Below are 112257 nucleotides of genomic sequence, written 5' to 3' on the forward strand. Positions count from 1 at the left end.
AGAAAGATAGATTCATTATAAAGAAAGAAAGAAAGAAATATGGATTAGTTAGAAAGGAAGAAAGATAGATTAATCAGATAGATAGATAGATAGATAGATAGATAGATAGATAGATAGATAGATAGATAGATAGATAGATAGATAGATTAGTTAGAAAGAAAAATTAGAAAGAAAGATAGATAGATAGATAGATAGATTAGTTAGAAAGAAAAATTAGAAAGAAAGAAAGAGAAAGATTAGTTAGAAAGAAAGAATGAAGGAAAGATTAGTTAGAAAGAAAAAGATGAGGTAGAAAGAAAGAAAAAGATGAGGTAGAAAGAAAGGAAAGAAAGAAAGAAATAGATTAGTTAGAAAGATAGATAGATTAGTTAAAAAGATAGATAGATTAGTTAGAAAGAAAGAAAGATTAGAAAGAAAGAGAAAGATTAGTTAGAAAGAAAGAATGAAGAAAAGATTAGGTAGAAAGATAGATAGATAGATAGATAGATAGATAGATAGATAGATAGATAGATAGATGATGGATGGATGGATGGATGGATGGATGGATGGATGGATGGATGGATGGATGGATAGATAGATAGATAGATAGATAGATAGATAGATAGATAGATAGATAGATAGATAGATAGATAGATAGATAGATAGATAGATAGATAGATAGATAGATAGATAGATTAGTTAGAAAGAAAGATGGATTAGTTAGAAAGAAAGAAAGAAAGAAACATTGATTAGTTATATAGAAAGAAAGATAGATTAGTAAGAAAGAAAGAAAGATAGATAGATTAGTTAGAAACAAAGATGGATTAGTTAGAAAGAAAGAAAGATAGATAGATAGATTAGTTAGAAAGAAAGATGGATTAGTTAGAAAGAAAGAAAGAAACATTGATTAGTTATATAGAAAGAAAGCTAGATTAGTAAGAAAGAAAGAAAGATAGATAGATTAGTTAGAAAGAAAGATGGATTAGTTAGAAAGAAAGAAAGAAAGAAACATTGATTAGTTATATAGAAAGATAGATTAGTAAGAAAGAAAGAAAGATAGATAGATTAGTTAGAAAGAAAGAAAGAAAGATTAGTTTGAAAGAAAGAAAGATGGATTAGTTAGAAAGAAAGATAGATTAGTTAGAAAGAAAGAGATTAGTTAGAAAGATGGATGGATTAGTTAGAAAGAAAGAGATTAGTAAGAAAGAAAGAAAGAAAGAAATATTGATTAGTTATATAGAAAGAAAGATACATTAGTAAGAGAAAGAAAGAAAGAAAGAAAGATGGATTAGTTATATAGAAAGAAAGAAAGATAGATTAGTTAGAAAGAAAGAAAGATAGATTAATTAGAAAGAAAGAAATTAAGAAATATGGATTAGTTAGAAAGGAAGAAAGATAGATTAATCAGATAGATTAATCAGATAGATAGATAGATAGATAGATAGATAGATAGATAGATAGATAGATAGATAGATAGATAGATAAGTTAGAAAGAAAGAAATATGGATTAGTTAAAGAAAGAAAGAAAGATGGTTAAGTTAGAAAGAAAGAAATATAGATTAGTAAGAAAGAAAGAAAGAAAGAAATATTGATTAGTTGTATTGAAAGAAAGATAGATTAGTAAGACAGAAAGAAAGAAAGAAAAAGAAAGAAAGAAATATTGATTAGTTGTATAGAAAGAAAGATAGATTAGTAAGAAAGAAAGAAAGAAGGAAAGATGGATTAGTTAGAAAGAAAGATGTATGGATTAGTTAGAAAGAAAGAAAGATTAGTCAGAAAGAAAGACGGATAGATCAGTTAGAAAGAAAGAAAGAAAGAAAGAAAGAAAGATGGATTAGTTAGAAAGAAAGAAAGATGGATTAGTTAGAAAGAAAGAAAGATGGATTAGTTAGAAAGAAAGTAAGAAAAGAAAGATGGATTAGTTAGAAAGAAAGAAAGAAAGAAAGAAAGAAAGAAAGAAAGAAAGAAAGAAAGAAAGAAAGAAAGAAAGATGATTAGTTAGAAAGAAAGATAAGTTAAAAGAAAGATTAGTTAGAAAGAGATAGATAGATAGATAGATAGATAGATAGATAGATAGATAGATAGATAGATAGATAGATAGATAGATAGATAGATAGATAGATAGATAGATAGATAAGTGTATTAGTCCATAGAATGGTAGTTTAATTGAGTCTAATACTTCAGAGAATTTAGATTTGAGTTTTTGGTTTGTGCACTAATGGGCCACCGTAGTCTTGGCTCAATTTGAACAGTCTGCAATGAAAGTCAATGGGGTTTTTATGATTTTTAATATTCATTTTTAAGAAAACTGAAAGTTAAATCAGTCTGAAAAGATATAGCACACTAAGTCAGAACAGTCTGAAGGTCTGAGCCGAGTTTGGAGTATTTAGAGTTAAAGCTCTAAGAGGAGTTCGAGTTGTAAATTTTAGTCTCAGAAGAAAAAGAATAATAATAAGTTTAAATAGGATTTCAGTAAGTTGGCTTTCTCAAGCCAACTTAATAATATTAATCAATATCTACGTATATCCAGGTACCTTTGATTCAATAGTCCTATATTTACATTTATTGAAATCGAAATTTCACAGAAAATGTATGACCTGACTTCTGTGTTCTACTTAGAAATGCTGCAATAATACCAAAGTCTAATCCGCTCATGATCATTCTGTCTGAATTCTGTGTATAGTTCAAAGAAAGACAGTTTGACACTCTAGCCCATCAATATTGCGAAAGTTGTCATTTTACCTGATGTCTGTCTCTCTTAGGTGAACATCTGGCGAAATGCCTGAAAATGATCGATAATTTTTTTTTTTTTCAGGAAGCCTTTTAATTATTTATTTATATTTATTATGATACATACAGGGCAGAAAAAGAAAGAAAGAATTATACACCTAAAAAAAACTATTTGGAAAAGGGAGGTAATGATTAAAATAAATAAACAAATACATGAAGGTAAACAAAGTAGAAAGAGCGGTAAACAAAATTCTATGCAAATATCATCTGGGTGGTTATGTAGAAGTGGAATATTTTGTGCCTGTGATGGAAAAGTGTTAATCAGCCAAATCGAGTTGCAGAGTGCATTTGAATGCAAAAAAGGGCATCCAGATTTAGAGAATGTTGTACTTGATAAAACTGGATAAAAAGTTAACCTTATTGTGCCATATGCATTAGGAAGACTAAACATAATAAACACGTTTGGTAGATTTGTATCAGAGACAATTTATATAAGAGACATGCCACTTCCTCAATCCTCAATACAACTATGGCTGGGTCCCAATTCGCCTACTTATACTACGACCTAAAAGTATGTACTTTTTTTGTGATGAAAAAGTACATACTTTTGATTGTGTGGCAAAAGAGTATGCACGTTCTGGGACATACTTCGATGACGTCATGCAACGTAAACGAGAACGTGGTTGCCTAGTTACGCACACCGCGACTGTTAACAAGACATTTTACATTTCATTCATTCTTATATATCCAATATAATTTTATTTACTATTCCCATCTTTTTTTCCACAATACATTTACAATGTGTTTTACCAAATTGAGGAGTGAAGCAGGGCGTCGTCGTAGATCAACCAAACGCAGGTCGTTAGTGAGGCGGCTGGTTCTGACGTTCATGTGCAAATGTGTGTAACGAAAGCTACTTATTTTCTGAGTTAAAATATTTAAAGTTTATCGTGTAACTATAGTTTAATGTATTTTATACTTAATCTTATACTTATGTATAATACTTAAAAATACCCTGATGAAAATGAACCATGCTTTTACTATAGTAAAAGTGTAGTAACCATGTTTCTTTGGTTGGACTGATAAAAGTTAACATTTGTACAGCCACAGTATTACTACAAATAAGTCAGACAGAAACATCAAAAGAAATACATAAAAAAGACACTTGCATGACACGTAGAGCCTTTTTATTTATTGTTTTGTAGCCTGCAATGAGGCGCTCAGTATCTTCATCAGACCCTACAAGATAAACACGGTACTTTTTTGGCACAACATAAATCCATTAATATTACGAGACAATAAAATATAACTTTAATTAGGGTTAAACATTTGAATTCTTACACTTAAAAACTGAGGGCGCATCTCCGCTGCTGCATCCGACTGCCATGTTTACATCACCACCATCACCGCAAAGCTCCTCCCTCCCGCACGCAATGGGTTGTGGGCAATATTAGCCGTTAGAGTGTGCATTGATCTGCACTTCGAATTCTAACCGGAAATAGTAGACCATCCGGGTATCTTTGGAATACTCATTTCAACATACTACGATTTGGGACGTACTAATTCTAGTTTCGCATACTATTTAGGACGGATAGTATGCGAATTGGGACTCAGCCTATATAAGGAAAACCCGTAACGGCAAAGATGGCGGTTGTATGCACATGTCCCGCCCCTCCCGCTGGAAAGCCAATCATCTGCTTTTAAAAGTCAAGCCGGGAAACATTTAAGCCTATCGTCTGGTTCCACTGACGCATGCGCACAGTTGAGGTTTTGCGACAGCGGAGAGAGAGAGAGCCCCGGTAGCGCGCGCGCACTCTCTCTTCGGAGCCAGGCGAAAGTGTAAACAAATTAAGCGCTGTCTTGCTCTCTCTCCCGCACGCATATTAATCAGAATAAAACGACATTTATGGTAAAAGGTCGGAAGACCAAAGTTTCATGTGGAGCATTCGGAGATTTTTTTTCCCCTGAATTACCGCTGGGTGTGAATTGTGCTAAAATACGTTGCCTTATCTTCTCTGAAATGCGTTCCGCACATTCAGCTGACATAAAATTACTCTCTAAATAAACGAAAAAAACTATCCAGTGATGTAATGTTTTCTGTGTTGACACTAACCTTGTGGGATGTCCATGTCCTAACTGCTGGGATAATCACACAAACGTCCAATTCGCGAACTAATGACTCCTTTGAACCGATTAATGTTAATGAATAAGTTAAAACAACTGACCTATACAATACATTGTTATTACTGATAAAGTGCAAACCTGGGGCTCGTTCTTCGTACGTTGCTTATTACATCCGAGATCAAATGACACATCCAAGATGATATCATCGTGCTAATCATGATCTGGCTAACTCGGTTCTTCGAACACACTTGCCGGATAGGATTAGTATCGCTGGATTGAGTTATCTGAGATAATTGCGCGTTCATGCGCTGGTTTAAAAGGGGATATGTATCGATAGTAGAAACATTGATCAGCAACGCTGCTATTGGCTGTTCAGCGTGGCCAAAGAGCGCGCTCAGTTTTTCTCCTCAGCAGAGCAAGAACTAATAGTCGAAGTTTATTCGGAATTTTAATGTTTTAATGCAAAACGCCAGGGAACACCTCAAAGTCTGCAAAAGCCAGGAGAGAGGGCTGGCAAAAAGTAGCAGACAATTTAAATCCGTTAGAAGTGGCCATGTTAGATGTTTTTATCACTTATTAGCCTATATTTTTGTATTTGAATAATTGCATAATTACTTTGTTCATTGTAATGTCAGAGTCACCACACTAGTACATGGGAACAAACAAAAGTGAAGTACAAAAATATTCTACATAATGGTAATTTTTAGTTATATTATAGTCTCTTTTATAAAAGACACTGTTAAATAAATGGTTGGCTGTTTATAAAAGCAACCAAGAAAAAGGCTGAGCAAAAAAAAAAAAAAGAAGAAAAGATCTTAAGAAGTAGCCTACACTGTAAAATAATTTTTGCTGCATTAAATTAAGGCTGTATAGTCATTTCAACTGTTAAATCTTGAGTAATGATGAATTGCTTTGACTTGTGAAAGTGAAAACTAATAAACTTATATTAATGTAAAAATATTTTTCCAGAGTGTAGTTCATTGTAATGACATTGTGTTTTCCTCTTTTGTGCACCTTTACATAATACACCAACACTTGTATCTGTTCCCAAGAAAGTGGTAGCTGAAATATGTGCAGTAAGTGGACATTTTTTTTTATAATTTTCCAAAGGAAAGAAAGTAAAAGACTTTGTAATGTCCATTTGTTTCCATTGCACTGGACAGTGAATAAACCCTCTCAGATACCTGTCATATGGAGGAACTAGCCTACCTGCAAGTGCATAAATAACTTTACTTAATTTATACTTGTATGCTTTATGGCAGCAATATAAGTTGCAGGATTCCACAGAAAGGCCTACAGAAGAGTCTGCACAGACAGAGGAGACATAGGCCTACAGGTGGGCAGTGTATAGCCAACTTTTCCTTTTTATTTGTTGCATGAGGCATGTGTCTAATATCTCTTGTTGCAGGCACTTGACCACTGGCTTTTCTTTACAAAAAACAATTGAAATAAAACTCAAGGAACTAAGTATATTGGTCTTTTATTAAACATATAATGAATTTTTTTTTTTTTTTTTTTTTTTTTTTTGGCAATGTTGTGTAATATGGCACATGCAGCAATGTCACAGGCCCTGTCAGGTGTGCAACCCTCAGACTTTTCAGACACTGAAATATTCCCTTTAGTTAGCCAAAGTTCATTTCATTGCGTGCCCTTGTCCTGGCTAGAGCTGCATTGTAACTGGTTTGGGTCAGGGAATGGGGTCATAAACACCTGTCTGCTGGCAGGAACATGTCACAATCACCAATGAAAAAATGCAGTTCTGTTAGGATCAGCATAAGTGTATGTAATACAGTGAGCTTGATATTTAATTGTGGAACTTTTCTTACCACTTTCAAATAATGTGCATAAATGAATCTCTGAAAATTCTCAAGTCATGCACAGATCCTGGCCATTTTGCTTTCACATTTGTGATATGGAAGATTTTAGTCAACTGCCTTTTTTTATTTGATATAATATTATTAATCTGGAATATTAAGAATCCCAATATTAACTGGGCTGCACATTTACATTGTGAACCCCCTTTCTGTTCACATAATCCCCTTCATTGAGGCCTTGATGGCAGTCTATGGAAGCCTATAGTCTATGGTACCAATCACGTTAGTGAAGCCTGAGTGACATACTGTAATCGGCATGGTCATGATTGCATGATCTTCATAAAAAATGATAGCCCAAAAAAAAAAAAAAAAAACTGCTTTAAAAAAGCTGTTTTACAACATTGGGTCTTAAAAACCTAAAACTGTTTTTTAAACCTAAAAGCGCCAGGTAAAGTCCGAATGACACGACAGACAGCACTTTCCATCAAGTTCTCTGCATCTCCAATAGTGTTTAGGAAAGAGCCACTCGCAAATAATCTTAGGGCAATGCAAACAGTTTGTGCTGTAGTTAAAGCCCGACTCCGACAAGTCGAAAATAATGTGCGTTTCCAACAAATTAATAATGTAAACGACAATCTCACGAGTCACGAGAAAAAAATATCAATCTCAGAAAGTGCACTATCGCGCTGCGCTGGACTTCCCGTATCAGCTCCGCTTATAAAGCTGCCATCTAATCCTGTTTACATGAAATAAGCCTGCTCCCGAGCAGGTTTAAGCTTACGGACCTGTTGCTATGACAGCAAGTCCAGGATGAGCGTCGAAGAACCAAACAATCCAAGATCATGCCAAATCGTCAACAATCAAATCCAGCTAACTGAGTTAGCGACGTACGAAGAACGAGCCCCTGGTTATATTTAAATAATGGAGAACAATATTGACATTGATTATTGCACAACACCGGCATTCTGGATAGAGCATGGGATAGAGACGTAAATGAAGTTGGTGTCGTGAACCCTTGCGCATGCGTAGTAAAGTATAATCTGTGGGGGAAAAGGCGTTTTAAACCTTATTTTGGGGCAAAGTCATCAAACTTTTTCAGCGATTTTTATCATATTTTACTGCTGTTTCTATACATGCAGTTTTTATGTCCAGGTGACCAGTGAAAGTGCAGTTCTGACTCTCTACCCATTCATTTAGATAGGAGCCTGGTCTTGTTAGTCCGAAATAGCTGCCCGGAGGCGTTGCCAAGATGGCGGCCGAGTGGCACGACTTGCCTAAAAGGACTTTGTTTGTATCCTTGTAGGTTTTAGAAGCAAATTTGTGGATGCTGTAATCAAATACAGTTGAAAATAGCCTGTTAACTGTCAGTGTGCTGGTAGGATTATTTATTGCCTTTTTTTCCCTATCACATATTTTAGTACTGTTTTGAAATTGGTACCCAACGTTTTGGGCAAAAATTCAACTTTTTGTGATATCAAAAATTTTAACACACCATGAAAGACATTTGGGACTCTGGATCACAAAACCAGTCACAAGTCGCACGGGTATATTTGTGGCAATAGCCAACAATACATTGTATGGGTCAAAATTATCGATTTTTCTTTTATGCCAAAAATCATTAGGATATTAAGTAAAGATCATGTTCCATGAAGATATTTTGTAAATTTCCTACCGTAAAAACTTTTTTGTTTTTGTTTTTTGATGAGTGAATACAGCACAATCGTGAACATAAATGGACAACTTTAAAGGCGATTTTCTTAATGTTTCGACTTGTTGAACATATGGCTTTTTGTTGCATCACTTGCCTTTATAAATCTGATTTAAAATAAACAAACTGTGCCTCTTACTCATTGACTTTCATCAAAGTCTGGACTGTTAAACTAAGATGAACATTAACTAATGTAGAAAGATTAACTCTGGGGTTGCTGGATATTGCTGCCAAAAAGCAGAGAAGCCGTGGGAACTGGGATGTTTGAAAAGGACAGGTCAATATTTAAGTTTGTCTTGTAAGTTGGGGGGTTAAGTTGAGTAGGGGCTTAGTGGCTTATATTTGAAAAATACTTAAATGTAACGTATCATTATTTGAATTATTATTATTTAAATTTATTATTATGGTCAGCCACTTTATACGATCATCTCATAACAGCTGTGTTGTAAAGGAACTCACTACATGTGATCTAGTCTCCATTGGTATTTGTACAGCAAATTTCTGTATTATCGATGATCTTAAAAAGAATATTAGGTTCTGCTCCACTTGTTGCGAAATGTACTTATTTGATTGCATTTCGTTCATCTGTGATGCCTCACAAGTACATCTTCCCATTTGAAAACTAAAAATTATCTTCCACTGTCTAGTATATTCTGGTGCGTTCTGCAAAGTGTTTGTTAGTAAATCAATGTCAGGAAGATCAAATACTTGATCTAATACTTCCTTGACTATTTAAAAAGCTTAGTGCATTCATCATGTTTAAAGTGCCCCTATTATGCTATTTTAAAGTCTCCTAATTTTGTTTTGGAGGTCAGATTTACATGCATCAAAGATCAAAAATGTATTTCATTTTCTGATCATATACATTGCACATCACATTTTTCAATGATTCTCAAATGACGATGGATGAATCAGTCTCTCTAAATCCCTCCTTTCCGCAAGCTACTCAGCTCTGATGGGGCAGATAGCCCAGTCTGTTGTGATTGGTCTACCATGTACAGTGCTTGTTGGACACAAAAACAGCCATTACCATAACTGAACGTCAGCTCTGTCCAGAGGCTTCTTACAGCTCAGCGATTGTACACCGTACACTAAAGACAGTAACAAATGATGACATCGATTTCACTGTATCAATCTGAGCGTGAGTCCGAAGACGAAACACTGGAATAACTAGTTAATCAACCCGAACCTCCATCGCAAGGACAACTTGAGCAGGACGTTTCTCAGTGATACACTACTCAGTTTGAGGTACATTATTAGATGTTGCAATTGTAATTCCTCACCATCAGCATTAACAAGCGTATGTCCATCAACAAACCCATGTGTATATTTCTAATTTATTGTGGTGCACATGTGGGAACTGTATCAATAATGGTGCATACATTAGCGAAGCTCTAGCGTGAATGACTGATGTAACATAAAACTTTATCTTTACTCACAGTAGTAAGAACGTCTCGGTTACGCATGTAACCCTCGTTCCCTGAAGGGTTGAGATCACTTCAGGGAGCCCTATCATCTTCGAGTATCTACAGAACAAGCCAATGCACATTGGCGTGCAAGATTTGTATCTTGTGCCCCGCAGTGCGGGTATAAATACTGAAGCGGATGCACACACCTTTTGTTTTTCACCGAGGAGCCGAGATTGTGACGGCCGTACAGCGATGGTCAGCAACCGTGGCGACAGGACATAACGTCTCCCGTTCCCTCCTTCAGGGAACGAGGGTTACATACGTAACCGAGACGTTCACTTTCAGTCGTCACGTTCGGCGTTACTTCGACGTGCCGACATTATTGGGACCCCTATGGAAAATGCCATGGTTGCTGCCACTTCCAGTGCCCTGAGCAAGCTTCTCAGACCCCCTACTTACTGGGGTGGAAGGCTTTGCACTGGGAGAGTTCGAACTGTTGTTCCTATATTTTTACATTTATGCATTTGTCAGACGCTTTTATCCAAAGCGACTTACATTGCGTTATCCTATACATTTATACATAGGTATGTGCAATCCCCTGGGATCGAACCCACAACCTTGCGTTGTTAACGCAATGCTCTTACCACTGAGCTACAGGAAAGCTACAATCCTATATAACCCACACATTGGAACTATTGGATAACACTGGGAAAGCGTGCCTTTCCAGAGGAGAGGGACGCTGCGAAAGCCACATCCTGCCCGAAGGGGGGAAACATACACATGTGAGAATGCACATATGAGAATACACATATGGACTGGCTGGTTAGGGGCAATACGACATATGGAATGTCACTGGGGTGGCTCCAGCCAGAGAAGGGGGAGACTACACCTGACAGTGACAGGAGAGCGGACTCTGCCAAGGGAAAGACACGGGCTCACCGCAGGGAGCTGATCGTGGAAGAATACACATATGGGATCACCTCAGGGATCACAACATATGGGACCCAGCCTAGCACAGGTTACACAAGCATACGAGGACTAGGCCTGGCGTCAGATGCTCTGCCACGTCTAACTGCCGAGGGGTGCGTAGGAACTCTACAGGGTTCGCCAAGTGGGGAACTCGACTGGAGCAAAAAGCGAACATATCCACTCCATGTGAAGGGGAGTGGCGCAGCAAGTTTACACTAGAGTGGGAAGTTCGGTGTTACTGGCTAGCTGAAGTGAGCACACAGGAAGAAACCGTCTCAACACTTAGGCTATAAAACCTAGTGAACGTGTTAGGTGTCGCCCAGCCCGCAGCTCTACAGATATCTATCAGTGAGGCGCCGTGTGCCAGTGCCCAGGAAGAAGCGACACTCCTAGTGGAGTGGGCTCTCAACCCGAGCGGGCAGGGCACGCCTTAGGCTTCGTAAGCAGAGTCGATGGCATCCACTATCCAGTGGGCCATCCTCTGCTTGGAGACAGCCTTTCCAGACGAGGTCTGAGGTCCTGAGGCTTTGCGTTCTGTCCACGTAAAGGCACGAACAGGACAAAGAAAAGCCAGGGCTGGGTCTGGCTCCTCTGAGGGCAACGATTGCAGGTTCACCACCTGGTCCCGGAAGGGAGTGGTAGGAACCTTGGGCACGTATCCAGGCCGGGGTCTCAGAATCACATGAGAGTTAGCTGGGCCGAATTCTAGGCACGATTCGTTGACCAAAAATGCATGCAGGCCCCCTACCCTCTTGATGGAGGCCAATGCAACCAGGAGTACTGTCTTACAGAACAGAACTTTTAGCTCTGCTAACTTCAAAGGCTCAAAGGGTGGTCTCTGAAGTGCCGAAAGGACCAGAGACAGATCCCAAGAGGGTATAGAGAGTGGGCGAGGAGGATTTAGTCTCCTTGCCCCCCTCAGGAAGCTGACAATCAGGTCGTGCTTTCCAAGCGATTTACCCTCAACTGCATCGTGATGTGCGGCGATAGCGGCAACATACACTTTAAGGGTGGAGGGAGACAGCGTTCGCTCCAGCCCTTCTTGCAGGAAGGAAAGTACTGCTCTAATCAAGCAAGTTCAGGGGTTCTCCTGGTGAAAAGAACACCATTCAACAAACAGGTTCCTCATAGAGGGGGCTCTAGCGGAAATGATGGTGTCAACTACTGCCTGGGGTAGGTCACCTAGAACCTCTGTGTCCCGTCCAGGGACCAGACATGGAGTTTCCAGAGGTCTGGATGCGGGTGCCATAGGGTGCTAGTTCGGGGAACCAGGTCCGGTTGGGCTAATATGGCGCAACGAGCAGGACCTGCTCCTCGTCCTCCCTGACTTTGCACAGAGTCTGTGCAAGAAGGCTCACTGGGGGAAATGCATACTTGCGTAGACCCCGGGGCCAGCTGAAATAGTTTCAGTGGTGGCGCTGTTCTGCGTCTGAGCAAGCTCACGCAGTCCAACTCTGACTGGACATGGGCCTCCGTGAGACGCGCTGTCATGTTGATTGAGTCCAGCTCCATACTGAGAAAAGAGATCCTCTGCCCGGGGGTGACTTTGCTCTTTTCCCAGTTGACCCGAAGCCCTAGGTGGCTGAGGTGACTGAGTAGCATGTCCCTTTGTTCGCACAACTCCTCTCTCGACTGCACCAGAATGAGCTAGTCGTTGAGTTAGTTGAGAATGCGAACACCACACTCGCACATGGGAGCAATGGTCGTCTCCGCGACTTTTGTTAAGACACGTGGTGACAGGGCCAGCCCGAAGGGTAAGACCTTGTACTGATATGCCCACCCCTCGAATGCAAAACGAAGAAACGGTCTGCCGGGGTAGGATGTGCTGGATGGCCTCCATCTGCTTCTGGGCACCCGAGAACTGTTGGGCGAAGCTCTCGACTGCGTCGCCGAACAACCCAACCTGGGAGAGGGGGGAGTCCAGGAACCGATATTTATAACATAGTCATGTTCCCACAGTGAGAAGATGAACTATTCACAAAAGCAGCCTCAGCGTGCTGAATGCCCAAACATGAGATGCAACTATTGTGGCCATCTGCTGGCGCCAGGGAATGACCACACCCACAATCACACAGGCGGAATGACATCCTGAAAAGGACGCAGTGTCACTCCTGTGATTTCTCTTTTTCTTAAGAAAAAATACTCTTTCAGATCTCTCAATAGTGCTGAAGCACCCAGGGAATGGCCGCAGTGCACAGCAGAAATAGTGCAAGCGGATGTGCACTCTCAGGGAATGCCCACCGATACCGACACAGAAATTCACTTGCTGTGGAAACAGCAGTTGTTGAGCTATTTTAGTCAGCTTGGGGCCACTCGCTGTCACACCAACACTACCCAGATAAGCCTACCGAGAAGGTCGGGCTTGTGTGGAACCCTCCACCATGTCCCAAACCTTCTCAGTTGGACGATTGGTTTCTCGGGGCAGGCCGCACTGGTTCTCAGCATTCCGCATTCTTCTCGGAGGTGCATAAGGGGCTCACTAGGACGTGGACGCCGCCGTATAGCGTATAGCTCCTCCCTCCTCACCACCCTCGATGGCGGAGCAGCCAAGGGCGGGGCGCAGGATGCAAATCTTGCACACCAATGTGCATTGGCTCATTCTGTAGATACTCGAAGATGATAGTGCTCCCTGAAGTGATCCCAATTACATCAGCACATCGGTGTAACGTCGAACGTGACCGACTGAAAGGTAACGACAGACAATATGCATTAATAGACGCAGTTTTGGGTAATAGTGGCCCACAGCTGATTAGCAGAAGTATTTCAGTAAGACCGTAATATTTTAACGTGAGTTAGCCAGTTAGCAGGAGACCTACACAATATAAAACACAAAACTAAGTATTTTGAACACCCGGTAGAAAATATATACATCAATAATTAGTCATACTTAAAGGTTGTGAATCTGAGGAGCAAGTTGGTCCAAATAAACTGGGTTCTGACTCATCTTTCAAGAGCAAGTTTTGCGAATCCCGCGTTGAACTCCGAGATTTGAGAAGCAGTAGTCTGTAAAATGACATTTGAGGGCTGGTCAAGTTGTTCGCGGGCGGACAATGTACAACATGGGCAGGCATTATGCAAATGTATCTTCTAGTGACGTAGAACCGTAAAGCAGTAGGATTCGAAAACCCAAACAACTCGTAAAGGCGGTTCAGAGTCGATTCTTTCTTTTTACATTCACAAACAGCTATATTACACACTGCATGAAAGGAATATTCGAAAACCATAAAAAGGGACTTTAAGGTAAAACATTTTTTATTTAGGCCTGTTAAGGGAACTTCCATTATAAGACCTCAACAAGGTATTTTTCAGGACAATGGACAGCACACAAGTTGTTTTCTGAGAGATACCAGGGGAAAAGAAAACAGGCAAAGCAATTTATTTGAGGTCTTTGAAGAGAATTTGTATTTATAAAGCCAATTCTATTTTAGTTGAAAATATGTTTAACACAATGCAGTATTTTGACAACATGCATACCTATAGACCAATTTCGAGCCGACGTCACAGTTATGTCACGGCGTTAGCTGGTGGCGAAACAAAGGGAAAACTGGAGGCGGCCAATACAAACCAGCACAGATTCGGCTACATAATAAGGAGCTAAATGATTATTATTGTTGTTAAATGTCATCTTGTTGTGTTGTTGGGTGCAAGAATCGACAATGTACAGGCTCCAATTTGAAATTTTATCGCATAATGTTTTCTAAATGATTGTGATTATTTGTGAATCATCTATGATTGTATACATTGTTTTGATTGATTGTGACTAGACTTTTTGAAGCACCTGGTAAGAAAGGGTAATCAAATACATAGTTAAAAAATGAATATGCTGTATCTGGAATTTTTATTTCTAGAAAATATTCACATCATTAAAATTGCACCATAATGTCACTCTTTACATTGTCGTCTTCTGTCTGCCCTTGGCGCTGGCTAGGCAGAACTGCGGATTGTAGGCTACCACACAAGTCTTGTACGTGACCATTTAGTACAGTTATAGGCATCTAAAGATTTATATGCCCCCAGTTTCTCTTTATCAGGTAGGTGTAAAAGTCAGGCCACTCAACCGGAGATAGCGTTAACGATAATCATGTCAGATCGTCCATCCATTGACTGAGCGTGTACGGATCAGCCAATCTGGGATGTCCGTTAAAATTAACTTTTGCAAATAACAATCACGGTCCTGGACAGTGAGTGACCTTGCACATTAAGATAAAATCGGATTTTCTCCAGTCATAATTAAAAAACAAGCTAACAAAACTTGCAAACTAACGTTAGTGAAGCAGCCAGGGGGATCGTTCTGCTACCACCTAAGCTCTGCCCACAAAAAAAAAAAACGTCACCATGTTTACCAACTGAAAAGGGGTCTATAGGTTATTGTAAAGTTTACTGTGTTTACACCAACTGCTCTGAATGTAGTCACACATTTCTTATACGTACACGCCTTGTTTATCTTTTGAATCTTTGCTGTGTTGCTGTTTGGATGACTGTGATTTGTTTTTTTGTCAGTTCTACTTTGAAAATTCATCTACAATAACTGGTTTTGTTGAAATTGAATAAATGATTTAAGATTATACTGATCATAACTGAATTCAACCAACCTGTTTTACTGAAGCATTACTGTCAGTAGATGTAACCTGATTTCTCCAGCAAGGTAAAATTACTTAATATTTTTTATACAATCTTTTTGTTTTATATGATGAAAGTCCTTTTCCACCTTGATGTAAATACACTTAAAACATAATTCATGACCCTTACTTAATTCAATTGAAGACATTTTTACACACAATTCAATTTAGTTCATTCAAAATAAATCAGTTTAGTTGGGTCAACACAACGTACTTTGATTTATGTTGGTCCAACCTCATTTTTAAATGAATTCTAAGGCTTAATTTTCAAACAAGTACTAGTGTCATTCATCGTTATACACAATGTATAATTAACCACTAAGAAAAGACAGGTGTCAGTACTGCATTGAACGTAAAATAACCCGGAGTGCCCCTAAATTAAAGGGGTTTAATAAATTAATCCCTAAATTTACCCTCCTAATGCAGTCCCTTGCAAAACATGGCTATAGAGCCACTGCTCAGGGCTGCATTTCTCAAAAGCATTGTGAGCTAAGTTAATTAGAGAGACAATGGCAATGGCTCAACAATCTACTTAGGCTTATGGTGCTTTTGGGAAACACAGCCCAATTAGTTATGTCAACAAAAAATATTAATTTGGTATTTCTAAGTAAAATATATTAGGTAGATTGAACACAATTAAAGCTGCCGTCGGCAAGTCTGGCAGATTGGGTCGATTAGCCAAAATTTTGAATGTTTACAACTCTCATGCCCCTCCCCACTACCAGAGCACCCTCCCATCGAGGTCGTGCTCGTCAGTGCGTCACTGTGCGTGTGTACCTGATTTTCTGTGAACGCGTCCGTCTCTTCAGCATCTATCAACACCATGGACTCGGAGGTAGGCTGCCCTGGCTAATCTATCCATAGATAGCAATAACCGAGGAATTGGAAGCTTGTTAGTAGATTTTCTCTCCGCCATCACGCTTCATGCAATCTCCAGGCGTGGCGTGTGCATGTGATATTAACGTGCGCGAGTGAGGGGGATCTGTGGCGTGTGCACGACCTGTGATTGACAGTCAGATCTCACACCCCCCTGCGCTGATTGGACCTGATGAAGCGGGAGCGCTGGATTTTTGCAAAACAAATAACACGCTCCAGGTGGAGTTAGAAGCTCGGGTTTTTTTCTAAAACCACCTTATTTATGTTGTTCTGTCGGATTATAGTGTCAATTTCACTGAATATGATCAAAAAAAATTTGCCGACGGCAGCTTTAAATTAAGGTGTGGCAAAATGTTAAATTGTGTTACTTTAGCACATTTTAATTAAATATTTTTTTTAATAATAATCATTTATTGAGTTTATTTTTATTTTTATTTTTTATTTTATTTCAATTTTATTGAATTTTATTTTATTAAACTGAACAAGAGGCAAAAAATATCATTTCTTGAGTGTATGATTGTTTTATAATGTCAATTGTGATTTTCACTTTGATGCAACATAATGTGAATAATAACCTCAAATCACAGTTTCTCACAGCAGCAAAATTCACCTATCAGCAAGGAGCAGCCAAACACAGATCTTTTCTTCTTCTTTGTCCTTCAGAGCAGATGTCCTGTAGCTGACATGAGTCACAACTATACTGCCCTCTATAGGTCTGGTCCTGTCGTAGTGTGCATGTGACGATTGTGTCCATCCTGAGTTTTATTGAAATTGTATATTGGGTCAATGTAACTCAATTAAGTTAAAACAGCATTCTCCTGTTTTACGTTACATAAATCTGATTGAATTAGGCTACAACAAAATTAGAATTTATAGGTAGAATCAGGTAGAAATACCTCCTTAAAGCAACAGATGCACATGCTAACTTTCAGTGTACACTACCATTCAAATGTTTGGGGTTCAAAATTCATTATGCTGATTTGTTGCTCAAGTAACATTTCTTATTATTATCAATTTAGAAAATAGTTTTGCTGCTGACATTCTTTTTTTATTTTGGAAAAAGAACACCATGTATTTTAAATATTTTTTTTGTAAAAATATTAACTGTTACTTTTGATTAATTAATGCATCCTTAAAAAAAAACGAGTCTGTTCCTGAACTGTACAGTTACAATTTATCATATGCAGCAGGATAAAATATAAACCACAATGAAGTGAAATGTTAAAGAGAGTTGAATCCTCACAAAACATGGTGTAAATTAACAAGATGTAATGCAGATGCACTCCAATGTAAACAGTTTGGTAGACAAACTTCTTTGACACTAGAGCCACCATAATCAACAAACTTTTGTGGTTTCCACTTTGACACTTAAATAGAGAGATTTTATTTTATGTCTTTGCAATATGAGCAAAAACCTTCTAAACAATGCCTTACGTTTTCATTTCAAAGTTTAAGACTACACACCTGGGACAGAAAAGATGATTCATGTTTGACTGAGCCTACTATGTGCGTAGTTTTTGTGTTTTGCTAAGGGCAGAGAATGATCCAACTGGCTCTACATCAATTCTAAGCTGGGCTGAAATGATTCTATATTAACCCTTTGTATTCATCAGGTGGACTATTTACACATAGTCGCTTGACTCATGCTTCCTGATCATTCAATTGCTATATGATTAGGTATGCTAATTAGATTTACACTCCACACTATAACTGCTTTTCACATAGATTCGCTATAAATGTAGATATGCTGTACTATACACTCATACAATATTCAAATAGAGTTCACTTCCGTGGTGATGCTAATGCAGAGCAGAAAAAAATAAATGCTCTTTCCATCCCAAATAGCAATTAATGTTTCAAAGTTGCACCCTCTGTGGCAGTGTGTCCAAAACCAAAGGTATCTGCCCTGCTGCCCCATTGCCCCGTCAGTCAATGATTTTACAGGCAAAAACACAGTTTCAGACAGACTTCCAAGGCCACATAATGTCACATCTAATGATCAAAAACAAACTAAAGAGAGCTTTACTGATAATCATGCCACACTAAATCACATTTAGTGACTGCAATGCTTATTTCTGTCTAGAAATGGTTGAAATAAACTGGAAAAAAAGGTGAAAACTAAACTAGGATCGTGGTAACTATTAAACAATTTGTTCCCTCAAATTATTAGTTTGTTCCCTCGCTTTAGTTAAATCATGAAAACAATTTAAAGGGCATATATACATAAAAAAGTCTGTACTTTACCCAAATACACTTTGATAGACCTTTGAGTGGTCAGGATTGATTTCACAGGAATGGCTTACTGTACATACGTCATTCATCTGTTTGTGTCACGTCATAACACATACACAGAGCGCTTGTATGGTGTGGGAGTAGTGCCAGAGATGGTCTTGCAATGCTTAACCCTCTATGACATGATTGTTTATTTTTGGGGGGGGGATTTTTTTTTGGGAGCTTGGGGGTCCCTGATAATATATCCAAGGCAACAATGAACTATGAGGGTACTAAAACTCCAAGGTTTTCAATAGGTGGAATAGGGAAACCAAGCAATATGTGCATTAGAAAAGTTTTATTTTGACAAACATCCATCAAAAATGGTTCCAACCAATCACAAACATCAAACAAAAAAAACAAAAAAAACTATTACTATACAACTAACACCTCGTAACACCTTATGAATAAATGTTCATATTTATAGAAACATATAAATCAAACAAACAAACACACACACCACACATACTGATGCGCACACACACATACACGTTACTTTGCTGACTGAATCTTAACTGACCCCTGACCTCCTAAATGTCTCTCAAACCTGTACTGTTAATGAAGAAGAGAGATAAAGTTTGCCAGAAAACACTACTCATTTAGCCAGTTTATGGGTAGTTTAGTGACCAAACTACATTTCCCATCATTCTCTGTGGCAGCATAATAATAATAATAATAATCAAGCTAGTTGTTCTGGCAGGTCACGTTAGTCAAGCTCGCATCAGCTGACTCTCTTCAGTCACCCTGCCTCCTTCACCCATCTGCCTCCTTCACCCATCTGCCTCCTTCACCCGTCTGCCTCCTTCACCCGTCTGCCTCCTTCACCCGTCTGCCTCCTTCACCCGTCTGCCTCCTTCTGCCTCCTTTACCCGTCTGCCTCCTTTACCCGTCTGCCTCTTTTACCCATCTGCCTCCTTCACCCATCTGCCTCCTTCACCCATCTGCCTCCTTCACCCGTCTGCCTCCTTCACCCATCTGCCTCCTTCACCCGTCTGCCTCCTTCACCCGTCTGCCTCCTTCACCCGTCTGCCTCCTTCACCCGTCTGCCTCCTTCACCCGTCTGCCTCCTTCTGCCTCCTTTACCCGTCTGCCTCCTTTACCCGTCTGCCTCCTTCACCCATCTGCCTCCTTCACCCATCTGCCTCCTTCACCCGTCTGCCTCCTTCACCCGTCTGCCTCCTTCACCCGTCTGCCTCCTTCACCCGTCTGCCTCCTTCTGCCTCCTTTACCCGTCTGCCTCCTTTACCCGTCTGCCTCTTTTACCCATCTGCCTCTTTTACCCATCTGCCTCCTTCACCCATCTGCCTCCTTCATCCGTCTTCAGTTATCTGCCTCCTTCTGTCTTCAGTCATCTGCCACCGTCTTCCATCTTCAGTCATCTGCCTCCTTCCGTCTTCAGTCATCTGCCACCGTCTTCCGTCTTCAGTCATCTGCCACCTCCTTCCGTCTTCAGTCATCTGCCACCGTCTTCCGTCTTCAGTTATCTGCCTCCTTCCGTCTTCAGTCATCTGCCACCGTCTTCCGTCTTCAGTCATCTGCCACCTCCTTCCGTCTTCAGTCATCTGCCACCGTCTTCCGTCTTCAGTCATCTGCCACCGTCTTCCATCTTCAGTTATCTGCCTCCTTCCGTCTTCAGTCATCTGCCACCGTCTTCCGTCTTCAGTCATCTGCCTCATTCCGTCTTCAGTCATCTGCCTCCTTCCGTCTTCAGTGATCTGCCACCTCCTTCCGTCTTCAGTCATATGCCACCGTCTTCTGTCATCTGCCTCCTTCCGTCTTCAGTCATCTGCCTCCTTCCGTCTTCAGTCATCTGCCACCGTCTTCCATCTTCAGTCATCTGCCACCGTCTTCCATCTTCAGTCATCTGCCACCGTCTTCCATCTTCAGTCATCTGCCACCGTCTTCCATCTTCAGTCATCTGCCACCGTCTTCCATCTTCAGTCATCTGCCTCCTTCCGTCTTCAGTCATCTGCCACCATCTTCCATCTTCAGTCATCTGCCACCGTCTTCCATCTTCAGTTATCTGCCTCCTTCCGTCTTCAGTCATCTGCCACCGTCTTCCATCTTCAGTCATCTGCCACCGTCTTCCATCTTCAGTCATCTGCCACCGTCTTCAGTCATCTGCCACCGTCTTCCGTCTTCAGTCATCTGCCACCGTCTTCCGTCTTCAGTCATCTGCCACCGTCTTCCGTCTTCAGTTATCTGCCTCCTTCCGTCTTCAGTCATCTGCCACCGTCTTCCGTCTTCAGTCATTTGCCTCATTCCGTCTTCAGTCATCTGCCTCCTTCCGTCTTCATTGATCTGCCACCTCCTTCCATCTTCAGTCATCTGCCACCGTCTTCTGTCATCTGCCTCCTTCCGTCTTCAGTCATCTGCCTCCTTCCGTCTTCATTGATCTGCCACCTCCTTCCATCTTCAGTCATCTGCCACCGTCTTCTGTCATCTGCCTCCTTCCGTCTTCAGTCATCTGCCTCCTTCCATCTTCAGTCATCTGCCTCCTTCCGTCTTCAGTCATCTGCCACCGTCTTCCATCTTCAGTCATCTGCCACCGTCTTCCGTCTTCAGTCATCTGCCTCCTTCTGTCTTCAGTCATCTGCCACCGTCTTCCGTCTTCAGTTATCTGCCTCCTTCTGTCTTCAGTCATCTGCCACCGTCTTCCATCTTCAGTCATCTGCCTTCTTCCGTCTTCAGTCATCTGCCACCGTCTTCCGTCTTCAGTCATCTGCCACCTCCTTCCGTCTTCAGTCATCTGCTACCGTCTTCCATCTTCAGTTATTTGCCTCCTTCCGTCTTCAGTCATCTGCCACCGTCTTCCGTCTTCAGTCATCTGCCACCTCCTTCCGTCTTCAGTCATCTGCCACCGTCTTCAGTCATCTGCCACTGTCTTCCATCTTCAGTTATCTGCCTCCTTCCGTCTTCAGTCATCTGCCACCATCTTCCATCTTCAGTCATCTGCCTCATTCCGTCTTCAGTCATCTGCCTCCTTCCGTCTTCAGTCATCTGCCACCGTCTTCTGTCATCTGCCTCCTTCCGTCTTCAGTCATCTGCCACCATCTTCCATCTTCAGTCATCTGCCTCATTCCGTCTTCAGTCATCTGCCTCCTTCCGTCTTCAGTCATCTGCCACCGTCTTCTGTCATCTTCCTCCTTCCGTCTTCAGTCATCTGCCACCGTCTTCCATCTTCAGTCATCTGCCACCGTCTTCCGTCTTCAGTCATCTGCCTCCTTCTGTCTTCAGTCATCTGCCACCGTCTTCCGTCTTCAGTTATCTGCCTCCTTCTGTCTTCAGTCATCTGCCACAGTCATCTGCCACCGTCTTCCGTCTTCAGTCATCTGCCTCGATCTCCATTTCAGAATCTGCAACAGATAAGACCGTAACTCATCCAGATATCCATCCTGAACACTATATTCATCAATTACTCACCTGCTTCCATTGTTGCGATCCCATACTTCTGCAAATAAACTTGTTGATAACTTTACCTGTGTGAATCCCTCTGTTTCATGTCAAATGTTGCACTGAGGCAACAAACAAAAAACACACGGTTTTAGAATATAAATAAAAACAAATCTTTAAACAATCAAACATACTACTTTACATAATGATGCATGATTTTTTTTTCTTTATAATATAAAGTTATTTAAACTTCATGTTAAAAAGTTATATTAATCTAACCAATTGGTGGCACTGTGTCCCATGTGGCTTTGCTTCCTGAAAGGACTGGTCCACCCCATATATATTTGACTGACAGATATATATATATATATATATATATATATATATATATATATGTATATATGTATATATGTATATAAAAGGGGGCGGTGTGAGGTCCAAAAAGGTAGTTTGTTGCCTGAGGGCAAAACCATGCCATAGGGTTAAAGTAGTCAACAAACAAGAAAAATCGACCATGAATTATTCAAAACAGCAAATCTCCAGGGAATCATCATTTGTACAAACAAAGAAACCATTATTTATTTCTCCATTCCACGTTCTGTAGGCTATCTCTGTACATTGGTGCCTGTAACCACATTCATGCAGAGAACCTGACTGGAAGATGACTGCGCACATAAATCTGTGCCTGCAGTTTTGTTTATGTTGAACCGCCAGAGGGTTACATGCTGTAGCTTTAACCAAAATGAGGGAATTAAAGCTATCGTGTGCAGCTTCATAGAGGCTAGCAATAACTGGATGGTCACAGTGATTTTTTAGCAAGAGCACCCTCCCTTCAGAGCCCTCTCCAAAACACATGAATGCACACAGCCAGAGCAGAGCAGATTCTGCAAAGCGTCACAAGAGACTGCGTTGGTGGCGGGTGGAACGCAACACTTTTACATTACCTCATGTCTCATTCACCAAAAAGGTGGCTGTTGTCTGTTTGCCATTCTCGCTCGATGACTCTGTCTACAATTCTGCGTAGCCTCATGGAAAACACTGATGACGTGTGATGTCTGCACGAGCAGGTGCGCGGAGGTGTCCAAAATCACATAGTTCCCTACTACATAGTAGGTGAAAAACAGTATGTGACAAAATAAGTATGTCCAAATTCACAGTACTTATAAAAGAGTGGGCAAAAAAGTACAGAGATGACCTACTTCTTCTGCCAAGATTCTGAAGTGTGCATACGATGTACATTTTACTATCCCATGAGTCCACGGGAGAGGATTTTTGAATGACACTGAGGTGATGTAACTGACACTGGTAGGTCACATGATAATGACAACATGGCGATTGTAGTATGTCCAGATTACATTCATACTACACACATTCATACTATATAGAATGTACTTTTTTAGTGGTCGTGAAGTAATTACTTATTCAAAATAAGTACCTAGTCAAGAGAGTATGCTGTTTTGGATGCAGCCATAGGCTGCATTTAAGTAAAAAAATGTATGCCCTTCCCTCGCTAACTTCCCTTCGTCTTGTTCACGTCATTGAAATGTACGTCATTGCTTAAGTTGCACGAGTGCCCACTACTGGCGGAACCCTTGAAATGTGTTTAAATGGAACACCCTGGCCTAAACCCTTGATCACATGGAATCCGCAATGAAGCTGATTCATTATTTACAGTTTTTTTCCTTATGAATTTGTTTTACGCTCCCTTCTATAGGCCTAGATGTATGCTTGGGGTGTTTAAAAACTTAAATATGTATTATTTAAAAAATTTAATTTGTACAAATATTAATTATGAATATATTAATACATTTATATTAAATATAAAAAAACACACAAACAAAAATGATAACAATACAATAAACTATAACTGTGTTGAAAAAGCTTAAGGTAGCTACAAGTATTAAATGTGGTTAAATGTCAATAACTCAAAATATCATACACTCGAGTTGTGTGGGGTGGGGGTAAAATAAGTGTGATCTGCTGTGACGTCACAATCATGTTGCATTTTTAGGGCCCGAGCACCGATGGTGTGAGGACCCTCTTGGAATTGCTCTGTTTATTATTATTATTCTTCTCCGCATTTAATTGCATTTTTGAGGGCCTAAACATGCTCGAAAACTCACAAAACTTTGCACACGCGTCAGAACTGGCGAAAATTTACATCTGATATAGGTTTCAGAATTGGACGGGGCAAAATGGCTCGATAGCGCCACCTATAAAAGTTCAACGGAGTGCGCCTCCCGCAACGTTCCACGTACGTGCACGAAATTCGGTACATACATGTAATCACCTAATACCTACAAAAAAGTCTCTTGGAGCATAGCCCTAAACACAACAGGAAGTCAGCCATTTTGAACTTCCTCTCAGATTTTTGTGCAGTTTTTGCCATTTTCATGCCTCGTACTTTAACGAACTCCTCCTACAGTTTTAATCTGATCATCTTCAAATTTGGTGAGTGTAATCTTAAGGCCTTTGCGACGTTAAATTGCGAAGATCTTGAGTTTTCGTCGAAGGGCGGGTCCTCGGCGGCCTGACAAATTTCGATGTTTCGCCATGAAACAGGAAGTTGCTGTAACTCAGGCATGGAATGTCCAATCTGCCCCGAACTTCACACGTTTGATAAGCGTTCTGTCCTGAACACATGACCATGCTCATATTCAGTTATAGTCATAGCGCCACCTGCTGGCAACAGGAAGTGACATGTTTAACACTGTTATGGACTCCTAATAACATATAAAAAAGTGCCAGCAAGTGCTAAACATGCTAACAACATACTAGAAGCATGCTAAAACATGCTAGCAAACTCTTAGCTAAGTGCTAAAGCATGCTATTTTTGCAATTAAATAGGAATTTGCTGTAACTCAGGCATGGAATGTCCAATCTGCCCCAAACTTCACACTTTTGATAATCGTTCTGTCCTGAACACATCTACATGAGAATATTCAGTTATAGTAATAGCGCCACCTACTGGTAACAGGAAGTGTCATGTTTAACACGTTGATGCCATTCTAGCAACATGTTAAAAATGCCATTGACTTCTAAACATGCTAGAAACATGTTAAAACATGCTAGCAATACTTAGCTAAGTGCTAAAGCATGCTAATTCAATGAAACAGGATGTTGTTGTTACTCAAGAAGGCAATGTCCAATCTGCGCCAAACTTCACACTTTTGATAAGCGTTCTGTCCTGGACACATGACCATGCTCATATTCAGTTACAGTCATAGCGCCACCTGCTGGCAACAGGAAGTGACATGTTAAACACTGTTGTGGACTCCTAATAACATATAAAAAAGTTCCAGCATGTGCTAAACATGCTAACAACATACTAGAAACATGTTAAAACATGCTAGCAAACACTTAGCTTAGTGCTTAAGCATGCTAATACTGCAATTAAATAGGAATTTGCTGAAACACAGGCACGGAATGTCCAGTCTGCCCCAAACGTCACACGTTTGATAAGAGTCATGGCCTGAACACATCTACATGAGAATATTCAGTTATAGTAATAGCGCCACCTACTGGTAACAGGAAGTGTCATGTTTAACACGTTGATGCCGTTCTAGCAACATGTTAAAAATGCCATTGACTTCTAAACATGCTAGAAACATGTTAAAACATGCTAGCAAAACTTAGCTAAGTGCTAAAGCATGTTAATTCAATGAAACAGGATGTTGTTGTTACTCAAGAAGGCAATGTCCAATCTGCGCCAAACTTCACTCTTTTGATAAGCGTTCTGTCCTGAACACATGACCATGCTCATATTCAGTTACAGTCATAGCGCCACCTGCTGGCAACAGGAAGTGACATGTTAAACACTGTTGTGGACTCCTAATAACATATAAAAAAGTTCCAGCATGTGCTAAACATGCTAACAACATACTAGAAACATGTTAAAAAATGCTAGCAAACACTTAGCTTAGTGCTAAAGCATGCTAATACTGCAATTAAATAGGAATTTGCTGTAACACAGGCACGGAATGTCCAGTCTGCCCCAAACTTCACACGTTTGATAAGAGTCATGGCCTGAACACATCTACATGAGAATATTCAGTTATAGTAATAGTGCCACCTACTGGTAACAGGAAGTGTCATGTTTAACACGTTGATGCCGTTCTAGCAACATGTTAAAAATACCATTGACTTCTAAACATGCTAGAAACATGTTAAAACATGCTAGCAATACTAAGCTAAGTGCTAAAGCATGCTAATATAATGAAACAGGATGTTGTTGTTACTCAAGAAGGCAATGTCCAATCTGCGCCAAACTTCACACTTTTGATAAGCGTTCTGTCTTGAACACATGACAATGCTCATATTCAGTTACAGTCAATGCGCCACCTGCTGGCAACAGGAAGTGACATGTTAAACACTGTTGTGGACTCCTAATAACATATAAAAAAAAATGCCAGTAGGTGCTTAACATCCTACCAACATACTAGAAACATGCTAAAACATACTAGTAAACACTATAAGTACTAAACCATACTATTACTACAATTAAATATGAATTTGCTGTAACTCAAACATACAATATCCAATCTGCCCCAAACTTCACATACTTGATAAAAGTCCTGCACTGAACACATCTACAAAGCAATATTCAGATATATAACCCCACCTACTGCCAACAGAAACTGAACTGGTTAACACAGTAATGCAGTACTAACCACATACCTATTGTGTACTAAGCATGCTAAAAACATACTAAACATGCTAGCAACTACTATATACTGTATACCTCCTTAAATGCACATTGCCCAACCATGCTCTGTCTTCCTAAAGCCAACGAGTGACGATGGCACGGGTGCGAGGGCCCTTTCATCGCTGCTTGCAGCTTTAATTGTCTATGGATCTGCCTGAAGTGTACATGTTGAGTATACTCACTCCCTCAGTCAAAATCGAAGGGTCGAAGCCTGTCCAAATAAACTTCTCTCTTCCGTCTTGACAAAGTTAAACGAGTGTATGACTAAAAGTCGAGTAAAACGCAACCATAGGTAGACAGGAATGTAGGCCAGGCCACCCTATCATTGCCAATACAGACTGCATGCAACGATTGGACAAACATTCTATCGTTCCACAGAAGATAATATATATATATATATATATATATATATATATATATATATATATATATATATATATATATATATACTTTAATTATTAATCACGATCTGGAGAGACTTTTATCCAGTATAACAACGTGGCCACGATATAACAAAAACATGGGAAAAAATGTATAAAACATGGCCATGAATTAAGTTGTGGGAACGAATTCTTAATATCTATATCTATTTCTTCTTCTGCATGTCATGTAAATACATTTACATATGACCAGGTCACATTTTTACATTTCACTGGTACTTATATTCTAAGTTTGAAATATTTTTTCACATTTTTTATTACATGAAATAGCTTCAATCATACAAATCCAAAATGATTTTTTGGGGGGGTACTTATATGGCAACGCTGTACCACAATGGAAAATGGTCAAAAAAGTAGTTTTTCTATAAAATGATGATTTTCTTTTAGAAATTGGTAGTTATTTATACATAAATACAACTATAAATTAACACTTGAAATAAATAAATAAATGCAATCATATTGTTGATGCTACTATCTATATAAAATTCCAATGGGGAAATACATTTCTGCTTGCCATATGGCAACATTGATATTTTTCTCAATTTACAGTAAAACTATGTTAGACAAAGTTGATTTATGAATAAAAAAATCCCTCTTGAGAAGAGATGTTTAGAAATTAGGTTAATAGAGCAATTTCTGGAACATTTTGACAGTGGGAAATATGGTTTTGGAGGGACGTTCAAATGTCATGTGACTTGAAAACAGCACATTATTGGCTACCTTAAGGCCTGCCCTTTTAATTCCCATAGTGCAATATATTGTATTGTTTTCTGAATAACAAGGGAATTTGTAGAAATTAATTGTTGCCATATGGCAACACCATACCATAGAGGGTTAAGGTGTTAATTTTTATAATTTTGCACATTTCCTAGGAGTTTAACCCAAGATGTTGACATTGCTAGCACCATGCTCTAATACCAGGGATGATCCATTTTGCATTCATCTTGTATGCATCTTCAACCACTGAGTGACTGGATTGTAATCTGTCCTGAATGCGTCTTGGAGGGCATTACACTTGTCTTTTCATGATTTGATAGCTATTCAATCAATATTAATGGATGAAGTGCATTCATCCATTAATACACATGCATACACATGCATACAGCATCATGGCAGTTTGCCTTTTGAGTAGACATGATGTCACATTGAATGTCCTGCATGCTTTTGAACACATTTGGCCTTTCTGCATAATAGGGTTATGCAAGATTATGACATGGGTAAACACACTCATCCCCGTGTAGTAATGGAGAGATCTATACGCAATACAAAGAGTTTCTTTGTCACAGAATATCATTTGGAGTAACAACAGTCATTCACAAGAAAGTTTCACTTTAACAATTCAATCAAATACAAAAGCTTTGTATTTGTGTACTGCCTTTGATAACATAGCTGTCCTGCATTCATTGCAGGATCAAGCCTTGTAAGACAAAAGAGAGAAGGAAAATAAGGCGTATTACTATGTCTCAAAAAATTAACAAACATTTTGTATGAGGGAATGACTTTACAGTTGTTTCCTGAACTTAAAAATCCATTGCATTGCAGAATTTGCTGGGAATCGTGATAAATAGTAAACAACATTGCGGCATCTTGAAACACCAAATTTGTGGCCATTTGTTTGCTTATGGCTGATTTCAGGCATTGCCTACACATTAGAGAGCAGATATCTTGCTCAGTGGGACATCAATAGTTACAGCCTTCATTTCACACAATAGACCAAACAACAGGCACACTGTGTCAGTGTGAATCTGTTGTTCCAGACATCTTTTGAACAGAAGCTTGTGATGATCTCAGACACAAGTACCATCATCCAGTTCACCATTAACCTGATTTTGTATACAGTTTTTATACAGAACAACTACAAAGAGTATATCATCTTGCTTGTGTAAACAAAACATCAGTTCCCACGATACAACATGTACACGAGCAAGAGCAGCACAACAGATAAATGACAAAGTGGATAGCTGATAGATTGAAGGATAGTTTCAGCTGCCAGAGAGTGAACTGAACGTCGGAGACTTTGAAGTTAATCCTTCAGGTATCATTCCTGTTCTTTCCCATCTCAGGCTTTAGAGAAAACAGCCCTGTCCTTAAATCACATCTCAACCCCTCCAAGTCTTACATAAACATCCCCAAGGCACAAAGTCAGTCAAATTAATATCTGGCATTTAGCTTTTGCGATTATATTCATAAGGTATGAACTATGAAGAAGACTGTTAAGAGCAGGTTTGGGCCTGTAGAGTTTCCTTGGGTTTGGGGTGGAATGAGACTGGATGAAGTGTAGATGAACGGTGTAACCACTAAAAGTGCTGCAGCTTCTGTATGACTCCTAAACATTCAAATGATTAAACTGTATTCACAGGAGTATTTTAGTATTTGATAACCCAATGACCAAATACAAGCAGACTATTGGTAAATATTATTAATACTTATCATTTACTCACCCTCATATTGTTTCAAACCTGTATGACTTTCTTTCTTCAATGGAAAACAAAAGTATGTAGCCCTGCAGATGACATGAGGAAGATAAATCTCACAACTTCCCAACAAATTTGTGGCCATTTTTTTTTATTAATTAGTTTCCTTGTATTAGTTAAATCATGGCCATGTTGTGCTAATTTGTTCCTTCATGTTGTGGAAACAATTTGTTTAATTCATGGCCATGATACCCTGTCATGTAAGGGGCTCCCTCCATACATAAGAAGACATTTTATTTATTTGTTTGTTTATTTTTTGTCTATATATTGAATGTCCAAATCCAATGTTGTTTTGGAACCCATTGGCTATCACTGTATGAACAAAAAACAATTGAAACATTTTTTAAAAGATCTTCTTTGATGTTCCACAGAAGAAAGGAAGTCATACAGATTTTAAACAACTTAAAGGTGTTTGAATGATGACAGAATTTTGGGTGACCTATCCCTTCAATGCAAATGCTGTATATGCAAATTACACTTTTAAACACCTTGTCTGTAAACCGTAGCAGCACACTTCTTCCCACTTGCAAGATACCATTCCCATTCAGTTTGCGCCAGTTGATGAGCTTTAAAATGCTTTCTCATCCATTCTGATTCAGAAATACTTGGAATTTCAATATCTTCATAAATAGACCTCAGAAAGACAAGACGACTTACTTTGGGGAGGACACCTATAACGAAACCTTGAGGGCACTGAAGATGAGGCTCAACTTTTCATGGTGCACAGCTGATATGGGTTCTGCATGCTTCTGAGCTGACCTATGGCATTTTGTCAAGGTTAGTCAGCAAATCATCAAAAGTAAGTGTTCCTCAGCCTTCACCCTTCCCTTAGGGCAGCCAGGTCACAGCCTGTGTACGTATGCACTTGTTTTGCTGTTCCAAATGCATTCCAAAAGTTATCGACTTATCCAACTATTTTAGATTAGGCAACATGCAGTAAAACAAGCTATTAAAAAAGTGAGTCAGGACAACTTTAGAAGCTTCCATTGACTTTACTTAAAAAAGAGACAGCATTTTTTGGTACATAGCATCTACATACATAGGCAGAACAACTAAAAAAGATAATATACAAAAACTGCAGGTTGTGCATGTAATCTCTCATTGGGACTGATTTTTATGGGTTTCATATCAAAATAAATAATGCCTTGATACAGTGCCATTACTTAAAGAAAATGTTTGGTGGCTCAATTTGCAAGACTGGTCATACTAGGGTAAATGACAACATCTTATTAGACTTTTCATACATATTCAAGTATTCTTTTTATTCCAAGCAAAAGCACTGGAATACTAAAAATATATGATGAAATTATGCAAGAGGTTATTGCTGAATTTCCTTTTAAAAAGATTGTTCCATTCTTTTGTTTATATGTGTAAAATACTGTCTTAATAACAGTGTAGACAATTCGCAAAGTAAAATGGCAGAAACTCAGACTGGAAACAGGAATGTTATGGTCCAATAAGTGACACCTCGAAACTGCTCTAGCCCAAAGTCCAAGATGACTTGATTGTAGATGTCCTCAGCTTCAATATTTTGTGATGTTTCCTGCCTTCCATTGCAATGCTATATTGTTTAATAGTAAAGGCTTCACCTTCATTCTCCAGGGCACAGATTATGGATCTTGAACAGCCAAGAATGGAAACAGTTTTTCCTGGTTGGGATCATCTCCAAACAATCAGAGTTACTTAATTGTCTTTTGAATACAATCTTGTTTTTTTTTCTTTCCTAAAACGGAAAAACTCCTTAGCAAACTCCTTGTGAGTCCTTTTGCAAAGTTAGCACCATAATGTTATCATATTTAGCAGTCCACACACAAAAAATAAAATAAAAATTAGTGCTGTTAACATGAGTCCTTGGCTTTGCACAGCCAGCCAACATTTTCCTTACTTCTGTCTATATGCCAAAGGTGTGGCACTTTAAAGGTGCAGGTAAAGGACTCTAATCTCGATAATTTCATTCCTTAAAATATGACATTCACAATAGGGTGCAAGCAAGATTCGGGCAACTTCCTCAGCATCAGTTCTGGGCATCCCCATGATATTCACCAAGACTGCATTCATCTCTCCTGTCGCATTACATTCACTTTCAACGTTAACTTCTTGCATTTCGAAGGCTGATAATACACAGTGTTCATAATCTGGATTTGACAAAGACGGTGGCCGAGTGGTGTGATTCATGAAAAAAGTGCCTCTACTGACCAAGACTTGGCTATAATCCCTTGTTTATTGCCATTTAGGAAGGCTGGCCATCATTTGTGGGACGTGTTGATCTGGATGTATGGAAGGATGTCAGGGTGTCTGTTGGGGAGGGTCATGAGGGGGCGGTGGAAACTGGCTTGCTCCTCATCTTGGATTTTCCTCACCTGCCTCCTAAACTTTTGGGCAAGCAGGATTGATGGGACCCCTCTCTTTAACCTCTGGGCAGGCTTTCCTTGCCACACTTCATATTTGGAATACTTCACACCAAGAGGCCCTCCTGAGATGTCCTGCAAAACAGAAGAACTTGCTGTAGTTTCTGTAATCCATTGATCTGTTGTCATATTATCAACTGATTTCAAAGTTTTGAAACACTAGGTCAAACAGTAGAGCACGGCGCTAGCATTACCAAGGGTCAAGGGTTCGATTCCCAGGGAAGGCATGAACTGATTAAATGTCTACAGTGAATGCAATGCAAGTCACTTTGGATAAAAGCATCTGCCAAATCCATAAATTCTTCAAATTTCAATATGATAATGAACAAAGCCAAATTGTTGCTTCAAATCTAATAACTGTGTCACATACATAGGCCGTTCTCTTATTGTGCTCTTACCCTGGTACAGTAAAAAATAAAAATAAAAATAAAAGACTTCAGATTGACTCTATAGGCAAATTGATTATTCGTTGAACAACCTCTCCAGCGTCCTCATCAACTCACAGTGCGAATGTAGACTCAAGTGGGGCTATTGTGTTGTTGGGTTGTTTGTTTTTGTAATTTTCAAATCCAAGCAATGGCCAGCTGGCCAACTGTCTTGCCAACGCTTAACATATTTCCATGCCAAGAGCACATGGCACAAAAATTTGCCAGAATGCGGCACAACACTTGTACTTGTTTTGGTGCTTGGAATACTGACATCATTGCACATGCTGTCCAGTAGAGTTTCATGGTGTTGCCATGGGCTTTTGTTTGAGCAACTATCTCCCTAAATGTTGTTCGTACATCATTTAATGCAGTCTACAGATTTCTGATGATCTGTGCCATTTTCCACATTGCTCAGCAATTCTGAGAGAGGAGACATGGTTAATATTGATTTTGCAGTGATAAAAACAGGCTGCATGTCTGACTTGCCTGTCTAGTCTGAGTCTGTGTTTGTGGGTTCAGCAAAATCATTGTGCTGGGCTTTCGACGGGGGGAGGGGAAGATAAGCAGCTCCATGTACCTTGTGAAGAGCCTGGGACACAGGGAAGACCTGCAGCGAGGTGGAGGAAACATCTCGCTCCGACTTCACAGGTTTTGCACAGTACTGCTCCAACAGACGCAGCTCACAGCTCCGAAAGCAGCATTCTTCCACTATTCCTCTCTGAGGACGGCGGCTGTTTGATCTGTTCGGCCTGCCTGGGTGGGGGAAGAGAAGGTAAACGATCAACTCTGGGGTTCCCCTAGAAAGCGACCAATGCTACCAATTCACACCCTTTTGTTTATATTTCACCAAATCCCACATGTGGCTGCTGGCATGTTCCTAGGATTTCTGAAATCTGAGACTGCATCAACAGATCCTTTCTTTCTTTCCTGTTCTTTGTGACCCCCTTTTTATTTTTGGCACTAACCGATTTGATAAGGACTTTAAAACACTGCGCACAGAAAAACAAATATTGTTCTATGTTCCCAAGGATGTGTGAATAGCTAGCAAAATGGATCCTTTAACCTTGCCATTTGCCTACTAAACAGAGATAAAAGATAAAGAACAGCAGGAGAGGTACAAAAGGGGGAAGTCCACCATCATCTGATAGGAATACAGGGGATGAGAGAGAGAGAGAGAGAGAGAGAGAGAGAGAGAGAGAGAGAGCCGAGAGAAATTGTTTGCTAACAAATAAATACCTGCAAACACAAATTCAATTTGTCCCCCTAACACTTACATTTAACAGCAATTAACAGCACTAATGGCTTGCATTGAGAACAGTTGGTGGAAAGCGATAAAAGACATGTTTCCTCATTAATGAACACGCTCATTGTGACAGTCATTAGTACTTGTGTAATTATGCAACCAGCAATTTGAAAGACAAGACACATGATTATGCCATTTACTATGACCACTAACTCAATTTAAATTTACTTCTGTAAGACAAATAGCTATGTAAAGGTTTAGATTTCCTGGCAATAACCATCACACAGCACTGTAAGAGTTACACTTACTGATATAAAACCCATTTTCTCCACACACGAACTGCAGAGTATCCACAAGTTCTCCACCGCAAAGCGTCTCCGCCGTTGCTACGGGGGATGCCAACATGAACAATGACAGAATGAAGAGTATCAGTGAGCACATCTGTAAAATGAAAACAGACTTGAGTGAGTCAGTTCATACACACGCAGTCAAACTGTATCGTTTAAAAGAGGCTACTGATGTAATTGTCTGGTTTTCAGCAAATAGTATTCAACAAAGTTCAAAGTAACTGGAGACGCTATCCGTATCAGTGATACAATCAAGCAATGGCTACCCTTAAAACAACCCTCAAACCCACATAATGATGAAGATTATGAAAACTTTTCTCAAAGTTTGACATATCGCCATTAATATTCATAAATGTACATTTTTAAATAATTACGTTGAAATTGTGCAAATGTAAACATGCAGAAAGGTAGTACTACAAGCTCATTATTATCACTTTCTCTTACCGTTGTTTGTCTTTTCTCCGTTTTTCGACACGATGCACAGAATAGATGGTAATCGTCCATTGTAGGCGGTTTGTGGAAAGCGACGTTTACTAGCTGTTGTACTAAAGAGTTGCTTTGTTTAATTTCCAGTCTGCTGCATCTCTGTGAGTGATGCTTATGGCTGTCTCAAAGTTCAGAGGACAGGCAAGGGATATGTACTGAGAGGCAATATATACTACACCCGCCCCTCGCACCCCCCAGCCCAGTAGCGATGTCCGATTCGTGAAAGAATGGTTCTTTTGAGTCGGATCCTTTTTAAATGAACTGGGTTGAACCGCTTCACAAAACTGGACATAATCAGTGAATCGGTTCACGAGTCAACAACTCGCATGAACAAGAACTTGTTCTAATTTCATAAGAAAATAAATAACATTTCAACCAAGATATTGTGAGTCGATTTTACTAGTATTTCTTGTTTCTACAAATTATATTTTGATTATAAAAGACTTGTTTTTATGAGTTGATTGCTGCAACAAACGGAACTAGGTCGGGGACATGTAACATTACAACAATCACCCTTATTAAGAAAACACATACAGTAAAATAAGTGCTTTATATTTTACTGGGGCGCTTTTGGAACGCTTTACGTGATGACGTAAAGAATCTATTTTTGAACTCGTTCTTTGAAACGAACTGTTCGAAAGATCCGATTCGCGGAAATGCTTTCCCAATCGCTACAGCCAGTCCGCTCACAGTGCGTGTGAGAACTGGAATGCTACTCTTAATCAAATTCAATTTGACAACAAAAAGTAGGCTATTTCGATTTATGCCAACATTTGTCCTTAATCCACTTAAGAAAATATGTTCAAACTTCATATTTAGAATTCTTTATTATTTTTTCCAAATCTTTGTATTACCTACGTTTTTTTGCTCGTCTGATTCGGGAGTCCTAAAACAGACGAAAAGCAATAAGATACTTGATGCAAGAATATTGTAAAAGTGTATTGTAAAAGGCTACATGTTTATGTTTGAATGCATGCACACTCAGCTAATCGGAGTAGGCCTACCTGCTTACCAATGACGATGCGCATTCTTAGTCAAATAGCCCCCTCTTTAAAATACCTTTTGGCAACAGGACAGGTCAACCCGAGGAATTTTAATTGACGGAACATTCTTTCAGCTTCTCACCATAACAAAGGGGGTTGCAATCGCATTCCAGTGAATGCAGACAGACACCATGCTGAAATTTCACTCTCACACGACAAGTGTTGACCCTTGTGCGCGCGTGCGAAAACCTAAAAGCATTTATTTTCTTTAAAAAGCAAATCAATAATTTGTATACGCCGTTCACGACGCAATGAAACAGCTAGGCTATAGCCTACTTTTTAACAGACAATCTGTACACATACCAGTCAAGAAGAAGTAATAAATAAAGTGCTTCATGGAAATGAATGAACAGTCAACATGTCCTGACATGCCTCAAACTGGACATAATGGAACTTTAGTAAAAACTAATTTCATTGTCTGCCTGAAAACAGCAGCCACTGTCATGCAAAATCCGCTCATTTTACTTCACTCTAAAAGTGGAGATGAATTGGACATCAATCAGTGATATTATGACAAAAATCAGCATGTATAATTGTATTACTGTCAGTATACTCAAGGTTCATAAGATTTTTTTTTTTTTTTGCAAATAGACAGGCCCAACACCACTCATTAAACAGCTTGTGATAATATATTAGATAAGAGACAACGTCCACTAATAAAAAAGACTTACTTGTTAGTGTTTAATATAGTGTATGAAGCATCTTGTGACATTAGGCTAACATAACAAGTACACTGTGGCACTCTCTAGTGGTCCAAAGTCATAAAGCCAGTGTAAAATGACTACATGACTGAGATTTTAGCTTAATCTGATTAAAGTTAAATTAAATTCATAATTATTTTAGAAATGACCAGAATGTTATATGTGTCAGGAGGTGTGTGAGGAAAGCTTGCAGGATGCCACCTTAGTCATGGACTTCTTTCTCTGCTACCATCAGGCATCCGGTTCCGCACCAGCCGGCTAAAAGACAGTTTCTTCCCACAGGCCATTAGACTTCTGAACATTAAGTGTAGTAACACAACTAATGGCCCCTCAATACAGCCCTATAACCACCGGCACAGCACTTCTCTGGTCTAGACACATCATACACTTCTAACACACACATCTTCAATGTAAAAATAAAAATACACGTGTATACTCTACTTCTTACTGTATTATTTGTTTATAATGTGTGTACTGTATTGTATAAATCCTGTTTTGTGTATATTTTATGTATGTTATGACTTGTAAAGTGCTTTTTCTGGAGTATAAACAAAAGACTTTAACCCACCACTACACTTCTGTGTTTTGGTGGTTTGACAATAAAAAGTGATTTGATTTGGTGTGTGTACTTTCATTACAATCAATCTGATACAGTGAGCCATTGGTCAGTCTGGGACTCCACACTGTTTTTGATATGTTTGGCACTTTCTGCCAGAAAGTGCTCAGGCCTTTATTTGCATTCCTCATGTAAACCAATCCCCCTAATCCTCACACCAAACACTTTACACTCACTAGCCTATTAATAGCAGTAACAGCAACATTCACCTGTGCAATAAAAAATTACCCTACTTTGCGTTGAAATTTGTAATACAAGTTAAAGCACGTTAGTGTTTCCTCTGAAACTTAAAAAAAAAAAGTTGATTTTCAAAAGAGTACTGTGTAACTGTACTCTGTATCATTTGTTATGGTTTTTGTAGGTGTATACTGTGTTTTAAATAAAGTACACAATGAAGAATAAAAATAAACAGCAAAAAAGGTGCTATATATTTTCCAGTTTACAGGACCTTTTGAGCCACAAATAGGCTACTTAAAAATGTAAAGTACATGAAATTACATAAAAACCCATGTTAGACCAACAGAATTCCCCCGAATGTTGTCCCAACTAGCCAAACTGTCTGAACAAAAAATCTCTAATTGAACAATATTGCTGGAATGTTAAGGATTTTTAGTTCCCAGCATGCATTTCAGCATGAATAAATAATGTGGTTACGGTTATACCATAATTGTTTTGCTATTTGCTGACTATTTAAAATGTAGCTGTTGGTTTCATTATTGTTAGTTATTTGTTGTGTTATGATTTTAAGAGCTCATCTTACAATTGCTGATTATCGCCGTTCTTGATGTTTGTGTCATGTTTTGAGGTCTACAGTCCCCTCCACTAATATTGGCAATAATATGAATATTAAAGGCGAGAAAATATGAGCAAAGGCGGCTGTGAAAATACATCTGCATTGTTCATCCTTTTGATCTTTCATTCAAAAAAATTCACAAAATTCTATCCTTTCATTTGAAGTAAAACAATTGAAAGTGGGAGGTAAATCACATTATGAAATAAATCTTAATGCATGTTGGCCACAATTATTGGCACCCCTAGAATTCGTATGAGTGAAACATCTCTTAAGTATATTCCCATTCATATTTATGTTTTTTTGTAGCACACCAGGGTGACTAGGAGAATGAAATTGTCCAGTCATGACTTTTTGTTCAACATGAGTATAAATATGAGGAAACACAAAGGCCAAATTCCCGTAATCATTCATCAAGAGCAAATTTTACTTCTTAATGTCACACCACGAATGTGGCTCATGCAGGCTCCCCTGCTTCCCTCAGAAGCTTCAACAAAAGCGATCCTGCCTTGCACGCTATCCCCTTCTCTTCCCCTCCTCTTGCCCTCTCGAGCCAAGACAGAAGAAACAGCGGAGCTGCGGGACAGAGTAACCAGGCTGTAGCAAGCTCATGTCAGCCAACGCCCCATGCCTCACTCTTCCCTCAGAGCAACAATTATCTGTTGCTCTTCATCTGCGAAGACCAGCGCTCCTCATCTGCATGGTTTCATTTGGGGGATCCCACGAGGACTTTGACGACACTATGTCCCTGGATCCCTCTGAAGTGGAGGACTGGGCGAACTCCGGCAACCAGCCCCGTTCTTACCGGCAGTCCACGAAGAACTGACCAAGTCATGGCGATCCCCCTACTCAGCGCTCTTCCATTATTCCTCTTCATCTGCCCTCACCTCTGTTGACAGCGCAGGGAGAAAGGGGTACACTAAGCCTCCCACGTTGGAAGAGGCCGTAACTACTCATCTCTGCCTGCCCACGGCCCTCGGCTGGAAGACCAAAGCAGCTCATCCCTCCAAGCCGTGCAGGACCACTTCAGCCCTTGGGGCCAGAGCTTACGCCACAAATGGTCAAGCTGGATCTGCCCTGTATACAATGGGGGTCCTTCAGGTCTACCAGGTCAAACTCCTCCATGCCATGGTAGAGTCTGGACCCGACCCAGCGGCCTTCAAAGAGCTGCGTTGTGTGGCCGTCCTTGCCCCTCCCACCACTTAGTCCACAGCCCAAGTGGCCAATTTGGTGGTCCTCGAGCACCACCTTTGGCTTAATTTAACAGAGATCAAGGACACCAACAAAACAGCTCTCCTTGACTCCAAGGTCTCCCCCTTGAGACTGTTCGGTTCTGCAGTGGATGGCTTTGCTAAGCGATTTACAATGGCCCAGAAGTCGTCGCAGGTGATGCGCCACTTCCTTCCAAAGTGGGCCAGTTCTGCTGCTTCTAGTCACCCTAAGCCTTTGTCGACTCAGCAGCACACCAAGCCAGTATCCACACCTGCTCAGCCCCAGCCCAAGGTAGAACCCAAGGTGAAGCAGCGCTTCCACCCCGCTAATCGCTAATGTTAGGTTTACCCATTTCCCAGGCACCAGGGGCCCCGCCCTAAGTTAGTGCTGGGCCCTGAGCAGCAGCCCAAACAGCCCTGATGTTTTGTGCACAAAGAAGAGGAGGTTAATACCCGTCAAGGCCAGACCACCCTCAGAGTGACCACGTGTTCACCTCCCTACTCCCGGTTTATTTCTGGGAATTAGAAGCACTGTATTTGTTGTAAATACTGGGTCTGCCCCACCAGTGGTATGCATGCCCAGATTCCCTTCCACTGTTATAGCGAATCAAATAAATAAATAAATAACTCACAAAAAGAGCATTTCTCCTCTTCATTAAGCAAAAGCTCACCATCTGTCCCCCACCCAACACATCTCATTCCTGGGGGCAGTCTTCAACTCGGACAACATGCGGGCCTGGATTTCGCAGGAGTGTTGTCTGAAGAATCAGGGGTTAGTCCGGTCATTCAGAATCAGGGACATCCTTCCCCTAAAAACATTTAAGATGCTACTGGGCCTCATGGCTGCAGTTTCCAGAAGGAAAGTAGTCATGATGGACGCCTCCAAGATGGGTTTAGGCGCCCTATGCGACAGCATACCAGCTTTCAGCTCCTGGACGCAGCCAATGATGAACTGACACATCAACTGCCTGGAAAAGATGGCAGTGCCTCTGGCCTGCAAGGAGTTCCAGTCAGAACTCCAGTCAGTAACCTCAGCGCACGTAACCTCGGATGCCTGAGATAACTGGAACTAGCATTGTGTAGCATGCTGTGCTACTACACTTGCACACGAGTCGACGCTACTGCTCCTCAGTTGAAAACATTCTGACTAAAATAGCAATCAGCGTGACTTAAATAGGCAGACAGTCCCGCCTACTTTGGTGGGCTGATATGCCATTTGTAAGTGCAGGTGCAAAGACATGAACCAATCAGGCTTCAGTATTCAGAGAAAAACTGAGTTTTCCCCATAGGCGTTAGTAAATGACGCAATGCTCCTTCCGGTTATCTCAGGGAACTGAGGTTACGCTAGTAACCAAAACAATTTTTTATGTTTTTCAAAATATTCTATTATGCTCACCAAGGCTACATTTATTCGATCAAAAATATAGTAAAAATAGTAATATTGTGAAATATTATTGCAATTTAAAATAGCCGGTTTCTATTTGAATATATTTTTTAAATGTAATTTATTCCTTTGTTGGTAAAGCTGAATTTTCAGCTGTCATTACTCCAGACTTCATTGTCACATCACTCTAGTATGCTGATTTACTGTTATAAAACAATTATTATTATTATTATTAATGTTGAAAATCATTGTGCTGCTTCATATTTACACTTTGTGGAATTGGACAATTTGACCTACTTTATATTAAGAATCTTTAACTACTAATATTTAAATTAATCATTTGATATAATGAACTTATTGTGTACATGCAGGTGTTTTTTATGAGAATGTAAGTACAATGTAAAACATGCAAGTAATTACATGCATCTATATTTACACTGTTGACCCCCTCTTGCATCTTAACCCACCCTTAAACCTACCCGTACCACCAAACCTGTCCCTAACCTTACCTGTATTAGACCAAAATAGCACCAACAAACCTTTTTTGCAATCCAACATAAACACAGTAAGTACGTTGTACCTAACAAATAGGTTTTTTTGTAGGTTTTTTTATGCAAGCACACAGTGATTAAAAACACCAAATATAAAGTGCAATTAAACAATTAAATGGGTAGTTTTAGTATACAATATACAAAGCCTGGTTTCTCCCAAGGATTTTTTCTCCATTCTGCCACCTGATTTGAGTTTTATTTTTTTTTCACTGTCGCCTTTTTCACCTTTGTTGTCATTGGCTTGCTTAGTTGGGGACATTAAATTTAACATTTAATTTAATTGAATATTCAACAACAATATTGATCTGCCTGCATTGACACCATTATAAGAACTGAACTGAGCTGGACGATGACATCACGGTTTTCTCCAGAGCGGCTATATATATATATATTATATATATATATATATATATATACACACACACACACTCACCTAAAGGATTATTAGGAACACCTGTTCCAATTTCTCATTAATGCAATTATCTAATCAACCAATCACATGGCAGTTGCTTCAATGCATTTAGGGGTGTGGTCCTGGTCAAGACAATCTCCTGAACCCCAAACTGAATGTCAGAATGGGAAAGAAAGGTGATTTAAGCAATTTTGAGCGTGGCATGGTTGTTGGTGCCAGACGGGCCGGTCTGAGTATTTCACAATCTGCTCAGTTACTGGGATTTATATACTCGTATTTATATTGTCTAGTGTTATGGGATTTCTTCTATTTTCCTGTCTCTGTTCTTTTCTTGATTTGCTTCCTAGGCGCCATGGTTGCTGGAAGGACTTGGAGATATGACAAGACTGGGGAAAATTTGGCGTTGGACCAAGTTCGCTTACTTGGACTGGTTGAATTTAGCAGTAGTGGGGTTTTGGTTTGGGTTTCGGAAGTGTTCTAAGACTCTGTGCTCTTCTTTTTAGGGGGAGTGTGTGACGAGTTTTCCCCGCTACGGCCGGCTGGTGGGTGTGGCTAGGAGACTCATCAAGGGAACGATGTCCACCTGTTCATCCCTCTATAAAAGTTTAGGCTGGCTAGTGTTGGGAGAGAGGTCTTTCTCCGTGTTACTTTGAGTTGGCTCTGGTTTGTTTTAGGGTTAAACTTGCTTTTTTTTATTTGGTTTAGTATTTTCTTTTCTGTGATTGATACGCTTACATTCATGCACCTTACAGACATTACAGATGACCATGTTTTCTTGTTTATATTTTTCTATTTATGTTAATAAATGTTTATTTCTGCAAACCAATCACTATGTCCTCCATTTAATTTGCCACGGCTTTGAGCCGGTCGTGACATCACGCACAACCATTTCTAGGGTTTACAAAGAATGGTGTGAAAAGGGAAAAACATCCAGTATGCGGCAGTCCTGTGGGCGAAAATGCCTTGTTGATGCTAGAGGTCAGAGGAGAATGGGCCGACTGATTCAAGCTGATAGAAGAGCAACTTTGACTGAAATAACCACTCGTTACAACCGAGGTATGCAGCAAAGCATTTGTGAAGCCACAACACTCACAACCTTGAGGCGGATGGGCTACAACAGCAGAAGACCCCACCGGGTACCACCCATCTCCACTACAAATAGGAAAAAGAGGCTACAATTTGCACAAGCTCACCAAAATTGGACAGTTGAAGACTGGAAAAATGTTGCCTGGTCTGATGAGTCTCGATTTCTGTTGAGACATTCAGATGGTAGAGTCAGAATTTGGCGTAAACAGAATGAGAACATGGATCCATCATGCCTTGTTACCACTGTGCAGGCTGCTGGTGGTGGTGTAATGGTGTGGGGGATGTTTTCTTGGCACACTTTAGGCCCCTTAGTGCCAATTGGGCATCGTTTAAATGCCACGGCCTACCTGAGCATTGTTTCTGACCATGTCCATCCCTTTATGACCACCATGTACCCATCCTCTGATGGCTACTTCCAGCAGGATAATGCACCATGTCACAAAGCTGGAATCATTTCAAATTGGTTTCTTGAACATGACAATGAGTTCACTGTACTAAAATGGCCCCCACAGTCACCAGATCTCAACCCAATAGAGCATCTTTGGGATGTGGTGGAACGGGAGCTTCGTGCCCTGGATGTGCATCCCACAAATCTCCATCAACTGCAAGATGCTATCCTATCAATATGGGCCAACATTTCTAAAGAATGCTTTCAGCACCTTGTTGAATCAATGCCACGTAGAATTAAGGCAGTTCTGAAGGCGAAAGGGGGTCAAACACAGTATTAGTATGGTGTTCCTAATAATCCTTTAGGTGAGTGTATATATAAATATAAATGAACTAAATTAATAACTTTTCTACAACAAAAATGAAACATCACTGAACTTACTTAAGCTGGACTGTGACGCTATTTTCTTCTGGAAACAAACTTTGTTGCATTATTTTCCTGTTATCTCTGAAAAGCTGCTTTGAAACAATCTATATTGTAAAAAGCGATATATAAATAAATGTGACGACAATATATGGAGTTATTAGGAGATATGGTTCTAAAGTTTTACTGACTTATTTACAGGAAAGATAAAGGCTCAACCACATTTCTCTGTATGTTGTAGAGATGTTGTCAAACAGTTTAAACAGGAACACAGTTCAATTTATGCAGCCTACTTAGAAGAGATGCCTTTAATAGGTCAATGACTGGACTCTGGCCTATATAAAACACCACAGTTGAGCATTCAGTTTGAATATATCCATGGAAAAGAGAAAATTGAGAAAAGCTGTTTTGTGCTCCGACATTGAAGTTAAAGATAAAATTGTAAGAGTAAATTACGTTTTAAAATGATGTTTACGTTTAATCTTATATTTCTGAGAATAATCTTGTCAGGAAAAAAAGGCAATACTATTTTATTACAGACTACTAGACATGAAGAACTGTGAATAATGATTTTGTTGTTGTTGTTGTTTAATGCTTATTCTGAATAAATAACTGAATAAAATAATGTTTTATAATACATGAGATTTTTTTCCAGAAATTACATTTTTCCAGCCTCTGATAAGATAACCAAATAAAACAGACCTTTCAATGCTGAATCAACACGACACCAACCAATAAAAACAGGCTGGTCAAAATCCCTGGTCAAAGCAAAATCCATTATAAATGAGAGCACACATGGGGTATTCAGAAACTTATCATCTGCTTAATCTCATCTTTCTATTCATTACTTAATATTGAAGCTGAAAAACTGCAAATATAAGAATGCAAAGCAAAAGCAAAAATAAAGAGCTGCGATTTGCTTGAATTATAAGCTTAACACTTCAGCCAAGCAAATTACTATGCCCCTTGACATCTAGTCAACAGAATGTCATCTATTGAAGTGTCAGTCTAAGAATTTGTACATCTCAGTAAAGTATACTGCGAGCGAAAAGTGAAAGCACATCCTGGTAATGAAATGCAGTTTAACTTTAGATCACCTGCACTGAACTGTTCAGTTAAGACATATGTTAAGGCACCAGCACATATAACAACAGAATGAGATTCTCACACTGCCTCCCTAATTATCTCCTTCATATGCTGCATCTCATAGACACATGCAAACAAACAGGACAACACAAGTAAAGCAAAAAAAATTATAATATTCACGCTTCTCTTAATTAATTAAGGTTACTCATTAAAAGCACAATCCTTTCACCAGTCAAATTACTTTGGGTCTCTTTTGTCAAGCTGAAACAGATCCAGCATATCAAGCATTGCTTGTCTGATATTGTTTCCAAAGCGATGAGAGTCCTGAAGAAAGATGGGAGAAAAAAATATGAGAGAAAACACCAATTAATCAAAAACAAAGTTAGCCATGTATCCTATCTGTTCAAAAGTTCAAATGGTCACTTCCTTGGAAACTGGCACAAAGTATCAATAATAAAATTAGAAGTTGCTGCATCCAGGGAAGCCACTGTGGCTCTTTTTTATACATAAATTACTTGAGACGAAATGCAGTCTGATGTCTAATGAGATTGGTTCACTGGTTAGTCCAGCACTGTGTATTGTGACTGATTCCTTAGATTATGTGTGTACTCACGGTCTCTAGACTGGAACGCTTGGAAGAGATGTGGAAATTTATGAGTTTTTCTCCAATAATCACATAGGCCACACCATAACCATCATCTGCAACCTACCACAGACAAAAAATAAAATAAAATAAAAAAGTTAAAGGAACACCATTTTTTGAAATAGGTAGTTGAAATGCTAGCTGGCAACAAAGGATTCCATTCATTGTGCTAAGCTAAGCTAGCGCCGACCCTGTCAAACTAAAACAATGCATGCACTGAGAAAAACATGCATTTGCCCACCTATCTAAATGTAGGAAAGAAGGTGAATAAGCCCTATTTCAAAAAACGGTGGAGTGTTCCTTTAAATCTGTTCTTTCACTAAGCATTTTAAGATTACCAGATTATGAAATTTTTTGAAAGACTCACCGGTCCAAAGCCTCCCCCACTGGTCACAAACTCTGGGTGTCTCGCCAGGTCAAACAGCTCCACCTGCTGTAGGGGAGTCTGACTGGTGGACAGTTTCCAAGGCTCTGACAGCACCTGCAGGGATAGGAAGTTGGACATTTTGCATTCAGTTGCATTGAATTTTGTTAAAGAATATCAGCTACTTGTCTTTAAAGGCAGAAATGTCTTTTATCATTAATTTATCACGAAACATGAGGGTCATCAGGACACTTAATTCTCATTAGGCATTTTTAAAATAATATTCGAATATATACACTACTGTTCAAAAGTTTGGGATCCGTAAAATGTTTTTAAAAGAGGTCTAATGCTCACCAAGACTGTTTACTTTACTTTTAGCAGTAATATTATATTATATTATATTATATTATATTATATTATATATTATATTATATATTATATTATATTATATTATATTATATTAATCAGGGTTTTTCCTGGCTCAAAGGCAGAGGTGGTAAAATCCTGATCATGATATTTTAATAAGATAATTAAATGTATATTTTTCGTAGACCATCATACACTGGGTTTCCCACAGTATTTTTGTGGGTGGAGCTCGGTACCTTTAGGGGGGTCCAGGGGTATGCTATGCCCCCCCTGAAGAAAAGTTTGTACATTTTAAAGATAAATTCATTAATCTGGTGCACTTTGAGTCACCCGAATTCGCTGTTAAAAATAAGTAATCCACCTGCCCGAACCTATGATATTCTTTGATTTAGATATCTGCATCTGATCATCACATTACAATTATTCAAATTCTCAGTGTTAAGCATGATAATATGGTAACATATCACACTGAAGTAGACTGATTTAAAATGAACATTTATTTCAAATAAAAGTTCTTTTTTTGGCAAAATTACCTTAATAGCCTGCCCTAAACAGAGGTTTTACTCCCTTCAAACTTAAATAGTCAATGTTTCATTACATCACAGTTGGATTTTTTGAATATACAAATAAGGAATGTTGAAAAGAATGATACTTTGAAACTAAACCGCCAGTAGGTGGCAGCAGGCGACCGTGTTAATGAATGAGTCATTGAGTCATTCATTCAAATGGCTGATTTATTCAGAATGAGGCAGTTTATGAATGGGTCATTGAATCTTTGACTCAACCGATTCGTTCAAAACGCTGAATCATTCAGTAATGAAACATGGCTGAGTGTTGCTGTGAGATGCGTTATATGGTTCTGCTGTGATATTTGTTTGGAACTATTTTTGCTGCTGAAACAGAACAAAAACAGCCGTTGCGTCTAAAATATAAGTGACTTAATTTTAACTATTTGTTTATTGAACTGTAATGAAGTGTAGCGTTTTTAATCGTGATGGTATTAAGGAAAACAGCACTCTGGTCGTGTGATATAATATGTAATAAATAAATGCGCGAGCCACAACTGCGCAACTTTGTTACCATCAGTACATTAATTAGGTCTATACATATTATCAACTAGGCTATCAAATCGCCACTTATATTAAATTAAATCAAATCAGAATCATCCTCGCATTTCCGGTGATTCCCTAGTTTTTTGAAAATGTTTTTTCCATTTTTCCGTGTCCTGGACAAGCGTTAATGTCGAGCACTGGCAAATGTTTTTCTTGATTGGTTTTCCCTGAAGAGAATTACGTTGTTGAAAACGAAAGTAAAAGACACAAGTTCATGGCGTTTTACCGTCATGAGAGTGGAAAAAGTGTATCTGAGAATGTGACTGTCTTGAGTTTTGTCGAGAGCCGGAGGCGGCACGAAAATTGACGGAGTAATTCTCGCCTTGTAATTCTCTATGCAGGAAAAACCCTGATTATATTATTTACATTTTAATATTATTATAATATTATTACAATTTAAAATAACTTTTCTATTTTAAAGGTGCAGTAAGCGATTTCTGAGAAACGTTGTTGAAAGTGGATCGGACCGAGCACCACAACACACTTCAACAGTAGGGGGCGTATGTCCACTCATGATGGGGGAGGAGAGAGAGTGAGCCAGCAGGACATTTGAAGAAAGACTGTAGAAAGAGAGATGGCTGAGAGGTACATTACAAAAGAGAAATGGTCAGAGGACGATCACTGGAAAAAGAAGGGTTATGATCAGGCAGAAGCTTTAGGACCCGCATTAGTATTAGAAAAGCTTTCCAGCACTGTATTTATTAGAGAGTTTCTGTTGTTTCTGCTCCATATTCGAATAATGTTAGATTTGCTGTTTCACAGAACCAAGATATGCTGTTGTTGTAATGTTAGCTATAGTAACATTATAACATCATGAGCATCATTGTTTGTCTGGAGTAGGCTTGCTGCGATAGTCGGTGTTACCAGTGTTCAGCCGCTACACTGGTTACATCACTTGCTGACCGTGGCACCACCCCCCACCGTCGTTTTGAATTTTTATAGTAATGAAAATCATTTAGTTCAGTTAGAGAACAGACACTACAATAAAAAAACTCAAGGCATCTGCTCAATTCAGCGTGACTTGTGAGCCGAACAAGAGTCACAGCACAGATCAGCAGCAGGAGTCAGATTTCACCTCACTTCGCCCATTACGCCTCACTCTTGACTGACAAGATGATGGCGAAATATTTGTTTTCAAAGCGAAATGTAAAAACAATGAGTTTGTCATTGTACGGTTTTGTTGTTGTGTTTTTCCATTAAGAATAATAATGAACCAACCATTCATAACGGTGCGTGTCCACTGGCACAGAGCAGAGTGAGCTTTTTCAGTTCATTCCTATGGAAGTTGAGGAATTCATTGAAAACGCTCGCTCTGCACCAGTGGACACGCACCATAGGCGTTTTAAAAGCGAGGTGGAAAAAACTCCAAATTCTCCCATCCCCCCAAGTGATACCGGTGTCACACATCGATTAACCGGTGGAAAATGTCCTCACCGTCACATCCCTAATCTGGAGATGGAGTGCTGCTGGCGACAAAAAATGAACTCTTGCTTGAATATATATATATATATATATATATATATATATATATATATATATATATATATTCTTTGTGTACTGTATGTTCATTTTTTGGTTCTTCCTTGTGGTTTGTTCGTCATCTTCGCTTTATTTTTCAGCAAGCATTATTTTGCTTCGCTTCTGCTAGGATAAAGAGATATCCACTTTTGCATTGCGTATTCGTGCATTTTGGGGGCGGAGCAATGAAGGGAGGGGTGTGTTTGTTTGAGTTGATTTCAAATATCAAGTGTTTCTCAGAAATCGCTTACTGCACCTTTAATATATTTCAAAATGCAATTTATTCCTGTGATGGCAAAGTTGAATTTTCAGCAGCCATTAATCCAGTCTTCAGCGTCACATGATCCTTTAGAAATCATTCTAATATGCTGATTTGCTGCTTATCATCATCAATGTTGAAAACAGTTGTGCTGATTAATATTTTGGGGAACGGTTTTTCAGGATTCTTGGATGAATACAAAGTTCAAAAGAACAGCATTTATTTGAATGTATTTTTATGTAAAAGTATTTACTGTCACTAGTACTTTGTTCACAATTTAATGCATCCTTGCTGATAAAAGTGTCAACTTTTTAATGATAGTGTAGTGTATGTGTATGTTTTTAATTTCTTATATTCTTACTTTTTATTTTCTGAATCACTTAAATGCTGTAACACACCTCTTGAAGGAAAGGGGAGTCCTGTCCAAGGTACTTAGACACTACATAGAGGCAAAAGAGATGGCGGTCAATGCCATGACCAGTCATTGCCATTCTGTACATCTGCTGGTGTTTCTCAGAGGCCTGGATCAGTAAACGAAGTTTCTCTTCTCTCTAAAAAAGAAAAGAAAAAAAAAAGAAAAGAAAAAAAATATGATTATTGTGTTGCCCTATTTCCGTTATCTGCACTGGTATAGTGCACCCCGCATCCCAATGGGTTTTAAGGGGTATTTTTGACATGGTACCGTCTCATTGTTGGTCATGGCATGGACAAAAGCACAGGACTCCACGGTGCAGGAGCGCACAGTTTCTGTACGGCCTTCTCTGAATAAACGTGTCATGGATGCCTCATAAGTCAAGCAAAATTTTTGTTTTTCCTGTACAATGAAAAAACATTGACATCACATTTCACATTTTCAAATGAGCAATAAGCAGGCATATCTTGCTACAACTTTTTATACTTCAGAAGTTCACTGATAGGACAGTTCACCCTATAATGGGCCAGCTGCAGTGCGAGCTGGATGAAGGCATCTGGACTGGTCTTGCACTGCTTGATCAGGCCCTTTCCAAAATCACTAAAGGGGATGATGTGAGAGTCCACATCATCAGCCAAAGCCGTGGCTACAGACAGCGAGTTGGCAATCATAGTTTGGCACTGCCATGAAATACGAAGCACAAGAGACAGAATATCAAACAAGTGAATAGCTTGGCTCCATCATATCCATTCAAGTAAGATGTGAAGAAAGAGTTATCGGTGTTTTTACTATGAAGTGTATCATACACAAACCTCAGATGGGATATTCCACTGGAGTCTTTGAGGTCCAGGCAGATTAGGGTGAGGTTCTCCTTTACAGTGGCCATCTTTTGTGTAGCCCAGCTTAACAGGGTCCATCGAGAGTGCATGCTTCATGAAAAATATCATCAAGGTTTACATTAGAAGCAGACATATACAATTTCATGCATGATAAATAGGAATTAAAAGTGAAACACAACTGATGTATACTACCATACAAAAGTATTTGGTTCGGTAAGAATTTCGAACTTTTTTTTTTTTAAAGAGTCTCTTATGCTCCTTAGCTATAAAAATAGTAATATAGTGAAATATACTTCATTAATACTTTTTCAAATGTTATTTATTCCTGTGATAGCAAAGCTGTATTTTCAGCATCATTACTCCAGTTTTCTACGTCACATGATCCTTCAGAAATCATTCTAATATGCTGATTTGGCAATCAAGAAACATTTCTTATTAATGTTAAAAAATAGTTGCTGCTTAATATTTTTGTGAAAACCATGATACTTTTTTTCAGAATAGTTTGCAAGTCCAAATTAACAGCATTTATTTGAGGCAGAATTCCTTTGTAACATTATATATAAAAAACAATCCATTTAATTGCTGAATAAAAGTAATAATTTCTGACTGACTGACTCACAGACAGTAGTACACCAAAAAAGTTGTGTGTGTGTGCGGATGTACCTCCCAGAGGTGGCCAACGATTGGAGCATCAGCCCAACTGTGTTCTGCATTAAGGCCCATTGTTCCATTTTTGAAGACAATGAAGTTGATGGACTTATCAAACCACCTAAGGGAAGATGACCATTAAAATGTACACATTAAATAAAAGCTACTTAGAGGTATAGTACTGGTTCCTAGAGAAAGAAAGATTGTTTTCATTTTCAGTCATCTTTAGTCAGATGCATTTACATTGTGGCTTTGCCTCAGATGCAATCAACTCTATCTGTGTCTGTAAAAGTGTGAACTAAATGGCCAATATAGAGGTATGGTCCAAAGAAACTGATGGGTGTGAATGACAAAGAAACAGCGTTGCTCAGAGATCGATCGATCTCCTGTGGGAGGTCCTAACAGGTTTCTATTGTATGCAGCCCTTCTTACCTCATGTATAAAGTTCTGTCCCACAGACAAAACTTTGGGTTAACCCCTTAAACCCTGAGGCCATTTTTGGAGTTGTTTTGTCTGAGTGACACACAAAAAAGTAAAGACTCATAACTTCAAAACTATAACAAGGAGAGTCAAAAGGTAGGTATCGTTTGATAGAACTCTTTTCAAATTTTTTGAAAATATAAATTACATTACATCTGGATATTCTCCTGCCGAGAAACTGCTGATAAATACCAAAAAAAAAAGCCATAATTTTTATTATGATTTTGCATATCTCTCTTGTTTGACATGCAAGAACTCTGGATGGAAATACGGTAGTGGGAACATTCTTTTTTAGGTAAGTACCCCTAAATGTGAGCTGCATCTGAATCAAATTTTGTGGTGATCGCATAAAGTACTCAAAAGTTACAGCATTTGGAACAAAGGTAGCCTTTTTGTTTAGTCCTCACACATTTGGAAGGCAATAAAAAAAAAAAAGAGTTTTCTGAGTGACATACACAAAACTAAAAGACTCATAACTTCAAAACTATAGCAAGGAGATTCTAAAGGTAGGTATCGTTTGAAAGAACAGGTATATTTAACAGGTATACAGGTAGGTATATTTTTTGAAAATATAAATTACATTACATTTGGACATTCTCCTGCAGAGAAACTGCTGATAAAAGACAAAAAATATAGATAATTTTTATAATGATAATGCATATCTTTCTTATTTGACATGGAATAACTCAGGAAGGAAATAAGGTAGGAGGAAAATTCTTTTTTGGGGAAGTCCCTCTACATATGAGCTGCATCTGGATAGAAGGTTGTGGTGATTGGATAAAGCAATCAAAAGTTATAGCATTTGGAACCAAGATAGCCTTTTTGTTGAGACCTTGACGCCCCCTCATGGGCATTTTTAAAATTGTTTCACCATGAAGAATGTCTTGTCATAAAAGCAATAGATTAAGTTAATTTTGGGCTCATTTTAATTGTATTAATATGCTGTAAAAAATGAAGTGCAATTTTCAAAGATTTTTGAATGTTTCATGAGATGTATGATGTTTTTGACACATTGCATAGTACAAAAAAAGTATTTTATAGATTATGGAAAAAAATATTCTATTTATCAGCAAATAACTCAGCAATACTTAGGAGTTTTTCAAATTGGCTATATTCACTGTAAAGTTCAGACTCTAAGCTTTCAAATGACACCAATTTTGTTTGAATCAAGGCAATATTTTTGAAAAATATGATAATTAATATTTTCGCAGCTAGGTGGCGTCTGGGGGGCGTCTGCGGGCGGTACACACCGGTTTAGAGAGACTAGTCAGCACTCGTTCAGAGTTGATCGAAGTGGTTAGATGCTTTAAAAAGCTATGATTCTAAGCTTTAATATGATACATATTTTGTGTTATTCCACGTTTGAAAACGAGCACGGATGGTTCCGGGAAAACTGGAAAACACTTTGCACCCCGGAAGGATGAGAGACTTGTTTTTTAGCCAAGTATGCATCACTTCGTGAGGAATATCTCGTGATCAAAGCAATGGATTATGTTGTGTTTGGGCTCTTTGTAATCGGGAGAATCTGCTGTCAATAAAGATGTGTGATTTTTCACAATCCATGCATGTTTCATTGAGTTATGAGCTGAAACGTCACATCAAAACAACATCGCATCACTGCTATTGCTACTTCATAGATCCGCCTGTGGTATTTTTTGTGTTAGAACGCCATGAGGGATATCTTTAGATCTGAGTGATGGATTATGGTGAGTTTGGGCTCTTTTTAATCTTAACAATCTGCTGTAAATAATGATGTGCCATTTTCCACAATTGATGCATGCTTCATTGAGTTATGAGTTAAAACGCGACAAGTGCTACATCTATACTAAATGCTCTATGTGCGCCTTTGGGAGTTCATGTGTTACAACTCCCAAGAGGAATATCTTTAGATCTGAGTGATGCTGAAAATAATGATGTGCATTTTTCTACGATCTGTGCATGTTTCGTGAAGTTATGAGCGAAAACCAAACGCGAGTGCTTCATGAGTATATACTAGGATAGGCGAGTCTGAGGTATTTTTTGTTTTAGAACGGCATGAGGAAATATCTTTAGATCTGATTGATGGAATATATTAAGTTTGGGCTCTTTGTAATCGTGAGCTCCTGCTATAAATAACGATGTATCATTTTTCATGATCGATGTATGTTTCATGAAGATACGAGTAAAAAGGCCAAGTCTAAGCTACCTTGCTAGGCTACGTGAGTCAGTGGATTTTTTGTGTATTAGAACTCCATGAGGAATATCTTTAGTTCTGAGTGATGGATTATGTTGAGTTTGGACTCTTTTTAATTGTAAGCATCTGCTGTAAATGATGTGTCATTTTCCACAATTGGAGCATGTTTCATGAAGTTACAAGCGGAAATGTGTCTAAAATGCAGCATCCATATATGGTTTACACATGGGTCTCTTGATGGGTTATTTTACAAAAACCTTGCTCAAGTTTAGTAAAAACCCTGGAACAATTATGCTTGTTGTATTCTACTCATTGAGACCTTTCAAATGACATATGACACAGGACTATCTGAGCTGTATGATGTTTTTGACATAATTGCAGTATGTGGTACAAAAAAGCTAATAAAGTTAATAAATTATGAAAAAAAAATTTGTTCTATTTATCAGCAAATAACTCAGCACTACATTGGAGTTTATCAAATTGCCTACATTCATTGTAAATTTCAGACTCTAAGCTTTCAAATGACATCTATTTTAAGTTGATCCAGGTAATATATTTTTTTTTAAATATGATTATAAATTTTGCAGCTAGGCTTAAAAAGCTGAGATTCTAAGCTTTAAAATGATACCTATTTTGTGTTGTTCCATTCAGAGGTTGCTTAGTAATTTGATTATGAATTTTTTTTTCGCGGGGGGGGGGGGGGGGGGGGGGGGGGGTTTAAGGGGTTAAAATTCTTTGAAGGCCAACACGCTAACATCGCTGCTGAAGAACTGTACTACACTACAACTACCTTCAATAAATTCTACTCCCCACAAGAAATCTGGTCAAGCTTACTTATTTTATGTATTAGAGAAATGTAATACATTGGCGAGCCACTCAAACAACTGCTCAGCCAAATATAAAGAAATGTAACAAGACTCACAACAACCTTTTCAAAGGGGCATGGAAGGAGATGGTCTCTCTTAATGAGACTATGGTTTCTTTCTCACCTGTCATAACACTTCCCATGGAGCAGCGATTTAGCGTAACGGTCCAAGGACTCCACAGGGTTTTCTGGATCATAGCGCTGCTCTGTGTCATCCAGTGTAACAAAGAAAGCAGCCTTCTCAACAGCATCCAGAGACTTCTTGTTCTTGCCGTGTCTGAGGTAGGCATTACGGGCACATGCCCAAGGCACTCTGACACAGTCACAGATACAGAAAGCAAGATTTTACTTCATCTAAAATGGTTTAGACTGTTTGCTAAAAACTAGTGACAAATAATAAGTAAAAAAAAAAAAAGAGAGGAAGGAGTAATTAGTAACTAAAGTACCTAATTTCAAACTGACAGCCCAATTAAACTTTGAAGCGGTTACAAGAGATCAAACAAATGAAAGACAGGAAAACGGTAGCGACTCCTGCTGTAGGGTGTGTATTGAATACCTGTTCCCTGCGGTGAGGGCGGCGAGGGTTTCCTCTCCAGGCTGTGGCTCTGACGTGTCAGCCAGGATCCTCTCCATCTGTTGCTCTATCTCCCGTGGCAACAGTAACCGCCCATCATAAAACATCCATACTTTAAAGTAACGGCCCCGATGATACACCACAATATGCCTGCTATCAGACATATGCTGAACGGAGTCTACAGAAAGAAAGAAGGTCAATTTACAATAAATATTTACAATGTTATTATGATTATAAATTAAAAATGTATATATATTATAAACAAAATGGTTTAAATGTTTGGAGTCAGTAAGAATTTTTTTTTATTGATATTTTTATTTAGTGACAGTAAACAAAACTTTGGGTTAAGATTCTTTGAAGGCCGACATGCTAACATCGCTGCTGAAGAACTGTACTACACTACAACTACAACTACCGTCAATTAATTCTACTCCCCACAAGAAATCTGGTCAAGCTTACTTATTTTATGTATTAGAGAAAAGTGACAGTAGAGACAGATTTTCCACAAAGATATGAAGCAGCAACTCTTTTCAACATTGATAATAATAAGAAATGTTTCTTGAGCAGCAAATCATCATATTAGAATGATTTCTGAAGGATCATGTGACACTGAAGACTGGTGTAATGATGCTGAAAATTCAGCTTTGCCATCACAGGAATAAATTACATTTTAAAATTATATCAAAATAGAAAACAGTTATTTTAAATTGTAATAATATTTCACAAATATAAAATTAATATAACATTTTAATTTAATTATATATATAAAAGAAAAAAAAAAACTTACCAACTCCAAACTTTTGAACAGTAGTGTTTATAAAAAAAATAAAAAAAAAATAAAAAAAAGTATATATAATGTATATGTATAATAATAAAAATAAATACACATAATAATAATATTATTATTCAAACTGGGTTCAAATTATCAAGGGAGAACTAAGGTGAAAGTTAAAGGTGAAGTGTGTAATTTCTTGCACCACTAGAGCCAAAAATCTAAATCGGTTTCCTAAACACGTCTGCCATTTGTCAGTCAAACAAATAGTCCTGTCCATATATATATATATATATTTTTTGTTTTTTTTTGAGAAAACCTACAAACGACTTATGTGTCTCTAATAAACCACTTATGAACTGTCTCTCTATGTCTATTAAACTAGAATAGGAGAGTATTTTTTTAAATCAAGAAATTACACATATCACCTCTAAGAATGGTCTTCTATCCAAAGCAACAGTGCAGGAATGAGGATGGGTATTAGATCAGGACCTGCATCTAATGTCCAACTGATTTCTTAGTTAATAGTACAATACACACTTTAATACAATAATAGTAAAATAATACATGCGTGTTACAACATTCAGATGAAGTTGAACAGGGATCTTTGACGAAAAAGCAATCCATTATTGAATTTCTTAGGGAATTTTTTGTGACAATTTGTCTTGAAATACTTGAAATAACTTGAAATAAAGGGGCACTAAAGGTGCTTGTTTTGGTCAACTAGTGCATTTACAACAATAATATATTTACAAAACAACCAATCCACACCTTTGGAGTATTCCCATCAGCATTCATAAGCTTGTTATCATAAGCTTGTTATCTTTCCCAGTAGCAGATTTGATTGTGTGCACAATGGATATCAGGTTTGGGAGAACTTTGCCCTATAACATGAATTTGCCTCAAAGACAACTGTGTCAGTGTTCAGTACCTGTTTCTATGCCTGGGATGCGACTGGTGTTGAACATGCGCTCATACTGGGATGAGCACATGGGGATGGTGTTTTGAAGCATAAGCTGTGAAGCAGAGAGAATGGCCATAAATCACTGTTGGGTGGACCAGAGAGAGAGATCTATGCAATCATTAGTACGCAATGAAGACTAACTAGTGTCCTAGTTTAAAAAAATAAAGAATTAAAAAAATGCAATGGAATGGAATGGAGAGGGATTTTAAGCAGCACAGTCCTGTGTCACCAGCCTGTCAAAACAAAGTCATTATATTATTGTGCATAAGAAAAAAACTGCCAGCTGCCAATGAACATATACAATAACATATCTATTACTCTGCTAATCAAAAATAACTGATGACACATGACCAGCGTAGTAGACAGAAGCTGGCCTATGGTGCACAGACTGGCTATTCTTACCGCTCTCCAGGCCTGGGATGCGGCATGTATTAAATAGCCGTTCCCACTGGGCAGAACAGAGTGGAACTCTGTTCAATAGTGCAAAAAGCTGCACCATTATGACCATATGATCAGGAGGCATGAAATATAGAAATATTTATTGCATTAAATAAAGAGATCAATATCCATAGCGACAGGCCTAATAATAGTTAGGGCAATCAATTATTTGTGACAAGAGGGTAGAAGTTATTACAGTGCTATTACTTATTGGTTCTATGGCTGTGAAAGTCTAAAACTATAACAAATTTTATCCACCTTTATTATGGGGCAAAATGGTAAATAAGCTAATCTACCCGTTTACTCAACAAAATTCGCTTATTAAAAAAAAAAAAAGTGATTTGTTTACAGTAAAGATGAGGTACAAAATATGGTTGATCGTCTAACCGGCTTGATTTGAGCACGGTCCAGCTTCCCCCTGTAAAGCATGATTGCATGAATGACGTTGCCGGCTCTTGCTGCTTGTAGATGTGTGGGAAAGGCATAAAGAAAGTCCTGTTCAGAGGGAAATAAAGAAACAAGGACTTTTAGATACCAAGAATGCAGGTATAATCTAATTGATATAAATAAAATAAAATAAATGTACCTAAGATTATTATCTTTCTAGGGCCCCGTTTAAACCTGGTATTAAGATGTGTTTTGCTCGATCAGATCACAAGTAGACAACGCTAAATACAGGTGTAATGGGGTCTAAAACGTTTTGAGCTTGTCCACTTTCGACCACTTCCAGAGGTGGTCGAAAACGCATTCGACCGGATTGCTTTTGTAGTGTAAACTCTCATGTGGTCGAATACATTTGAACAGCCACAAAAGAACACCCGCTCTCTGTCTACGAACTTAATGCGTAAACATTACGGGAAGCAAGTAGCCAGGTGGGATTTAAACATTGTCAGCTGAAGACCCAAGTTTGGTTTGAAGACGAAAAACAAACCAAGCACAATGTTTTCTCACCATTCCTGATTTCTAACACACACTACCGATCCGACATGGTCTTGCAGCTATTGGAGCAGAAATGAAAGCTGCTGCTCTCTATATGTTTCTCTGTCGTCTCCGGACGCATTCATATGTAAATTGAGCATGCTTATTTTGTCCATTAGATCGAATAATCTGAAAAAATCCATACATTTACCCACCCATATACCCTCCCCTCAAAGAAATCAGGACAAAAGTGGTTGAAAGTGGACAAAAGAGATGGATTAAAATACCAGGTGTAAACATGTATGTGCATCTCTCCTTTACTTGTGACTTAATACCAGGTGTAAACAGAGCCTAACAGACAATAATAATATATCTAGGTACTATACTGCACCTTGTAGCTAAATATGAATGTGAGGCTGGCAAGTACTATTTACCATTACATAGTAGTTGCTGTTAACCATGATTGGCCCACGACTTCTCAAGTAGATATATTCTTCCCACCAGTCACTGACCTGAAACACACACACAACGATGCAAACTCAGAGGTGAAATAGGTTAGACAGTCAGAGTAATTTCTGTTATGAAGGAATTTCCCCCTTCCCCATCAGGTACAGTAGGGCTGGGTAAAAAAAAAATTTGATTTCTCGATTTTAATCGATTCTCATTTTTACGAACCGATATCGATTCTTAAATCCCAAGAATCGATTAATCTTCCTGTTTTCCGTTGATGAATGTAACATTGTAGCGTGCATCCCATCCAATAAATCGCAATAATCTTTGTGCTTTGTTACTATTGATATGAAACAAAGTCTCAGATTTAAAATTACGTCCATTTTCTTACGAAATTCATAAACATACCGTTTTGGCGCTGTGGCATGAGATCGCTCTGGCGCAGCAGCAGCGCCAGAGCGCACGTGATCTTCTCTTCCACCTTAATAATAGCAGTTACCGCGCAAAATAAACATGAATGAGCATCTGAGCAATATGTTAAAAGGTAGAGTACAAGTTGTACAACTTATCGAAATCCGTATCATGTGACATGGAATCGCTCAATCAGTGTTTCAACCGTGGAAAGACGTCAGTAAATCAGCTTGTAAACAATGTCAAGTAACGTCACATTTACCTCAGAAAAACCATATCCAGTGACCATAAACTCGTTAGTCAGCTAGAAAAATTAACTCTAGAGAGGAGCATTTAGCTAAATATATGCACCATATTACATTTTTAATGTTCTTCAATTTTGAATGCATGTTTGAATAAATCTGGCAGGTTTTTATGACAGCCACTATGTAAATGTTAATATTTCATATTACTTTATTATTAAAAAAATAAATAAGTGTAATTTGAGTGTTTGTATACAAATCAGTAAATTTTTACCTTCAATATTATAGTAAGTTAATGAAGACTAGTAAGCTACAACTGACTCCCATCGTTTACAGCATAGCCTAAGTTAAGAGATTTGTTTTCCTTGAGAAATTTGCCATGTATTGTACCTGATATCCAAATTAATCAATATTGAATCGGAATCGAAATCGAATTGCAAGCTTGTGAATCGAAATCAAATCGAATTGTGAAATTTGTGTCAATACCCAGCCCTAATGTACAGTACCGTTCAAAAGTTTGTTTGTGGATAAGTTTTGTTAAATGCTTTTGAAAGAAGTTTCTTATGCTTATCAAGGCTGCATTTATTTGATAAAAAAACAGTAAAACAGTACGTTTTCAATATTGTAATTTAAATAACATTAAAATAGCATACACTTATTTTAAAACAATTTTTTTTTTAAATGTATTAACGTGATGACAAAGCTGAATTTTCAGTTCTGTCAGGACCACTATCGTCAAATATGATTGACAGTTAGCATACAGTTAGGATTGACGGTATGGTTCTGTTCTGGGCAAGAAGTCCCTCCGCATGCAGCCTAGCATGGATAAGAGCAGGGAGAGCAGCAATAACCCCCCTTAGGGTAAACAGAACAGAACCAACATGAATGTATTGCAGATATCATTAATTCAAGATTTTAAAGTACAACATAATTCGAGAATTTATTCTGATTCAAGGGGAATCAGAGTGCCATACGACAAGAGGAGGAGCTGGGGATGGAGGAGGGTAATTAGCTTCTGAGAAACGCGATAGCTGCTGATAATGCTGAAGAAGCTTATATATGAATACAGTGATAGGCGTCGTATTCCTATAGGTAGACGTGTGTCAGCTGAGTCAGCTGATGCAAGCTTGACTAACGTGACCTGCCAGAACTGACGCTACGCTTAATCATCATTACTTGTCTTCAGTATCACATGATCCTTCAGAAATCATTCTAATATACTGATTTGGTGTTCAAAGATTTCTCATAATCACAGTTGTGCTGCTCAATATTTTTTGAAAAACTGTGGAAATATTTGTGTGTAAATTAGAATGAACTAATCAGATATGCACAAATCACATGGAGTATTTGTCACAGTGGACCCAAAACAAATTTTTCCAAAAGACAAGTAGTTTGCATCCCTGCGACATATACAGGAGAAAATATAACACAACATAACACAAGAACTTAGAGTAATGTGTTATACTTACATAATTGGTGGCCCACCAAGACTTCAGTTTGAGGTACCACTGAAGTTTTGGTCCAAGGTTCTTCTCAAAGTCAAGTGCAAGACTCTGCATTCTTTGGTGTTCCTCATCGCTCAGCAGTGGCCGGACTGATTCAAGATACTACAGGTTCAAAATTTCAAGAAAACAAGAAATCACAGCTAAAATTCACACTTATAATCAATATCTCACTGTCAGGGAAGTCAAAAAGATTAGTATTAACTTAAATCCAAGCATTTTCCTTTTGAGTCTCAACAAATGATGGTTTATAAGTTCAAATCAAATCAAACCTAAGCTAGTTTATTTTTCTAGTACCGTTCTCAACAGCGTGCATGTTTTAGTAAGTTAATACTTCATCCACGCTGTGCAACCTACCTCCAACATCAGTAGATAATCACCTGAGCAAGTTAACTCTGAAAACAAGTGATCAAAATCCACATTGAAAAAACTAATTGAAGAGTAGCTATTCCTGGGTTACCAGTCTGACCTGGGTTACCAGTTTTGATCGGGTTGTTTAAAAGATGAATAATTACTCTTCTCATGGTGTCCTTCACAGATGGCAAAGGTAAGTGAGGGAGCGATGTCTGGAAGCTGTTTAGCATTGGTGTTTGCATGCCAGAAAAAATCTTCACTAGCACCTGCAAAATCAAAGAACAAATGACAGAGTTCAAAACAACCAAGAAGGGATCAGTATAAAGTGTTCCAGAAAACAATTAACACAAATAAAAAAATCCTCAATATCATACATACAAGCCATAGTTGAAGTTTCCAGGTCATTTTGCCACGGGCACCATACATCCAGCCATGCCAGGACAGGAGACCCTTCAGGACAGTCCTCATGCAAAATATGATGGCAATCCACAGACCTGTGCCCACCATAACACCACCAACTAACATTTGCTTTTGTTCAGACATGTACCTACTGCAGAAAGAGAGGCATAAGAGGAGCCTGATTGAGAATAACCTCTAATATGCACTTATTCAATTTAGGCACTTTTTATTGTGTTGTGGAGTAACAAAAAGCCCAAACGAAACAGACATACCTGACCGGGACATGTTTGCCAAGTTGGACGAACAGGCCTAAGGAAGGGTCCACTTTTAAGTAATGCGCTCTTCCCAAGTACCCTGCCAACACCAGCATGAACCCTGGTGCGCTCCCTGGGTACACCCCTTTCAAAATCCCATTCTGTGAGCACAATGAAAAACGATATTCTCCAAGACAGTTTTAAATCTCCAAATTGTCTTGAAAAGGTAGCCAAAAGTTCCAGCGGTAGAACATGTAAGAAACACAATCCTAGTACCTTAAAGCGAATATATTTCTTCTTCCAGGAGTGAAGTCCAGAGAGGTAGACCTGCCGAAGAGCCTCATGACTGAGCTGAAGGTCAATGCCATCAGGGCCAACGGTGAATTGAAAGGCCACAGCCTGATGAGCTTCTGCCATACTGGATCACTGCTAACAATTCTACAAAAGTACAACATTCTTCAGTCCAGAACACAAGACTAAGTACAAATTATAGCAATGTGCCTATTGTTATTTACAAAACTTGTGACTCCAATGACTGTTATATAAACCTGCCTTTTCACCTGCAAATAAAATGACAAACCAAAAACTAATACTCAATTACTTGCTTGGCTCATATTTCACATTTAACTTTCCGAATTATAATAAAGCCATGAATATTTCTCAACCATTGGCTGACCCATACACGTTAATATTTAAATCACACCGCCATATTACATATCAAGAAGACCACTTCGATTTTGCAGAGCTTTTAAAAACATCTTATATATATATATATATATAGAAACATAATAAGAAAGAAAAGAAATATGAAAATCTAATTACACATAGCGATGCTTACAGACCTGATGATGTGGCCGTCTTTTCATCTATATAACAAACACAACTAAGTCACGTGATTCAATGCAGGAAAACAGACAATAAATGAATCGCAAACACCTTAGACTCTAATCCTACTGAATACAAATCCGACCAGAGTTGTTATCTACATGTGTATGTGTGTTTACTCAGTGAGCTATGTCAGCTTAGTCAGCTAACCCAGTAGACTGTTGTATAAGTTACGTCCACGATGACGAATATGTCAAACGGCCATGTGCCGATACTTACCGTCGTTTGATTACTTATTCTCCTGGCCAGACCTGTAAACGTGATCAAATTAAGTGTACAGTCGGACATGCATTCGACTGAATGGCACGGTGAATCCAGACGTTTGTTTTCCTGACTGTTACTTTAAATACTGCGCAGTAGACACATATAGCCCGCCCACTCTGCACTCCACACGACTAAAACGTTGCGGTTAAAAACCAGTTTAACATTTTGAAATAGCACGCAAATAGAGTTACTTAAATATGATATTAAAATCAGATAACTTTGACTATTATTATTAGACATTAGGGGTTGACCTTCATCATCCAAGCAGATCCTTTGAGAAATGTCGAACTCGGAAGTAAGTTAACCAATCTGGTTGCATTAAACTGGATCGCGTGCTTAACCGCAAACCCAACACGGAAGTGAATGCTGAGTGGACGTTCTGCCTGCAGCATAAATGTCTTTAATTACAATGAGAAGATACACACAAAGAGCAAATGGCAGACATGGCATTTTTTTAAACAACAACACATGTAATGGGATGCTTACTAATGACTTTCAGTAGGGGAATAATAGGATTGCTAAATTGGCCAATTTTTGGGAGTTTCTAATGTAGTCGAAAATTGCCTCACAATAATTCATTAGTACAAAGCAGATTATTTTAACAGTTAAACACGACATGCGGGAAACACGTCTGCATAATACCTATACTCGGACCGTTTCCTTTAAAGCGCAGACTATCAATTCTATGGAGTCGTTATAATCTCAAATAGCTGAGCCGTGCGCGGAAACGGTGCGCGCGCCCTGTGCTTGAGCGCGTCTCGCTGCTCCACGTTTGAGGATGACGTCAGGAGACCTAGTTGAAAAAGCTCCTGGTTTTGAGAAACAAACAGACAGCAGAGTACCAATATGAAGACCTGGAACCTTGCTCGGTCCTCTATAGTTTTTGGCAGTTTAATCATTTTCAGCATTTGTACCGTGAATGGTGAGTATTATCTAAAATTCTAAGTACATTTTAAGTGCTTTTTTTAATTTGCTCTTTTTCTTCCCAGTCGAACTCTGCTAAATACATCGAGTGTCACTGCTTCACTGAAAATAAAATACCAGGTGGAGCCTAAAATTTGCCATTCAAATAATTTTACTAGCTTTTTTGCAGTAGTTATATGGGCTACTGTACTTTTCTGTTACACCAAATTTGACATAGCCTATAATACAGCAAACAAAAGAAAATTATATTATTACAATAAATTACTTAAATAGTGAATGTTTCTTATTGTGGGAAGGAGTTTATTTGTGGTACTGAACATTTCACAGATTTGTACTTGATGCAGTGTTCCTTTTGTCTTCAATCCATTTTAGACCATCTTGTTTTACTCTTACTGGCCATGATATCAAAGTAGGATTGAGTTTTGATCAAGTAGGGCTAACAAAAGCCATCTGTCTCGTTAAATTGACATTTTGTTCAAACTTCTTTTGAATGATCTGTCTTTAGTTGTCTTATTCATTAGATCATATTTAGTCTATCCAAATTATTATTAAATGGAACGAAGATGAATTTAATATAAAGTGGATCTCAATAAGTGTTGACCATTAGTTAGTGTCACCTAACTCACCTTAATGAGTTTAAAAAGCATTTAAAAACATATTTTTTATGTTTTGATCATACATGAGTGTCCAGGTACTATTGTCACAGTCATTCGTTTTAAGAGTCTGAAGATGTTTTTGCTGTATTTAAGACGTTTAAGTGTCTGTGGGTTTAAGCTATTTGCTTAGCTATTTCTTATTTTTATAGTTATTTGTCTTTGTTATATTTTAATGTCTTACTGTTTATTCAGCACTGTGGTCAACATTGTATTATGTTGTGCTTTATAAACAAATTGGAATTGGAACCGTCCAGATTATACGGAGATGTCAGGGCCATTGTGAGGACAAGAACAAATCCACTGCAGAGACTCTGGGAAGAGATATTCACTCCTCTGGAAAATATGACTCACAACTAGGGGTTTGTTTGGTGATACTCTTAGCTCACAAGACCAGATGATGTATGATATTGGGTTCACAAGATCGAGACAAGGCGATATTTTTGAGAAACACTATATTTAAGAAATCTTCAATGACAAAATATGACTGGAAAAATAGTCTTTTATTTGACTGAAAGTCACAAAATGCCAAAACAATAATAATTTAACTAATATAGGATTTTCACTAACAATTATTTTGGTAATCGAGTAATTGGTCAATTATTTTGAAATTAAATAAATCAATTGGATATTTTTTTGTGGTAATAAAAATAGACCTAAGTGACCAATAGCCTTTAAAATGACCTAAAATACATATATAATAACAACAAGGCTATACTAATTGGTTTCAAAAGTATCAAAAGGAAGTATTTTTATGCTTTTATTGAACAGCTCCATTGTTGTTGTTGTTACACTTTATAGCATGGTCAAATCCTTGTTTAATATTGACTAAACGATATTATGCTGCCTTCATGTGCTATTGGAATTATCATAAATACTAGTTTCCTTGATAAAAAAATGGACATGAACGCCCTCTCAAGTCAAAATTTCAATGTGATGAACTCTTAATCACAACTTCAGAAGTGGGAAGTAGGAAAATTCCGATAGCACGTCAATATTTGGCCACTTTATGATAGAAATGCTACAGCCGCTGTAATTTCTTGAACAAGAATATGTGGACATCAAAAGGGTTTAAACTTTTATTTTGAAATAGCGAATTTCCCATATTTGGAAACATATTGATGTATTCTCCTTTGTTAGTGCAATTTTAAATTATTTTAATATATTGTGTAGCCTTGGAAAATGATCTAAATAATAATAATAACGATATAAATAATAAATAATTCTAGGCCACGGAATTCGCCACTTTCGTTATTTATTTAATTTAACCTTAATTTAATTGAGGAATCGTGATGGCCCTACACTAATCATCTTGTAATGAATGTCGCTTCGGTTCTACTTTCTAAATATTAATAATCATAAGCAGCAAAAGACAGAACAATATAATGCAAACACTGTAAAAGATTTTGCCACAAACTCAACTTAGCCATGCCGAGATAGCTTTTAAACTCGACGAGAAATATTGTCACTTTTTATTATCGTGAGATCTCGATTCACGAGTATGACGAGATCTCGTCATAACTCTCCTACTCACAACTACAAAATTCTGGAAAGTAAATCTGTGCAAAGTTGTATAAGAAAAGTGCCTTTAATTTCTTGTTCAAGCATTTTCAAAGAAGCCCGTCTTAACCTCTACATCTTAATGAGCTCAGAGGGCAAATCTCCTAGCTTCTCAGGAAGTATGTTGTGTAACGTTTCACACATAAACGTGTGTCTAAGAGCATTTCATGTTCTTGCATTCTGTTCATGCCTTTTTTTTTTATTCCAACATGTTGTTCAGCCAGAATGAAGCGCAATGAATGCTGTGCTTCTTAAACAGAAGATGAGCAGCATTTAATTTACAGCAGCTTCTGAAATTTTGTGCTGCACTCATGCACATACACACACACAGTTATCACAATACAAGCACTTTTTTTATGTTCACTTATGTCATAGAATCTTGCCTATCCTTGAAAAATATATCTGAACATCTGAACTCTTCATATGCTTTCGAAAGTTCAACATGCACATTGGCTATGCTGCTCACATCTCTTATCTTTTGTACTCTCCTGATCCTGTTCAGAAGCGTGAAAAGCGCTTCTTGGTTCTTTTGTATCTCTTGAAGCTTAATATTCAGGACCACTCCGTCCATTGCCAAATTATAAAATAAGAACTAATTCCAGTCTAATCTTTGTAATTCCATTCACTCCTGCTTATGTGTGTCTCTGTAGGAGATTACTGCAAGGTGAACCTGTGTCATAATGGAGGGACGTGTGTGACTGGCATTGGAGAAGATCCCTTTTTCTGCATCTGTGCCGAGGGATTTGCTGGAGATACTTGCAATGCCACTGAGAATGGTCAGAATTTGAAATGTTGTTTATCTGAATTTTACTGGTTTAATCCTCATTTAAATTTCAGATTAGGTTTAAATGGGTCACCCTATTGCCTGTGGAAAACCTTATTGCTCAGAACAAAGGTTGCTCTTTCATAGCTTAGGAGAAGAAATGTTTTCGGTTGCTTTTCATTTGTGTAACAACTTTGTCTCAGATACTGTAGATGTCATAAAATTTAAATAAATAAATATGTGGGTAGCATAGCATAGAAAATGGAAAAAATTGCCATTTTAAAGGAACATGCTGACTTTTGGGACTTTAGCTTATTCACCGTATCCCCCAGAGTTAGATAAGTCCATACATACCCTTTTCATCTCCGTGCATGCTGTAACTCTGTCTGACGCACCCACTGCTAGCCTAGCTTAGCACAAAGACTGGAGGTAAACGGCTCCAGCTAGCACACTGTTGCCAATAAGGGACAAAATAATGCCAACATTTTCCTATTTACATGTTGTGATTTGTATAGTCACATCGTATACAAATAACAAGGTCACATGAGACACAGCCATCTTCTAACCGTATACATACTGGGAACTATATTCTCAGAAGGCAAAGCACTGCTACTTCTGCGGCGTGATTTACTCCAACTCTGAACGAACTCTCTGCTCCTCACCACGGGGCTTCTCACCTGCTGCGAGCAAATCACTCCGCCCAAGTAGCAGTGCTTCACCTCAAACACAGTTTGGAACATTGTTGAGATCTCTGCTGAAATAAGGACACACCAGATTACTCCTGTACTCAGATGAAAAATATGAGAGACATGGGCACAAGTATTAATTTGCTCTCCTTTAAATCTCATTGCTGTCTTGGAGAAACTATTAAAGATCACTTTTTTTCTATGGGTTTGTCCATATTGTGAGACTCAAATCAGAACTTACTCCTGTTTTCCTTAACAGGTCCTTGTAACCCAAACCCATGTAAAAACGATGGCACATGTGACGTGATCGTTAACGCCAGAAGAGGAGACGTTTTTAATGAGTATGTGTGCAAATGCCAACCTGGGTTCAAAGGTGCACACTGCCAAATCAGTAAGTTTTGTACCACTTATTTCAGATTTACAACAAGCTTTGTCAGTGTCTATTGCACTAAATAAAAACTCTATAAGTATTACTCCAATGGGCTAATGAATGGTTTTAGAAGGATGTTTGTATAAAACCTCAAAAGGAAAACTTCAATTGCTGAACTAAACAATGACTAAAATTAAATTATCACACACATTGGGACTTCATAGCAGAACAAATTTCTGTATAAAAATATAATAATACTAGTGTACTGAAAACGACAACTTTATCACAAATTGATTGATGATTTTCTGTTCATGCCCTATGGGTAAGGCTGATTAAGACTCATTTATGTCCAGTTATGCAATACATGGAGTCCGTGTAAAGCATTTGGTAGTTAATTCGTGTTAAGGCTTTTCTCCTACATGGCGAATATTCTTGTGGCTGCAAGTCCACAGCAGAGAGACTTCAGTTACTGCATGCTGTATCATTTGTTCCACTTTGTTTCATTGGTATAATGTGTATGTGTATCTATAATGTGTGGTGCTGTACATACAATGGCACTGGTGTAAACACCAGACACACCCAGGATGTTGAGCAGTCAGTGGTGGATAGGGAGAGTTGTAACCATAGTGAGTTTTAAATAGGCTTTGTTAAAATGTTCCAGTCCACAGTCCCTTTCCATGTATGGTTTTAACTCTTTGCTGCCTGATGTCCACTAGAGTGGACACATCTTTTAAAGCCATTTTAACCATTCAGATTATGCTGATACATCCAAACCACCATCACGCAATGTCAGAATTACCATTAAGAGATTCTGAATTGTAAAAAGCATTCACGTCTTCATAGAATCATAATTACAACTTGTACCACTGCTACATCATGCGGAAACACTCAAAAATGTCTTCAGAAGTAAAATGTACTTAAGCCATTATTTCATAAGATTCAGTTTAATAATTCCTATAATTGACTATTGTTTATGCAAGGATCAATAAACAAACTACATGCAACACAGTTCAAAGTAGCTAGCACAGAGTATTAATTATCCAATGTCTTGTTAAATAAACTACATGTTTATTAAAGGGATAGTTCCCTGAACATGACAATTCTGTCATCATTTACTCACCCTCAAGGTGTTCCAAATGAGTTTATTACTTCTGTTAAACACAAAAGAAGATATTTTGAAGAATGGTGGTAACCAAACAGTTGATGGTAGCCATTGACTTACATTGTGTTCTTGTCCAATAAGGCATTTGCATAATGACTGTTATTTGTTACAGTAGTTCAACTTTCCCCTTTATATGGCATTTAGATTTTTATTCATAACATAAATTCAAAATGGCTGATGAAAGTAGGGATTTACCAGATACCTCTAAACTCTAAATTGCAGTGGACCAAAGCGTAATACATACTATTACAAAAATAAATAAAAAATATTGGTTATTCTCGTTCTAAAGTTAGAAATGTATTAACTAAAAATATATATATTTAATGAATTCATGCATCAAAGGGTTAAAAAAAAGTGAAGAATTCTGATTTGACAGATATTAGACTAGCAGTAGCACTGGAAGGCCTTTAAACACAGCCAGGAATATTCACCACAGGGGCAGCTTCAGTGTAATTAGGCAAGCCTTAATCAAGCCAAAGAGGTTTTATACTTGAGAAGAACAGTGCAGTTCAGCCTTTGGGCATTAAGGAGGTTCTAAAATATTTCCACCTAATGTATTTGCCAAATTAAAACAATCAGACACTAAACTAAATCTCATAGAGCTCATTCATTTGTTTGTTTGTTTGTTTGTTTGTTTGAACTATTTGGCTTACTGTTAAGTTGCTCATGAATTAAATCTCTTTTAGTTCTGTTCAGAATAGATGATGTTCTAATATTCTAGGAGTTTGGTAATAACTCACAACAAATTAGTTTTAATTGAGTCCTCAAGACAAGATTGAATCTTGTTTGGCTGCACAGTTGTGTTTGCGCGTGTGTGTGTGTGTGCGTGCGTGCATGTGCGTGCATGTGCGTGCGTGCGTGCGTGCGTGCGTGCGTGCGTGTGTGTGTGTGTGTGTGTGTGTGTGTGTGTGTGTGTGTGTGTGTGTGTGCGAATGTTTGTCCAGGCTTTGGGCAGAGTGATGTTTTTTTTGTGTTCTGCAATCCTCTTAACAGTTTAGGAACAAAACAACCTCTGTTGTTGGGATGAAAATATGGTGTATTTCTTTTTAATTATAGCCATTCTGTCATTTCAATTGTAAAAAAATAAAATAATTTCTGCTAGAATGATTTGGATGTTAGTTTCATAATACTTTTCCAAGAAGACCAAAAGTGGTAAACAGCAGCCCACTAAATAATATACACTAACACAGTTGTAAAATTTTTGGGGGTTGGTTAGATTTTTTTTTTAATGCTTTGAAAAAAAAAATTATCCTCACCAAAGCTGCATTTATTTGATTAAAAATACAGTAAAAACGGTAATATTGTTAATATGTTTAAAATAACTTTTCTGTTTCAATATATTTCTGAATATATTTTATTTCTGTGATGGCAAAGCTGATGATTTTCAGCATCATTACCCCAGTCTTCAGAGTCACATGATCCTTCAGAAATCATTGTAATATGCTGATTTACTGATACATTATAAATGTCTTTACTGTAACTTTTGATCAATTTAATGCGTACTTAGTAAGTGAATAAAATAATTTATTTCTTTAAAAAAAAAATTATTATATATATATATATATACACAGTATCTCACAAAAGTGAGTACATCCCTCACATTTCACATTATATATATATATTTTATCTTTATTTATTTATTTAAAATCTCTCTCTCTCTCTCTCTCTCTCTCTCTCTCTCTCTCTCTTTCTTTATACAGTGGGGAGAACAAGTATTTGATACACTGCCGATTTTGCAGGTTTTCCTACTTACAAAGCATGTAAAGGTCTGTAATTTTTATCATAGGTACTCTTCAACCGGGAGAGAAGAGTACGGAAGTTCCGGAAGAAAAATCCAGAAAATCACATTGTACGATTTTTAAATAATTAATTTGCATTTTATTGCATGACATAAGTATTTGATCACCTAACAACCAGTAAGAATTCCGGCTCTCACAGACCTGTTCGTTTTTCTTTAAGAAGCCCTCCTGTTCTCCACTCATTACCTGTATTAACTGCACCTGTTTGAACTCGTTACCTGTATAAAAGACACCTGTCCACACACTCAATCAAACAGACTCCAACCTCTCCACAATGGCCAAGACCAGAGAGCTGTGTAAGGACATCAGGGATAAAATTGTAGACCTGCACAAGGCTGGGATGGGCTACAGGACAATAATAATAATAATAATTCATTACATTTATATAGCGCTTTTCTCGGCACTCAAAGCGCTTTACATAGAAGGGGGGAATCTCCTCAACCACCACCAATGTGCAGCATCCACTTGGATGATGCGACGGCAGCCATATTGCGCCAGAACGCCCACCACACACCAGCTTACTGGTGGAGAGGAGACAGTGATGAAGCCAATCAGTATATGGGGATGATTAGGAGGCCATGATGGACAGAGGCCACTGGGCAAATTTGGCCAGGATGCCGGGGTTACACCCCTACTCTTTCGAAAGACATCCTGGGATTTTTAATGACCACAGAGAGTCAGGACCTCGGTTTTACGTCTCATCCGAAGAACGGTGCTCTTTGACAGTATAGTGTCCCCATCACTATACTGGGGCGTTAGGACCCACAAAGACCACAGGGTGAGCACCCCCTGCTGGCCTCACTAACACCTCTTCCAGCAGCAACCTGGTTTTCTCAGGAGGTCTCCCATCCAGGTACTAACCAGGCTCAGCCCTGCTTAGCTTCAGTGGGCAACCGGTCTTGGGCTACAGGGTGACATGGCTGCTGGATGGCAAGCTGCTTGGTGAGAAGGCAACAACTGTTGGCGCAATTATTAGAAAATGGAAGAAGTTCAAGATGACAGTCAATCTCCCTCGGTCTGGGGCACCATGCAAGATCTCACCTCGTGGGGCATCAATGATCATGAGGAAGGTGAGGGATCAGCCCAGAACTACATGGCAGGACAATGGTCAATGACCATCATGACATCATAGTCTCAAAGAAAACCATTAGTAACACACTACGCTGTCATGGATTAAAATCCTGCAGCGCATGCAAGGTCCCCCTGCTCAAGCCAGCGCATGTCCAGGCCCATCTGAAGTTTGCCAGTGACCATCTGGTTGATCCAGAGGAGGAATGGGAGAAGGTCATGTGGTCTAATGAGACAAAAATAGAGCTTTTTGGTCTAAACTCCACTCGCCGTGTTTGGAGGAAGAAGAAGGATGAGTACAACCCCAAGAACACCATCCCAACTGTGAAGCATGGAGGTGCAAACATCATTCTTTGGGGATGCTTTTCTGCAAAGGGAACAGGACGACTGCACCGTATTGAGGGGAGGACGGATGGGGCCATGTATCGCGAGATCTTGGCCAACAACCTCCTTCCCTCAGTAAGAGCATTGAAGATGGGTCGTGGCTGGGTCTTCCAGCATGACAACGACCCGAAACACACAGCCAGGGCAACTAAGGAGTGGCTCCGTAAGAAGCATCTCAAGGTCCTGGAGTGGCCTAGCCAGTCTCCAGACCTGAACCCAATAGAAAATCTTTGGAGGGAGCTGAAAGTCCGTATTGCCCAGCGACAGCCCTGAAACCTGAAGGATCTGGAGATGGTCTGTATGGAGGAGTGGGCCCTAATCCCTGCTGCAGTGTGTGAAAACCTGGTCAAGAACTACAGGAAACGTATGATCTCTGTAATTGCAAACAAAGGTACTGTACCAGATATTAAGTTCTGCTTTTCTGATGTATCAAATTCTTATGTCATGCAATAAAATGCAAATTCATTACTTAAAAATTTTTAGATTCCGTCACTCACAGTTGAAGTGTACCTATGATAAAAAATACAGACTTTTACATGCTTTGTAAGTGGGGAAAACCTGCAAAATCGGCAGTGTATCAAATACTTGTTCTCCCCGCTGTATATATAAAACATTTTTTAAAGAAGTAAATAAACTTTTATAAACTTTTGAACGGTAATGTACACAGCAAAAAAATCTATTCATCTTACATTTGATACCATTTGCCATATTTTTCTGAGAGAAGTTTGCCCCTTTATGATTTATGATAATTGCAATAAGCCAGTTTATGGGAAAAGACAAGGGCTGTGTCCTAAATCGCATACTCTCTTGAGTAGGTACTTATTTTAAATACGTAATAACTTCACGACCACTAAAAAAGTAGGCTATGTTCTATATAGTATGAATGTGTGTAGTATGATTATAATCTGGACGTACTACATTTGCCATGTTGTCATTATCATGTGACCTACCAGCGTCAGTTACGTCGCTTCACTACCATTTATAAATCCTCTCCCGTTGCCTCATGGGATAGTAAAGTGTTCATCATATGCACACTTCAGAATCTTGCCGGAAGAAGTAGCTCATCCAAGTACTTTTTGCCTACTCTTTTATGAGTACTGTGAATTCAGATATACTTAGTTTTGTCACATACTGCTTTTCACCTATTGTAGGGAAGTATGTGATTTCGGATGCAGCCAAGGAGTATTGCCAAACATAAGGCTATAACTGGCGTGCGAGTGTGTATACTTTGGAATAAAGTCATGTGTCATAATGTGTACCTAGCAGACAACACCCAAATGTTAGATACAGTGGAACCAGGGAGTAAAAAGCTCAATGTGAATATCTCGATAACTTTTGACATATCTCTTCATCATTTTGCAGATGTTGTGACCTTAAAGCAGGAATCTGCTACAGTATTTCTGACTCTCTGACATCTTCAATTAGACATCTCTCATTAGAAATACCAAAAAATGTTACAGCATGTCTGCTGGCAAACGACATTTATTGCGTTTTTCAGTCCAATTTAGCATCCTGCACAGTGTTTAATTTCAGCAATTGTGCTGTAGCTGCAGTATGCAGCTGGAAATGCAGACTGGACTTGGACCATCCCACCCTCTGCTCCACACAGAACTCTCTGTCCCCTTAGAGTAAAATTCGAGATCCTGCAAGCACCTGCGTGAGCATTGTGCCACCAAACACCTTAGTCACCACACTAATAATTATACATACTTCAGCTGCAGTTACATGACACCTCCCTTCCTCTGCAGAGAAGCATCCCGTCACAGCATGTCCAACTTACTGTTTAAGTTATAATCACATTGACATGGCTGTATTATTTTTGGTGTTCTTACACAGATGTGAATGACTGTGAAAACCAACCTTGTAAGAATGGAGGCCTGTGTCGTGATCTGGATGGCGACTACACCTGCCAGTGCCCTTCTCCATATGTTGGGAAGCAATGTCAGCTACGTGAGTTTTTATATGCTGGTAATCTTTTCCTGGTGTTTAGTTTCTAAGAGGTCATTTAATTCTGAGTGTCATAATATACGTTTTAGAGTGCCTTTTCACTGACCCTGAGTTTTGAGAGTTTGATTACAAATTCCAGAGTATCTGAGGTATAGCTGTTTAACGACTGTAGTAAGTCAGGTAGCAATAAGCCGTGCAACAGGAAGAGAATATAAAGTAGAATTCATGTCCTGTTACCCACACCATCTTTTATGGTGCAGGCTGTACATATGTATTGGGGATGGAGGAAGGAGGAATCGTAGAGTCACAGATCTCGGCTTCCTCTGTACACTCTGGCATTCTCGGGCTGCAGCACTGGGGACCGGAGCTTGCGCGACTCAACAACCAGGGAATTGTCAACGCCTGGAGCTCGGCACCCCAAGACAAGAACCCCTGGATTGAGGTTTGTCAATCAGCCCTTTGATTGAAGCTTTTTTTTTTTTTTTTTTTTTTTTGCCTCTTTAGTAATCAGTGGCGCCTCCAGAAATTTTTCATAGGGGTGGCCAGATGGGGCCACTTAAAATCTTGGGGTGGCACACCAAAACTTTAAACCATAATTTCAGAATTTTTTTTCTACTGTTGTAGTAAACCGGCCTGTAGTAAACTTTTAGAAAGACTTAAGGAAACTCCTACTGATATACTATATGATGGTTTATTGTGTTATATTTAATGTTACTAATGATATAATGTGTAGTAATAAAAAAAAAATTAAAATTAAAAAACAATTATACTTTTGAGAATTTATTGAAACTTTATTGAAGTGATATAATTGTTTTCAAACTTTTTAATAAAAATTTTACTTATAATCTTACTTATGATATTAAGTATAATACCAAAAAATCTAAAAACAAGATACTCTAAAGGAAAAGTTCTTTATAGTGGCTGAATTTATTGGATCTGTATTCTCTAAATTCTTCTATTCAGGTACCTCAAATTTTAAACACAAATTGAAGCAATTCCTTGTAAAATACAAAAACAATTGTTGCATTTTTAAATGTTTACTAACAAATGCAAACCATATTTTTTTATTGGATTTCTTAAATGTTTTTAATGGGTATTTCTGGTGTACCACAGGAAGAGATTTTTTTTTTATAGAATAGTTTTACAGTTTTATTCAAATTATTAACTTAATTTTACAGCCATCCTATGCATTTGTTGCTTGCAAAGTAAATAAATGTGTTTATGGCCTGTTCACATCAAGAACGATAACTATAAAGATAACTGTAATGATAAGTATTTTACTGTCCACAGCCATGGGAATGGACAGTGTTCTGTTTATTATAAGCGTGTGCTGCAGTTTTGCTCAAGCTCTTTTAAAGTTGACTGGATTCTGATTGGCTGTCAATGGTTTTGCTGTTCATTAGCTGTAAAAAAGAAAAGAAGGAAAAAAAAAGGAAAAGCTCCAAAAAATATTTGTTCTCACCCAAGGTGACGTTTCGAGCCAAGTGGCTCTCCATCAGACAATCAACTCATAAACTGATAAGCCCATATACACCATACAACTACATCACATGATCAACCACATGACAAAATAACTAAAACATTTAAATCAATATGAACTCAACACAAGAGCAACAAACAAATCACATAACTAGAATAAAAGTGAAAACATAAATGAACTGAAAACAATAAACATATCAATAAAATAATACCTGACTACAAAAGAAAATATACCAACATAATAATACAATAAATCCAATGCAAAATAATTCTTTGTTATTAGGTTGTTGGGGATTGCCCCACTGAATGCCGGTTCTTTAATGGTTTTAACCACTTCAGTACTCTGATCAGGGAGTAGGAATCATCATATCTTTTCCACCTTTTTTATTTATGTACAGGGTTTCACCATATGCATATTAATTATGCATTAGAGGTAGTTTCTGCAATAAACAAATAAACAGAAGTAAATAACTAAATGTTAAACATACATGCCCACATACTGTTGTGATAAACAGTACATGACCAATTAAACAATCTCAACAGCTCTCTCAAAGTGTGTTTAGCAGAATAAGAAACAAGTAAACAGAATATAAAAGAGCATATAAACAACTTAAGGTACATTATACAGCATCCTCGTTATGGTATTAAAGTATAATAAATATAGAATATCTTATACAGATGCATAACCATAGTTAAACGAGGTATGGCCAATATTAGCAAGATAAGCCACAATGCTAGCGGTATCGTGATCCGATATCCCACATCCCACTTTCACATGCGTTTCACATGACAAACTAATATATATAAAGATCGCGAAACACCCGTGACTTACAGGCTTAATGTTAGAAATAGTCTCAGCAGTATAAACATCCATATTACAAATATAAAGTCAGAAAATAAACTCACTTCGTCAATAACTTTTGTCCTGCACTCAGAGATGCTGCACGGGTGGAAAAAATGTCATATTCTGACAGCTTTGTATGTGTAACAGAGAATAGACAGAGAACACTTACGCCAAAACCGCATCCAATAAAATTGCGTACTACATACTTTCCATATTTATTAAGTATTCTACATAATACACCCTTAAAAGATATTGAATACCACAGTATATAATACTTAAAGACATACAATGTAAAGAATTCACAACAGCCGCCCCCACATTTGAGCAGCAAATGTGCAATCTAGGAGAATTCTTTAAGAGTCTTTGTTGTCCTTTAAGGCTGGTAACAGAATAAGGCGTGCAACTGGCCTGGTGGTCACCTTGCCCCTGACAAGGACATCTGCTGTTCTCACACATCCATCCTTACTGACAACCACTTTACCGATAGGCCACTGAGCTCCGGTAAGTTGTGGGTCAAAGACTACTGTTTTAAGACAGTTAAGTTTTAAGACTACTGAGCCTACTGTCCGAGTGTCTGATGGTTTGTGGCGTTTCTGGCGTGTCTGGAGCGTAGGTAAGTAGTTCCTTGTAAATTGAGTCCAGAATTGGTCCACAAGATTTTGACAATGGCGCCATCTGCACCGCCCCATTTCTCCTGAGGCATACGCCACTTGTGGAAGCGATGCATCCCGCCGCCCCATGAGGAGAAGGTTTGGTGTTCAGCGTCTGCTGAGACGTATCCGAGGGGTTTTGAATTTAAAATGCCCTCTACCTCTACTAAGACTGTAGACAGGACATCTTCAGAGATAGACTGACTTCCAAATGCCACTTGAAGATCAGCTTTAATGGAGCAGACCTCTCACTCCCAGACACCACCAAAATGAGGAGCATTAGGCAGATTGAACTTGAAAAGGATCTGGTAATCGGCTAACTGCTCTTTTAATTGAGAGTCCATAGCTGCAAAGGCTTCTCGCAGTTCTCGATCGGCACCACAAAAGTTTGTGCCACAATCTGATCTGATCTCCTTTGGTCTGCCACGTCTGGCTATGAATCTCCAAAGAGCGAGCAAGAAAGCATCCACATCCATGGAGTTGAGAAGCATGTGGACAGCTCTTGTGGTGAGACATTTGGAAATGACACCCCAACGTTTCCCAATCCTTCTGCCTATTTTGACATACTACGGGCCAAAACAGTCCACTCCTGTAGAATAAAATGGGGGACAGAGAAGCCTGAGGCTCATCGTTGACAGGATGAACAGTTAAGCTGGTGGTGTTTAATAGCTTGACGTCCCCGCAAGATCCAGTTTTGCCTCCGTATTTCTGCATACACTTGTTCTGTACCTGGGTGCAACAAGCACTCATCGAAGTCTTTATTGAGGAGCTTTGTTGCTGGATGCTGCGGATCTAGCACAATCGGATGAATTTGCTCAACATTTGGGCTTTCCAGTCTTCGTAATCGTCCTCCGACTCTTAGTAGATTAGCTACTGGATCCCATTCTGGAGCAAGACACATTAGTCGACTGTGGTTTGGTATAAGTTTTTGTGTGTTGAGGGCTGCTATTTCCTCAGGAAAGCTTTGAGCTTCGTGATGATCAATGAACTGGGTGTTTGTTGAATCATTTGTCGCTTTTTGACATGCTAGTCGAGTTGCCTCCACTAACTCTTTCCATGTGCTGAACTGAATGGCATGCGGAAGGGTTTGATCTGCTTGGTTGGGCAGCAGATAGTGAAACTGTTCAGCTCAGGTAACTCTTCTGACCTTGCCTGTTCAGGTCTCTTTAGCCAGTGTTCGGAACTCAGTTTTAGAAATGATGGTCCCTGACTCCAGCGACCAGGCACAGTAAAACTTAAGAGTGGTTTACCTTTTGTGATATCGTCCACTGGGTTCTGACAGCTCTGTATGCGTAACGGAGAACGCGCCACTTACGCCACTTAACGCCAAAACCGCATCCAATAAAATTGCGTACTATACTTTCCATATGTATTAAGTATTCTACATAATACACCCTTAAAAATATAGAATACAGCAGTAGATGATACTTAAAGACATACAATGTAAAGAATTCACAACAAGGTGATAATGTGTTCAAAATTTAAATCCAATATGCTTCACGTTTTAAAAGCAAATTGTTAATATCACCCCGTCTTAGAGTAATTTGACTGCTTCACTGCCAATATATTGCAGTGTAGAAACCGAATGTCTCAACTTAAAAAAACGTGTTGTGCTACTGGACTTCTAGGATTATGATGCCTGATAGCACTTCGATGTTTGGTAATACAAATTTTAAGATGTCTGCTTGTTTTGCCCACATATCAAAGTCCACAAGGGCAACGCAACATGGCATTAGCTGTTTTACAATAGATCTTAATTTTCCCTGTATATGGATGATTAAAAGTTTGTGTTATATGCATAAAAATATATTGTTGACAACCTCCACTCTTACAGTTACCAGAAGGTATATTACTCCAAGGAACAGATAAATCAGTTCTTACTAGCATACTGCGTAGATTTGGAGGTCTCTTAGACCACATGAGGTGGTTTTGCAAAAATCAATTGCAGATTGGGGTCACTCTCAACAATGTACCAGTATTTCTGAATTATACCTTCAATGTCTTAATTTGCCAATGGAGAATTTTGGATAAAGCAATTAACTCGCTGTTCTTTACATTTAGATCTCTTGACCAGACAATCTTGAGAAGAGTTATTAAAACGTTCTTCAGCAGATTGAATCCACTCCTCATTTTAAGCGCTCTGCCTGAACCTGTCTGCCAAGATCTCTACTTGATGTTGATAATCCTAATCTCTACTACACATTCTAAGAATGCGGCTAAATTGGGAGATATGTAGGGAAGACTTAAGGGGAACAGGGTGATACGATGACCTATGTAATAGCATGCTACGGTCAGTGGGGTTATGATATAAACTAGTTTCAAGCCCAGTTTCAGTGAGAATAACATTTACATCTAAAAAATGTATTTGATCCTGCTGGATCCATCTTAAATGTCAATGTAATCACTGTTTGCATTAACAAGGCTATGAAACTCTAAAAACAGAGATTTCTGTGCCACTCTAAATGAAGAAAATAGCATCAATGTAATGCTTCCATAACACAATAAATTTAGTAAACAGATTAGATACTTGATAGTATACACAAACTGTTCTTCCAACATCCCACAAAATAAAGATGAAAAAACTTGGATGAAAAAACTAAATATACATGTATAATAATAATAATAATAATTCGTTACATTTATATAGCGCTTTTCTGGGTACTCAAAGCGCTTTACATGGAAGGGGGAATCTCCTCAACCATCACCATATATATATATATATATATATACACACACACACACATATGTATTCAGTATATATATATATATATATATATATATATATATATATATATATATATATATATATATATATATATATATATATATATATTCAGTATATAGAATAAGACTCAATATAATGGTAACAGACATATCACATAGCTAAAATAAAAGTTCAAACATCAATTAACTAAAAACAATAAATATATCAATCGACATAACTGTTCATATCAACACACAACTGCGTATTGATATGACACAACTGTGCACATATCAATAAACATAACTGTTCATCAGCTGTAAAAATCCTTCTGTAAGTGATTCCTCAGGGCTTTTACTGAGACACATATTCATCATGCTATAGTGCAGTGTTTCCCGACCCTGTTCCCACACCAACAGTACACATGTTCGAACTCTTACTAGTCAAATACACCTGATTCAACTCCAAGACCAGAAATATATGGGTCAGATAAGGGAGACATCCAAAATGTGCGCTGTTCGTGTGCCTCCAGGTACAGGGTTGGGCAACAATGCAATAGAGGAACAAGATGGGACTAAAATCGTTCAGTTTGTTTTTGTGTACATGATGTTCACACTTCCTCTTCTTGATTTTCTAATTTTAGATTGACATGCAGAAGAAGATGCGTCTCACTGGAATCATCACCCAAGGAGCCAGCCGCATGGGGACAGCTGAGTTTGTCAAGGTTTTCAAGGTGGCATCCAGCTTTGATGGCAAAACATACACAGTGTACAGAGCTGATGGCCAGAGAAAAGACAGAGTAAGAAATACAACTTTATCAATACAGCACAAGCCTTCCTTAAGTGCTTAAAGCTATTATCATTCCCTGACTAAGTATTTTTTCAGGTGTTTATGGGAAATACAGATAATGATGGAACAAAGACAAACATGTTTGACCCTCCCATTGTGGCCCAGTATATTCGCATCATTCCTGTGGTGTGCCGTAAAGCTTGTACTCTCCGGATGGAACTTGTGGGCTGCGAGCTTAATGGTAAATTCAGTTGAGTTAACTATGACTCACTGTTTTTATATGAATCACTTTTTTCATGTTTACTAATTCTTAGCATTTAGCACTCTCATTTTCTCTAACATGACAGTGCAGTCCAGCACAATCGGTTGCTCTGATCCACTGGGCATGAAGTCCCGTCTCATCTCCGACGCGCAGCTTACAGCATCTAGTATTTTCCGTACTTGGGGTATAGATGCCTTTACCTGGTATCCCCACTACGCTCGCCTGGACAAGCAAGGCAAGACTAACGCTTGGGCGGCGGCAAACAACAATCGCTCAGAGTGGCTCCAGGTGAGAATGTGTGATGACGTGTCTAGTTTTTAGAAAGCTGTTTTGATTTTCTATCTGCTGTTGTTTCCCTTTTCATCAAAAAGTAGGGGAGTGGTGGATTTAATTAATTACTAAAGAATCATAACAGGAAATGCATAGATCTACCTAAAGACAAGAATAAGTGTCTAAATGAGTAGCTAACGCTATTCCATTATTTTTCTTATTTAACATCAATTATTTTGCAGGCAACTGTGGACCGTAGTCTGATGTTTGCCTCTGATGTTTAATGTGTTTTTTCTAATGTCACAGCTGGATTTGGAGAAACCCAAAAGAATCACAGGCATCATCACTCAGGGAGCAAAAGACTTTGGAGTTGTGCAGTTTGTTTCAGCCTTTAAGCTCGCTTACAGTAATGACGGACAAACATGGAGCATTGTGAAGGATCAAATAACGAGAACAGATAAGGTTACAGTGACGACAATATCTCTGCTTTTTTTATATACTGCTGTTAAACCGTTCTTTAAAGAAATGAATGTTTAATCAGTAAGGAATTACTAAATTGATCAAATGTGACAGTAAAGACATTTATAATGTTACAAAGATTTCTATTTCAAATAAATCCAGTTCTTTTGAGCTTTCTATTCATCAGAGAATCTTGAAAAAAAAGTTTTAAAAAAAGTAAATATGTAAAAAAAAAAAAACTGGAGTAATGATGCTGAAAATTCAGCTTTGCCACCACAGGAATAAATGACACTTAAAAACATTGGTAAAAAAAAAAAAAAAAAAAAAAAAAAAATATATATATATATATATATATAATTGTAATAATATTTCACAATATTCATGTTTTACTGTATTTTTGTTCAGTTACATTTATTGGGTACAGTGAATATTAGGATTACATTGTCAATGAACTCCCAGCTTTCCATGTTGGGTTCTGGATACTAAGAGGAAATTAAATAATTTTTAATTATATGTAAACTCCGCTTGAGTTATTTTCCTTTATCTAGTCTTTATTTTAACAGAATTCTAAAATTGAACAAAGGCCTTAAAGCACATAACTATTACATTTAGTTTTGTTAATTTCATCTGACAATTTTTTTTTTTTTTCTGTAGATTTTCCAAGGCAACACTGACAACAACACATACAAAAAGAACTTGTTTGAGCCTCCTTTCTTTGCCCGATTTGTGCGGTTTCTGCCCTGGGAGTGGCACGAGCGGATAACTCTACGCATGGAGCTTCTGGGCTGTGATGATTAGTGAATGTGCTGAAGACCCTGCACTGCTTTTGCCTGAAGTGTGTCTGCTGGTTATAGCTGATGATTTGTTTCAATATACATTAGCTTCAATTGTTGCTCTGTATTTTATTGTATTGATGTCATTATTTTCATGTACTTTTGAAGGGTTCAGTTGATCTAATTTTTAACGCCTTTTGGCACAACTTCAATTTTATGAAATCACCTTTTAAGCAAGTTTCAGAGAACATTACAAAATTTGAAAAACATAAACCTTAAATGAAAAAGGAGACTAATTGTAATGCTTTACTAAAATTGTTAGTCCCACAACCAATGAACATTCTTGTATTTCAAAATGCATGTCCTGATTTATAATGAAATATACAAACTATAAGTAAATATATTTTACTGTTATTCCTTATCTTTGGCCACCAGGGTGAGAGAACCTATCCATGAAGCAACCTACCTGCTTCCACCTGTCTTAAATATTACCACTAGTGTTAATGTCCAATAGTTGACCTTATTCTGCCTTTTAGCACACAGAGGGAAAAGGTCAACTTGTAATTTTCTGTAAGCACACAAATACAGTCTACAGTATTTTTTCTGAACTAATCTTGACTGTCTGGAGTACATTTATATACGGTATGGGTCTGTTCAAAACAGTGCTGTAAATTATAAATTAATTGAAAACACTCCAGGGAAATGTTATTGTTGAAATGTCACATTAAGAGAATGGCTCACATCAACTGACACTGTTTGCACTGCAGTTGCTCTACACTTTATACTACAGTTTATACATTTTATAACTCGATTTTATCTGAGTCAATGTAAACAACCAAATTGGAATAGAATTGTACAACTGTGCAAATATTGAGTATCTTTTGTAAAACACGTTGTCTTTAACAATATTAATAAATATGTTAAATATTTCTGCTTCTCCTTGCTTGTGGCTCAAACTGAGGAAGTGATGCAACGTGCTTTTTCAGAAATAAACGTGTGTGAGACTAGGTGGTCTTTTAATCTCAAAATAATAGATTCTTAGATATGTGGTTTTGGATTCCCTTCTATTAAGTCAAAAGCATGGTGTATGTGTATTACTACATTATGTGTGTGATCGTACATTACAAAGTGTCATCTGTGACTTTTCAACACCTGGGGCCAGTTGCATAAACATCGCCAGTGTGTTTAGAACAAATCTGACCATTTAAATTGTGCAACTGACTAATGGAATCTGAAAGCAGTAATACTGCTAGCATGTGCTTTTTATTAAATAAAACTTTTTTTATTTATGAATATCATGTCCCTGGACTAGTAATAGCAATAATCTTTTTTAGTTTTATTTATATATATTAGTTATGTTAAATATTTACTAGTATTCTAGCAGTAAATATTTTAAAACACAGTATTATTATAAATAGCCTACATTTTAAATACATTTAGTGTTTAGTTAGTATATTATAGATATTGGTCGGTGCACGTGAATTTGTAAATATATGTAATGTGTAGTGCTGTTTTGGCAATGTAATATTCTGGCATTTGTAGACAACAAAAATACCAGAGTAGATGTCATGCATTAAATCAGCCAGAAGATGGCAGTAGGCATTGCGCCTCAGATTCTGTAACAACTAACAAGGCTCTCTGGGCGACATAGGAGAAACAGGTCCGAAGTGGCTAAAAGGGGTCTATTCAGTCACGGGGGAGTTCATTTCTTCCACTCCACCCAATTAGGCAAACATTATCAGCGGTTTTAAAATACATTTCTAGACTGGGTTGGGTGAGGTAAAAACGGTTTTCTTTCCATTACCTGTACATTGTGAATAACCTCTCTCTTAGCCTATCTATGCCAACACACAAATCAGTCCTGTATTAAACGTGATGTATGGAATGTTTTAATGGAAAGTAGTTGCATTTACTATAAAACAGTTAATCAAACACACATCTGAAGACATTCCTGGAAAATGTGTTAAAACCTCTTACTTTATAAACAACAGATTATAAAAATGACAGTATAGTTTCCCCCCATGTTTTCACAGTTGAATTTAGTTACTCATCCTTCTCAATGAAATAAATTAATGATGGGTCTTCTATGCCATAGAGTATCGTTCTGCTTGTAACTTATGAAAAAAGAAAAAAATCCTTTATGAAATGTTTGTGCATCTTCTGCAGTTCATGCTGCATTCGTCATTTCAACTGTATCAGATGAAAATAAAGCTACACTGTATAAAAGAGCCTTTGGGATGGAAGAGGCCCAGCCTCTTGTACTAAGTAAGCAGTCTCTTCACTGAAAAAGGCAAAATGTAAAATATTCACAAGGCATTTGTCATTAATAGTTCTATCTGACCTATTATTAGAAAGATCTGATCCAGGAGCATTCTTGTCCCCCAATGTAGCACTATGCCCTGCATAGTCTTGGGCGACAGATAACATCTGACAATCAAGTAAATTTCCATGATTAGGTTTACATTCATAATCTGACTGGATTTGACCACCTGTCTGATGTTGTTTATGTAGGCTATTTATGGCTTTTGTGAGGAAAAGATGGAAACGCCCAGTCAAAAATGGATGTACTATGTGTTATCCTGTGAGAAATCAGTAAATCTCATTTCACATTACATTATGAATCAGGCATAACAAATTAATGACATCCTTGTGCGAGTTGTTTTCTTATCTGTCTGTTTTTTTGTAAACGTCTTTTATGGCTATAAACTTTTCTAGGTTTTCATATTTCACATTTCATCATGTACGTTGTGAATGTACCTAAAATTTGGCTTACTAGCAGAGAAACACATTATTTTTGTGTCCTTCAAAGAGGAAGAACTGGGCACTTCCAGCTCTTCGCTCAGTGCCTTTTACCAAAAGGAAAACCTTCTGCTAATATTTTCAGACATCTTTAAGAATGTTGCTGGTATTTTATCTGTTGGTCTCTGATCTTTTAATGCAGGGGTGAGACAGATCGCTGCATCATGGCAATACAAGATGGGCACTTATCTTTGAAAATAACACTTTTTAATCAGAAATGTATGTATTTTCTTAATTCAGTGTCTTGGAAAATAAATATAAAACTTGTAATGTTTTAAAAACCAAACTCTAACTCTTCAAGTCTCCTTAGAGATGTTTCTCCAATATTTTTTTACTAGCTTTATGAGAGTGATGAACAGAAGATTCCTTTTGCAGTCCGGATTTGACCTCTAAAATGCAAAAACAAAAAGAAAACATTTCAGTACCTTTTACAGAACATTGTATAATTTTTTTAAAGATATAGTACATAGACAAAAGAGATTAAACAAATAGTTATTTTAAACTAATTGTAATTTTTTTAAAATATTTTATTATGTAAGGGAAGGATATGATTAAAATATACGGTATGGCCCTGGTTTCAGAGACAAGGCTTTGAGGCTAGTTCCAGACTAAAATGCATGTTTGAGCTGTTTTAACTGAGCTGTCTCCTACGCTGTTTACGCTTCCCGGTTCTACGTCAGAACGCCCGCTCACCATTGGCCAGCTCCTGCATCAGGATCACACGCATGTGTCGTGCGGCCAATAATGAGCCAGCGTTCTGACGCACAACCCTGAAGCGCTGCACTGTGTTTACTACGTCAACGGCGTAGGAGATTGACACAGAAGAAATTGTTGATTAAAGTCGTTATTTTTGTTTGTTTTTTTGCGCACAAAAAGTATTATCATTGCTTCATAACATTAAGGTTGAACCACTGTTGTCACATTGACTATTTTAACGATGTCTTTACTAGCTTTCTGGGCCTTGAAAGTTGCAATGACGTTGCTGTCTATGGCTGATTAAAAAAGTAAATATCTTAATTTGTGTTCTGAAGATGAATGAAGATCTTACGAGTTTGGAACGACATGAGGGTGAGTAATTAATGACAGAAATATCATTTTCGGGTAATCTAAGCCTTGTCTGTGAAACTGGGCCATGATATAAATGTATGATTTATACTAACATTCAAATGTTTGGGGTTACTTTGTGTGTGCGTGCGTGCGTGCGTGCGTGTGTGTGTGTGTGTGTGTGTGTGTGTGTGTGAAAGAAATCATTACTTTTAATGAGTAAGGATGCATTAAATTGATCAAAAGAGGCAGTAAGACATTTGCATTATTACAAAAATTTATAAATTTCAAATAAATGTTCTTCTGAACATTCTATTCATCAAAGAATCTGGTGGAAAAAAGTAAGCAGCACAACCATTTTCAACATTGATGATAATGAGAAATGTTTCTCGAGCAGCAAATCAGCACATTAGAATGATTTCTGAAGATCATGTGACACTGAAGACTGGGGTAATGATGCTGAAAATACAGCTTTGCCATCATAGGAGTAAATTACATTTTAAAATATATTCAAATTGAAAACAGTTGTTTTAAATTGTGATAGTATTTCACAATGTTACTGTTAATACTGTATTTTGATCAAATAAACGCAGCTTTGGTGAGCATAAGAGACTTCTTTCAAAAACATTTAATAAAATCTTGCTGAGCCCAAACTTATGAACTGTAGTGTAAATATACATATATTTTTAAATCTAAATATCAAGTTTTTTTTTAACAGATTTGAACAAAAACTGGTTTTCACTAGTTTTTGGCAGTGCTTGAATAGCTTACTTGATATGCATTGCACTTGTGGCTTCTCCCACCGTCCATCTGCCATGCAGCGGATCACAGGAAGGTGGCGCTGTGTGAAGTTTTCACTGCACTGGTATCTGATGATAGAATTCACCTGGTAATGGTCTTTCTTGTTTCCAAACATCCTGGCATTCTCCACTTTAGGAGGTTGTTCACATGTCACTGGAAGAGAGGAAGTCAAACTCAAACATCACATTATGCTTTCTCACAATGATGAGATTCGTTCATGTTTGGTGGTGTGCATACCTGGACCTGTTTTGCATGTGAAAGGCAGGTGGTAGTTGCAGGGAACGTCATTCCATTGGCCATTTTCATGCCAGATCATTACAACACAGTCTTCACCAGAGTTAAAATAATTGTCAGGCTGGTTAGGTCTCCAGTTCTCATATTGCTAAGCAGAGGAAGAGAAAAATCAAGCACTATATCTCAATCAAATAGCTATACACTCTTAAAAACAAAGATTCTTTATTGCCATCTACTGTTATATTTAAGAGTGTATTTGTAGAATTATAACTTTTCAGCAAGATTTAGGCATACCAGGGGGGTCCCATCTGACCAACGGAAGTCATTTTCCACCGTTTTATCATTCAGTCCAATCCACTGATAGTCTTGAGCGTATGCTATTACAAGAAGAGGTTGATTACTTGTAATCAGAGAAATAACACACACACTTAGAATCATAAACACACATACAGAGATGGATAATGGCACTCACAGTTTATGAAGGCTTGCTCCTCTGGAGTGATAATGCTCACCAGATGAGCGTTAAAGTCTCGACAGCGTTGCTCAGCGTCCAGCCAGGTCTCTCTCTCCGAGAAATGCAAGTAACAGTTGCCATGAAACTTAGTCCAGCCCTCCTCACAGCTGTGCAGATCTGAAGCAACATCACGTGGCAAATTTACCAATTTTTCACCTCTAAGATCACTATCGCAAATCTATCGTCACTGACACAGGATAAAAGGGATAGTTCACCCAAAAAAATGAAATTCTGTCATCATTTACTCACACTCATGTCATTCCAAACCCATAAGACATTTGTTCATCATCGAAACACAAATGAAGGTGTTTTTAATGAAACCTGGGATATTTCTGTCCCTCCATTGAAAGTCCATTCCACCAAAACTTTGCATAGCTTCAAAAAAGACATCGTAAAAGTTATCCATAAAATCAAGTCTTCTGAAGAGAAAAAAAAATCTCTTTATAAGATGAACAGATTTAATTTATGCTTTTATTCACATATAAACATTGATCAACACACATAAATAGAGCACATCAAAAATGGTAAACGGAAGCTCATTCGTACTTCTGTGACATGTGAGAATGAACCTCATTGATTCTCATGCTTTTTGAAGAATCAAAGTTGAAAAATGAAATTGAATTTGAATAGAGGGATAGAAATCTAACAAGTTTCATTAAAAATCTCTTCATTTGCATTTAGAAATTGAACAAAAGGCTTGGATGAGGGTGAGTATATGATGACAGAATTTTCATCTTTGGGTGTACTATCCCTTTAATACTTACTGTACATGCAAATATTAGGAACAAATGACAGATGTACGATGGAATGTGCTGAGGGAAATGGATAAAGTCACTTTATCTTTCAGTGTTTAAAACCAGTGAGTGTTTTAAGCAAGCGACAAATGCCTTTTACGTGACATAATATCAGCTTATCAGATAAAGTGATTTTCCACAATCATAAGTATTCCAGTAGACTGACGATTAAATTCCATATGAAGCCAAGAGAAACGTCCCGCAGAAAATGATCAAATGAGATATTTTTGGTCTCTGCTTAGATGGAAAATTTCTGTTTCCCTCAGTTGAGAGAGTCTGCCCCTTTCTGTCTGAGTTACTAAAGGGTTGTAGTTTCTTGCTATATTTTTACAGTAGCTGCAAACGCATCATTTCATCCTGTATGACGCTGAGGTTTAGCTGCGAAACTGCAACAGATTTCCATAAATGGACTGGGAAAACCTCCACAAAAAAACAAATACGTCCTTTGTTTCTGTGGGACTCTCATTGCACCATAGCGACATCTAGAGTTGTGTGTCACCTTGAAGGTTTTTGAAAGACCGTTAGTAGAATTAGCTGAAGCAGCCTCATACCAATCTCACAGCGGTCTCCTTCGTAGCTGGGCAGACATAAGCATTTGAAAGTGTCCTCTACCTCCACACAGGTGGCTCCATTGGTGCAAGGGTTTGAATGGCAAACATCAACCTCTGCAAATAAAGGTTTAGCGATTAAAGCTGACTACTATGAAGATGCCCTGAGGTAGGCCAAGCTTAGCAGAGAGCATCATTGAATCAGAACTCGTGGAGCTGCTTCTACACCGTAAGCCAATCTCTTGAATAATTATACCATCAATATTTTGATAAGCTGAGGAGACACACTCAGTAAATTGTGGTACATTGAAGGAGAGATCAGAGTCAGTTGTGGTTACTGTAAGAGCGCTGACCTAGGATGAGTTTTTATGCCTCTCATGAGGAGCAGATCAGCACTCTTACAGTCCCAGAAACAGAGGCAGAATTTTAGAGTTCAGATTCATGTGAAGATGGACGAGAAGTATGAGCATGTACCAGGTGTTAGCAGGCGTGCTGATTAAACCAGACTGCAGCAAAGGCACAGCTGAACAAAAACAACACAGGTGAACAGTCACTGAAAAGACATCTGGACACAAGAGCTGAGTAAGGTGAAAATTACTTAACCACACACACATGCCACATAACCTGTAAAATGGACTGTGAGGACACGAATCAGGCATGAGCAAACTGATCAGAAGTTATTCATAAATTAAATGCAAACAGTGAGACACTTAGAGACAATCATTTGATTAATTTGAACACAAATATCAGCAACAAAATATGTTAAAGGCATAATAAAATGTTTCTCAAAATGTCAAAACACAACATTTTGAAAAGTTCCCATAATTTATGTGACTTTACAAGACCTTATGATATAACTGATTCAATTCAGTCTGACTCACCATACTGGCACTCTTCTCCATGCAGTCCAGGCGGGCAGTGACAGAGGCCCACCCCATCCTTCACTGAACACAACCCAGCTCCACAATGGTTCGGATCACATGGGTTAAGAGAAGCTATTATGGTTTTTGAGAAAGAAAGAAAGCAAGACATGAAACCATGATGCAAAGAGCAGTTTTTGTCTCCAGGGGTGAGAAGAACTAGATATCTATATCAGGATGCACCCATGAGTATGAGTATTATTTTTATGCTATGGGCGATAATCATCCGATTGTAACAGATTTTCAAAAACTAAAAAAAATTAGGGTAGGGACTTGGTTCTATCCATCAGTTCTTATTTGGAATTTGAGATTGTGTTGCACTAAAAAATGATGCAAGCTTGCAGTCAGTTAAGGTGGGGTGGGGTTCATGTGGACTAAATGATTGGAGAAGTCCTGCATACGTCACCAGAAAGAATTCTATCATTTTCACCATAATGTTATGACATTTTGATAAAACATTACGAGGTCAACATTTTTTTTTAAGTAATTTCATGCAGACTTTAAATGACGGCAACGCAAAATTAAGCATCCAAATCTGGCCAACACAATACATAAAAAAAATATAATAACGGATATGGTATCGATATGTCATGCATCTCTATTCTATATTTTAACACATATTATACAAAAGGAATCTCACCATTCATATCAGGTCCTTCGGTGAGAGATGGACTCTGTAAAGAGGCAGGCACTGTGGTAGAAGACAAAGTTGCAGAAGTAACAGTGTCAAGTTGACTGATGATTCCCTCTGGTTCTGAATAAGACCCTGCAGCATCACTATACAGGCCTGATGGCCCTTGAGCAGGTAGTACAGCTGAAGGAGCATCACTTGAGTTCACCGTGGATTCACTTTGGTCATCTCCACTACCTGAGGACAGCCTGACGTTGCCACTATACTCCACCTCTCCCCTTCCTAGCTCCATTCCTTGGAAGGGCTTGTTGGGTATTTCCATCATGCCATTATTGGTAAAGAAGGTGATATCACCGCTACCTGATTCCCCTGATCTTTCTCCTGATTCAATGGCATAGCCTCCAGATGTAAATCCACTTCCCTCACCAGACCCAAAAAACAAAAGCCCAGAAGCCTCTTGTTCACGAGATTGTTCTGTGAGTTCAATAAAGCCAGACTCCAAAAATGTCAGACCAGAAAATGCTAAACCACTCTCAGAGCCACTGTGGACACCGCTTACTCCAGAGATATCACCACTCATACCAGAGTTATCATCATTCATCCCAGAGATATCACCGCTAATTCCAGAGATATCACTGCTCATTCCAGACCCTGAGATATATCCTGATCCGCTGAAATCCACATGGCTTTCACCTAACTCTTGTTCTAATTGTTGAGCAGTGGACACCTTTATCTGTGGGATATCAACCATGATGATGCCACCCCCATCAATTAATGAAATGCCACTGGATCCTCCAGAGGGGGAAATTCCAGACGGGAAACCACTGAATCCTGAGGTCTCCTCACTGGAACCTGATCCTGAGGAGACACCAGAAAGATCTCCACTCTCGTCGCTTTCTCCTGAGCTGTTGGAAAAGTCTGAGGTAGATCCACTTTCTTCAGAGCTATACCCTGACCCACTGCCTGATCCTGATCCAGAGGTTTCCACAACAAAGAGGTCTGAGCTCTGGCCGAAGGGGAAGGTGAGGATCTCGGTGACTCCCTCCCCAGCCTCCTCGGGTCTCCCTGTAGCTGATCCAACTCCTGATAAAAGTGTGTCACTCTCTGAAAAGATTACTCGGATATTGCCAGATCCTGAAGAGTCTCCAGACCCGCTTGGCAGATCCCCGCTCCCACTGGCTCCAGAGGAGTCACTTGACACAAATGACCCACTTGTCTGATCCCTGCTCCCACTCTCCAACAGATCATCAGTCCCACTGGTCCCAGAAGAGTCTCCACTGGAACCAAATGATCCACTCGGCTGACCACCGCTCCCACTGCTCAACAGATTGTCAGTGTCACTGGCCCCAGAAGAGTCTCCACTGGAACCAAATGATCCACTCGGCTGACCACCGCTCCCACTGCTCAATGGATCGTCGGTGCCACTGGCCCCAGAAGAGTCTCCACTCGAAACAAATGACCCACTTGGCTGGTAACCGCTCCCACTACTCAACATATCGTCAGAGCCACTGGTCCCTGAGGATTCTCCACTTGCAATAGATGACCCACTCGGCTGATCCCCGCTCCCACTGCTCAACAGATCGTCGGTGCTGCTGGCCCCAGATGCACCAGATCCAGAGGGTTCCACAGGGATGGAAGTAGTGATAGGGGTACTCTCTGAGGAAACAGAGACACACAGAGAATCTAAGGTACTACACCCGAAAGAAAATGAACACTCCTGACGCATAAGTTACAAGCTGTTAAAATGGGACATGGGCAATGACATGTTGCCTTTTTTTGTTCTTTTTATTCAAACATACATTACAATGCAGTTCATACATACAGCGACTTAAAGGGATAGTTCACCCAAAAATGAACATTCTGTCATCATTAACTCACCCTCACGTCATTCAAAATTTACATGACTTTATTTTCTCAGTGAAACAAAAAAAGAATATATTTTGTGATATGTCTCATTGTTTTCTCTCTGTTTTTGTTGGGGAGTGGAAGTCAATGGTAACCATAACTGTTTAGTTCAAACTTCTTCAAAATATCACCTTTCGTTTTTTCGCAGAAGAAAGTCATACATGTTTGGAATGACATGAGGGTGAGTAAACAATTACCAATTGTGAGTATAACAATCAAGAGAAACATGCAGACCCTCATTAATTATAACCTTTATAACCTTTTCATAGTTCCTAGATCTATTGGCGGAAGTACCCAGGTTTTGGCGTGTTCGCACCGCAGGAACTAGGAACGATTTTAGTCATAGGAACTCCTTTTGGAGGAAATAATTTAGCTCCTACTTCAGAGTAGGGTCTAAACCAGCACTATAGGAACTACCAGTGACGTTAAGTGTACGCTGAGCACCAGTACCTGCCATAAAAAAAAAAAAAAGGCTGTGTAAACACACAGATTATAGCCTATATTTACTCCAGAAACTAACTCTACGAACATGGAAAACAGTGATAGATGGGCCCCTTAACCTTTACACTAAGGAGAAAATCCGACGCAACTTTGAGGGGTCCAAGACACAACATGATTATGCATTTCTGCTCAGTCAGAAAAACTGGACATCAACCACATAGCATACGCTAATACCTTTTCATATAATGTCTTTCTATGTATAACAGTTCTATCTAATAACGTATTAGACAGGACTGTTAGACAGATCATAAACAAATGAACAAGGAGAATGCGAGCACTGTGTGCTCAGGCTCTGGATGGCATTCTCAGCTCCATCAAAATAAAGGTCCGCCTTCAAAATAAAAGTCACAACAACAAGCACGGTTTACGTCACTTCAGAGTTCCTACAGGCGGTGAGAATATTAGTCCTCGGGGACATTAGTCCTCGGGGAACCACCCTGGTGGCTAGTTCCTAGAATTAAGTTCCTAGAACTACCCGGTGTGAAAGCCCCAATGTGTTCAATAATTCATCATTGATCAGATAAATTGACTTTTATTTAACTTTTTATGGCAAGTCAAGGTTAGATCATGTTGTAAAATGTCACAGTGTGATTCCCCAAGACGTAATAATATTTATGAATGAATATATATTAAATATCAAATTATTTCTAAAACATTCTTTTTTAAATTATTCAAATGTATGTATGTACTGTATGTATGATTCAGGCATATTTCTTATTCTTATTTGTCTTTGACTCATATATATATATATATATATCCTGAGATACATACCAGGTCTGAGAAATTCAGGCAAGGACGTCATGTCCACTATCTTTTCCTCTTTCACTCTCTTATTCAGAGATAGAGCCAGATCCACTATAAAATGACAAATATGTAATGAATCATTTTGTATCAACAGACTTAATAGATTACATTTCAAAGAAGTTACACTTTATGGGCTGTATTTGACTATAGATGTTATATTTACCCTTGAAGCAATATGCATCGTATTTGGAATGCAGGTCAGGAGAGCCCGTCTGGTTGGGAAACATGTAAACTGTGTGAACTCCAGCCATCCCTCCACCACACTGCTTCCGGGGGTTATTGATGGAGTAACGTACGCTGCGGTCAAGAAGCCAGCCAGGACGGCACTTATCAAAGCCCTGCTTCCAAGCAGCATACAGGTCTCCTGTGGAGGCCAGGGAGGCATTCTGGTCCTGGCAGTAAGCCACTGCCTCATCGTAAGTGAATCCATCGAATAAACTTGCATGGAAAACTTCCCCTGAAATGTGAACATTTCCTTAAAACTCAAGCTACACAGAGTGTTTCAGAGTGATTCTATATCCCACGAGAGAATTCCATTGACAATGAAATGTTTAGGGGGGTAAAAATACTTTCTTTCCAGTTTTTTTTCACTCTCAAAAACTTAAAGCAGAGGTCATTCATTCATTCATTCATTCATTCATTCATTCATTCATTTATTTATTTAGTTATTTATTTATTTATTTATTTATTTATTTATTTATTTATTTATTTATTTATTTATTTACTTTATTTACACACTCTTTGGCCACATAGCAGTTTTTATATATTTATGTAAAGTCTCTTACCCCTCAGTTTGTCTACATAGCAGTACACATCATAGTGTTCATCGGCAGGACGCAGTCCATAAGACCTCACACCAGGAACATGCTCCAAATCGCCAGAGCATTTGTCACGTGGAGACACAATGGGATACCTGCAAAGCCATCATTTACATACAGTACATTTGTAAATATACAGTATATTCCTGCTGTATAACAAATGTGGGTATCTGCAGGTTGGACAGATCACAGCTAAGACAGATCATACCACTAGAAGCATTTGTATTTTGCATACTTATATTTTGAAGAATGAATAAATAAATAAATAAATAAATAAATAAATAGGTAAACATTCGTTAGCAAAAAAATTCACAAACAAATAATTTATCGAACAATCATACCTGACAGTCTGATCTAAGAGCCAGCCAGCATCACATTGATGGTAACCAGCCTCATAGGCTGCCTGCAGCTGCTGGGCGCTGGCAATGACTGCACCGATACTCTTACAAGCGAGCTGAGCCTCCACAAAGTCAAAGCCATAACGACTGGAGCTTGCACGGTAATGAAAGACCACCCCTGTGCAGGGAATTAGCAACAACAGGTGTCAACAGATTTGTCCAATTTACCATGAGAACGAATAAAAAACTCATAGGGTAAAACATTTAATGGTAGAGTTAGAACATTTATGTATACCCTTTACTTTTAATGAAATTATAGTATAATCAAATCTATTGGGTTATTATATGCTACTCAAATTGTATATTACATTTTTTTTTTAAATCTAGTTTAATAGATTGTAAAGTCATTGTAGTCATCGTAATTCACTAGTTCACTATTGATGAGGTATAAAGAAATCATCTCAGGTTACTACTGTAACCCTAGTTCCCTGAGTAGGGAACGAGACACTGTGTCGATGACGCTTTGGGAGCACCTCTGCATGATTGCGTCTGAAGCACGTTTCAACTAGTCCAGTGGCGAGCATGAACGTCACTGGTCACAAGAACCTGTCTTGTTAAACTGTCACGACATAAGAGCTCTAGACCCAGGGGTATCCATGTCTAGATCATAAAATCTGTCAAACGTAAGCGGCGAAGACCAGCCAGCTGCATCACAAACTTCTTGAATGGACACCCCAGAAATTAGGGCCTTGGAGGCCGCCATACCCCTAGTAGAATGGGCTCTAGTGGCCAAAGGTGAAGGCTGGCCCACAACCTCATATGCAAGAGAGATAGCCTCGACTATCCACTTGCTAACCGTCTGCTTGGATGCAGGAAGGCCTTTCTTAGGGGGCCCAAAGCATACCAGTAATTGATCAAATGTTCCCCACTGGGCAGCTCTGGGGACGTAAGTGTTTAGTGCTCTGACTGGACAGATGAGGTTCAGTTTCTCCTGGTCTAGATCTTTAAATGGAGGAGGACAAGAACGCCTGCAGTACGATAGGCCGTGGTACATTGGTTGGAACCTTAGGTATGTGTCCAGGTTTCAGATCCATCTTGGGTGCAAACTCAAGGCACAAAGGAGATACCGAAAGGGCCTGGAAATCTCCTACTCTTTTTAGTGAGGAAATGGCTAGAAGGAACACAGTTTTGAGGGTCATACATTTTTCTGAGACAGAATCAAGAGGCTCAAAGGGAGCGACAGATAGACCTTCTAGAACAAGAGCCAGATCCTAAGCTAAAATTCTGGTACGAACTGCAGGCCTCATCCTAAGGGTGCCACGAAGGAAATGTATAATAAGAGGATCTCTTCCAGTTGCTGGGCATGGTAGGCAGCAATAGCCATGAAAACCACACTCGGCTTGGCCAGTACGGAGCTACTAACAGAACACTACTAACTACTAACAGACCTCGGCCACGTCTCCACCATTGCGTCCAGACCCAGTAGGGCTCTGCTAGGATAAGCCAGTCTTCTATATAGTTCAGAATACGTATGCTCTGCAGCCTGAGCGGGGCTAAAGCTGCATCTACGCATTTTGTGAATGTGCGGGGTGATAGAGCTAGACCAAATGGAAGAACCAGATATTGGTAGGCTTTGGAACATTAGGAACTTCCTGTGTTGTAGAAGGATGGAGAAATGGAAGTATGCGTCTTTCAGATCTGCTTTATTTTCAATTTCAATTTCTTGACTAAACAATTCAGAAGACGAATATTTAAAATGGGACGCAACCTCCCATCCTTTTTTGGAACAATGAAATATCGGCTGTTGAACCCTGAGTCTCTGTTGGCAGGCGGAACCGGCTCTATATCTTCTTTCGCTAAAAGTGCTTTCAATTCTTGTTCCATCAACAGAGCCTGCTCTGGATGTACTACTGTGAGTAACACCCCATTGTAGCGTGGTGGACGAGAACCGAACTGGATTCTGTAACCCTTTTCTACTATGTGCAGGACCCACTGAGATATGTTTGTCGGAATCTTCCACTCTGACAGATAATCTACTAAGGGAACCAGCCTCTCGAGGCTGGCCTCTGGTGTAATAAGAGCCGTCACTTCAGTGACCTGGAGCATACTGGCAGGAAATAACCGAATTGACTGACTTTCGACCCTCCTCAGAGGGCAAGAGTCCGACGCAGTGTCGTGGGGGAGCTGAGTCGGAAGCTCGCTGGAAACCACTGCGGCCCGAGGCACTAAGGGTGCCGGGGTTGGCAGAATGGCCTCCTGAGGGCACCAGGATAGAGCAGGCACCGTGTACTGAGGTGAACACTGCTCCACTCCGGAGGGGGCTGCCCTCAGAAGTAAGACGTCATGAGCGTCAGGACCTCTTCTTTGCCGAAGCCTTCTTCGCCAACAAAACGTTCCTCAGATCAGTCTGCTGTGTCGTCTCGCACCCCGCAGTTTTTTTGGAGGGGGCACCAGAGGCGAAACTCTCCTTCTGTTTCGCTCGGTATGAGGAACTTGACGCCTGGGGCTGCTGGGCCTGTTGACAGCGAGGGAGATATCGTTTGAACGCCTCCACTTGCTTTTTCGCCTCCTGAAACCTCTCGACAACGGTGTTAACTGCTTCACCGAAGAGGCCAGGAGGCAATAGCGGGGCGTCCAACCGAAAATATTTATCTTTGTCTTTTATGTCTGTAATGCGGTTAGATCTTGTGGGAAGAAGGAGGCGGGAACCGGCGAACATTTAAAGACTTTAATAACAAAATGAATAAACAAATACAAAACGAAAGTAAAGACAACAGCCCCTCACGGACGATTGCTCTCAGATATGATAAAAATGAACACAACCTAAGTCCAGGTCTGTCCTCTCTCGTCCTTCACTGTCCTCGCTCCTCCTTTTATGCTTCCACTCCGGTGGAGATATGAGACCGGTGTCGCTCATTAGTAATCACGTCACCGTCACGTCACTCGTCCGGCTCGCCACATACCCCAATTGCCCCTCGCAGGCCGGAGGGTACACCCGAGTAGTACCCCCCCCCCACCAGACACTTGGGGGTAAGGATAGACGAGGCGAGAGAAAACGAGACAGAAGCATGAGGAGCGACAGAGACGAGAGGGGAGAGAGGAAAATAATAATTATTGGTCCGGATCCCACAACGCACTGCCACCTGGTCTTCCACCAGCTGGGTGATCTTCTCCGCGATGCCTGGCGGTGACGCTGGATAGCCCTCGGTGGACGATGGCTCCTCCTGATACGTGCAGACGGCAGGAGTCCCCCGTTCCCTGCTCCTCCCCATCATGGCGGATGGCAGCAGGACTTCCGGCCCACGGCGAACGGCGGCGACTCCTCCGCTCCCTCACAGATGGCAGCTGCCCCTCCGGCACCCAGGCGGCCGGCAGCAAGTTCGTCCGTCCCCCGAACATCAAACATCCGTGGCGACGTACTCTGCTCAGCCATGTTCGATGGCACCGTGGATTCCCCACAATGGTGAGGACTCTTTGACAGCGCGTTCCTCCTTCCTGGGTTTCGGCACCAGTGTAACGTGGTCAGATGATGTGCTCTCAGATATAATAAATTAAAACATAACTTAAGTCCAGACCTGTCCTCTCTCGTCCTTCACTGTCGTCGCTCCTGCTTTTATGCTTCCGCTCCTCCATGAGAGATACGAGACCGGTGCGTCGTGCAGGTGTCGCTCATTAGTAATCACGCCACCGGCCTCACGCCGCTCTCTCACGGCCCTCTGCCTCGTCCTGCTTGCCACAATGTCAGATAAATTTAACCAAAGGTGCCTCTCCGAAGCCACATTAGCTGCCATCGACCGCCCAATTGCACGGGCGGTCTCTTTAGTGGCTCAGAGAGACAGTTCTAGAACCACGTCAGGCCCCGCCCCCTCGCTAGTCTCCAGGTCCCTAAGCAGGTCAGCCAAGTATGCCTGTAATATAGCCATAGTGTGAAGGCATGCCCCGGCCTGACCTGCTGCCGTATATGCTTTACGCACTAACATAGAAGATGTTTTTAATGGCTTAGTGGATAGCATTGGGGACTTCAGGGACGATGCCGATGTTGGTCCCATAACCATATTCTTTTAGCCCCCTTATATCTGAATAAACGTGTACTTGAGGGCTAAAAACTCTGGACGAATATGGTTTATTCCACGACCTTAATAGCTCTTTATGTAGGTCGTGGAAAAATGGAAGTTCCCCCGTGAAGGTACTGCCCTTGATGTTAGAAAGCGCTCGTCTAATAGGCTTTTGGGACGAGCGCCTTGCTTCTCGGCTGGCCATTCAATGTTCAACCTTGACACAGCACGAGACAATACCTCCACCAGCTCCTCATACGCTGGGGAACTAGACAGCTGAAGCACCGGTGTCTCTTACAGAGCGGAAGGAACTGCGGGGCGGGCTTCCAAATCCGGAGAGAGAGCACTGGATCCCACGGGTAAAGGCTGAGAAAGGGCAGGGCCCGTCTCAAACCCCCCCGTGAGATCCATTTGCGATCCCCATGTTAAGAGCTTCCGTGCTGCCTCGGCAGCAGCGGGGCCCGAACCGCAGGGAATGCTCACCTGAACACCCTCAGCAAAGAGTGACAGGCGAGAACAGAGCGTGCAAAGCGGCAGCCTCTCACAATGCTCACAGTCAGCCCCCTCGAAGGTTGACAGAGCATACTCCACTCCCAAACACATCACAAAAAGTTTGTGTGTAACCCTGCCCGTAAGATAACGAGGGCAGGGAGAAGCACACAACTTGAATGATTGTTTTGACACCATAATAATTATCTGATTGAGCTGTATGGTTTTCGTGACAGACAACAATAAAAATAACAGAGAGTTTGACACAGAGCGCTTGCTGAGGCATAGAAGCTAACGTCGGTCTAACCGGATGTGCTTTTATCCTTTCCTGGTCATGACGTCACCCACCCGTGACGTTCATTCTTGCCATTGGACTAGTTGACATATGTACAGTACTTCAGACGCAATCACGCAGGGGCACTGCCAAAGCGTCATCAACGCATCGTGAGTTCCCTCGAAAGGGAACCTGCATTTTCATTATTTATCTTCAAGTTTTTTGTTTGAGTAGGATATTGTGAGAGATTCATTAGCCCCAGTGGAATTGCTCCAAAGGATAAAAATATACCATAATATTATCCCAAACGCATTGTGTAAGTATTCTGAAGCCATAGTACTTTTTTTGTAAGTAACAAATCCAAATTTAAGCAATTATATATTGATAATGCTCTGACTAATCAAGTTACCATATACCCGTAATCTTGTTTATATCTCAGCACTATTATAAGGAAGAAAGAGAAACCTGAAGTAGAAAGTAGAAAACTGCTCATAAACTTCACCAGTCTTTGAGTGTGCCTTTGTCATGATAAATTTGAATATGCAATAACTATAACGAGAACTGAAGTGACTGAAGCCACCATGAATGAGATACATAAGCTGTGATTAATATTAACCATAATTTATGGTCTTTTCGCAGTTATTAATACATACATATATCAAATCACGGAGAAAGCATAATCCCTAACACATTACTGTATATTATCATATTGAGGCATACCTGTGGCAGACATGATAGCTTCACTTCCATTCAGATGGGATAAATCAGAGCCAAGATCAGTCCTGTCAGTGACCCCTTCCACAGTGTCCATAACTACCCCAGTAAGGCTGGGAGATGGTGAAAGGGGCAGCTGGGAAATATTTAGTGCAGAATATGGGAACTCAACACTGGTGGTTACTGCGGGCTTATAAGTTACAACTTCTCCCTGTAGTTCATTTCCTGTGGAGGTGGGCTTTAAAAAGACCTGGGGGCTTTCAGTGATTGTGTCAACCCTCAGAATATCACTGCCGGCCTCTGTGGTCATCTTGATATCAAATGGAAATAAGCCTGAACCCTCCTCACCCATTTCTAAATAAAAGAATATATAAACAGTACACACTTGTCAGTTCTTACTCCATTAAATCAAACAGCTATTCACATACTAGTGTGGATTATTGGACAAAGATAAAACAATTACAAATATATGTGGATGTGGATAGACATTCATAAATGATAAAGAAGGAATAGTAAAATCAGATTTTTGTACCCGAGTAGCAAAAAGCATCGTAGCGGGAGTCTGGGAGTGGGTAACCAGTCTGATTGGGAAACAGATAGACGGTACGCACTCCCAACAGGCCCCCCCCACACTGTGGTCGGGCGATGTTGATGGGGTAGCGGACACTCCGGTCTGCCAACCAGCCTGCATTACAAACATCCATACCACCCTTCCATGCCAGGTACAGCTGTCCTGTGGTGGCCAAGTTGGCACCCAGCTTTGCACACTCAGCTTCTGCCTCCTCAAAAGTAAATTTGTTTGGTGATGTAGTGTGGAACACTTTTCCTGTAAGACGAAACAGAATGTTTTTTAGCATTTCAAAGTTTTTCAAGCAGGTCGGTTAGTTTTCTGCCATCTCAAACACGAACCTGTCATTTTCTCAGCAAAGCAGTACACGTCATACGTCTCATTCACGTCTCTCACTCCATATGTCCTCACTCCTGGAAATTGGTACTTGTCTCCATAGCAAGCCTCACGAGGATCATGAATAGGGTACCTTTATTCCAAAACAAATTATTTTGCATTATTTCCATCACATTTTCAAACAAAACTAAAGAGCTTGAAGTAAATATACATTGTTAGAAATGTTTAGAGTTTTCTTATAAAAAACTGTAAAAATGCTTGAGTCAAGACCAGTAAGTTACCTTACTATACAGTATGGTGAAAAACTCTATCTATCTATCTATCTATCTATCTATCTATCTATCTATCTATCTATCTATCTATCTATCTATCTATCTATCTATCTATCTATCTATCTATCTATCTAACTACAAACAAATACAATTTACTTTTGTTATAAGTAATGTAAATTAGGGTGTTTTGTGTTATATTTTCTGTTATCAGATTAATGTGTATTGCATTATTGTATTGACATTTCACTCTGATGGTTTTTTGTCTTTGTGTAAATATAAAACTGTGCACAGTATAGGCCTATGCGTAAATTTGCCATTATGTGACTTTCCATTGTTCCACATGTGTTAGATGGTGGCTATCAGGACATTTTGGGGTAAAAAGCATATGTCCGTTGTACAAGCAGATTGATACATTAACAATATATCACTTAATTAAATATACATTTATAAGTTGCAAAATACATGCACCAATATGCCATCCCATATTATCTGAAACATTTTGGCTTTTTTTTCTTTACGCTGAATTTCCAGACACCACAACTGCCATGTTTTACTGTAAATTTACGAGGATATGTTAACTGACCTGACGGTCTGATCTGCAAGCCAGCCAGCATCACACTGATGGAATCCCTCATCATAAGCTGCTTGGAGTTGCTCCGGAGAGGCAATCACTGCATTGTTTTGAATACATGCTGCCTTGGCCTTCTCAAAAGTAAGGGTGTATCGTGTGGTGATTGCACGATAGTGGAAAACAATACCTAAGAACCATAAGCACATCCATTTCACATTTCTGAGAGAAAAAGCACATAAGTACAGTCATAATAGTTTGCTTTGTAGGGATCTTCACACAAGCAGTACCTTGAACTTGGACATCCACAATATCATGACTATCCTCTATCGCATGCATGACCTCACAGCGATACACTCCTGAGTCATTGGAATGGAGCTCAGTGATCTCAATGGATGCGTCTGTGGGTGTCATGGGGTATCCCAGCATGGTGACTCTATCCAGATACCTTTTGTCAATGTTTACTATCCCTTCCGATGCCACTAAAATGTTTGTGGTCTTTTCTTTGGTGACCAGACTCCATTTGATCCGGTGAGACAACGGAGCAATGGTGGGGGCACCAGGGTCATTGACTGTGTTGTCCAGAAAGTAGCAGGGCAGAACTAATGTGTCACCCATCAGTGGCCGGAGGGGAATCCCATTAGGTATGCTGACTCTCAGTGAGCTTTCAGGCTCTGTGATGACGTTTGAAGGTATGGAAAATACAAGAACATGGATCACAACACTTTGACATAACAAAAAAGACAGCTGATTGAGGTTTCATGAATACTAAACTATTTCATTATGTAATTTGCACAGTGAATACGCACCAGTGTAAACGTAACCTAAAGACCCTGTGGCTGAGAAGACCCAGAAACACATGCTCAGCAAAAGCAAGGACAGCATCGTTCACCTACAAGTTTAAGAGAACGTTATCACCATCATGTTTGTACATTTACTGAGCAACAACCAATGCATTTTCAATGTACATGAGAAGACAACTTAGTCAAAATGTAACGGTTATTAGGTGTCTTTAACGGATATGTACTTACATCCCAACAAATAAAAGTTAGGTACAGTGTTCTTATTTGGTTCATGTTGAATTGCAAAACACTTTGCTGCTATTGAGGTGGGATACAGGTGAGGTTAGGGACAGGTTTAGTGGCATGGTTAAGTTTAATTGTGGGCAAAGGAAGACCGACAGAGTAATTATATTATAGTATGTAATAACAGAAGTGTATTACAGCTGTAAATACAGGCAGGTATTTATACAAGTTCAATGCAAAATGTATGTACACAATAAGTGCACTAAACCAAATGATTAATTTAAATGATAGCACATAGTATTCAAATACACTTAATATAAAGTGGGACCAAAAAACTTTATATATATATATATATATATATATATTGTGCTCTGCTCAAAAGGTTTATTCTGACAGCATATAGCTACTGTGTAAAATAAACCTAAAGTGGATTTCCAAGTTCGTAATAAAGGTTTGGTGAAATAAGAGGTTTTTGAAAGAGAAAAACCAACATGTAATTTTCAGTTCCCCAAATTACCACAGGAACAGTACAGTTCTCATGCCAGTATAAGCTGGTCCTCTCTATACCAGGCGGTTTGGGAATTAACTTGCAGTTAATTACTGAATGTCTACCATGCATGGATAGAGAAAAGATTGCTGTTCCTCTAGTTCACAGTGTTTTATGGGGGAAATAGCTTAGATTTGCCTCTCTTGACAAACATACTTTTATAAATCAAGTGTTCGCTTTTAGGAGTGACACTATTTATTTGACTTGCTGCAGAGCATTCAGCAGCGCTTCCTACATAGACTTATCTACAGAGAGCCACTTATTCATAGCTAGTGAAACTAGAGCTTTTTATACACTATTCCATATCGAGATTGCCCATGCCCTCCTCTCGTCCAAATCTAATCTTATAAAGCAAACAACACAAAAATATCTGAGAAAGTATGCATACATGCATGCATACACTCTGTGACCTTTAAACAAGCTAATCTGTAATGTATGAGTTCCCTCAAATTACTATAGTATAACAAATTACGGTATGTTGAAGCTAATTTAGAAATATTATGTCATTTTATATAAAGCACAGAAAAACAATGAAGCTATTTGGAAAATGTGTGCAGTGTTTTTGTCAAAGTGCTCTGGACTGTGTTTAGAGAATGCGCAAAGGAAAAAGAACGATAAGATCAAATCAGTTGCCAAAGTTGCTTTCTTTGGGAAACAGGCTTAATGGCTTATGTGTTGGTCTTAATTTTTCCTTTTAAGTCCTTCTTGAAGTGGAGTGTTTCTCCCAGTTTAAGCTTTAAATGGACACCATTCAAGATTTAGAAAGCTGTGGAAAGATAAAGGATTGATGAAAAGAATAATCACTGCTTAAAGGTGAAACATTTTCAAGTTGTATGTGTTCTTGTCAAACACAGCAGTAAGATTAATAGGGATTAAAAACAACATTATTTCTAAAAAAAATAGTGTAATGCAAGTAACTTTACAAAGATACAAATGTCAGTTAATGACTTAATCACTTAATGCTGCAACAGTTAATCTCCAAATATGATCCCCTCAGACAGACCATGAGACGTGCTACAGTAAATTTCAAGTAATTTTAAGTCTTTATTATTGTAAGAATTATAGGTCTTGGACAACATGTGGCACCATGTGGATGAAAATGGGTCAACAACAAAACTGTAGGGTCTTGAAATGATCAAGTCCAACATAATAATCAAATTAAACATAGATAAACCCACTTGAAAATATAGTACATAGTATAGTATTTAATAATCTAATTTAACAATTTTATAGCCAGCAATATTATACCTTAGAAAATGAAAGAGTGTCTTTCAGCACACATGTTGAAAAGTCAGTAAGAAGGGGAAAAGTCAGTAAGTAGTTGTTGAGGTCTAATCCATCTGCAATGTCAACTTACACATAAAGTATCACAGCAGTCAAAAGCAAAAGGTGTAAGTGGATATCCCTGTATAGACAAAATAAGTATTGACTAGCTCTGGAAAAGCAACAAAATTCACTTTTTAATTAATCTCCAATTTACAGTAAGCAGAGCATCTGAAATGCTTCCTATTACAAAACCACTTTCAGTCAAGATTCTAAATATAATGGTTAGTAGCCTACTGCATATTATTCATTATTCCGATTCATATATTAACATCCTGCAGCAGCCATAACATCTCCATGCTTCAAATGCTCAAATTTCCAAGTGATCCAATCTGATTCACTTCACTAACTGTCAGATATTTGAATATTTAATACCATCTCAATCAATGTTAAAGAATAAGTGATGATTGACAAATTTCTGCTTGAATTGATGTCACATTACTTAATTAAATGTAGCCTACCCTGGATACACCTAATCAAACCAGAGATGCTATGACAGTGCTCACCTGTATGTACAGCCAGAGCAACCACAACATAAAGTCAAACTGTAGGCTACATCACCTGTATGATGCAGTGTCCTTTTGAAACGCTTATAGTCCTTGATTGCAGATGCTTTTTCAGCTCTCTGATGCCGCGCGAGTCTCTCACTCCAAACCCGTAATAAAAGTGTCGCGTGTGCAGTAAAGTTCAGAGGCGCTTCTGGCCGGAGAATGAGAAGCAGAAAGAAACTCTCTTTAGAGGGGAACACGTTTAACTGGACAGGAGCTGGAAGGGGGGCTAGGGAATGAGAGGTGGAGAAAAGTAGCCTAAAATTTCCACGTATGATGTAATGTGGCTATACGCAGAGCCTCTGAAACGTTTGAGGCAAATCATGACGATATTTATGTCGACATCCTTTTTGAGCCATAACACATCATTGGAAGGAACAATGACAGCCTTTTAGACGGCTAATATATTGACATGATGTTATTTTCCCATTTGAATAATGCAACGCGATATTGGTTTCAAACATCAAACCCAATAAAATTAGAATAATGTCAGATATTTTTTTCCCCTTCAAGTTAAAATTCCAATTTCATTAAATGTGTGCTATAGCTGTGAAGACAGTAAAATAACACTGGCAGCATTAGATTAAAAACTCGAGTTAATTTAGCCTACATTTATGCATTCGGCTGACACAGCTTTCAAGTTAGGTTTTTTTAAATTCAAATTTAGGTAATGTTCTGAGATCATTATCCCTGTTAGCTGGGATAGGCTACTAATTGACCTACAGATGTGCTCTTTAATGACTTGTTATTATGGGACTTTTTGCAGCCTAATATTAATCACTGGAGTAAAAAGTGTGACAGCTAGCCAAATGCTAAACATTTTATACTACATCATTGATTTTATTTGTTTCACATTCTCCACTCTCCCAGTTTCCCAAAATCCTAAATGCTGTTTTCAAATATTGTGCCTCTTGATCGAAATCGTCCATCATATTAATTAGTGTTCTGGAGCTGCAACATTAACATGAGTGGAAAGCAGAAACACAAGGCTTCATTCAGCAGCCTGGCCCACCCCGTTGTTCCTCTCAAACTTTCCTTTCAGAGGAACATGACAACGTATCCCATTGAAGAGAGTCCCTATTTGAGAACCTTGCAATGTCTCACAAAACATTGGCATATAAGAATACAGAGTACACAAAAAGAACGTGGTGTACTTTGTGTCAAAGTTCAGGGGGGGAGAAAAGCTGCAGTATGACATTTTTATATCTGATTTTCACTTGTTCCTGAAAGTGTTTTAGTTTGTCACTTACATGCTAATTTAAAAAACGTTCCTTAAATCTCACCTTCTCCCAGACCATCCATTTCTCCATCATTAACCTGACGATTACACTGCAGAGGTACAGAGACAACCAGTCATGAGTCGGCGTTTAAACTCAGTTTAGGTTTAGATGGGAGGGACATTCTCTCTGTTTCTTTTGGATGGTGTTTAAAAACTGTAACTGAACTGCTTGGAATGGACTTCAAAGAGGAGGTTCCCACTGTGAGTTTGTGTGAGAGCTTTGTCCTCTGTGCTTTTATTCTGCAGTTTGTGTGTATGAAATGAGATGCAAAGGTATGTTTGAAATTTGTCCTGGTGTGTTAACCTGCTCTGGTTAACCTGTGTCCCTTTACACCTTTAAAGGGACACAATGCCTTAAAGCCAGTGTTAAATATATCTTATTACTTTCAGAAAGCAATGCATTTAGATAAAAATAAATAAATAACAGAACATAAAAAAATAGTCAGTTCTTCCTTTTTGTGACGTATATTTGAGTGAAATGGCTTCTCGTACAAGAAGAAATGTAGGACAGGACTTGTTGTTTATCAGGAATTGATGGGATTGTGGATCGTTGTCGATTGCTATACGGGTTGTCCCACCCTCTCACTGGTAAACATCATCAGAGAAGGGATGTCGTTGCAAGAGGGAGCGAAATATATTTTGATGAAAGACTATGAGGGCACATGAATAAAAATAAAATGATGTGCGTGAATAAATCATGTATAATAAATACTGCAATATTCCATAAAATAATTAGAATTGTCTATTTTGATTAGGTGAAATTATCACACAGCAGTTCACACTGATATAGTAACTGACTGTTCTTCAGTAGATATTGGTATGAGTAGAAAAGCAGTCTTGCAAGACACAACCTATTTGCCAGTTTTTAAGCAATCCAGCTGACTTTTGGTGATTGACGTTGACAACACGCACAGTTCCAAGTGAAGCCTTCAGGGACCTGTGGACATTTCACTGTCCTGAAGGGCTCTTTTCACCAAAAAGGCCAAACGCTTGAAAGACATCAGGCGTTCTCCTCACTGACAATCTTGTTTCTATAGAGGAAGAGAAAACTCAGGTCTCAGGGGAGACACAAAAGCTTCTTCGCAAGTCTGTGTGAGGAAACAGAATTCCTCAGGGCAGTCTGTCACTCCAGGTGCTTTCTGCCATTCTGTGTGGTGGCACTGGACTGTTTGCCCTACTACGTACCGAGAAGAATGAGGAGAGGTAAAGTATTGCCTTACCTCCAAAGACATTGTGGACCTTTGAATTTTCTATGTTTTTTTTTCCCGCCAACTTGTGCAATTATACGTCTCACTGACTTGCATACCACAGTTGATTGATAGCTGAATGTCTGGATTAGTTTTGTAAAGTTTTTGCTACTGGTAAATTTAACATAATCTGGTTCAAAATGTTTTGCACTCAGTGACTCCCTGCTGTCGGGAAATGGGCTTTCTTTCACAGGGAGCGCCTTCACATGGTATTTTTGGACAGTGCAGAACATATTTATTTTCCTGCTGGAACTGAACAGTGCATTGTGCGCCATAGGTTTCTAGAGCACCGTGAGCTGAGGAGAAGGACGCCAGCTCTTTCTCAATAGTGTCCATTTACACACCTCACTTAAAGCTGCTGTGCCCCTCATTTACTCTGTTAATTGTCTCTGTTTTGTGCATCACACACAGATATAATGTTATGCCATTGACTCATTGAAATATTCCATACAAAAATGTACATACTTTAGAAGATGCAAAGCATCTGCTTAGCTTGTTCAATTGCATCAAAAAGGCCTGAATAAATCCTGATGATTGTGTAAACATTTGAATTTTGTAGTGATTGTGTTATTTACAGGAAAAAAAGTAAATGTAATCCATAAAATCCACATTTAATAATTATCAATCTTGAAATAAAACAAAAAGGAATCGTTCAAATGTAAAATAGTTAAATTATTTCCCATAAGATTTTCCCCTATAATGCAAACAGAATACCTGAAATTCTGAACTGGATCCATTGCACTAGGCTACCCACTACCCACCTTACCTTTTAAAGGACAGATTTTCACAAATTGAAATAGTCTTTGCATGAATTCACCCCATCCACGTGTCCCATAAGGAATTTGGAGCAGACGCAGTTCCTATACAAGCATGTGTTTGCTTAAGTGTGTGAACGTTTAAGGGGAGACGTAGAACAGTATTTCCTTATCCACAGGAACAGACCTGACATTATTCTTGTAGATAAACAGCTGATTAAAACCTCTACAGCTCAGATCACTGCGGTTAGCATGTTTCACATATCTATATGTTTGAGCACATGCATCTCACAAGCTACTGTCTGTTTATTAAATCAAATGGTATGCAATAGTAGCCTACTGATTTTAGGGAAGTAGAAAACTGGTCAAAGTGTATGTGAAGTGTACCACTTCTAATGCTTACTCATAATACAGTGCACACTTGTTTTTGACATGTGAAGCTGTCGACAACATGTATCATCTAATGTCTCTGCACAATGTCTGCCTTTGGAATCAGGAAAAAAGGGAAACATTTTAAAAAATGCAAACCCCTTTTAAGGTTAAAAACCAGTGTTGGATTTAGTTCACCGTTGCTGCTAAAGTGATATTTGTTTTGATTATAAATTCCTTGCATTTTAATGCGTCTGTTCCTTCAAATAAAAATGGGTTCTAAAGGAAAAGAAACAGACAAGACATTTGGTGGGTATACACATTCATCCCTTTTACATGATTATGATTACCCCCTTTTCATGATATGATGATTCAGAGCACTGAATCACAAGCGGAAGTGACCAAAATTCACATAAATGTTTCACCATGAGATCATGTTTTTAATTCAACTGATTAGAAGTAAAAAATATGATGAGTCATTACTGTGGAAGAATAAACACAGAAAAAAGAACACACTAAGCAATATACTGAAAAGCACAATAAATTGATACAGGAAGATGTCTAAGTCAATGAACATCCCTTGAAGTAAAGGTAAATCAATAACTGATAAAAAAAAAAAAAGAAGAAGAAGAAGAAATGTGACACAGATGTAAATCTAAAGCAAATATGACTGTGCAAGGAGACCATAGTCATAGCATATATAGACATATAGAAAATTAAGTGCCAGTCAGTTGCTGAAAACACCATCAAGATTATATATAAATACATGCATCTTAGACCACTATCAACATACAAAGGTACTAAGTCATGGTTATCCAAATGAGGAGGACAGAGAACTTTTATAATGGCATCTATTGTTCTAGTCACACAATCAGCTGAGCAACTTCATCACTTCTGGTCTGACTAAATAAAGAACACATGTATAGGTGCGTTCCTGAGCCCTCTCCAACAGAGATGCTTTTGTCAAAGCATGTGAGGGGCTAAAGTGATGAAATCCACCAAACTGTATAGCATTTGAACACACAATCCTTCTCTCTGTATGTTAAGCCCAGGTTAAAAGTCTAAGATTTGAACTTTTTATTGGCTGCTTGTTGCTTGTTTGTCGGATGTGTGGTGTTTAGGTGTATGTAAAAAAAAAGTGTGGTATATTACCTACATCAGAATTGTTGTGTCTGACAAATCACTGGGCCAGCTGGCCGATTCCAGCATGCTGGGCTTTTCAGAAGGAGGGGCTTTATTGGAAACAGAACCAATTTCAGACAGACATACACCTCTGTTTGGAATACACCAACAGTTTTTGAACATTAAAGCATGTTAACCTATTCTAGTACACACAATAAACCAAAATAGCACCATATGACCCCTTAAATAAATAGCAAGTTCTAAAGAACAGCATTTATTTGAAATAGAACATTTTACATTATAAATGTCTTTACTGTAACTTTTGATCAATTGAATGCATCCTTGCCGAATAGTAATTTATTTATAAATAAAAAAATGTACTGACCTCAAACTTTTAAATGGTAGTGTAATGTATGCAAAATTACAAAAGCTTTCCATTTCAGATAAATGCTGTTCTTAAAAAAATAAATAAAATTTTATCAAAAAAAATTGTATCAAAGAAGCCTGAAAAAAATTGCATACAATTGTTTTCAACATTGATAATAATAAGAAATGTTTCTTGAGCAGCAAATCAGAATGATTTCTGAAGGATCATGTGACACTGAAGACTGGAGTAATGATGCTAAAAAATCCAGCTTTGTATCACAGGAATAAATTAGGCTACATTTTAAAATATATCCAAATAGAAAAAAAATTGCTCTGATCTCAAACTTATATATATATATATATATATATATATATATATATATATATATATATATATATATATATATATATATATATATATATATATATATATATATATATATATACACACACACACACACACACACACACACACACATATGCATCTAAAGTCTGATGAGTAAACCAAAATTTACTCAAGTCAATGGCGATTCTATTGGTAATGAAGTTGACAAAATACCACCACGTCAAAAGTGCTTGTTGCTGAAGAAACACCCAGGCATGAAATGTAGTCACTCCTGCCAGTGAGGTAGGACTCAAATCAGAGACGTGCAGTTTCTGTGACGCACAATTTAAAGGTGGACCTGAGGATTTGGTGGTTCACTGTGTCAAAGTGTCTGTTCTGGCTTCTAGCTATGAAAAACTATTTGTTCATTTTTTTTATACTGTATAGATATTGTTTATTTGATTGCTCTGGCATTTTAGTACGACCATATAAAATTACACAATTTAGGATTGTCACTATTCCAGATATACCTCACAACTGATGTCAGCACAGGTTGTTTTTTTTTTTTTTTCTAAGGACTGAGCATTGGCTTGTAAGTAATTTTTTGCCAGTCTGTTTGTAGCCTGATCACAGCCCACATAGTATGTCAAAGTTTTGGTAGGTGGGGGTCACACTGAGCTTCTATGCCACTTATGAAAAGCACATTTTATAAACAGCAAGGTCAACAACCTGCATATAACAAGGCTCCTTTTTGACCAGCCTCAGGATGCAGAGCACGCCTTCTTGCTCAAACAGAAATCTGTGCAAATGTTTACACAGACCTTTTCTTTTAACAGACTTCCAGTTTTGTCTTGAGTGGGTAAGTGCAATTTGGGAAAACTGCAACATGATTTTGATCACAGATTTGCCACAATGTCCTGTAAATACATAGAAAACAAGAATATAAGTACATATGAATGTGACCATTGATGTAGCAACTCAAGTGTTACATTGCCTTTTTAACTGCTTCCTATTTTTCTGTCACTCAACCTTTCATAGTTTACTTTTGAATAGCTTAATAATGTATTTGTTTTTGTCTTGATTTATTAGTTTTTATATTTATTTTGAACATTAGAACGACCAGTGGATAATTTCAGCTCTGCTATTTAATACAGGCTATTGTGTTCTGTAAAATAAATAGCCTAACCAAACAACCCTTGCAACTAACAAATGGTTTATCAAAACATAATTTATATGTGATGGACATTTTAAACACATTATTGTAAGTGCTCTCTCTTTTTTTACCTCAGTATTTTATCTACAATAACCGATTGTCAATGAGAATAGGCCTATAATGATTGACTGTAAACTATAGCTTTGTCCCAATAAAGAGGCTGCATCCTTTTGGACACAGAGGTTGGGTATATCGTTAGGGTTTTAATTATTTTTTTAAAATAATTTTTATTCAAATATAGGCTATAGCCTATTCAAATTTGAGGTTATCCTGATTAAGAAAATGCCATGTGGTTGGTCAGTCAACTGTGTTTACCTTTCAGTTAAGTTATCATGTGGAGCCAAGTCAACTCTTGGATAGCATCATGATGAGTTAGCATTTATACTAAATAGCCTAACGTTACACACAAATAATTTTACTTTTTTTATTCTTTTTTCTTTTTTACAAT

The 112257-nt window shown here is 38.7% G+C and overlaps 4 protein-coding genes across 6 annotated transcripts; 1 reads left to right on the top strand and 3 right to left on the bottom strand.

Annotated features, from left to right (window-relative positions):
• Positions 1–30483: 30483 nt before the first annotated feature.
• Positions 30484–34589, bottom strand: igf2a (insulin-like growth factor 2a). Its single transcript, XM_082161918.1, has 4 exons — positions 34382–34589; positions 33899–34031; positions 32925–33100; positions 30484–31994 (listed from the first exon to the last, which is right to left on the bottom strand). Exons 1-4 carry the CDS (start codon positions 34439–34441, stop codon positions 31758–31760), a joined length of 606 nt encoding a protein of 201 aa, XP_082018044.1. The 5' UTR covers positions 34442–34589; the 3' UTR covers positions 30484–31757.
• Positions 34590–43595: 9006 nt separating this feature from the next.
• On the bottom strand, positions 43596–62508 carry cpt1aa (carnitine palmitoyltransferase 1Aa (liver)). 2 transcript variants are annotated; one of them, XM_082161859.1, is made up of 19 exons: positions 62176–62508; positions 61348–61509; positions 61090–61232; positions 60797–60968; positions 60580–60684; positions 60032–60169; positions 57894–57971; positions 56929–57036; positions 56071–56155; positions 54350–54545; positions 53918–54106; positions 50291–50396; positions 49601–49717; positions 49304–49468; positions 49059–49190; positions 48775–48927; positions 45125–45238; positions 44728–44820; positions 43596–44438 (listed from the first exon to the last, which is right to left on the bottom strand). In XM_082161859.1, the coding sequence occupies exons 2-19, from the start codon at positions 61486–61488 to the stop codon at positions 44352–44354; spliced, it is 2322 nt and encodes a 773-aa protein (XP_082017985.1). In that variant the 5' UTR covers positions 61489–61509; positions 62176–62508; the 3' UTR covers positions 43596–44351. The 2 variants fall into 2 exon arrangements, with proteins under 2 accessions (XP_082017985.1, XP_082017986.1); XM_082161860.1 differs by lacking the exon at positions 62176–62508 and adding an exon at positions 61914–62118.
• Positions 62509–62645: 137 nt separating this feature from the next.
• Positions 62646–82692, top strand: mfge8a (milk fat globule EGF and factor V/VIII domain containing a). The gene is made up of 10 exons (XM_082161898.1): positions 62646–63142; positions 66008–66133; positions 67066–67197; positions 73426–73539; positions 73797–73978; positions 79854–80009; positions 80096–80240; positions 80347–80549; positions 80838–80993; positions 81645–82692. Exons 1-10 carry the CDS (start codon positions 63067–63069, stop codon positions 81786–81788), a joined length of 1434 nt encoding a protein of 477 aa, XP_082018024.1. The 5' UTR covers positions 62646–63066; the 3' UTR covers positions 81789–82692.
• Positions 82693–83629: 937 nt separating this feature from the next.
• On the bottom strand, positions 83630–105367 carry acana (aggrecan a). Of its 2 annotated transcripts, XM_082161278.1 has the most exons (19): positions 105147–105367; positions 102500–102582; positions 101981–102364; positions 101706–101880; positions 100856–100983; positions 100479–100772; positions 99953–100300; positions 94418–94592; positions 94044–94171; positions 93422–93715; positions 93226–93309; positions 90058–91704; positions 89379–89492; positions 88501–88614; positions 87114–87272; positions 86936–87018; positions 86645–86789; positions 86378–86560; positions 83630–84951 (listed from the first exon to the last, which is right to left on the bottom strand). In XM_082161278.1, the coding sequence occupies exons 2-19, from the start codon at positions 102573–102575 to the stop codon at positions 84869–84871; spliced, it is 4614 nt and encodes a 1537-aa protein (XP_082017404.1). In that variant the 5' UTR covers positions 102576–102582; positions 105147–105367; the 3' UTR covers positions 83630–84868. The 2 variants fall into 2 exon arrangements, with proteins under 2 accessions (XP_082017404.1, XP_082017405.1); XM_082161279.1 differs by lacking the exon at positions 88501–88614 and having other exon boundaries at positions 105147–105366.
• Between the last annotated feature and the right edge of the window lie 6890 nt (positions 105368–112257).

This window comes from Leuciscus leuciscus (assembly GCF_965113295.1).
Source record: "Leuciscus leuciscus genome assembly, chromosome: 2".
Lineage (NCBI taxonomy): Eukaryota > Metazoa > Chordata > Actinopteri > Cypriniformes > Leuciscidae > Leuciscus > Leuciscus leuciscus.

Bases quoted from the DNA above. Each gene is read 5' to 3' on its own strand.
- igf2a (XM_082161918.1), bottom strand. From the start codon at position 34,441: ATGGACGATTACCATCTATTCTGTGCATCGTGTCGAAAAACGGAGAAA. The intron at 34,032-34,381 runs GTAAGAGAAAGT...TTCATTTTACAG, and splicing joins CGGAGAAAAGACAAACAACG to ATGTGCTCACTGATACTCTT. The intron at 31,995-32,924 runs GTACATGGAGCT...TCTGTTTTGCAG, and splicing joins TGTCCCAGGCTCTTCACAAG to GACATCTCAGGAGGGCCTCT.
- cpt1aa (XM_082161859.1), bottom strand. From the start codon at position 61,488: ATGGCAGAAGCTCATCAGGCTGTGGCCTTTCAATTCACCGTTGGCCCT. The intron at 60,685-60,796 runs GTATGTATGATA...TTGATTTTGCAG, and splicing joins GGAAACTTCAACTATGGCTT to GTGCTAGTGAAGATTTTTTC. The intron at 44,439-44,727 runs GTGAGTACACAC...ATCTTTCTTCAG, and splicing joins AGCGTTCCAGTCTAGAGACC to GACTCTCATCGCTTTGGAAA.
- mfge8a (XM_082161898.1), top strand. From the start codon at position 63,067: ATGAAGACCTGGAACCTTGCTCGGTCCTCTATAGTTTTTGGCAGTTTA. The intron at 73,979-79,853 runs GTTTGTCAATCA...TTCTAATTTTAG, and splicing joins ACAAGAACCCCTGGATTGAG to ATTGACATGCAGAAGAAGAT. The intron at 80,010-80,095 runs GTAAGAAATACA...GTATTTTTTCAG, and splicing joins ATGGCCAGAGAAAAGACAGA to GTGTTTATGGGAAATACAGA.
- acana (XM_082161278.1), bottom strand. From the start codon at position 102,575: ATGCTGTCCTTGCTTTTGCTGAGCATGTGTTTCTGGGTCTTCTCAGCC. The intron at 101,881-101,980 runs GTACTGCTTGTG...TATGGTTCTTAG, and splicing joins TGTGGATGTCCAAGTTCAAG to GTATTGTTTTCCACTATCGT. The intron at 86,790-86,935 runs GTATGCCTAAAT...TCCTCTGCTTAG, and splicing joins GGTCAGATGGGACCCCCCTG to CAATATGAGAACTGGAGACC.